This window comes from Ahaetulla prasina, chromosome 4, assembly GCF_028640845.1.
Source record: "Ahaetulla prasina isolate Xishuangbanna chromosome 4, ASM2864084v1, whole genome shotgun sequence".
In the NCBI taxonomy this organism is placed as follows: Eukaryota; Metazoa; Chordata; class Lepidosauria; order Squamata; family Colubridae; genus Ahaetulla; species Ahaetulla prasina.
The window spans coordinates 150484010-150624246 of record NC_080542.1 but is presented as its reverse complement, the minus strand read 5'-3'; the positions used below and the strand labels follow the sequence as shown (position 1 = coordinate 150624246).

Below are 140237 nucleotides of genomic sequence, written 5' to 3'. Positions count from 1 at the left end.
GAATCATTAAGACTCTTTTATATCATTCCAACATGATTTGCAAGAACAAAGATCCTCAAACCTGCACCATAAATGGTACTACTTATAGCATCTGCAAGGACGGAAACAAAACGCAATGCTATGATCCCACCGGTCCTACGCATAGATATAACATTAAAATCCTTGCTGGAGAAGGACAAAATAAAAAGATTATGGCTAATAAGGACTTTTACAATCCCAGCAACACTCAATCCGTAACATTTGATGCTTGTGAAGCAATGGACCAAGGTACGTCAGAATGTGGAAGCCTCAGCTGGCGCAGAACATATTCCCACAACGAAAAATACATCTGTGTGCGCATCTCGAACCAACATGATCCTTGTGGCAGAGGCACGTATTGCGGAGAATGGAAGTGTGTGGACTTTCAGTCACGAGGGACTACGGTGCGTACTGACACCATACCAAAAAATGACAAATTTAAAACACTATACATTACACGAGGGACACCTCCCTCCCTCTGTTATCAACATACCTGTAACCCCATAAACCTGACTTCCCGTACCAAACAATTGGCTACAATCCCAAACTTGGAAAGGTTACCACAATGACTATGGACTGGGTATTGATGGCGAAGGAAGTGACCCTTCTGTTAAAATCAAGATTCTTGTTACAAAAATCTCACTCAACCCCACCGCATACTCTCTTTTTCATTCATCCTACGAGGTGTTTCAAAAGCTTGAAGAGTTACCAGTTCCAGCAGCAACGAAAAACACGTTCCTCACTCTTGCAGAAATAATAGCAAAGACTTTGCAAATAAAAAATTGCTTTGTATGTGGGGGGGCAATGATAGGCGAGCAATGGCCATGGCAGGCACAAGAAGAAATCACAGTCATATCGCGAGTTCCTGGTCAAACTTCTCAAAACCTACTGACAGAAATGAGACATGGGCACTTACCACCAATCTCATCGGAAAGATCTGTCATCAAAGATCCAACACTTCTTCCCGAACTTTCAACGCCAGCTCATTGCTTTGCCTAGGCACCTGGGAAAAGAATACCTGGTGGTCTGGGTCCAACATCTCTGCTCCCCCTCGTCCCCTCCAAAACTATTTGACCTTTTTGAATGACACTGAAAATGATACAATCAGCGGGATGGCCCCCTCTGGACTTTACTGGATCTGTGGCCGTTTTGCCTACAGCATCCTGCCAGCAGCCTGGTATGGTTCTTGTGTATTAGGTACCATTAGACCTGGCTTCTTCTTGCTCCTGCTACAACAATGCCAATATTCGGGACACCCAGTCTGTGAAGAAATAGGGCATATCCAATGCAAACGGCGAGAAATACCAAGCTTCCACACAAAAGATATCCATAAAGGAATTTGAAAGGACGATGAATGGCCCCCACAATGCATAATTTCATATTATGGTCCAGCCACGTGGACAGAAGACAACATGTGGGGATATCGAACTCCTATTTATATGCTCAATTGTATTATTATTGATACGGATAATTGTATTATCCGTTTGCAAGCAGTTGTTGAACATTGATTACTGATGAAACATTGGTGACTATGAAAAAATTAGCTACAGAAAATGTCAAATCACGAGCTTATATTATGCAGAATCGCCTTGCTTTAGATTATTTGTTAGCAAAGGAAGAAGGGGTATGTGGGAAATTTAATCTGACTAACTGTTGTATAGAAGTAGATCAAAGTGGCAAGGTAGTAGATGAGGCAGCGATAAATATGATTAAACTTGCACACATTCCAGTACAGACATGGAAGGGATTTAACTTTGAAGATGCCTTTTCAGGATGGTTGCCTAAATTACCTGGTTTACAAGCTATTATAGCTTTAATTGGTATGATTGCATTAGGATGTATAATTTTACCTTGTATTCTACCTATTTTTGTTAGAACAATTTCTAAAGGTTTATCTCTACTAGCAGAAAAGAAAGCAACTGCACAAGTCATGGCATTGTGGCATAAGCATGACCCTGTTCGTTACCAACTACTAGCTGTTGAGGAACTCAAAGATGATTACACCCTGCCTGCACCTAACACTTTCTGCCTGGCTGATGACTCAGAAATAGACAAGGATAGTATGGCTAATATCAGTGTCTACACCAATGAAGAGTATATAATGAAACCGACTGATTGTCTGGCTTTAAAAAATAAAAACAGAAGAGATGTTGCAATCTAGCCATATGGACTCCTTTGAGAGATTGCTTACGTGCAGATCAGCATGGGTAACCTCGGCTGATTGAATCACATACAAAAGAAGTAAGCAGAAACTTGTTTGGTGTAAATCACATCAAGGCTGCAGGAGGTTTACCTCTAACGATGGTGTGAAATGCATCAACAGTTTGGTGATTAACCACAGGACATCCCTCTTCCTTCCTCTGATAAGATTCCTCTCACAAAGTTCTTAGAAGTTTCTCCTACACACAATTATGTGAGATCAATTAGCATGTAGGGTCAGGATGTCACAGGATGTATTGCTATGTTTGCTACGTGATTGCTATACAAGTCTTTGTCTTTAATGTATGCAAGTCATTGTCTTTGATGTAAATGCCTTCTGATAAGAATCCCAATAAAAGAGGGGCTCAAACTCTGTTCTGGGCACTCTCATCCTGAGGAAAACCATGTGTTTGACTCTTGCTTCATGAGAGACCGCCACAATTTAACTTAACAGAGGAAAGGATTTTGAATATAGAAGGTTATGATTTACTATATGGATGGCATGCATATTTATTGTATGATAAAAAACTGGATAGAGCCTTTAAGAATAATGTGTTAAGAATTGCTCTTCTGTGTGTCTGGAAGAAATACTATTACAAGTTGAATTATAAAATTCCTAATTGGGCAAACCCCAGGCATGCAATAGAGAATATAAATATAGAACAGAAACAGGAAATGATTACTTATAAAGAACTTTTATATTTTGAGAGAGGTAATTTACAGTTAAAATCCTTGCAACAATTAAAAGAAGAAGGGAGAAATTATACTTGGTTCCAATATGGGCAATTACGAGCTAGGTGGAAAGAAGATCAGAAAATTGGTATCATGCAGAATGAAGAAAACTTGGTAAAACTAATTATAAATCAAACTGAGGCGCATATAAAGAGATTGTATAATGTGTTGATAGAAATAGACTCTGAAAGGGATTTAATAAAGGATTGTATGATAAAAAGGGCACAAAATATTCAAGAACCAATATTTTTGGAAACTTGGGAAAAAATTTGGGTTAGAAATGTTAAATTTATGCAAGCACAGAACTTGAGGGAAAATTTTTATAAAATGTTTTATAGGTGGCACTTACACCCTAAGAAATTATCATGTATGTATCCAGATATGCAAGCGAAATGTTGGAGATGTAATTGTGATGATGCTACATATTTTCATATTTGGTGGATTTGTAAGAAGATTAAGGCTTTTTGGATAAGGATCTGGTGGATTATACAAAATGTTTTGAAAAAGAAGATAAAGTTCTTACTGCAATTCTTCTTATTGGGAATTATTACGGACTGTACAGTAAGTTGAGACTAAGTTGATTTTAAATTTAATAATAGTGGCAAGACTACTGATAGGACAATACTGGAAGAAAAAAGAGTTACCTACAATAGAAGAATGGATATTGAAAGTTGCTAATTTGGCTGAGATGGCTAAAATCTCAGCCTTTTTGAAATGCACAAGAAAAATATCTAACTGAATAGAAAAAATGGATTGAATATATGCAAAATAGATATCAGATTAAGAGATATCAGATTGCTTTTGAATGATTAGGATGTATTTATCATTGATTTGTATGGGGGAAGTTAGGATTTGAGAAGAAGGGGAAGATTACAATTTGTGTTAGGGGAAATTTAGCGAATGATTGTTTTTTCTTTTGAACTATACCTTGTGTTTGTTCTGGGAAGTCGGGGGGGGAGGGAGGAGGATGGTTTTGGAGGGAGGGGGGAGGGGATGGAGTGGGGAGGAGGGGGGAAAAAGGGGGGTGAAAATTTTTGTAAAAACTTTTTCAATTAAAAAAAAAAATTCCAGGGATGAAGCTCCCACAACCTCCAAAGGCAACTTCTGTTCCATGGGTTGACTGTTCTCATTGTCAGAAAATTTCTTATTTCCAGGTTGAATCTCTCCTTGATCAGTTTCCATCCATTATTCCTTGTCTGGCCTTCAGGTGCTTTGGAAAATAGCTTGACCCCTTCCTCTCTGTGGCAGGGCTTCAAATTTTGGAAGACCGCTATCCTCTCTCCCCTGGTCCTTCTCTTCCCAGATTGATGGAGAGCAGACCTGAAAGACAGACACATGTTGACCACGGAATTTTGTCTTTCAAAGGATCCCATCTAGGTCAGTCGCCTGGGACAGAGTTTTGTCTTTCAATTCTTGAATCCAGTCCTGTATCGCAGTAGCCCCAGTGGCCATGTGATTTTGGATTATGTGTTCTGCCAAGCTTTGTACCTGATAATCCTCAGAATGGAGCTGTAGAGAGCAGGGAAGTTGACTTGACGGAGTTGTGCAGGAACTGTAACGGAAGTAGTTTTTAAGTCTCAAACTAAGGGATGGTACTCAGAAACAGCTAAGGAGACAGTTCCCTAATTCACTGGAGCATAAAGAGAAAGAGGAGGAGGAGGAGGAGGAGGAGGAGGAAGGATGGACTGTGGGGTCCTTGGTGCTCTCTGAGCTGGATGGTTTTCTTGTGAACATTTTGTGACCCAGCTAGGTAACATCATCATCATCAGTGCTAGAAGGGAGTGGGATTTGCAGAGAGGAGGATGAGGACGAGGAGGACGAGGACATGGAAGAAGAAGAGAACAATGAAAGGTTCTGTTATTGGAGCCAATCTCAATCAAAGAACCGGTAATTTTTAGCTATCCTGTGCGTTTGACTTCTTGGTCCAGTCTACTTGTGAGGCTGACAGGAAATATGAAATTTTCTCCCTCTGCAATTCCTTTGAGCCGGACCGGACTGGCCTCTGCAAAGCTTTTTCTCAGACAAAGCCTCTTTTCTTCCGGCACAGCCGAAAGCTGTGGAGACACCCACGGACTCCTTCCTGGAAGTATCTTTTGACAATTCTGCATACCAACATTGTGGTCCAAAAATCCACCACAGAGGAAGCTGGTTGGACAGTATCCCCATTTGGGGTTCCAGGCTTTTCAAGACGGAGCCAATACCCACCAGGGTGGGCCATTCCTCCATGCCCCAGAAAGTTTTCCAACTCTGCTCCATATACTTTAGGACAGGGGTCTCCAACTTTAGCAACTTTAAGACTTGTAGACTTCAAGTCCACAAGTCTTAAAAGTGCCAAGGTTGGAGACCCCTGCTTTAGGAGATACATGGATCTCTCCAATATTAGATATTGCCTCACTGCCTTTATTCTTTATATATATATATATATATATATAAAAGTTTTATTTTTACATTCATAACCAACAACTCATCCAATGTACAGTCATATACAATTAGTCGGGCTTGCCCAGTCACCACCCCTCCTTTTAACTCTCTTCCCTCTTCTACCTTCTTCTATTTTCCAGACCTTCCTCCCCTTCTCTTATCTACATCCTCTCCTCCTTCCACCCTATATCTTCCTTCTCCCTCTTCTATCCCTCTTCCTTCCTCTTCTCCCTCTTCTCCTCCTCTTCTCCTCTTTCCTACCTCCTACTCTCTCCTTTTCTCCCTCCCCACCATTCTAAAATGGTAGCTGGGCAGACCCGACCCTCCATTAATTATATTTATACATCTTCAATAATCCCTGTACATTAACCATCACTCCATCCTCTACCCTCAACCCCCCCCAATTCCCCTCCCCCTTACCCCCCCCCCCCGACTTCCCAGAACAAAATGCAGGGTATCAAAACTAACAATTATAATCCAAAATAAATCCTAAATTATAATCTCTAATCACTCCACATATAATCACACTCTCAATTCCCCTCTCCTTCAAAAATATATCTAATACAAAATATTTTCTAAATTTACTCATATGCTATTCGATATTTTTTAATCTGATACTTATTTTGAATATAATCAATCCATATTTTCCATTCTAAAATATATTTTTCTTGTGTATAGTCTTTCAAATAAGCAGAGATTTTTGCCATTTCTGCCAGATTTGATACTTTGAGTGTCCATTCTTCAATTGTAGATAATTCTTCTTTCTTCCAATATTGAGGAATCAAAAGTCTGGCGGCTGTTATTAAGTTCAAAATCAATTTAGTCTCTATAGCTGTACAATCCATAATTATTCCTAGTAGAAAGAACTGTGGAGTAAATTTAATCTTCTTTTTCAGAATGTTCTTCATGATCCACCATACTTTAATCCAAAATGCTTTAACTTTTTTACAAGTCCACCATATATGGTAATAAGTGGCATCTTCACAATCACATCTCCAACATTTAGCCTGTACATTAGGATACATAGATGACAACTTTTTGGGGTCTAAATGCCATCTATAAAACATCTTATAAAAATTTTCTCTCATATTTTGCGCTTGTGTAAATTTAACATTCCTCACCCAAATTCTTTCCCAAGTTTCCAACATTATTGGTTGCTGAAAATTTTGTGCCCACTTAATCATACAATCCTTAACCAATTCAGTCTCTGAGTCTATTTCTACTAATACATTATACAACCTCTTAATATGCTGTTGACCTTGATCTCTCATTTGTTTTAACAAATTATCCTCAGTTTGCTTAATACCTATTTTTTGATCTAATTTCCATCTAGCTTGTAATTGTCCATATTGAAACCATGTATAATTTTTCCCTTCTTCCCCCATCTTTTCTCTGGATTTTAATTGTAATTCCCCCTTTTCCATACAAAGGAGTTCTTTATAGGTAACTACCTCCATCTTTTGATATATATTTATATTTTCTATCATGTGTCTCGGGATTGCCCATATTGGAATCTTTCCATCTAATTTATATTGATATTTCCTCCAGACCCTCAATAATGCATTTCTAATTATATTATTTTTAAATATTTTATCTACTTTCTTATCATATAATAAATAGGCATGCCACCCATATAACAAACCATAACCTTTTATATTCAAAACTCTTTCCTCAGTTAAATTAATCCAATCAATAATTAATGATAAGACAACTGCTTCATAATACAATTTTAAATTAGGGCCGGGATAGCTCAGGCAGTAGAGAAGCCTGTTATTAGAACACAGAGCCTGCAATTACTGCAGGTTCGAGCCCGGCCCAAGGTTGACTCAGCCTTCCACCCTTTATAAGGTAGGTAAAATGAGGACCCAGATTGTTGGGGGGGCAATAAGTTGACTTTGTAAAAAAATATATACAAATAGAATGAGACTATTGCCTTATACATTGTAAGCCGCCCTGAGTCTTCGGAGAAGGGCGGGGTATAAATGTAAACAAAAACAAAAAAATTAGGCATTTTAAGACCCCCCCCTTTCCCTTGTATCCTGCATTATTTTTAATTTTATTCTTGGTTTTTTGCCCATCCATACAAAATTATTAACCCCCTTTTGCCATTCCTGTAATTTAATATCATTCTTAAGTACCGGTATAATTTGGAACAAAAATAGAAACCTGGCCAAAACATTCATTTTTATAGCTGCTATTCTTCCCAGTGAGGATAGTTGTAACTTCTTCCAATTCTCCATTTCTTTCCATATCTTCTGCCACAATACCTCATAATTATTTTTGCATAATTTGACATTTGAAGCTGTAATATATATTCCTAAATATTTAACCTTTTTAACGATTTCAAAACCCTTAGTTCTTTCTAACTCTTCTTTTTGTTGTATATTCATATTTTTAGTTATCATCTTTGTCTTTTGCTGATTCACCTTAAATTCAGATACTTTACCATACTGACCAATTATTTCTTTTAAACCAGTAGCTGAGTATATTGATTGAGATACAGTAACAACCAAGTCATCTGCAAATGCTCTTAATCTATAATCTTGATGTTTAATTCTAATTCCCTTTATTCGATCGGAACCACGTATTCCAATATCTCAGGGGTTGCCACAAAGAAGAGGAAGTCGGGCTGTTCTCCAAAGCACCTGAGGGTTGAACAAGAAGCAATGGGTGGAAACTAATCAAGGAGAGAAGCAACTTAGAACAAAGGAGAAATTTCCTGACAGTTAGAACAATTAATAAGTGGAACGACTTGCCTGCAGAAGTTGTGAATGCTCCAACACTGGAAATTTTTAAGAAAATGTTGGATAACCATTTGTCTGAGATGGTGTAGGGTTTCCTGCCTGGGCAGGGGGTTGGACTAGAAGGCCAAGGTCCCTTCCAACTCTGTTGTTATATTATATTATATTATATTATATTTTATTCAAAAGAATTTCTAAAGTTAAAATAAAAAGTAATGGAGACAAGGGGATCCCTGTCTCGTCCCTTTCCCAATTTTAAAAGTTTCTGTTAACCCACCATTTACTATTATTTGTGCTGTTTGCTTCTGATATATTGCTTTAATTGCATGGATAAAATAATCCCCAAATTGCATTTTTTCTATTACTTTAAACAAAAACTGCCAATCCAATCTGTCAAAGGCTTTTTCAGCGTCCAAAAAAAAGAGTGCTGCTGAGACTTGGTTGTTTTGTTCCAAATATTCAAGTAAATTTACAATTTGCCTCACATTATATCTCATCTGCCTACCCTTAATAAATCCTGATTGATCATTATGAATTATTTGATTCATCACTGGCATTAATCTATTAGCAAGTATCTTGGCAAATATCTTGTAATCAGTATTTAAAAGTGATATAGGCCTATAATTCTCTGCTTTAATACCATCTCGATCTTCCTTCTTTTGTATTAACAAAATAAAAGCTGTCCTCCATGAAGGGGGAACATCCCCTCCCATTTGAATTTTATTAAATAACTCTTTAAGTGGTTCAACCATCTCATTTTGTAAATTTTTATAATAAACAGCTGTTAAACCATCTGTACCTGGTGCTTTACCGATTTTAAGCTGCTTAATTGCTAACAAAATTTCCTCTGAAGTAATTAATTGATTCAATTCTTCCCTTTGATTTTCTGTAAGCTCACAAATATCTTGTTGTTGTAAATATCTTTCTATCTCTGTATCATCAATCATATCCCTAGTATATAAATTAGTATAATACTCTAAAAACGCTTTTTGAATCAAATTCTTTTGATACACTTCCTTGCCCCTATATTCTATTTTATCAACCGTTCGTGATTTCTGTTTTTTCCTTATTAAATAAGCAAGCCATCTTGTTAGCATTATTGAACGTATTATGTTTTACATATTGTAAATTAATTGCTACTTGATCTGCCATCAACATGTTAAACTGACCTCTTAATATATTTATTGATTCTTTTATTTTACTATTTCCTGGGCTATTTATCAATAACTGTTCTTTCTTTTTAATTTCCTCTTCCAATTTCTTTTTCTTTTTCTGCATTTTATTTTTATATTTAATATTCATTTGTATAAGATTTCCTCTCATATAAGCCTTACTAGCATCCCAAATCATCTCTATAGATGTCTCTTTTTTCATATTCATAATAAAAATTCTTTCATTTGCTTTTTACATTTATTTACATTTTGTTCATATTTAAACAAATTCTCATTCAGCCTCCATGATCTCCTAGCCTCCTTTTCCCAATTAAATTCAATCCAAACCGGACTATGATCAGATAGAGTTCTTGAACAAATCTTCGTCTTCTTCACTCTGGAGTACAAATCATTAGAAATCAAAATAAAATCAATCCTCGAAAATGATTGATGCCTGTCAGAAAAGAAGGTAAAATCCCTCTCTTCTATATTATGTTCTCTCCAAATATCTCTTAATTCCAAGTCCTCCATCATTTCAAAAAAAGCCTTTGGTAGTTTCGCCCAGCTTGAAATCTTCCTTAAATTTTTTTTGTCTTTTTGAGTATCCAACACACCATTCCAATCACCCATTAATATATATGATTTATAATCCCAAAATACCATTCTTTTATGTAAAAACTTGAAAAAAATTTCTTGTTGTTGATTCGGAGCATTAATAATGTCTTCTTTCCCTCCAACAAAAGTTCAATAGCAATGTATCTTCCTTGTTTATCCACCTCAATTAATTTTGCTGATATATCCTTCTTTATATATATAACTAAACCGTTTTTTTTTTCCAAAGAGGAGGCAACAAAATGTACTCCCAATTTTGAGTTTATCAAATATTTCTGGTCTAAAGATCTAATATGTGTTTCTTGTAAACAGGTAATATCATTTTTAAATTGTTTCAAATAATGAAATACTTTCCTTCTCTTCTGTGGTGAATTCAAACCATTAACATTCCAAGATAATAGTTTAATTGCCATTATCGGCCAAAGGAAACTTTTGGAACACCAGCCGCAGATCACATTTTGCTTTAGGCCTTGCTCCTTCCACTGTTTCCATTGTAGTAGTTGCCAATTGTTGTTGTGCCTTTACCTCTTGTTCCTTGCGTTTAGCAGCAGCTCTTGCCAGCCTTTGTTCCTTTGGATCTGAACCCGTCATAGGTATTTCCAACACTTGTAATAAATCTTCTTCCATCACAATCTGTTCTTGTACCTGCTTCACTTCTCTTTCCTTCACTTCAGCCTCCCTTCTTCTAGCTTCCAATGAGGGAAGACTTCCAGCTTTTAATGCCTCAACCTAAAATTCTCTTGCTTTTCCAACTGCATTGAGACAATGTACTTTCCCTGCATAATATACTATTATACCAGTTGGGATATCCCATCTATATTCAATCTGGCGTTTTTTAATTTAATTCACCAGGAAGGCAAATTCCTTCCTAGCCCTTAACATTTTTGGTGGAATTTCCTTTAATATTAAGATATCTTGACCAGCAACCTGAATCTTCTCTCCTTATATGAAGCTTGCAGAATCTGATTTCTCGCTGTTCTATTTGTAAAACAAATAACAACATCCCTTGGCAACTTTTTTTGCCTTGCTATCCAAGAATTCACACGATATATTTTGTCAATTTGATAAGCCACATCTGCTGGATGGGCTACTAATATCTCAGCAAATACTTCAGAAAAAATTTCCCTTAAGTTCTCTTCTCTATTCTCCTTTAAACCGCGGATTCTTAAAGCAAATTCCATATTTCTGTATTGTATCAAAACTATTTCATCATCTGTTTTTTCCATTTTACTTTGAAATTCAGCCATTTTATTTTCTAATTTTGAGTTAAATTGCTTGGTTTCCTCAACTTCCTCTTCTAATAAAATCACATTTGTTGCCAAACTTTGTACTGCAATTACAAATCCTTCTTTAACTTCTTTATTTCCCACTTGAATTTCTAATATCTGCTCTTTCATTTCAGACATCTCATCAGTTATTACTTTAAATTTTTCTTGTATAAAGTCCTTCAAGTTCTCCTGTAACGCCTCCAAATTCAATGTTCTAGTATCTGCTGTATGAGCTGGAGAGGCACCAGCTGATGAAATTCCAGAGCCCTTTGTTACAGTAGACTTTAATTGTTTGGCTGCCATCTTCTATAAAATTGTTTTTTTATTTATTTATTTCCAACTTAATATTCACTTCTTAACCTCTAAAAAACACAGTCTTTTAAAGCAATATTTAAACATCTCCCCTAGATTCTATCAGCAGGCAGCAAGGAGTTAAAGTAGCAAACAACATGCAATTTACCAGCGGCAGGCGGCAAGCAGTAAAAGTTCTATCACTTTCGCTTTCCACTTGTTAGCTTGTTAACAATTCGCCTCCATTTTCTTGCTATTTTCAAGCTTGTTACAAAGTAACGGGGAATTGGCTTGGCTACTTGCATAAAGTTCTCCCACTTTCGTTCTGTCCTGTATAATCCTTTATTGTCCAAAATAAATCTCGGCGTTTGGTCGTGGTGATTGATTCTGCCAAAGCAGAAAAATCCTCGGATCTGGAGCACTTTGGGAACTTTGAAGGGAACTTAACCCTTCAAACCCCTTTTTTCTCAGGGGTTTTAGGGAAGTTCTACCTCTACCCTGCAGTTCACCTCCTCTTCTTCTCCTGAAGAGGGTTTTTTTCAAACCGCTGGATGGCAGATTTAAGCTGTCCTAGCAATTCCACATAATCCAGAAGTTGGTGATCGTAAAGATCACCGCCATTACCTATGGTGCCAAACCGGAAGCCTCACTGCCTTTATTCTTGATCCTCGGTTGCATAAACGGAGGCATAGATGTTGTGGTTCACCAGCAGCCTGCTGAGCCGGCAGCAGAGTCGGATAGTGAGGAGGCTGGGGAGGACAGTGGGTCAGTCTGGGAGTCAGGGGAAAGCCCTGATCAGGGCTCTGTGTCGGAGGCAGAGATAGGGCCAGGGCCATATGAGAGCAATGCACAGACTCCAGAGTCTCCAGAGGCGGACGGCAGAGAGGCAGAACAGGAGGAACCTGTTCCTAGTGCACACATGCGAAGAGCTGCCAGCAGGCAAGAGCAGCTAAAGCAAAAAGGACGACTCAGGAGTAAGGCCAGGAGATGATTGGCCCCTCCCATAAGGCTTAAAAGAGCAGCAAAAGCTCTTGGGCTCTTTGTAGGAAAGGAACGTTGCTACATTTGTTTCTAGTCGGCATCTCTTGTTTCTGAACTTCATGGGGCTTTGCCAAGAAAAGTCGAAGTACTGTCCCGGTGCCTGGAAGCCATACGGGTCTGAATGGGGAGAAACAGGCTCAAGCTCAATTCCTCCAAGATGGAGTGGCTGTGGATGCCGGCACCCCGGTACAGTCAGCTGCAGCCACGGCTGACTGTCAGGGGTGAGTCATTGGCCCCGATGGAGAGGGTGCGCAACTTGGGCGTTCTCCTGGATGGGCGGTTGTCTTTTGAAGATCACTTGACGACCGTTTCCAGGAGACCTTTTTATCAGGTCCGCCTGATTCGCCAGTTGCGCCCCTTCCTTGACCGGGATGCCCTATGCACGGTCATTCATGCTCTTGTTACCTCTCGCTTGGATTACTGCAATGCTCTCTACATGGGGCTCCCCTTGAAGAGCACCCGGAGGCTCCTGTTGGTCCAGAATGCAGCTGCGCGGGTGATAGAGGGAGCCGTTCGTGGCTCCCATATAACACCACTCCTGCACAGGCTGCACTGGCTACCTGTGGTCTTTCGGGTGCACTTCAAGGTGTTGGTTACTATCTTTAAAGTGCTCCATGGCTTAGGGCCGGGTTACTTACGGGACCGCCTACTGCTACCGATTGCCTCTCACTGACTCGTGTGCTCTCACAGAGAGGGACTCCTCAGGGTGCCGTCCGCCAAGCAATGTCAGCTGGTGGCCCCCAGGGGAAGGGCATTCTCTGTGGGGGCTCCCACCCTCTGGAATGAACTTCCCCCAGGACTCTGTCAATTGCCTGACCTTCGGACCTTCCGCCGCGAGTTGAAGACATACCTATTTATTCGCGCAGGACTGGCTTAGAAATTTTTAGTTTTTAATATTTGGATGTAAATTTTATGGGGTTTTATGGTTTTAAATGGATTTTAATTGGGCCTTATATTTAATAAGTTTTTTAATTATTGTTTTATTGTGCACATTTTATTGTTTTATTTTGGCTGTGAACCGCCCTGAGTCCTTCGGGAGAAGGGCGGTATAAAAATCTAATAAAATCTAAATCTAAATCTAAATCTTTGGCAGGGTTCCAAAGAAGACAAATGTTTGTGATAAGGCCGAAGGACTTTTTCTGAAGAACTTGTTTTGGAATTAATTTGGACTAAGCTGGGAATGAAGTAATTCCCAGCTGTTATAATAAAATAGGGTTTTTTTAAAAGACTAATTGTGTCTTTTATGCATAAGTGAGCCTAGGTCACAACAATAGAATCATATCAAAAAAGTTTTTTTATTTCCATTTTCCAACATCATATTTATGTACAATCTGTTATCCATCATTAATCATTAATTTTTTATTTATTGCTGATTCAGTCCTGCCCGACTGCCACTTCCTTTCTTCACAACCTCCCTCTACCTTCTCCCCTTCCTTCATCTCCTTCACTTTACTACTTCCTCTCCTCCTTCTCCACTCCTCCCTTCTTCCACCCTTTCTAACCGTCTTATTCCCCTCCTCCTTCTCACCTTTTTCCTACCTTTCTTCCCTCATTCTACTCCTCTCTCCCTTTCCTTCTGAAATGGCAGTCGAACAGTCCCAATTTCATTTCAAATTTTAATTTCATATCTTCAATCATTACTGTATATTGATAACCAATCCATGTATAATTTTCCACCCCTCTCCCCCTCCCTCCCCCCTTCCCCCTCCGGACTTCCCAGAGCAAATACTGGGTATTATAATCAACAATCTCAAGCTAAGATATACTAAATATACATAAACTCCCACCCCTCTCTAAAACTTTAAATCCCCTTACAATAAAAATAAAGATAAGAAAGAATTTAAAAAAAGGAACAATACAAATACAATCTTCCCTTCATAGATTACTTCTTACAGTCCATTTTTAAAATTAGACCATCTTCTCAAGTTCAAATTTTCTCCACTTGTATATTTCTTCAAATTTCGTAAGTCCATTTCTTAAATTACAGTCCATCTTCTCGGGCTCAAATTTTCATCACTTATATATTTCTTCAATTGTCATAACGTTTACTGTCCAGTCTTCCAATATTACTCCATCAATCAAATATCATTACGAATAAAGTCTCTCAGATACGATGTTTCTAACTTAACTTCATAACTTTATAGATAGCAAAACTTATATCCAAGGCATATCAATTAAAACAAATAATCATTTAAGTTACATCCAAAATATAACAATAAACAATTAACATCATTACATCCACATTATCTAAATTCATAAATTTTACTTTCCATCCTTCAAAATTAAACAGTATCATCTCATAGATTTATACCTTACAAATAACAAATAACAAAAATCCTATAATTTATATCCTAAACAAATCAATTCTAAAGATTAACTATAATCATCATATTCACATCTTAAACATTCCTCCCCTCTCCTATTCTATTTTCCATCATCTCCAAACCAGTTAACTTAGCATCTAACAACAAAGGATTCCCACTCTTTAAAACATTAGTGTAAAAATCTCTTGCTTTCATAACTATACTAAGAAAATACTTTCTACCTTTAAAATTCACTGACAAACCCATTGGAACTTCCCATCTAAAATATATTTGATGTTTCTTAAACTCATCCACTAAAAAAGCAAATTCTCTTCTCTTTCTTAACATTTTAGGAGGAATTTCCTTCATCATTTTTATATCTTGTCCCAATATTTGAAATTTGTTTTTATAAAAGGCTTGCAAGATTTCATACCTAACCTTTTTAGTTGTAAAATAAATAACCACATCCCTTGGTAATCTATTTTGTCTTGCCCACCAAGAATTAACACGATAAATTCTTTCAATATTAATCTCAAAGTCTTCTGGCTCCACACCCTTTATCTGAGCAAAAGCTTGCATAAAAATCTCTTTTAAATTTTCCTTCCTACCTTCCTTCAACCCCCTCACCCTTATAGCATATTCCATTAATCTATATTGTAATATTACTCTTTCTTCATCTGCCCTATCTACCTTAGCCTGTATATCTTCTATCTTATTATCTAAGTTCCAGTTATTTTGATTCTTTTGAATTTCCTCTATTTGCAACTCTAAATTAACTTTATTGAGTTCTTCCAAACTATCCTCCATCTGAATACAAGACCTTAATATTTGCGAAATTGCATCCTTTACCATTTTCATTTCCCTCTTCTGCTCTTCCACCACTTCCTTAAAATCCGACATCTCTTTCTCTATTTCATCAAATTTTTGATCTATTTCTGAAAGATGAGCCTCCAGAAACTCCTGTAAAAAATTCCTTAATTCCTCTTTAATACCTTCTTTTAATTTTCGTATCTGAACTGAAGAAGTTTCAAAGTTTTTAGTGGCTTTTGGACAAAAAAGGGGTTTAAAAGAAAAGATTCAAAAGGCTTTTCTTCTAAATCACTATAATTCCAAAGAAGAAGAAAAAATATAAATCATAAAATTCTCATTTCTTCCATCTAGTCAGTATCTTCTTGTAAACCTCCTGGTTCCACACTGGCTGTTAATAAGCATTTCCTTAACTTTCGTTTCCAATACATAAATCGCCATTTGCTTGCATTCCATAAAATGCCATTTGCTTTCTTCTCTCCTATCTTTGCAACAAATGTATCCTCTATTAGGGGCTTACAGTCTTCTTGCAAACAAATGCTAGAACTCCAGTTTCTGCTCTATCCGCGTTACAATCCATCACAAATCCATTTCTGCCGCGGAGATTGGACGCTACGTTTTTTTCTGCCAAAAGGCAGATGCCCTCCGGGTACGGAGCTTCTTTCAGGCATTAAAAGGAGTGTTCCCCTCAAGCCTCTAGAAACTTTTCTGGGGCTCCTCCGGGGGGCTCAACTTCAGCCTGAATGCTAATCTCTCCCTCTTCACCCGAGGGAGAGATTTTCAAGTCACCGGACAGCTGATTTACGCTGTCCTGGCGGCTCTACAGACTCACGGGGTTAGCGGTCTAAAAAAGATCGCCATCAATGAAGCGGAGCCAACCGGAAGTCGGTCACAACAATAGAATCAAAATCCTGTGAAGTATTAGTATCACTTTATAAAACTTTAGTAAGGCCACCCCTGGAATGCCGCATCTAGTTTTGGTCACCACATCGCAAAAAAGAGCTCAAGGCTTTGGGAAAAGTGCAGAGAAGAGCAACTAAAACGATTCAAGGCCTGGAAACAAAAACATACAAGAATGGTGGCAGGATTTGGGTTAGGCCAGTCTGGAGAAAAGGAGGACTAGGGGAGACCTGATAGCAGAATTCCAGGATTGGATGGGCTACCCCTAAGACCACCACTTATTTTCCAAAGCATCAGAAGGAAAGACAAGAAACAATGGATGGAAACTAATCATGGAGAGAAGCAACCTGGAATTAAGGAGAAACTTCCTAAGAACAATTAACCAGTGGAACAGCTTGCTACCAGAAGTTGTGGGAGCTCCATCACTGGAGGTTTTTAAGAAAACACTAGACAAGCACTTGTTTGGCATGGTATGGGGTCTCCTGCTTGAGCAAGGGGGTTGGACTAGATGACCTCTAAGGCCCCTTCCAACTCTGTTATTCTATAATTCTGTAAAAATCGCCTGCCAGAGCAGGGGGTTGGACCAAAACAGCTCAGAGGTCCCTTCCCACTCTATTCCGATCGATTGATAGCTAGCCAGGAGGATCCAGACCATCCCTGGCACAGCTGAGGCCTCCATGGACAGGCACTTTTCTGAAATGCTAGAGGGTTACCTGCCTGAGCAGCAGGTTGTACTAGAAGACCTCCAAGGTCCCTTTCAACTCTGTGGCTCTGTAAGACTTTCCTACTTGAGCAGGGGGTTGGACTGGATGACCTCCAGGTCCCTTTCCGGCTCGATTCTGATCGATTCACAGACTGGTGAGGAGCATGGCATGGTAGCTTCCCTGGTACCTGGATGAAGCTGTCTATCTAGACCCGTTCCAGTCCGGCTTCTGGCCCGGACATAGTACGGAGACAGCTTTGGTCGCATTGGTGGATGACCTCTGGAGGGCCAGGGATAGGGGTTGTTCCTCTGCCCTGGTCCTATTAAATCTCTCGACCATGGTATCTTGCTGCACCGGTTGGAGAGCTTGGGAGTGGGAGGCACCGTTTATCGGTGGTTCTCCTCCTATCTCTCTGACCGGTCACAGACGGTGTTGACAGGGGGGCAGAGATCGACCGAGAGGCGCCTTACTTGTGGGGTGCCTCAAGGGTCGATTCTCTTGCCTCTCCTGTTCAACATCTATATGAAGCCGCTGGGCGAGGTCATCAGTGGCTTTGGGGTGAGTTACCATCTGTACGCTGACGACACGCAGCTGTACTTTTCCACCCCGGGCCACCCCAATGAAGCTGTCGAAGGGCTGTCCCAGTGCTTGGAAGCCGTACGGGTCTGGATGGGGAGAAACAGGCTCAAGCTCAATCCCTCCAAGACGGAGTAGCTGTGGATGCCGGCACCCCGGTACAGTCAGCTGCAACTTCAGCTAACTGTTGGGGGCGAGCTATTGGCCCCAATGGAAAGGGTGTGCAACTTGGGTGTTCTCCTGGATGGACGGCTGTCGTTTGAAGATCACCTGGCGGCCGTCTCCAGGAGAGCCTTTTACCAAGTGCGCTTGGTCCGCCAGTTGTGCCCCTTCCTTGACCGGGATGCCTTATGCACAGTCACTCACGCTCGTCACCTCTCATTTGGATTATTGCAATGCTCTCTACATGGGGCTACCCTTGAAGTGCACCCGGAGGCTTCAGTTAGTTCAGAATACAGCTGCGCGGGTAATAGAGGGAGCCACACGTTGCTCCCATGTAACACCACTCCTGCGCAGACTGCACTGGCTACCTGTGGTCTTTCGGGTGCGCTTTAAGGTTTTGGTTACCACCTTTAAAGCGCTCCATGGCTTAGGGCCCAGGTACTTACGGGACCGCCTGCTGTTACCTTATGCCTCCCACCGACCCGTACGCTCACACAGAGAGGGTCTTCTCAGGGTGCCGTCCGCCAAGCAATGTGGGCTGGCGGCCCCCAGGGGAAGGGCCTTCTCTGTCGGAGCTCCTACTCTTTGGAACGAACTTCCCCCTGGCTTGCGTCAATTGCCTGACCTTCGGACCTTTCGCCGTGAGCTGAAAACGCATTTATTTATTCAAGCGGGACTGGCTTAAAAGTTTACTAAATAATTTTAATTGGGGTTATTTATGAATTTTAAGGGTTTTAAATTGATTGTTTTAAATTTTGGCCGTTTATGAAATATGCTTGTTTTAAGTTTTTGTTTTAATTTGTATATTGTATTGTTTTATAATTTGGCTGTACACTGCCCTGAGTCCTTCGGGAGAAGGGCAGTATAAAAATCTAATTAAATAAATAAATAAATAAATAAAATTAAGGAGCTGATTTAAGCCATGGGAAGGGTGTTCATGTAAGCTGTTCAAAGGTACGGTACCTGAGACCACCTATACAAAACCTTTCTCCCTCTATAATGGGCAGTTGCCCACCAAAGCCTCCTCATCTGGGGAGAAACTCCAGTGACCCAGGCAGGACCAGGGTGGAGGCCACCCAGCATCACACCAGCAAAGCGGTCGTGTGCAGGAGCCTTTGGGCTTTGCCCCAAGGATACAAATCCCCTCCCTCTTAACCTGGACCATGTCCCACAGTGGGTTGCCTCGGCCTTTTCTACTCCCTTCTCATATTTTTTTTGAATAATTTAGTATCTCCCACAGATGCAAGCAGCTGTTTACCTGAGTCAAGATGGTTTACGAAAACACCAGCTCTGCTCTCGGCTCCGTCCTCAGGGAATTGACTCGGAGCCTCCGAGAGGTAATTTTGTGTGTGTGGGGGTTGTGTGTGTGTGGGGGGGGGGGAGGAATCCAAGGGGACAATGCTGACGGCGGGGTCTCTGGCCACCCTTGACCTGACCCTCTCAGCAATCCTCAGGAGCCGATGAGGAAAAGTCACCCTTGCACAATTGACGTTGATTTTTCTTCATTGGGGCTGTCCCTCCACACGTTTAATTACCCTTTTTACAAACAATTGTAAATCAAAATGGTTGTGTTTGTGAGAGTGTAGAGGTGCACGGTTCTTCCAATGTTTTTTTTTTAATTTGCATTTATATCCCGCCCGTCTCCGAAGACTCAGGGAGGCTTACACTATGTCAAGCACTTTTTTTTCTCATTTTACATTTTAAATTGCCATGAGCTGCCCACTCAGTGTGTTTGAGCTATAAATACTGTAATAAGAAATCTATCCAAAATTTCCTGTGCAAAAGGTGGCTGCTCAGCTTCAGCGTGCACCAGCTGATTTTCGGACCTTCTGGGCCTACCAGAAGTAGGGAAATGGCTGTTACCTGCTTCCGGAGAGCCTTGGGGTGTGTGTGAGGAAGGCCAGTTTTTTGCTGTCCCCAAACTCCAGGGCCTCTCTAGGAGTCTGGGGAGGACAAAACGGCCTTCCTCACTCCCCCCTCCCCGAGGTCCTCTGGAGGTCGAAAGCAGCCCGTTTGTCAACTTCTGGCCGTTTTCGCCCTCCTCAGACTCCTAGAAAGGCTCTGGAGCCAGGTAAAAGAAAAAAATGGGCCTACCAGGCCATCGTGTGCCTGGAGCAGGGGAGGTCGCGCATGCATGCGTGGGGGTGGGGGTGGGGTGCATAGAACAATGGATGTGGGCACACACGTATGCAACCGCCCCACCCCCTCCTGGCACATGATGGCAAAAAGGTTAGCCATCACTGGTATAGGGTCTCCTGCTTGAGCAGAAGATTGGACTAGAAGACTTCCAAGGTCCCCTCCAGCACTATGCTGATTGATTGATGGATGGATCGACTTTTCCTTTCATTACCTGTTAGGGCATATTTGGTGTCCCAAAAGGACAGGACCTTTCTCTGGCCAAACAATCAGGGCCAGCAAATGAAATCATGGCTGGTTCTGCTTCCTAAGGTCTCCGTGCTTCAAGGCACGGCCTCCAGCATGGCTGTGTCAAGCGATCCACTCTACTCTGGCTCTGACAGAGCTCCCGCTGCCCTTCTTGAACCAGGAACAGGCATCCCTGAAGGACAGAGAAGTTGCAGCTGCTACGCCCTGTAAGAAGAGGTCCCCAATTTCTACGAAGGAAAAAAAAAACATCAAAGGCATTCACCAGAGACCAGTCAGCTGCACAACGCGACACCTGCCAGGTGCGTGGATCAGGAGGTGGCTTCTAAGCTTATCTGATCCAGTGACATCCTTCATCACTGGAGGTTTTAAGAAGAGACTAGACATTCACCTGTTTGAAATGGTATAGGACCATGATGGCGAACCTATGGCACATGTGCCACAAGTGGCATGTGGAGCCATATCTGTGGGCACACGAGCGTTGCCCTAGCTCAGCTCTAGCGCATATGCGCACATTGGCCAGCTGATTTTCGGGCCTTCTGGGGCCACTGGAAGTTGGGAAACAGGCCATTTCCAGCCTCCAGAGGGCCTCCGGGAGGGGGCAGCGGGCAAAGGCTGTTTGTGCCCTCCCCAGACTCCTAGAAAGCCTCTGGAGCCTGGGGAGGGCGAAAAATGGACCTACCGAGCCTACCGGGCCATCGTGTGCCAAAAGCGTAGGCAGCGGGTGTGTGTGTGTCACATGCGCACGTGCAGGGGCGGGGCACGGGGGTATTGAATTATGGGTGTGAGCACATGCACATGTAACCCCACCGCGCTCCCCCTGCTTTTGGCACGCGACAGCAAAAAGGTTAGCCATCACTGATATAGGATCTCCTGCTCGAGCAGGAGGCTGGACTAAAAGATCCCCAAGATCCCTTCCAAACTCTTGTTATTTTCTTATTCTGTAAGGGTCTCCTGCTTGAGCAGGGGTGTTGGACTAGAAGATCTCTGAGGTCCCTTCCAACTCTTGTCATTCTATGATTCTGTAAGGGTTTCCTGCTTGAATAGCAGGTTGGACTAGATGACCTCCAAGGTCCTTCCAACTCTGTCCCCCTGTGATTCTGAAGGGTCTCCTGCTTGAGCAGGGGAACTGGACTAGAAGACCTCCAAGGTCCCTCCCAGCTCTATTTGGATTCTGATACTTGCCTGCCAAAATCTGCCAAGAACAGGGTCCTTAGCGCTCTCTGAGTGAGCTTGGTGGTTTTCTTATAGACGTTGTCTTACCCAAACTAGGTAACATCATCAGAACTCTGCAAGAAAACCCCCCCAGCTCAGAGAGCACCAAGGACCCCTCACTTCAACCCTTAGCTACAAAGATCCACTTTCCAGATCAAAGGATCATGGAAAGACGTGCAAGGTATCCGAGGCTCGTTGCCCTTCTCATCTATTCGTCCGACTTTGTAAGAGGAAAAGCAAAAGATATGTTCCTGTGTGCTTCTGATTTCTCTGACTTTCAGTCAAAGTAGACAGAGCTCCTGGCGAATGAATCGGATAATATTGCCAATAGTATCTAACTCGTAAAAAGTGGCGCAGTGGCCTAGAGGTGGAGCTCTCACCTCACAATCAGGAGGCCGTGAGTTCGATTCTAAGGAGAGGGAGCTATTTCTCTCTCTCTCTGGGCACAATGAGAATATATCTGCTGAACAAAACTCTGCATCGGTAACAGGAAAGGCATCTGGCCATTCAAACACTCTGGTAGTTCCTGCCGCAAAGGATTATGGGATCATTAAGAGGAGGAGGAGGAGGAAGAGGATGATAGTCTCTAATTCGTAAGTGGAACTGCAGCCCAGCAAGGCTAATGGCGATATTAGAGTGCAGATGAATCAGAAGAACAGAGTTGGAAGGGACCTGGGAGGTCTTCTAGTCAAACCCCTTAGGCAGGAAACCCTCTACCATTTCAGACAAGTGACTGCCCAATCTCTTCTTGTTCACAACTTCTGGAGGCAAGTTTTTCTACTGAACAATTGTAAGGAAATTTCTCCTTAGTTCTAGGTGGGTTGTCTATGGAGATTCTCCATCTTTCAGGCCACGGTTGTCCCAAAGGTGCTTTTTCAAGAGGCAACTGGACTTTCTTGGTTTTTCTTTGAAGACATTTCACTTCTCACCTAAGAAGCTTCTTCAGCTCTGACTGGATTGGGGGGTGGGAATAGAAGGATTTGTAGGTTTCTCGGGTGGTTCTCGCTTTGTCAATCAATCAATCAATCAATCAGAGCAGATTAGTGTGTAGCAATATGGTGATTACCACTAATGAATTTCTCCAAATGCCTTTCCAGAGTAACTTTAGTTCATGTTTTGGATGACTAATTCTCTTAATAGACTGCAGGAAGGCTTTAGCTGTAATGTATTTTAATTTCAGCCAAACATTTATCTGTTTATATATTAAATTCAGAACCACAAATCACACTCAAGAGAGTGACTTGGGGCAGTGTACAGTTAAACTAGGAGGGCGTCACAATGAAGTAGGGGTAGGGGCCTTATAGTGCCAACCCATCCCAGGTGTGTGCCCCAAGTGTTCAGGTGTTCAGACACTTCAAAACCAGGTGTGTGTGTGTGTGTGTGTGAGGGGTGAAATGGTTTGGACCGGTTTGTGCGAACCGGTAGTACTAAAAGCTACTGGTTCGGGCAAACCAATACTAAAAAAAAATAAACTATGCGGCACAGCTGATCGTCGGAAATACCAATTCCTCCAAACTGGTATTTCTGATGCTCAGCTGTGCCGCGCAATTTATATTAGCTAGAAAGCAGGAAATCCTGTTTATACAGGATTTTAGTTATATAGATTTACAATATAAATTGTGCGGCACAGCTGTTCCCACCCTCTTCATTGTTCTACTTACCTTAGAAAAGGCTTTTTAAGCCTTCTTTTTCAGCGCTGCTTGGTAGCGCCTGTGGTGCGGATGCACGCAAAGCGCGCATTTGTCGTACACTGCACACGCACACGCAAAGCAAATTGGTGGCAGACGTTGGAGGATTTCACCACTGGTCTGTGTCTGTGTGCCGACTTCACATCTGAGGTGGGAGTGGGGTGGAGAATGTTCCAAAGGGTTGGATGATGGCCAGAAAACTCTCTTTCTGACCCCTGCCAGTTCTTTCACTGACCAGGTCCATAGGATGCTGCCCACCCTGTAGATGTAGTGGACAAAGATGCTTCCGCAGGTCACCTGGCCCCATGCAACGTATTTTAGAGTTAGGGTTAAGGTTAGGGTTAAATTTAACCCATGCATTGCATGGCTATGAAGTCCATATTCAAAGCTTTGATTTATTCAAGAGGGCAGAATACAGGAAGTCCTCGACTTGCAACGGTTCACTTAGCAACCATTCTGAGTTATGATGGCACCAGGAGAAAAAAAAAGACCGCTTTTCACACGTACAACTGTTGCAGCCTCCCTGTGCTGACACGGTCAAAATTCCGACGCTTGGGGATGCTTAGGAACTGACTCAGTGTCCCTGGGTCACGTGATACCTTCTTGTGACCTACCTCCCTTTTCTGTCTACCACTCCTTCCTTCCTTCTCTTTTTCTCATTCCTTTTTCCATTCTTTCTTTCTTCTCATTCTCTCTCCTTCCTTCCCTCCCTTTCTTTTTCTCTCTGCTCATTCTTTTTCTTTTTTATTCTCGACATTGTCTCTCCTTCCCTTCTTCCTTCTCTCTTTCTTTTTCTCTTCTCATTCTTTTTTCCTCTTTTTGTCTTTCTTTATTCTCTCTTCTCATTCTCTCTCCTTCCTTCCCTTTTTTTCTCTTCTCATTTTTGTTTTCCATTCTTTTTGTCTTTTTTATTCTGGTCTCATTGTCCCTCCTTCCCTCCTTCTTTTTCTGTTCTCGTTCTTTTTTCTTCATTCGTTCATTCCCTCCTTCTTTCCTTCCCTCCCTTTTTCTCTTCTCATTCTTTTTTCCATTCTCTTTCTCTTTCTTCCTTCTCTATTCTCATTGTCTCTCCCTTGCTTCCCTTTTTGTTTTCATTCTTTTTTCTTCATTCTTTCTTTATTCCCTCTTTCCTTCCTTACCTCTTTTTCTCTTCCCATTCTTTTTCCATTTTCTATTTCTGTCTTTCTTCTCATTCTCTCTCCTTCTTTCCTCCTTTCCTTTCCTTCATCCATCCTTTCTTCCTTCCCCCTCCCTTCTCTATCTTTTCATTCTCTCTCTCTCTCTCTCTCTCCTGCTCCCCCCCACCAATTCCCAGCGGGGGCGGGGCGACCGGGGAGCATCCACTTCCGCCTAGCCCCCCACCGGAAGCGCGTCAAGGCCTCCCACTACAGCGCCCAGCGGGCCCCGCGGCCGTCGCGCGCGGGTGACGCAGGGGCCGGGGCAACCCGGAAGCGCGTCCCGGGGGCTCCCCCTGGCGGCGGCGGGCGGCGGGGCGATGGCGCTAGTGGAGGGCGTCGGGGACGAGGTGACGGCGCTGGCGGCGCTGGTGGCGGCTCTGGGGCTGCTGGGGCTGGCCTGGTTCTCTACGCGGACAGGCGAGCGGGGGGACGGCGCCCTCCCCGCCGCCCCCGCCCGCCGGGACCAGCCCCGCCCCGCCGCCCCCCGCCCAGACCAGCCGCGCCCGCGCCCCAGGGACGGCGGAGGGGCCCGGGAGGGGGAGGAAGGGGAGGAGGAGGAGGAGGAGGGGGGCTCGGGGTCCCCCTTCGTGCTGCGGCTCAAGTTCCTGAACGAGACGGAGCGGCTGGCCAGGGTCCGCCCCAGGGACACGGTGGGCGCCCTCAAGAGGTCAGCCACGGGGCAGCCCCCCACCCGCAAAGGACCCCGCTTTCTCCGGGGGTGGGGGGGCATCAAAAGGAAGAGGGGGTCGCGGAGGCTGCCCTTCCTCGCCCACCCGCCTAACCCCTCCTTTGGGGTTGGAAGAGTAGTGCGGGCTGCGGTGGTGCAGGGGGGCTGGATCAAAGTGGGGCAGGAGTTGGGCAGGAGCAAGGGGGAATGGGTTCAGGGGAAACAGGGAGGAGGGAGTGGGAGCAAAAGGGGAGGATAGAATAGAAGAGAACAGAATAGAATTTTATTGGCCAAGTGTGATTGGACACACAAGGAATTTGTCTTGGTGCAGATGCTCTCAGTGTACATAAAAGAAAAGATACCTTCATCAAGGATGGGGGGGGGCAAGGGGGAAGGAGGGGGCTGGATCAAAGTGGGGCAGGAGGAGTTAGGGGGCAGGAACCTCCTCCTTTGGTGTCCTGGTCCCACTCCGAATAGTGCCTCCTCCGCCTCCCTCCTGCCTGCCTACCGCCTCTCTCCTTCCTCGCCCTCTAGGCTCTACTTCCCAGGCCAGGAGCAGCTGGTCCGCCTCATCTACCAGGGCCAGCTCCTCAGGGACGACGCCCAGACTTTGGCCGCCCTGCACCTCACCAACAACAGCGTGCTCCACTGCCACGTTGCCCAGCACCGGCCTCCGCCAGTCGCTGCCAATGCCGGCCCCCGGAACGACGCCGAAGCAGCCCACGCCGCCCTGAACGTGGGCAGCCTGATGATGCCCCTCCTGGTGCTGATGCTGGCTGCCCTATGGTACTTCCAGCTGCAGCACCGCCACGTCTTCACTGCCACAGCCACAACCTGCCTGGCCGGCCTCACCCTGGTCTTCAGCTTCGTGGCCTTTGCCGTCTACCGCAGATGACGCCGGTGGACGCCCACTCTGTGCCCAGACTCGGGGACGTCCGTTGGGGGACTGGGTGCCGTTGCGGGACTCGGGGACACCAGATCTCGTTGGGGGGATGCGCCTGGGCTCTGAGCCCTAGTGGGGGTTGGTGAGGACATGTCTGGGCATCTCCTTGCCAACCTAAGCAGTGGGTTGGACTGGATGACCTCCAAGGTCCCTTCCAACTCTGTTATTCTATTCTATTCTATTCTAACTGCCGGTTATTGTTTTTCCATTAAAGCTGTGAAGGAAAAAGGGAACACACCGTCTCCATGGTGGGTGCCGGGTGGGGGGGGAAGAGAGGGAGGGCTTCTGGTTGGGCCCTACCACCTCCCCAAACAAGGGGGCAAGGGTTCACCCCAACGACTGCTGCTTGGGGGACAGGAGGAATCGGGGCGCTCCTTTGGTGGCCTCTGGAGCCTCTTTAGGGGGAGCGGGCTGCAGTCCCTCCCTGGACCCCCCCTCTCATCCTCCCTTCTCCTCCCCAGAAGTTTGGAGCCCCTGGACTTGTTTTGGGGTGCAATTCAGTGGGAGGAGAATACAGGCAGTCCCCAACTTACAACAGTGCATTTAGCAACTGTTCCAAACTCCGATGGCTCTGTGAAAAAAGTGGGACTTGGGACCGTTTCTCAGCCTTAGGACCTTTGCAACCTCCCCATGCTTGGTGGCTAATTCGGATTGATGACCGTCACGGTCCCCAGGATGTTGCAAAACGGGGCTAAGCTCCCTTAACAAATCTTTCATTTAGCAAAATAAATGTTGGGGTCAATTGTGGCCGTAACTCAAGGACAATCTGTATTAAACTCAGCCTTCCTGGCTTTTTTCCTCCTCTTCCTTCCTTCCTTTTTCTCTTGCTTCCTTATTCCATCCCTCAATTCTTTCTTTTGTTCTTTCTCTCGTTCTTTTTCTTCCTTTTTCTCTTTCTTTCTCCTTCCTTCTTTTTTTCTCTCTCTCTTGCTTCCTTCTTCCATCCCTCAGTTCTTTCATTTTCTTTCTCTTTCTTGTTCTCTTTCTCTTGCTTTCTCTCTTTCCATCCTTCCTTCCTTCCTTTTTCTCCTATCCTCCTCTCTCTCTCTCTCTCTCTCTCTCTCTCTCTCCTCCCCATAGCTCTGTTACCCTTCATCTGGTAAATATTCTTACACTGGGGATTTCTAGGGGCTAATTCCCTTCCTTCAGCCCAGGAAATCTTTAAAGAGGCCTGACAACCACAATAGGGACCAGGGGATTTGTCATTAAGTGAGACATCATGCAAACAGGACTTGAGACACCCCCCACCCCTCTTGTTGGCTTCCCTGGTTCCTTGGCTGGTCAGAACTTGGCTTGGAAGGTTGCCAACGCTGCGGACTCACGGATGCTGTGGCCATCCTCACTGTGCAACCGCTAAATCGCAATCCTGTGTCCGCTGCGTCGGCCATAAGTGCAAGGATCGGTCACAAGTCACTTTTTGGCCCATAATGGTCACTAAATGGATGCTTGCCTGTCAATTGAAGTCAAATTGCTCAGGGCACGTAAGGGCGGAAACCCGGTGTGGGTCTCCCCCAACCCGCCCCTTCTCTCCCAATCTTGGTGTTTTGATTGCTCCTCCCCCCCAAATGCTAACTTGCAAAAAAAATAAAAAATCTTGGAAATAGGTTTTTTTGCGAAATAAAGGAAGCCAGTAGACATCTGAATGTAGATTGGTTTTCCATAAAATTGGACGCTTTGGCAGTTTGGCTGGTAGAAATCGCAGTGTGTTGCATTCTTTTTATTATTATTATTATTATTATTACTATTACTACTATTATTATTTTTCAATCCGTCCGTGATCTTCCGATTCTTCAAGAAGAAAAGCAGCCTGGAATTAAGGAGAAACTTCCTAACACTGAAGACAATTAACCAATGGAACAGCTTGCCACCAGAACTTGTGGATGCTTCATCACTGGAGGTTTTTAAGAAGACTGTAGGGATATTGGGTTTCCTTCCTGAGCAGAGGGTTGGACTAATGGCCACCAAGGTCTCTTCTAGCCCTCTTAGTCTTATGATTCTGTGAGGGTCTTCTGCTTGAGTAGTGGGTTGGACTAGATGACCTCCAAGGTCCCTTCCAACTCTGATTCTGTAATCAAGGAGAGAAACAATCTTGACTTAAGGTGAAATGTCCTTACAGCCAGAACCATTAACCAGCGGAACTGCTTGCCACCAGAACTAGTAGGTGCTCCATCACCGGAGGCTTTGAAGAAAAGACTGGACAGCCATCGGTCGGGAATGCTATAGGGTCTCCTGCCTGAGCAGGGAGGTGGTCTAGATGACCTCCATGGTCCTCTCCAGCTCGATTCTGGTTCTGATTCAAATGCTGCCTCTTCTTCCTGAGACTGAACAGGCAGTTGCTTTGGCCGACCCGGTGGCTTGTTCCGACAGGATTTCACCTGCATGGATCCATCTGGAAAGATTGGAAAGGGGCCCGAAAGATTGGGTGGGTTGTGGGTCCCTCCATCCATTTACTCTACAGCACACCCCCCCCCCCAACTTTTGAGGCACCGGGAATCGGTTCCGTGGGGAGAGGTTTTTCCATGGACCAGAGGCCGCCTGCATCCCATGGATGGGATGCTTTGCTTGCTTGTGCCGCCCGGAGGTTGCCAGCTCCTGCTTTACAGGTAGATTCATTTAGTACCTGTTCGACGTTACAACAGGCCTCCTCTGTTTCCCCCATGACCGTGAGTATCCCCACGGCCATTGTGATCTGTCATGGACTCCTATTTATGATGGCTCCGGGGTCGGCCCCGCGATCCCCTTTTGTGACCTTCCCATGAGCCAAGTCCGGGGGTGAGTGGGGAAGCTTCACCCCCTGCGTCATTAACTCAACACTGACAGTGATTCACTGAACAACTTGGTGGGAAAAGTCGTACAATGGAACTCAGCAACGGAAATTTGGGGCTTGGGGTTGTAAGACAAGGACTACCAGGATTAAAGGGAAGCACCGGGTGGTTTACCTGACGTAGACCGCAATTGAGCCCAACATTTCTGTTGTTAAGCGAGACCTTACGTTAAGGGTCTTTGGTTCAGTGTTATGACCTTTCTTGCACACTGTCATTAAATGAATCACTGCTCTTGTTCATTACCAACCCAGTCAGAAAGTGAACCTGGCTTTGCTAGTCTGGAGATGGCACAAGGGAGAATCCCAGGACCATGGATACTGCGCCTGTCGTAAGTACTGACGGTGGCCAAAAGCATCCGAATTTCGTTCAGGGAATCACTGCGCTTGTTAAATCAGTCACCTGGTCGTTAAGCAAATCCTTCCCCCTTGTTGGAAGGTTGCGGTAAAAGAGGGATCCCGTGACCCCCAGGACACTGTGACCGTCGTAAATACAGGATGGGACCTTCGAAGGACCTCCCTCTGTCGGGCCATCCTGAATGTCAGGCTGAGTAGCAGGCAGGGCTCACCTGTCCTCAGGTGGCTTCAGGTGTTCGGCCCCTGAGAAAGGGTACCGATTGGTCCTCACAGAGTGGCATCCCCCCTCCCACTCCCTCTTCCTCTTCCTGCCTCCCACTGAGGAGCCCGTCTGAGTCCCACCTGGTGTGGACAGTGCACAAGTGGACTTTGGTGAATTGGGGGGTGGGTGGGTAGCCAACCATTTGCTTCCTCTCCTGCTGATTCAAGACCCCCCTCCCTCCCCAGCGCATGTGGAGCAGCACCCAGATTCTTCTGTTGATCCTGCACACTGCCGCTCTGGTCATTGCTCTCTTCTGCTTTGGATACGGTCTGCACTACCTGTGCTGCTCCTGCTGGGTAGATCAGGGGAAGGGCGCAGAGCCCCAGCCACAATGGACACAGTTGGATTGGGCACTCTGGAGGGCTCCATGGGGACTGGGGGTCTGCACCTGCTTGGTGTGCCGGGCTGTTGTCACTCCAGGTCAGGGTTGTCACACACAAGACCTGCAGGGTGTTTAGATCTGGCCCTCCCTGGAAATAGGGAAGGACCGGCCTGCGATGCCCCTGCCAGTGAAAATGGAGCTCAGAAGGCAGCGTGCAGCCGCCTGGGCTCTGTGTTTGGGTCATGACGGCCTCCTGCAGCCCTCTGCCAGCAAAAACTGAGTTTGGCTGCACACAGCTGCCTGGGCTCCATTTTCACTGGCAGAGGGCAGCAGGAGGCCGTCGTGGCCAAAACACAGAGCCTCTGTGACGACATGGCCATGCCCGCTGGCCATGCTCCCCCCTGCCCCCAAGGTCAAACACAAACCTGTTGCAGCCCACAACAAAATTGCGTTTGACACCCCTGCTCCAGGTACTCCACAAAGGTTCACACAGCATTCACGAAGAGCAGCCTGTGTCCTGTTCCGCCTCTGGGCCCACGTCCCCTCTGGAGTAAATGGCTAGGGGTGGGGATGGGGTGTCGCATAAGCCACATTTCTTTTTCTTCCAGGGGGGCTGGAAAGACTACATGGCCGTGGAAGAAGCAGACACCCCTCCTGCGCCCGAAGAGCTGGGCAAAGAGCAGAACCCCACCTGAGGGCATGGAGAGAAGCCCCCTCCCCAACCCGGCCTTTGGTTCTTCTTGGGGAAGACCAGCGCTTCCCTGCAGACACTCCCAAACTCAACCGCTCCCTTCACTGCTTCTCACGCCAGCCAACTCTCCTTGCACACCCAATCAATAAAAGTGGAATTTCTAGAATTTTAGCTCTTGTCTATCTAGAGGCTCGGCCCAACTAGGGGGCCCCATGGGACATGCGGGGTGGAGGGACTCGTCTGCCAGGGAAAGGCTACCCTGATGCCCAGTCCTGGCTCTGTGTCCAGAGGCAGACGGGCCTGGATGAGGCAGCCCTGCATCTCTGGGTCCTCCCCTGGGCAGCTGTTTTCCTGGGGTGGTAGAGAATTGGGGAGGCTTTTAATGGAGCAAATGGCGCCAGAGCAGTGTCCCCCCTTGTCTGGCCTTCTCCTGAACCCCACACGAGGCTGCTTCCCCTAAGCAAGAGACACACACACCCCTCCAATAAAACTGGCGAGACATCTATGCAGGAGCCCTCCATTTTATTATCTGTCAAAGTTTCCCGTCTCTGCTTCCTTCCTCCCTGGACCCCGATTTCAACACGGCCTGGCCGGTGGATTAAAAGGGGGGGGGCAGGTACCTGCTCCAAGAAAGGTCCCTCCTGTGGCTTAGGGCCTACTCCCTGCTGCTGGCTCTCCTTGTCCTGAATGGGGGGGGGGGGGAAGGCTGGGGAGGCTCAAAGGCGCCAGGGCCCAGTCCTGCCTCAACCGATTTCTCTCCGGCCCCCCACCTCTGATAAAGCTGTGGATTGAGATCCTAAATGCAGTCGTGGTCCTTCCTGGAGGGGTCGCGCCCCCCTCAGGCTGGTGCATAGAATTGAAGGATGCGCGTAAGCTCTCCAGCGGCTGATGGGGCGCCGGGCAGGGGATGCTGCTCCGCAGACAGACCACGCAAGGGATCAGGAGGGGCTCAAGACCGGCCCTTCCTCCCATATTGACACGCAAAGGCACTGGGGTGAGAGGAGGGGGTGGTCAGCTCTCGGCATCTGAGGTTTCAGCGTTCTCTCGTCACACCGGCATGGGCATCTCGTTGTACTCGTCCACCCCTTCCCTCTCGTCCAGGATGGGCTCTGCCTCGGCCGCGTCCAGCTGCAGGGGACAGAGAGAGAGACCCGCATGGATGATGGGCTTGGTCCCCTCCAGGACCAGCCCTCCCCACACACCTCTGCACCCCAAACTTACACACTTCATCTCCCGCTCCGTGAAGATGCGGCTGAGCAGGCACAACCGGAGAGGCACGGTGAGGATGAGGATGAAGGGGAAGGCCAGCGAGGCCACAGTGGACATGACGGCCCAGAGCACGGCCAGGCAGGCCAGCTGCAGGAGCGTGAACAGGTGCATTCGCATCGTGCGTACCTGGGGAGGAGGGAAAGGAGGCTGTGTTGGGCAGGCGGCCTGGTTCCCCCCGTTGCGCAGAGGCTCTTCCCACTTCCACCCCTTGACCCCCCACTCCAGACATCATCCCTGCCAAGCAGCGAGTTGGGATGAGAGCCGGAGGTAGAAAGGTGTAGCAGTGGTGGGATTCAAATAATTTTAACAACCGGTTCTATGCCCTAATGACTGACTGGGTGAACGTGACCATAGTGGGTGTGGCCAGGTATGTGACAGGCAGCACTCGGCCCTCCTGCACCCCTCGGAGAGCAAAAACGCTGGGGGACACACACACTGCCTCCCCTGGGCCCCATTTTGGGCCTAGTAGGCCTCCCTGCAGCCTCCTGGAAGCCAAATGGGGCACGTGGGGACTCCTGGGAGGGGCGGGACGGGGCAGGGTGGAGCCAGCCAGCAATTTAACTCCTGATTTTCCCGAACCGGCTGAATCCCACCGCGGAGGTGTAGGCAGCCAGACCTGCGACATCACGCACACACGTAGACACATGACACAAAACAGCAAGCCAAACATGGCTCCTTTGGAGGGTGCATGAAAAGCACAAACCCCTGTGAAAGACGCTTTCCTCCTATGTAACCACCGCGTAGTCAATGGATGGTCAAGGGAAGGGGAGGGAGAGCGTCCCACCAGGAAGATTCTCTACTTAAAGTGAGTGTGTATGTGGGTGTTTCCCCTGGTGACCGGAGGGCCATCATGCCCAGGACTCATCCTGGGATTCATGGGACGGGGGACAAAGCGCCCCTTGCCGGGGCTCTGGTGTGTGTGTATAAATCCAAGCAGGGCCAGCCAGCTGGGCCCCCATTCGGGGTGAGAGCCTCGGCAGGCACCATTTGGGGTCTGTCTCTGCCAGATCTCAAACCACGGACATCTTTTCCGCCAGTGGCCTCCCAAGGACACCAGCCCGAGAATACCACATCAGTTGTGTTCCCTGGACACAGCGTGAATGGCATCGGTCGTGAAGTGACCTTGCTGCAGGAGCTATAACAACTCGCTGCGGGACAACTGTTACACTAATATCTCAAAAATAACAGAACAGAATCCTTAAAGAAAGTGTGCCGAAGAAGGAGGACAAAGTGGAATGTGAATAACAACATTTTTAAAAATTATTTGAAATGATTTAAAATGACTAAAACAGGGATGCGGTGGCTCAGTAGATCGGACGCTGAGCTTGTTGATTGAAAGGTCGGCAGTTCAGCGGTTCACATCCCTAGTGCCGCGTAACGGGGTGAGCTTCTGTTACTTGTCCCAGCTTCTACCAACCTAGCAGTTCAAAAGCACGTAAAAAAATGCAAGTAGAAAAATAGGGACCACCTTTGGTGGGAAGATCACAGCGTTCCGTGCGCCTTTGGCGTTGAGTCATGCTGGCCACATGACCATGGAGACGTCTTCAGACAGCGCTGGCTCTTTGGCTTTGAAACAGAGATGAGCACCGCCCCCTAGAGTCAGGAACGACTAGCACGTATGTGTGAGGGGAACCTTTACCTTTTACCTAAATTGATTAATCAAGGGGTCCCCAATCTTTCTGGGTTGGTGGCCTGGAGTAGGGGGAGGGGGGAAAGAAAGGATGATTTTGTGGGAGGGGCAAGCGTAAGTTCATGTGTACGCACGTGCAAACGTCACGTTCATAGTGACCCTGGTGCAAATGGGGCCACGGGCAATGAGGCTCAAATGAGTGGGGCTGTCGCAGAGGTCACAAAACGGTCCCAAGTCACATTTTTTCAGTGCCGTCATCATTTTGAATGGTTGTAAATTACATGTAGTCGGGGTACAGGAGGAGGAAAGAGTCGAGTAGCAAGCAGTGAATTACTAGCCTTACAGTGCTAGTCTGTGTGTATCCCAGAGACCTGTGTGGTTGTGTCGGCTCTGGGGGGTTTTTGGAGCCTATCGACTCACGTGTATGTCAAAGAGAGCATGAAAGGAATCGCTGTAGCCGTGGTATGTGCCCCCAAATAGATGGCTCAGTCATGAGACAAAGCCGGCAGATCTATAAAAACAGGTGGCAACCAGGTGTGGTGGAAAAGCTTGCATTCAAGGTAAACACTTTGTAAAAAGAAATGCAGTTTTGGCTGGAAAAAGGGTTGCAAAGGGAAGGGAGGGGAGCCCAGACATGTCAGGAATGTGCCAGCTGCCTCCAGGCGGCAGAGCAGGCAGATCCGGAAAAGGCCAAAGGGGCAGAGCTCCCTTGGAAAGGGCTTAGCAAAGTCAGACCACCCCTAGCTGGTAGTTCAGCCAAAGGAGACGAGCCGGGTACAGACGCCTGTGCCAATATGCCAATATTACCACCGAAAGGGTTGAACCCAGAGGAGAGACTGACACTCGCGAGAAAGAGGGAGGAGAGAGGCTTTGCAGGGAGAAAGGAAGGAACGAGAAAGGAGGGATGGAAAAGAATTGAGGGGGCGGATAGATGACTTGAATCGCATCACAAAAGCAGAGCATCCCTACAGCAGGACCCACAGGCCTCTACCCTCCTCCCAGAGGCAGGGACAGCCCTGCGTCTGGGGAGCCTGACCTTCTTGACGTAGGGCACATCCGGGTGGTGCTTGGGGGGCATCAGCAGCAGGTGGAGGCGCTCGTAGAACTGGATCCCATTCAGCGAGGTGACGCCCATGTAGAGGAAGATGCCGAAGAGCACTGCCAGCGGGATTCTGCGCAGCAGGTCCCCGATCACAATGGACAAGCCTGGTGGGAGGGGCAGGAAGGATGCACTCAGTCCCCCCACCAGCCCTCCTTCCAAATCCAGCAGCCGGAGTGAGCAGTGAGGCCATGCGCACAGGGGGGTGAACAGTAGGCCAAGCCAGTCAACCACCCTGCAATAAACGGGGGAGTAGAGAGACTCACCCACGAGGACAGCCACCAGCAGCCCAGTGACCCGCTGTTCCTTCACCTCCTGGATTTTGGGCTTGTCCCCCGGGGCCACGGCCTTGCTCATGACAGTGAGCGCGTTGGCGTGTGTGACGGAACGCACCGTGGCAGCTGCCAGCCATGGCAGGCCAAAGAGGGCGCAGAAGCCGCCCATGGCCACAATCAGCAGCAGGTCCAGATGGAAGCCAGAGCCCTTCTGCAGCTTCCGCTCCTTCTTGCTGATGATCAGCCTGGGGGCAGAGGGGGAAGTGGTGTGTGTGTGGGGGGGCTCCTCTCCATGTATGCCCCAAAGGCCAGTGGGGGAGGGTAGGAAGAGGACCCCGGGCCAGCAACACTCACGTAGTGATCTGTGTCTCCATGAAGATGAGGATGAAGACCAGAACGGCAGGCAGCACACTGGCCACCATCATCCACACCGGGAAAGCCTCGCTGCTGCCCAGAGGGTTGATCACCCAGCCTCGCTTGTCGGGGGATGTGACTGAGAAGCCACTGGGCACCGACAGTTTCTGTATGTGGGGAGAACAGGAGAAAAGAATTGTGGGGAGCAAGCAGGGGCTGCTTAGGATCTGGCCAGGACGTCTTGTGAGCCAGCCAGGACGCATGCCTGAGCAGGGGGTTGCATGGTAGCAGCTCCCTTGCGAGGAAGCCCAAAGGGGACTCCAGGAACCCCCCTCTTACCTGAGTGTAAGTGTCCTGGATGCTAGAATCCACCAGCACCATGAGGAGGATGGCGATGGGCACCCCAAAGTCTCCGATCACCCGCCGGACCTGCCCGGAGAGACCTGCTCAGCCATAGGGGCCTCTGAGCGCACGTGGAGTGTCGTGCCTCCTCCCCTTCTGCATCGCTTCCATTTTTTGACAAGAGCCTCCCCCAGACCCTCCCCACCTCCGGGATCCCTGGTACAGGCCACGCACCCGGCCGGGGAAGAAGCGGCTGTTCTTGAATTTCCGCAAGAAGAAGGCGATGAAGAAGGTGCCAGCCATCAGCACCAGTGAGAGGAGGGCCGTGTTGGGCTGGCCGGTCATTTCCAAAGCATCGCGGCTGATTGTTCCGTTCTCTAGTCCCAGAAGGTCGCTGGTGCCATTCCCGCAGCCGTGCAGCGGGTGCGCCTGGAAGATCTGAGCGGAAGGAGGGAAGAGAAGGGGTTCAGGCGTCACCTGGAGGAGAAACCTCTGGGCCATCTTGCCACCAAGGGGCCCCTTCCCAACCAGCCTGCTTGAGTTTCCGTCCGTGTCCCCCCTTCCATGTCTTGGCCATGGGACCCTCTCCCCACTCTGGTCACCTTGATGAGCTTGAAGAAGGTCTCGTAGATGAAGATGAGGGAGATGAGGAAGGCGAAGATCTCCTGGGTGAAGCGGGAGACGAAGCGCACCAGGAAGCTGCCCTCGAAGGCCACAATGGCCAACACGATCAGGATAAGCCAGAAGCCAATCCAGACGCGGCCCACCAGGTACTCCATGCCATGCGAGGTGCAGAACTGCCCACGGGCAAAAAGAGGACAAAGACCCAGCTGTCCATGGGCTGCCTCTGTGGGATCAGGAGGGGCGAGCTGCGGGGGAGTGACGTCGAGGGGCCCCCTGCTCCCAAGGTGCCGAGAGTTGTCCCAGAGCCTCTCGCCTCCGATCTAGGGAATGCGGCAGAGGGGCTGCATCTGAATGGACACCCCTCAAAAATCTGGGCAGCCCCCAAACTCACCGTGAAGAAGGCTTCCTCAAAAACCAGGAGAGGCCCTGAGAAGCCGATGACCAGGAGTGGCTGAGCTCCCAGGAGACAGAAGAGAACGCCCTGAATGGCCGTGGAAATGATCAGCTCCGAGACCCCAATTAGCCCCTCGGTCTTCTCGCCTGGAAGAGATGGAGGGGGGAGCTTAAGTTTAGGGGGGTCCCCAGCCCCAGCTCCCTTGCCTCCCATGGCCCCTTGAGCCAGCCCCAGGCGTGCAGAAGACAGGGACTCCGCTTTACCTGGAAGAGACAACAGTGGAGCACAGGGTCTCAGGGTTCCCAGGGTTCCCAGGGTCCTGAGCCCCAGCTCCAAGGGCCCTGAGCCCCAGCTCCCTTGCCTCCCCTGTGGCCCCGAATCCAGCGCCGCCACCCCCTGCTCACCTAGCAGCCCCCCAAAGGTGATGGCTGGTGAGAGGGCCGCAAAGTAGATGAAAATGACAGCCGCCAGGCACTGAGGGTCCAGGGCATCCCGGAAATCGCTGAGATACTTGGGATAACGCCGACGGACATCCCGGACAAGCCCCCCAAAAGGTCGGCCAGTGCGTTGAAGAGGATCGGCCTCCAATTCTTCTTCCTCCTCCTCCACCTTCAGCTTCAGCAAGGCTGGGGGATGCGGACAGGGAATCAGGGAGAGTGAGGCCTGCCAGAGCCCCACTTCCCACCCCTCTCTGATCACAAGAGCTCGCTTTGCGAGAAGCTCTTGGGCCAATGAGCACTTGACATTTCCCAGAACAGACCTCGGTCTGCCTTATGTGTGGACAGAAGAAACAGAGGAACCAGAGCAGAACACACACACACACACATACACACACACACACACACATACACAAATGGCTGAAGCCAAAGCAAGGATCTGCAGCCTCCACCCCATCCTCTCCCTAGCCTACCTTTCTCCTCCGGTGATTTGGGCTCCAGGGCTGCCCCGGCCATCAGCCGCCGTTCCTGTTCCTCCCTCCGGCGTAGCATTTCCCGCTGGAAGTGCGCTACACTCCGTAACAGCTCCTCACCCTGCACCTCCGAGGGCGGCAGCACCACGCTGCAGTCCAGGAACTCATTGATGGCCTGCAGCAGGTCGTGCCGGTCGTCGGCCAAGTAAGCTGCTTCATGGAATTGCTGGGGACCAAATGCAGAAGGGGACGGTTGTAGTCAGGACAAGTTGCCGTGGCCAACTCGCCACGGCCAACTCGTTCCAGTCAACTCACCACGGCCAACTTGCTATCGCCAACTCTCCGCAGCCAACTCTCCATGGCCAACTTGCTACGGCCAACTTGCCACAGCCAGCTCTCTGCCACCAACTTGCTATAGCCAACTTGTTACAGTCAACTCACCATGGTCAACTCACCGCAACCAACTTGTTGTGGCCAAATCTCTGCAGCCAACTCGTATCCGTTCTTTAATCATTCTAATCCAACATTTTTTTCATATTACTGTAATTCTTGTCACACAGCAAGTTGTCCTGGGGTGAGATAGCTGTGGCGAGTTGCCAATGGGGAGTTGGCCATAGAAATTTGGCCAGAGACAGTTGGCCATGAAGAGTTGGCCACAGTGTGTTAGCCACGGCAAGTTGGCCATGGCAAATTGTCCTAGACCCTGCCAGAAGGCCCCGAGCGCCGGGTCCTAGGATGGCACTTACCTTGTCAGACATCAGGGTGGAGATGGAGCGCCCGATTTCGTGGTAGTCCATGTTGGCACTGCTAGGGCCCAAGAGCACAAACAGGAAGCGTACCGGCACTGGCACCTCCAGGACGGCGTCCAGCTGGGCAGCCTCCTGCAGCCGCACAAAGGCCATGGTGGGCTGGTCCAGGAAATGCACACAACCTGCAGGGAGAAGACGGGTGTGGAGTGTTTGTCGAGGCCTGCCCCCCCAAGTCCTCCAGGGGCTAGAGTCTCCTGTCACCCCTCAATTTCCTTACCCACAAGCACTACGGTGGCTTCAGCATTGTCTGGAATCTTCTCTAGCAGCTTCAGCTCATGTTTCGACTTGGAGCGAGTGATGGTGCCGGACAGAACAGGGGAGACCACTTCCTTCTGCAGGGTCTACAGGAGGGGAGGATGGGACCCGGAATCCATTGGTTGCTGGATGCCCCATCAGTGCTCCCCCAGATACCACTCAACTCTTCCCCAGCCCCCAAACCTGATTCCTGTAAGAAGCTCATGAATAACAGAATGACAAGAGTTGGAAAGGACCTTGGAGGTCATCTAATGCAACCCCCTGCTCAAGCAAGAGACCTTTACAGAATCAGAGTTGGAAGGGACCCTGGAGGTCATTGGTCCAACAGCCTTCTCAGGCATAAATGGCCAAAACCGGGAAAAAGCATCACGAACTGCAGTCATGGGACCGTTGAATGCCGTGGCCCATCCTGGGGTCATGGAACCTTGGGGTTGGGGTGTCCCAGATTGTTTACGGTGGTCAGGGCTGCTTGTCTGGCAATGAGCACCTATTCTGTGGGTCTCAGAATTTTGAGCAGTCATAAAAATGCCTGTTGTTAAGCGAGGACTAGCTGTAATTTTACTGCAAGGCTTCTCCTGGGACTCAAAACATTTCCTGTTCCACTTTCTCATCCTGTGCTGGGTTTTCAGGTCAACAATGCAGCTCAACTAAATTTATAGCTCCTCCCGCCCAGAGGTTTCTCTGCTGGAGCGACCCATGGGGGGAGGGGAAGGGGGCGAGCGGGGCTTGAACCCACCTCCCTGAACAAGAGCCCCCTGATCTCAACATCCGTCACAATTTATTTAGTGCTCTCTGAGCTGGTTGCTTTCCTTGCAGGCATTTTACTGCCAAGCTAGGTAATATCATCAAGCGCTAAAAAGGTTTGGTCTCGAAACGCCTTTCTTGCACTGGGAACATTACTTAGTCGGGTCACGAAACGTCTGCAAGAAAACCACTTAGCTCAGAGACCACCAGCGACCCCCCAGTCCTCCTCCTCCTCCTCTTTCCCTCCTCAATCCCCCTCCCTTCTAGCACTAATGATGTTTGTTTATTTATTTATTTATTTATTTATTTTATTTATTAATTAAACTTTTATACCGCCCTTCTCCCGAAGGACTCAGGGCGGTGTACAGCCAAGATAAAAAGCAATAAGTATACAAAGTTAAAAATCAATTTAAAATACCTATTCAATAGTGGCCGAATTAAAACCGTCAAATTGACCAACCTAAAATACCCCATATAAAATTACAGAAGATTTAAAAATTTAAAATTTAGAAATTTAAAAAATCTAAAAAATCAGTCCAGTCCCGCTTGAATGAATAAATGAGTTTTTAATTCCCGACGAAAGGTCCGAAGGTCAGATATTTGGCGCAAACCGGGGGGGGAAGGTCGTTCCAGAGGGTAGGTGCTCCAACAGAGAAGGCCCTTCCCCTGGGGGCCGCCAGCCAGCATTGCTTGGCGGACGGCACCCTGAGAAGACCCTCTCTGTGAGAGCGTATGGGTCAGTGGGAGGCATAAGGTAACAGCAGGCGGTCCCGTAAGTGTTACCTAGCTGGGTCCCAAAAAGTCTGCAAGAGAACCACCAAGCTCAGAGACCACCAGGGACGTCCCCTCCCTTTGTAGGAACTACAAAGATCCTATCACCACAATTCATTTGTTTGGACAGCTGTGGGCTACGATTGGTGGTGGTCTTGAACCCGGGTCTGCTCTATTCTAATGTCAGATCTTCTTTGGCCGTTCCCACCTAGAAGGCCAGCTGCCATGTCTGCCCCACCCCCACCCCAGCCGATTCTCTCTTTCTCCCTCCTTGTCTCACGGGCAGGGAGCGTGTCTCTTCCTCACCCAGAGGGTCCGGGCAAGTCGGCTGCCCCTTGGACCAGGCAGGGGATCTCCATGAAAGCTCACCTCCTTCTCAATGTCCACCCGCGTCTCATGCTCACCCACAGGGCCAATGAGTGGATCAGTGACGGTGGGCTCGGGGCCTTCTCCGACATGGTTGGCGCTGTGATGGTGACCCAGCAGAGAGCCGAGCGAGCCGGCCGAGATATTGCGAGGGAAGGAGAACTCTTTCTCATCGGAGGGATGACTGCAGGAGAGACCGGCTTATGCATCAAGCTGTGCCTTGGCCAGCGTCTCCGGCACCCCCTGCTTGGCAGCACCCCAGGAAGAAAGAGGGGCTCTGGGGAAACTAGTGCCCAGACGAGCGACCCTCATGGTCCGGACGAGAATTCCAGGTCCTTCAGCTGGGTCCAAGGCAGAGTTAGCTGTGTGACGCTGCCTCCGTCTCTCCTCAACCTTCGGCCGGACAGGGGTAAGCCCAAGACACTCACCTATGCTTAAGCAGTAGTGCCCGCAACACGTTGGCGCGGTCCTCAGCACGGATCTGGTCGGAGATAATCATCTGCTCCACCACTTGATGGGCCACCCCCGGCAGCGTCCTCTGATCCAGGTCGAGAAGGACTGCACCTGCAGGGGAGAGGAGGGGGGAAAGCGGGCGGGCACTCTTGAGCAGCCGCACCTGCTGCCAGGGGTCCTACGGTTGGCTCCCTGGGTGAGAAGGACTCATGCTGTGGGGGGGACCATTGGCCGCCCGTGTCAGCTGCTCCCGGTCCCTTCGTCCTTCCGTCCTGGACATATAACTGATTCAAAGGCAGTCTGATCAACCTCCAGCCTAAGTTTCCCTCCTGCATTAATCCTTGTACCAGCCTGGTGGAAAGGCTCACTTTCAGCTCTGCACCCACCCCAATTCCAGAATCTCCCAACTGGCAGAAGGAACCGGTTTTCTCAGCAAAGCCTCCACCCCACTCCTCTTGCCCGCCTCCCCTCCCCTCCCCTTCCCTTTTTTCATCCAGGTGCTTGGAGCAAAATACCAAAACGGCCCCTCCCCCTGGCCCCTCCCACAATCTGGACCATACAAGGAGCCAGAAGCAGCGTCGCAAAGCAGGCACAAGAGGCTCTGGACCCTACAATGATAGCTTGGGCAAAAAAAAATTGGATATTCAACTGAGTTAGAAAAATGGCAGCAGCTATGAGAAAGAAATTACAAATTAACAATGTCCACAGCATATAAGGAGAAACGATATAAAATGTTTTACAGGTGGCACATGCCACCTGAAAAATTGGCAAAAATGTTTAAAGATAAATCAGCTAAATGCTGGAAATGCCATCATACACCAGGATCGTATTATCATATGTGGTGGATGTGTCCAGACGCGAGAAATTATTGGATTAAAATTAAAACATGGTTAGAAGAAATGATACAACAACTAAAACCTGAACTGTTCCTATTGGGTATCCTACCAGAGAAAATTAATAAAGAAAACATATATTTGATGATACATGTAATAACTGCAGCGAGGACAGTATTTGCGCAAAGATGGAAAGCAGAGAAAATCCCCACAGAGGGAGAAGCAATTAAGAAAATATTGGATTGTGCAGAAATGAATAGATTGACTTTGACAATTAATGAAAGAGAGGAATCGGAATATTTTAAGATATGGGGACAATTTTACTGTTGGTTAGAGAAGAGATGTATATAGGGTAATGTTGTAATAAAACAAGGAAAGAAGAAAAAAAATAAAGGGGAGAAATTAGAAATGTACAATATGTAAATAATAAATATATAAGAATCTAGAAAAGTAAAGCTATTAGTATTAGATAATGTAAATAAAGAAAATGGGGTAAGAAAAAATAATAATAAATGAGATATGGGGGAAGGTATAAAAGCGAAAGACCACTAAGAAACATTGTTTAAAAATAGTAGATATTTATATGTTGTATGTTGTGTGTGTGTCAGATTGTGTATCACAATAAAACAATAAAAAAGTTTTAAAAAAAGAAAAGAGAAGAAGAAAGAGGGGAGAGAAGATAGATAAATGTATTAATAGTAAAGCAAGAAATGTGGGAGAAATGTTACAATAAATGAAATGATATATTATGAAATGATTAGTATTGGAGGAACAAGACGACACAAAAGATGTACATTGAGTGATTGATTATGTATCCCCCACAAAAGAGACTCTGGACCCAGAGAGCACAGCCAAAGTCCGCCCCTGCCCCTCTGAACTGGCAGCAGCATTCCGGGTCTGTTCCATTCTGGAGAAAAACCCCAGTGGGGAGCAGCCCTCACCGCCCACTCGGACCCAAGAACGCCCCCCCTGCCCCGTTGCCTACCGTGGGCGAGGGTCCTGCGTAACTCCAGCAGGCTTCGGAAGGAGAGGGAGGCCACATGGGGCTTCCCCCACCGGTCGGTCTCTTCCTCCACATCTTCCTCAAATTTGATCCAACGGGCCGTCTCCTTCCATTGCAGCTCCTGGTTCTTGTCCAGGATCAGTTCGTTCAGCTCCACAAAGACCTGTGTCGGAGGGGGAGGGGGGCAAGAGCAATGCTCAGATGGGGGGAACTGGCAAGACACCCCCCTCCAGTCTGGCGGGTGGACCAGAATGCCCCGACAGCAGTTTCAAGGCCTCGGTTTCCGAGGTTAGCCACAGGCAGAAAGCTGAGCGCCCTCCCTCCCAAGCCCAGATTTTTCCTCCTCCCCCCCGCCCCCTCACCTCGTGGGGCTTCCGGTCCTGCTTCCGCAGGCGGGCGCTGGCCTCCTGCCGGTCCTTGCCCAGGTGCACCACCTGCCCTTTGGTGCTCTTCCGAACCAGGTGCCGGCGCACGCCTGGCACGTCCTCAAACCTGTGGCCTGCGGTAGAGGATTGGTGGGAGGATGGACACTAACAGCCAGATACCCACCCCCCACAAGGCCTTCCTAGGAAATCCCCCGGCGATCCTCGCTCACGGCCCAAACCGCAACAAGGAATGAGGTCTGGGCACTCAGTTTCCAGGCAAGAGATGACACTTTCCACGCGGACAGAGGGCGTAGAACAGGGATATCAAACTCAAGGCCCAGGAGCCGGATCCAGTTCACAATGTGCTTAGATCTGGCCCGCAAGGCTACCCTGAAAGCAGTGAAGGAACGGCCCCTGGCGCCTCAGCCCCACAACTGATCTAAAACTTGGTGGCGGACATCTGGGCCCAAATGTAGTCAGCCTTAGATCTGTAGGGTCATCATGGAGTCAGAGAGGAGCCACCGCTGTCCCATGGAGACAAAGGATTCCTCTAGCCTCCCCCCGCAGACCACTACAGGCCCCCCTCGACACGAGCAACATTGAGCTGTTTACGACCACCCCAGCCATGTCCACTTGGCCCGCAGCCCAGAAACCAGCTCTCCCGCCCTCCCGGCCTGACTCACTCTTCATGTAATCCAGATCCGCCGAGGCCAAAGTCAGGGCCTCCGACTCATCAGTGGGCACCTTCTGGTACCGCGCCTGCTCCATGCCCGTCATGCTGCCGATGCGTCGGCGTTCGTTGAGGTTATAGCTGCGGTGGCCCAGCTGTGATTTGGAAAGCGGGCGTTCGGGAGGGGAGACGCCTTCGGCCAACACAGTGGCCCCAGAGTCCTCCAGGTCGGAGCTGCAAGACATAGGCCCATCTCAGCAACCCAGGCCCAGTAATCCTGTCCTGGATTGACCCCCATTTTCTTTGCCTCTAGATGCCCAACAGAGACCCTGGCATTCCCCTGGCTCCCCAGGTGGCACTGTGTTCATCGAATAGGGGAAGAAAGAGCCCACGACACCCACAGCTCTTCCAAAGCAGAGTTGCCACTCCTGCCCTCATACCACTTCTTTTCCCCACCCAGGAAAGCCCCCTTGGCCTATCCTGCACGTCCCGAACTCTGCAATCCGGAAGGACCCTCGCCCTGTCCTTCCCCAAAGCTGCCTCGGGTCTCCTTACCTGCTTGATTTAGTTCCCGCCACTGCCTGGGGACTCCCGGCATCAGCCCTTGGCCCTGAGGGCAGAGCGGCGGTCCCAGCTGGCTCTCCGGAGAGGGGACTCTGCCGTTCTGCGTCATCCTCCTGCAGGAAGAACTGGAGGTTCCAAAAGGAGGTCAGCTCCAGGGTAGGATGGTTCCCCCTTCCCTCCTTCCCCCCCAGACACCCACTCCCCATCCACCCCTACCTGCACGCCCTCAGGGGAGCTGTTTGGCAGCAGCTCCTCTGGGGTGGGCTCGGTCTCTGTGTCGCAGGTGTCATCCTCCCCTTCCTCTTCCTGGCCCCCTTCCGCCTCCTCTTCAATGGTAGGGGTCTCTCCGGCTACCGAGGCCCGGGCTCTGGGGGTCTTCTTCTTTTTCTTGCTTTGCGAGCCCTTTTTCCGCCGGCCCTCGGAGGGCAGGTGGGATGATAGCGGGTGATGGATATGACGGGAAGACTGGCGGTGGTCTGTGGAAGAGGCAGGGGCTGTGACTCCCACAGACGTCCTCTCCCTGGCCGCAAGACACAGGGCAACCCCTCCGCACTTGCATCACACTGCTGATCCTTCCCCATCTCTGCTTCACTGGGAAGAGCTTCTCCCTTCTTTCTTTCCCTGCCCCAGAGACCACCGCCCCCTCCCCATCACTGGGGGACTGGGAAAACTGCCCTCCTCTTTCCTTCCCTGCCCAAAGACCACCCCCATCCCCATCATGGGGGGGGCTTGGAAAAGTTGTCCCCCCTCTTTCCCTCCTTGTCCCAAAGACCACCTCTCCATCTACTTACATTCAAAATCCTCTTCACTGTAGCTCCGTCCGGCTTCGTCCACACCCCGCGGGTGCGCCTCCTGCAAGAGCTCCTCAAAGCGCTCCACGCGCAATGCCCGGCTCAGGTCCTTCTCCTCCTCCTCCTCCTCTTCCTCCTGTGGCCCCGCAAAGGGGGGAGATGCGGGGTGCTCCGGCTGCCAAGCAAGCGCACAAAACCCTTCAACACTGGCACTCCACGCAAGTTTTGGGTGGGGGGGAAAGGGATGCGCAGAGAGCGGGCAAGGGACCCACCCAAGACTCTTGCCTACCTGAGCCATGCAGCTCCAGCTAGCAAAGGCAGCTGTGGGCCGGTCGCGGGATTTATTTGGCAGTGGGCAGCAGGGGGAAGGTCAGGCCGTCCACGGGTGGCCGGCGGCTCCATCGTGTCCCGTGCCACTCCAAATATTGACTGATTAGTGCGCCCCTCGAGCCAGCCGACACCGGCACAGATTGGCCCGTCCTGACCGCCTCCCCTCCCTGCTCAAGGTGACTCACACAAGGTCTCCAGCCATGCAGGGAAAAGCCAGGGTCCCCCCCTTCTTCCATCCCCCCCCCTTCCTTCCATCCCCGTCCCAAATATTTGCGGGACTCGGAACCGACCCCAGGGCTTCGCTGCTGGGTCACAGTCCAGATCACCTGGGAAGAAGGGGTGGCCCCACCCCCAAGAAACACCCTTCCCTCCCCAGCTGCAAGAGCCAAAGGGCCACCTATTGGGGAGGGAACCCCCCTCCTGCTCCAGTCAGCCCCTCCCTCCGGGAGCTGCCTCTAAAAAGCCTCTGAGCACATGCAGAGTGCAATACACACAGACACACCCCAAATTAGAGGAAAGCACCTAAAGAGCGGGCTCTTTAGCTTCTGTTTATGGGGCGGGGGGTGGCTGTGAACCCAGCCGAGCGATCCTGGTGCGCTAAAAAGGCTCCCCGGGTCAAAAGGATTAAAGGCCTCCTGGCAATGTCAGAGGTGGGGCACATGGGCTTGGGAGTGCTCGTCTTTCTTCTCCCATCCCAGGCATGCCTTGCTCTGCACTGGGAGCTTCACTTCTGCACCCACCTTGTGCCCTGCTTGGCCTCCCTCTTTTCCTCCTTCCTTCCATTTTTCTTCTCTCCTTCCATCCTCCCTCCCTTCCTCCCATCTTCCTTCTCCCTCATCCTTCCTTCCTTCATCCCTCCCTTTTTCCTTCCTTCCCTCCTTCCCCTTTTCTTCTCTCCTTCCTTCCTCCAATCCTCCCCATTGTCCTTCCTTTCTTCATCCTTCCTTTTTCCTTCCTTCTTTTCCTTCCTTCTCTCCTTCCCCTTTTCTTCTCTCCTTCCTTCCTCCAATCCTCCCCATTGTCCTTCCTTTCTTCATCCTTCCCTTTTTCCTTCCTTCCTTTCCTTCCTTCTCTCCTTCCCCTTTTCTTCTCTCCTTCCTTCCTTCCTCTCATCCTCTTGTCCTTCCTTCCTTCCCCTTCCTCCCTCCCCCTGCTCCTTCCTTCTCTCTTTCCTTCCTCCCATCATCCTTCTTTCCTTCATCTCTCCCTTTTTCCTTCCTTCTTTCTTTTCCTTCTCTCCTTCCCCCTTTCTTCTCTCCTCCCTCCCTTGCTTCCTTCCTCTTGCTTTTATTCAAAGGAGGGATCCATGGGGCTGGGCGGGGGCTCCTGGGCACTTGGGGAATCTGTCCCACAGAGGGACACCCGGCATCCCAACGCAGGTGGCTCCAAAACCCTTCCAAAGTCACCCTTACATGTTCTTGGCTCTAAATCTTTTCTGCCAAGGTTGCTTGCTTTTAATGGGCTGTTCTGGTGTTTGTTTATTTGCTTTTTATCAGGACAGATCTGCAAGGTCTTAAAAACAAGCAAAGCAGCTAGGAGGAGTTTCCCAAGATCACGCCATTGACAAAGTGACTATGAATTAATGGATCGGCAAAATGCCATTGACAGAGTAGACCACAATCGACATCTTGGTACAGTAGAAAAAACGAGGGATGGACCACATCACCACCAGATGGATTTGTATCTGGCAGACAAACTGTACTCAAGTAGTAGTCCTTAAGGGTACTAGATCGACAGGGAGGGGAGTAAGCTGTTGGAGAGGAGGTTACTACAAGGTTACATTTTAGGCCCAGGACTCTTCAATAGCTTCATCAATGACTAAGATGAGGGACCAGGGGTGGAGGTGGGGAATTGGCAGGCCAAATTCGGGTCCCTATCTCTTTCTGGCTGCCAGGGCTATGGATCAAGACCTCCACACACAGCCAGCCACCACATTCCCCCCCCCTCATCCAAGGGTGCCTGATGGGGCAGCTCCCAGTTCAGCCCAGGAAAATCTGCGTCCCAAAGAAAGGCCCCCTTGTGCCTGCCCCCACCCCCGTTCTGCCTCGGGCCACTCTGTGTGTAAGCAGCAGCTCCCTGGGTGGCTTGACCTTCACAAGCCCCACAAACAGCCCAATGGGAGGAACCCCCCCCCCAAGAGTTCCATCTATTGGATGCTAGCTTGGTCTAGATGACCTCTGGGATCCAGGCTGGGCAATGGGGAAGGGAAGGAGGAAGGGATGTGTGGTCTGAAGGATGGTCTCCTAGGGCTGCTCCGGAGGGGTGAGAAGGGCAGCAGTCCAGACTCGGGACTCCCCCCCCCACATCCCAGTTACCCCCTCCTCACCCCACAGATCAGAGACTCAATGGGGGTCTCTTCTGGCTCTTCCCCAGGGCATTCCCCACATATTTGGGGAAATAGAACAGGGAGAGGGGAGGTGGGCAGCCCCTCTGCTCCTTGACCCACGGGTGTATGGGGGGGGGAAGGAAAGCCGGCTTGGGGCCCTGATTCTGACCTCCCCCTTCTTCTGCTCCTCGGCATTTGGGGCCAACCGCCCTGAGACCCCCCCAAACGTGCTAGAGATGCCAGACCCAGCGAATCCAAGCCCCCACTCCCGGGAAGTGGAGGGTGACTCACCCCTTCGGAGGCGCTGGAGACGACATGACGGTGCTCGGCCCGGCTGCGGCTCATGGCAACTTCCTCCTGGAGGGCGAGCCCGACCCTTATCCTTTCTCGTTCTCCTTAGGGCTCAGAGGAAGGAGTGGCGGCACCATAACCTGCACGGGAGAAGTACGGTCAGTAGGGAGGGGGGGCACCCAATTCCCCACCGCCTCCCAGGGGTCCAGAGAGCCAATTTGGAAAGAGAAGGGGCCACCGGACCCTCTTTCTGGCTTGGCAGACTGACCATCCCCATCCTAGGGACCCGGCAGAGACCGAGCTGTCTTAAAATTCTCCGGCCAAAGATGGGAGTTTGGCACATGCGTGGAGGTGGCCACGTCACAGGGGCTGCATGGATCTGATCCATGGGACGTGTTGGGCGATTGACTGAATCCCCCTCTCCAAAATGGTTGGCACCCAGGGAGAAGTGGCCTTAAAACCGGCTGCTGCCTTGAAGCTGCCCCATGCCAGCTGGTCTGTGCCAACAGGTCAGCGGATAGAGTAAGAGGAAGGGGCTGGGCTGCATCCCTTCCCTTCCCCTCACGCAATGGGGAAGCAGGCCCTGGGGGGCTAAGGTTCATGGGACCCATTCATGGGGGTCCCAAATAAATGAACCCCCCCAACAACCGTGTGAAGGCCTAGGCTGCCCGCAGTCATAGGCACTGGCCAGCAGGGAGGGTGTTGCCAGTCAGGATGGGGGAGGCCCTTTGCTGCCAATCATTAACCGGTGGACTTTGGCTCTCCAGTCTTCAGCGGGTCACGAGTGCGGGACAGGCTTCAGAAGGGATTAGGTGGCTTTCCTCCGCTGCCCCCCCTCCCAAACAGCCTGCCCAGCTCCCTTGGGCACCACGCTGCCAGGAGTCAAACTAGCCAGACGGACGGGCTGCAAAATGCCTGTTTGCCCCCCCCCCAAATGCCCCTGCAAAAGAGGTCTCCTTGCCCCAGTGCCAGCCCTTGGGGATGGCACACACCCCTCCAGGACGGGCAGTGTGTGGAGGACAGCTGGGGGGAAAACCTAGAAACCTAAAAATCTAGAAGCTGGCAGCAAGGCAATTCGGGGCACCAAAACCAGAAGCCCCCTCCTCAGGGGAACTAAGACCCCACCCATAAGCCCCGGTTGGTGGATTCCCCTCATCCTGTCCCGCTGCCTCTCCCCTCCACCCACCCGCTGGGTGAGGGCTGCGTCCACATTTGTCTTGGCCCTTCTACTCCCTCCCGGCAGGCGCCAAAATCAACCCTGCGCCTGGTGGGCGGGCGGGCGGTTTGATTCAGCCAGAACAGAGCAGCACAAAGGTCACTACCTTTTCGTCCGGAAAGCAACATCTGTGCATATGCAGAGTGCCTTTTGCTAACCAGTCTGGCTGACTTCTCGCCAGCGTTTGCAGGACCCCAGCCCATAACCCATCGGCTGGCCTCACCCCCATCTCCCCCCACCAAAAAAACCCACAAAAAAACCAGGGAGCTCAACTGCCTCCCGGTCACTCACCTCTGCCTCACAACTGCCCCAGAGACTTTATGTCCTGGGATGGAAGGGCATATGGGAAAGCGGAAGGGGCAGCCAGCGGGTGACTCGCCCTCACAAGACCTTAGCTCATTCGCTTGGGAACTGAGAGGGGGAAGATGCCATAAACCCACCCACCCCAACCATGGCACAGAATTTCCACGAACACAACCACCGACGGAAAAGATCAGGCTGGCTCCGGTGCCCTTCCAGATACCAGGGATGCCCCCCCAGCCCCCACAGGCACCCACATCTGCTGCACCCTCTTGCATTCCCTTCCCTTTGGGGAGGCAAAACTGCCTCCCCAAATACAGGGAAGGGGATTGGGCCCTTGGCTCTAGCTCAGATGCCACTGGGCAGGGACAGGGAGGGGGGCCTGGCAGCCCAGACTGGTATCACCTGTTGAAGGCCACAAGGCTGGCATCACAGGTCACCCCAGAAGCAGGACTTGGGTGGGGGACATCCCCTCCCTCCCAACTTAGGGTAACCTCTTGTGCCCACCCTCCTCGCTGGCCTAGCAAAGTCTGGGTTGCCCCTCTCTCAACCTGGCACCAACTCCAGGGGCCAGGAGAGGGAAGGCAGGGATGCTTCCTTGTCACGAGACCTTCTGCCCCCTCTGGTGCCATCTTGGAGCTGGGGAAGGGGGGAGAACTGTGGGGAGGGGGGGGAAGGAAGAAGGATTTGGCAACCCTGCAGCTGCATTCCAGGGACGAGTCCCAGCTGGCCCAGCTAAGGCGATTATGGGCACCGAGTTGCCACCCAGGAGGCTCCGCTCCAACCGCTCCAGATTCCTGAGGATGCCCTCCCCCTTGTGGGGGAGGGGCAGAGGGAGCAGACAGGGTGAGGGTCTCACCGTCTTCCCGCCCCGCTCCCAAAGGAGCCTCCTTCCTTCTTGGCAAAGAGAGAATGCCCGGCTCCAGCAGCGACAGAGTGCTCTCCAAATTTGGGTGGGTGGGAGTGGAGAACAGTGATGGCGTCAGGTTCGCCAACTCAAGAGCCCAGCCCCGAGCACAGTGAAGCCTCCCTACCCTGCCCTAGAGGGAAGAGAATGGGGAAGGGGCTGTGGGGGCATCCGGTGGCCTCCTGCCACTCAGTGGGCCTGTTGGCTCGATCCCTCCTGATGCCCGCTGCCTCAGAAAGACCCCAACTGACGGCTCTCTTTCCCAGCTGGCACAGGTTTCCATGCCAGACCCTTCCTGGCTTTTGCCTGGGGCTCCCCACCTGGTGCTTTTCCTGGCACCCCAGTTTGCCCATGGCAGCCAGGGTGCGCTGGGGTGGGGGGGTGGGAAAGCTGCTGCCAGGATGGTGCCTGCTCTGCCAACAGACCTTCCTAGAAACAATGCCAAGATGCCAAGGGGAACCACCATGGCTGCTTGGCGCCACCAAAGCAGTAACAGAGCATAGAAAGTAACCGTGGACTGGCTGGCTCAGTTCCTTGGCATGGCTGGCGAGAGGTGCCCGCGGGCCAAGAGGCTTCCTGCCCCGGCTGCTGGGGAGGGAGTAATGGTATCCCCAGCAGGTGGGGGACATCCCAGCCTCTCTAGATGGGGAGCCTTGATGCCCCCTCCCTGCACAGCGAGGCAGTCTCTGCACACGTGGGCACCAACCTCTGGAAGTGGGCACTCTTTTTAGACAGGAGGACAGACGTCGCGTTGTGGGGAAGGCAGCCCACCCAGGCAGAGCTGGAGTCACCCAGGCCTGCTAAAAATAGCCCTCTCCACAATCCCCCCCCCTCCAGCACAACTGAGAGTAAATCACCAGAAACCACAACAGTCCAGAGGCAGGAAGCGCCTGGGCAGTGGGAAGGGCCCCGTCCTATGTGGGAGCCATTCTGGCAGCCCCCCCCCCGTCTCCCACCTGCAGGATCAGCTCTGCCAAGGCCGAAGGGAAAGGAAGACCCTTCTGGCACTCAGAGACCCCCCACCCCCCCATGCCCAAATCTGTCCATCCATGTGGTGGTACCCAAACCTCCTAGATGCCCGATGCTTGGCACTTCCTGTCCTGGCCAGGCTGGAAGAACCGGTGATGCTGAAATTTGGAGGGGGATGCCAGCTTCCCCTGAAGAGGAGGGAAGGAGGGGGGGGGGGCTCAGACTCAATCCCTGGCTTGGAAAAGGTAGGGGGTGGGGGAGGGTGGCACAGCCACCAGAGGAACATGCCAATCTGTTTGGGCACCTACCTGAGTGTGACCTGACTTAAAGCCAGGCCAGCTAAGCATGCCCACTGTTGCCGGAGAGGAAAAGCGAAGGACCCCAAGACCCTCAGGGAATTCTCCCCTCCACAAATTGACCTATTGGGTTCCCATGTTCTGTTTTCACCCTGGCAGCCCAGTGCCCGTCTGCCAACGGGGCATCACAGCAGTGGGAAGGACCAGGCGGGCCGGGACGCCTGCCATCCCAACTCACCCATCGCTCCCTGGGCTCCCGCCACTGCGAAGGGTGCCAGGTGCCACGTCCGACTCACCCAGAGCACCGGCTGGCCTCGGAGACTGGCAGCAGCACACCGGGCACCGTGCCCCCCCCCATCAGCCAGCCATCCAGCCGTGGTGCCTGTGCCAAGACAAAAGGTCGGCTCAAGAGTGAGGGTGAGGAGGAAGCTAACACACACACACACACCCCTCCACAAAACGAGACCCTCACCTGCCTCCAGCCTTCCCTGGCACAGCAGCAGCAAGCAGCGTCCCACCCGACAGGCTTGGATAGCCAGGTGGGCAAGAGGGGTGCTGCACGGCGTCTTTGTTCTTCTGTGGCGTCAGCAAAATGCCCTTTTTGGGGCCCCCCTCTAGCCTCCTAAGCCCCTCTCGCTTGCAGCGGCCGCCACACTGCCCGGCCCCTCCTCCCTCCCTCGCCGCCCGATGCCCCCTCCCAGGAAAGGGAAGGGGAGGACTCGGCTTGTGGGCAGAGGGGGAGTTGTTTTCCTCCATCCCAGGACGCCCTCTGCCCACCCGGAGGAACTTCTGCCTGTCCAGGTATGTGCCACTCTTCTCCCAGGGCACTCTCACTTTCCTTCACTTGCCCCCCCCCTGGTAACCCCCCCTCTCACTGCCCCAGGGAAGAGGAGATGCCCGGCCCCTCAATGCTGCCAACAGATGGTTACAGCCTCAGGCTCCCCCCCCCTTCGTAAGAATGCCCCCTGCCAGGCCTCAGAAGGGTGGCAGACTGGCAAAGTGGGGGTGGGCTGGGTAGTCTGCCCCCCCTCCCCATATTGGGCACCTATCAAGCCGACAGGGAAGGAGGGAGGGGGGCCCAAACGGCACCTTTATAGTCTGATGCCAGAGCCGTGGCCACCTGTCCCTGCTGCCTGCTAGGAAGGTCTTCTACCCCCCATTTCCGGCGGAGCACTCAGTCCAGTCCCCTCTCCTTTAACCAGGTGGGGGGGGGGCAAGATAAGGTGAGCACAGGACTGGGATGGAAGGTGCCCGCTCTGCCAGTCAGGGGTGACGGACAGAAGCCCCTGCCTCTCTACCAGCCTCTCCCATAAGTTGCTGCTCTGCCCCCCCCACCACCACAGCCTTGGTTCCAGCAGGTGCCAGACCAAGAGAGCCCCCTCAGCCCCACCTCTTCCCTTGCCCCCTCCCTGGAGCGACCCCTGAAGAGGGAGGGGGCTACCTGCCTCCCAGCCCCTCCCCGGGCCTCGTCTGACCCAAGTGGGTGGGCCAGGCCCTTCCTAAGGGGAGTCCTCGACTGAATGACCGCAATTTCCATCACTAAGTGAGACAGCGGTTCCTCCAGGACATTTTTTGTCCCAGTTTTGCCACCATGTGTGCCACCGTTATTGAAGGAATCACTTCAGTTAGTCACACGGTCATTAATGGAAGGGGACTTGACTTTTCTGGTCAGAAGGTCACCCTATATGCGACCGTCACATATATGAGTCGAGAAGCCAAGCTTCTGAGTTTTGATTATGTGAAATGGTATACAGTGAGGGGGCTGGATTAGATGCCTCCGAGGTCCCTTCCAACTGCGACTGATTGATTGGCTGAAAAAGGGGTTGTAAGTCCCACTTTGCAGTGCCGGTCGCTAAACGAAGTGTCATCGTAAGTCGAGGACCACCAATATTTTCAAAGTCACTCCACCAAACTTCCCTTTCGCATGTTCCTACCCACAAACACATCTAGATAAACACACAGGGGGATATGAAGAAAGCCCACCCCTTGAGACCCCCCCATTAAGAGTTCCCTCCAGGCAGGGGCTTAAAAAGAAATGGGGAGGGTCTCTGTGCCTCCTCCCCATAGTGCCTGGCTGGACCCCAGAGGGCGTTTGGGTCTTCTCTTGACCCTCTCCCCGCCCCACAGATCTAGTGGAGCCGGTGAGACCCCTCCCCAAATTAGAACAACATGCTTGGAAGGGACCTTGGAGGTCTTCCAGTCTGACCCTTTGATCCAGCCAGCTACCCCCGAGGGCCTGCCCACTGCCCCTCCGCTTGCGTACCTCCCAAATGAATGCCGAAAACTTTCCAGCTCCATCTCTAAAAAGGTGGGATGCATGGAAGACTCCCACCCCAAATCCATTCAGGCCTTGAGCTGATCCCCCCATCCTCTTGATAGGATGCCCGGTGCTAACTGGGTGCAGGGGGCTGGACTACATGACCTCCGAGGTCCCTTCCAAATCTGTGATTCTCTTACGCAACCCTCGCCCCAAAAGACACCCAGTGGGACAGACCCCGATGTGGAGAGAAGGAGGGAGAAAGGGAAAGTAACAGCCGCTTCCAAACACCCCACTTTGAAACCCTGCAGCTGCTAACATCCAGTGGCAAGTAGTTCCAGAGGCCAACAAAGGTCCAAAGTTAGACCCCAGGGAAGGGGTCTGCATCTACCTAGCTCCCCCCTTCCTCCCCCATGCCCAGAGACCCAGTAAGGACCCTCAAAGTGGTGTTCCTGCCCCATCTGGGATCTACCCACACAAATCCTGTCAAGGCCCCAGTTCAAAGGAGGGAAAAGTGGGATGTGTTGGGGGTGGGGGCTGAAAGAGAAGGCCAGACAGCACAGGGTTAATCCGATGGGGGGATTGGGGAGGGAGTCTTGGAGGGGAGGAATGGATGCGCCAGGAGGTGGATCAGGTTCTGCCTCCCCCATCCCAGCACATTAGCCGTGTCAGTGGATGCCATCACACTGGTGCTTGGAGGTTTGGGGCATCCTCGTCTTACGACCGCAGCTGAACCTTAACAATACCTGTTGTTAAGGGAGACACAGGTTCAGGGACTTTGGTCCCATTCAACACTCTTTCTGATCCCAGTCATTAAGCGAATCCCCTTGCGGTTGTCTACTGAGTCACCAGGTTCGTGAGTGGAATCTGGCTTCCCAGATTTGGAACCACACGAGTCCCCTCCTTTGGGGATGCTGCAACTGTTGTAAATACGAACTGCTCCAGGGCTGTCGCAATGCGGAATGGACACTTTCAGAACCGTCGTAAGTCGAGGACTTCCTGTATCGAGGGGAAGGGCTTAGCCTCCCCCTCCGCCCTTATTCCCCCTCCCTCCTGGGGCCCGAACTATGCAACCACAATTTGGACTTGGCTTCTGGGTGATCTGACTCACTGGTTAGCCAGAATTGGCCATTGGCGGGCGCACTGATGAGTCAGACCCTCCTCCCGTGACACCCCCCCCTCCTCTCAGTGGCTGCTGGACCGAGGTAGCCTCTAGCCCTGACCTTGGCGACCTCGCGCAAAAGAAAGCCGGGAAGCCAGCTGTTTTCTTGCTTTCCCCCCAAACAATAAATAAACCGGAATAGAGCTGGAAGGGAACTCGGAGGTCATCTAGTCCAACCTCCAGTTCAAGCAGGAGACCCTTAAAGAGTTACAGAATCACAGAGTTAGAAGGGACTCTGAAGGTCATCTAGCCCAACCCCTTGCTCAAGCAGGAGATCCTTACAAAATCATAGAATGGCAGAAATGGGACCTCGGAGGTCATTTACTCCAACCTCCATTTCAAGCATGAGACCCTGACAGATCATAGAAAATAGAGTTGGAAGGGACCTCGGAGGTCATCTAGTCTCTTGCTTGAGCAAGAGGCGCTTCCAGAATCACAGAATCACAAGAGTTGGAAGGGACCAATTTCCTATTTATCATTACAGGTAATCCTCACTTTATGACAGTTCACTTAGTGAATGTGACTTAGAACCTTATTTCACACTCACAACTCTTGCGGCACTCTCCACGGTCATGATTTACATTCAGATGCTTGACAATTGGCTCCTACTTACGACGGCCGCCATGTCTCCATTAGCGACCGTCTGACAAGTCAAGAGGGAAGCCCCACTCATTAAACAACCCTGTGACCCACTGAACCACTGCAGTCACTCAACAAAGACGGCAAGGCGGGGCAAAACTCCTTTAACTCCTAACATCTCGCTTAGGGACATAAATCTCGGGCTTAATTGCGGTTGTACGTTTGAGGACTACCTGTAGATGACAACAAGCAATTTTGAACTCAGAAAAGCAATCGCTCCGCGTTGTGAGAAGTGGAGGCACAGAGGATGGTCAGGGCACCAAGCTGAATCCTGCAGAGGGCCCTGCCCCCCCTCCTCGCTCAATCGGATACCCCCCTCAATTGCCAGAGGACGCCTCTGAATGGGCAGAGCAGCTCAGCCCCAAAGACCCCACATGCGGGCACCTCTTCTCGAAAGGGCCATTGTCCTGCTTGAGCAGGAGGTTGGACTAGAAGACCTCCAAGATCCCTTCTAGCTATTCTATTCTATATTCTATTATTCCATTCTATTTTCTATTTTCTATTTTCCATTCCATTCCATTCCATATTCCGTTCCATTCCACTCCACTCCATTGCTTTTACCTGGATTCCCCCTCTGAGCCGGGACTGGACTAGAGAACCTCAAGAGTGCCCCCCAATCCTTGCAAGAGCCTAGCCTGCGAGGAGGAGAGGGGGAGAACCCACCAACCAATGTTGGGTCTCCTGAGAACGTCTGGTGGCCTTGATGGGGGAGATCAGGGACTGTGAGACCCTCACAGCAGCCCGAGAGAGCCAACCACCAATTGGGGTTCAGATGGGGGGTAGGGGGGTGTTGGGGTACAGGGGAGAGGTTAAGAAGGGGCTCCCCCATCCCAGGAGGGGCTTCAGAAGAAGAGGAAGGGGCTGACACCCGTTCTGGGATACTAGAGGGCTTCGGCGTCAGCAACAGCAGTAGAGGAAACTGACGTGTGGCAGTAGGATGAAAAAGATGTTGCAAACTCTCTGAGAAATCAAAAGCATCTCTCTTGGGGGGTGGGGGTGGGAATGAGGGGGGGGGCTCACAGGGCGGTTGGCTAGCCGCAACCAGCCCGGCCCCAAATCTGGAGGTGGCAAAGCAGACAAAACATTTGCCCTGGGGGCAAATGCCATCCGCAGGACCTGCATTGAATGGGGTAGGGGGTGGGGGGTGGGGAAGATAGGACCAAGCCTCCCACCCCAAAGAACCCCCCTTCCCTCCAGACTGCAGCCTCCCCCTCCCCGCGGCAGAGACTCATAATGGAGTCTGTCCGTCCCCCCACCCCCCGCGTCTGCCAAGGGACCCCCAAACCTTGGGACGTGGGGGGGGGGGAGACAGTCCCAAATCCAGCCGCACCAGCGGAGCAAATCCGGCTCTGAAGGAGTGGGGGAGGGTGTCTATCAAGCACCCCTGGCTCCCTCCCCGCCCAACACTCCTGGAAGCCTGGGGGGTCTGCGGAACTACAATTCCCAGCATCCTTCACCAGTAGGGAGATCAGCTGGACACTCAGCTAGTTCGGTCCAGGCATCCCAGGGAAGTCCGGTAGGCGGCAGAGGGGGAGCGGGCTGCCGGCCAGGCATCCCCTCCGGGAGGGGAAAGTGGGGTGGGGGCTGCGGAGGGGGAGGGCTAGGCATCCCACCCTCCGGAGCCTAGAGGAGGTGGGGAGGGGACTCTGGTTTTCCAGCCAGAGGGAAGAGAGAATGGGCCGATTCGAGCTGCTTTCCATGAAGCCCCTCCGGGCAAAAGTGCGGTGGGGGCAGCCCGGGCGAGTCCCCTTTGGGGACGTGGGGGGGAGGGACCATAATTACGCAACGCCTCCCTGGACAGGTGCGCTGCCCGCGGCTTCCAAAGCCAGCCCCACCCGAACCCGCCCGGCTGCCTCCGCACCGTTCCCACGCCCTCCCTTCCCAATTCAGGGGAGGGGTTGGGGAGGGGGGGCTTTCTGCAAGCCGGTCACGCGCCCGATCGGCCGCCCGGGGTCGTAACTCCGGGCTCTTCCCGGCGGAGGAGCACCGACGTATCTCCGACGCATTTGGGTCGAGGGTCCGCAATGCACGCACACACACACACACACAAAGAGGAGGAGGCTCTCCTCTCCGGGGACCCAGACTTCCGTCGCTGAGGGTCCCGACCCCCGATCTCTTCATCTGGACGCCCGCTCCCCTCGGTCCTCGCACCCGCGACTGCCACTCACCCGATCCGACAGCTCGGGGAAGCAGGGATCGAACCCGCTGACTCCCGCCCCTCCAATTCCGACCTTCTAGCGCTTGCTGTAGCCGCGCATGCGCCGATGGAGCTCAGCCTTCGCCACGTGCACGGCGGGGCAAACCTCGCCCCGCCCTCTTGAAGGCAGATAGTCCTCGACGTACGACACACGCACCCCGCCCAAATCGTCTCTTGGTGAGCGCAATATTTCTTTGTGGTGGATCAGGGAGTAACGTCGTCATTATGCGAAGCGGGCTTAACCAGCGCCCCCATTGACTTTGGTGGTCAGAAGGTCGCAATGTCAGATCAGGCGACAACGGGGACAGAGCGACGGTCGTAAATAGGAATCAGTTGCCAAGTGTCTAAATTTGGATCAGGTGAAATGTTCTAGGGCAGGTCTTCGCCTTGAGCAGCGGGTTGAACTAGATGACCTCCAAGGTCCCTTCCAACTCTCTAATTCTGTAAGGGTCTCCTGCTTGAGCAAGAGGCGCCCAGAATCACAGAATCACAAGAGTTGGAAGGGACCAATTTCCTATTTATCATTACAGGTAATCCTCACTTTATGACAGTTCACTTAGTGAATGTGACTTAGAACCTTATTTCACACTCACAACTCTTGCGGCACTCTCCACGGTCATGATTTACATTCAGATGCTTGACAATTGGTTTTACTTACGACGGCCGCCATGTCTCCATTAGCGACCGTCTGACAAGTCAAGAGGGAAGCCCCACTCATTAAACAACCCTGTGACCCACTGAACCACTGCAGTCACTCAACAAAGACGGCAAGGCGGGGCAAAACTCCTTTAACTCCTAACATCTCGCTTAGGGACATAAATCTCGGGCTTAATTGCGGTTGTACGTTTGAGGACTACCTGTAGATGACAACAAGCAATTTTGAACTCAGAAAAGCAATCGCTCCGCGTTGTGAGAAGTGGAGGCACAGAGGATGGTCAGGGCACCAAGCTGAATCCTGCAGAGGGCCCTGCCCCCCCTCCTCGCTCAATCGGATACCCCCCTCAATTGCCAGAGGACGCCTCTGAATGGGCAGAGCAGCTCAGCCCCAAAGACCCCACATGCGGGCACCTCTTCTCGAAAGGGCCATTGTCCTGCTTGAGCAGGAGGTTGGACTAGAAGACCTCCAAGATCCCTTCTAGCTATTCTATTCTATATTCTATTATTCCATTCTATTTTCTATTTTCTATTTTCCATTCCATTCCATTCCATATTCCGTTCCATTCCACTCCACTCCATTGCTTTTACCTGGATTCCCCCTCTGAGCCGGGACTGGACTAGAGAACCTCAAGAGTGCCCCCCAATCCTTGCAAGAGCCTAGCCTGCGAGGAGGAGAGGGGGAGAACCCACCAACCAATGTTGGGTCTCCTGAGAACGTCTGGTGGCCTTGATGGGGGAGATCAGGGACTGTGAGACCCTCACAGCAGCCCGAGAGAGCCAACCACCAATTGGGGTTCAGATGGGGGGTAGGGGGGTGTTGGGGTACAGGGGAGAGGTTAAGAAGGGGCTCCCCCATCCCAGGAGGGGCTTCAGAAGAAGAGGAAGGGGCTGACACCCGTTCTGGGATACTAGAGGGCTTCGGCGTCAGCAACAGCAGTAGAGGAAACTGACGTGTGGCAGTAGGATGAAAAAGATGTTGCAAACTCTCTGAGAAATCAAAAGCATCTCTCTTGGGGGTGGGGGTGGAAATGAGGGGACTCACAGGCGGTTGGCTAGCCGCAACCAGCCCGGCCCCAAATCTGGAGGTGGCAAAGCAGACAAAACATTTGCCCTGGGGGCAAATGCCATCCGCAGGACCTGCATTGAATGGGGTAGGGGTGGGGGTGGGAAGATAGGACCAAGCCTCCCACCCCAAAGAACCCCCTTCCTCCAGACTGCAGCCTCCCTCCCCTCCAATTCCGACCTTCTAGCGCTTGCTGTAGCCGCGCATGCGCCGATGGAGCTCAGCCTTCGCCACGTGCACGGCGGGGCAAACCTCGCCCCGCCCTCTTGAAGGCAGATAGTCCTCGACGTACGACACACGCACCCCGCCCAAATCGTCTCTTGGTGAGCGCAATATTTCTTTGTGGTGGATCAGGGAGTAACGTCGTCATTATGCGAAGCGGGCTTAACCAGCGCCCCCATTGACTTTGGTGGTCAGAAGGTCGCAATGTCAGATCAGGCGACAACGGGGACAGAGCGACGGTCGTAAATAGGAATCAGTTGCCAAGTGTCTAAATTTGGATCAGGTGAAATGTTCTAGGGCAGGTCTTCGCCTTGAGCAGCGGGTTGAACTAGATGACCTCCAAGGTCCCTTCCAACTCTCTAATTCTGTAAGGGTCTCCTGCTTGAGCAAGGGGTTGGCCTAGATGATCTCCGGGGTCCCTTCCGACTCTTATTCTATGGTTCTGTCACGGGATGGCATCCTTGAGTAGACCTCCGAGATCCTTTCCAGCCCTGAGATTCTATGGTTTTGCGCGGTGACCCGAAATACCGGCGGCTCCAAGCCTAGCTTGGGCGCGATGCCTGCCGGGAGCCGTAATCTTTTTGCAAGGAGGCGGCGTCGGCGGCCCCGCCCTCCGAGCGAAGCATGCCGGGAGTTGCAGTCCCGATCTTTAGGAACTGCGCCGGGAAAGGAGGGAGGGTCGGCCGGCTTGGGCTGGGGTCGCGCGACATCCCTCGCGTGGGAACGAGCGATGCAGAAATACGAGAAACTGGAGAAGATCGGAGAGGGTGGGCGTCCACCCGCGGGGGGGGGTGTCATGGGGTGGGGGGGGTGGGATTCCCAGCCCTAAGGGTCTAAGAGACCCCCTCCTCATAGAGCTCCGTGTACAGCGAGGATGGAGGGGAGGGGGCTTCGGGGGTCTCTGAGCGATGCTTCCTGCCGCCCTTCGTAGGCACCTACGGGACAGTCTTCAAAGCCAAGAACCGGGAGACCCACGAAATCGTGGCATTGAAGCGGGTGCGGCTGGATGACGACGACGAGGCAAGCCTGGGGGTGGGGGAGGTGGGTTGGGGGCTGCTTCTCCTGCCCTGTGTGGGGAGGGGATTTCCTCCACTCCCGCCGCGCCCCCCCCCTCCCGCGCCTGGTGCATTGACAGCTCCGCAGGATGCCCGCCCCTCCCCCCACGCGGAATCGGGGGGCCCACCTGTCTCCTTGGATCTTCGAGGGTCTGGGGGGGGTGTCTTGCCTTAAAAGGGGGGGGATTTGCACTCTGATCCCGGCCCTGCTGTATTTTAGGGCGTCCCCAGCTCCGCGCTGCGGGAGATATGCCTTCTGAAGGAACTCAAACATAAGAACATTGTGCGGTGAGTGTGGGAGGGGCTTCAAGGGGTTCCCTCTAGGAGAGGTGGGCGTCCACCCGCGGGGGTGTCATGGGGTGGGGGTGGGATTCCCAGCCCTAAGGGTCTAAGAGACCCCTCCTCATAGAGCTCCGTGTACAGCGAGGATGGAGGGAGGGGCTTGGGGTCTCTGAGCGATGCTTCCTGCCGCCCTTCGTAGGCACCTACGGGACAGTCTTCAAAGCCAAGAACCGGGAGACCCACGAAATCGTGGCATTGAAGCGGGTGCGGCTGGATGACGACGACGAGGCAAGCCTGGGGTGGGGAGGTGGGTTGGGGCTGCTTCTCCTGCCCTGTGTGGGAGGATTTCTCCACTCGCCGCGCCCCTCCCGCGCCTGGTGCATTGACAGCTCCGCAGGATGCCCGCCCCTCCCCCACGCGGAATCGGGGGCCCACCTGTCTCCTTGGATCTTCGAGGGTCTGGGGGTGTCTTGCCTTAAAGGGGGGATTTGCACTCTGATCCCGGCCCTGCTGTATTTTAGGGCGTCCCCAGCCTGCGCTGCGGAGATATGCCTTCTGAAGGAACTCAAACATAAGAACATTGTGCGGTGAGTGTGGGAGGGGCTTCAAGGGGTTCCCCTCTAGGAGAGGTGGGCGTCCACCCGCGGGGGTGTCATGGGGTGGGGGTGGGATTCCCAGCCCTAAGGGTCTAAGAGACCCCTCCTCATAGAGCTCCGTGTACAGCGAGGATGGAGGGAGGGGCTTGGGGTCTCTGAGCGATGCTTCCTGCCGCCCTTCGTAGGCACCTACGGGACAGTCTTCAAAGCCAAGAACCGGGAGACCCACGAAATCGTGGCATTGAAGCGGGTGCGGCTGGATGACGACGACGAGGCAAGCCTGGGGGTGGGGGAGGTGGGTTGGGGGCTGCGTCTCCTGCCCTGTGTGGGGAGGGGATTTCCTCCACTCCCGCCGCGCCCCCCCCCTCCCGCGCCTGGTGCATTGACAGCTCCGCAGGATGCCCGCCCCTCCCCCCACGCGGAATCGGGGGGCCCACCTGTCTCCTTGGATCTTCGAGGGTCTGGGGGGGGTGTCTTGCCTTAAAAGGGGGGGGATTTGCACTCTGATCCCGGCCCTGCTGTATTTTAGGGCGTCCCCAGCTCCGCGCTGCGGGAGATATGCCTTCTGAAGGAACTCAAACATAAGAACATTGTGCGGTGAGTGTGGGGAGGGGGCTTCAAGGGGGTTCCCCTCTAGGAGAGGCGGGGGCAAGGGTTCATCCTACCAGGATCAGGTCAGGGCGACCAAGGGAGTGGAGCTGCTCTCTTAGCCCCTTCCAGATGAGTTGGTGGATGGGTGGAAGTGTTCCTTTGAGGGGAGGGGGCTTCAAAGAACTGGTTGGAAGCCAGGCAGAGGTATTTATTTATTTATTTATTCAATTTTTATACTGCCCTTTTCCTGAAGGACTCAGGGCGGTGTACAGCCAAGATAAAAACAAACAGTACAAAATATACAATTTAAAATACTAATTAAAAAAGTTATTATAAAAATGGCCATATATAACTAAAAAACCCGTTAAAATTAATAATAAATTTAAAACCAATAAAAATAAAATTTAGATAAAATTTAGGCCAGCCCCGCGCGAATAAATAGATGAGTTTTCAATTCGCGGCGGAAGGTCCGAAGGTCAGGTATTTGGCGTAAACCCGGGGGAAGTTCGTTCCAGAGGGTGGGAACCCCCACAGAGAAAGATCTTCCCCTGGGGGCCGCCAGCCGACATTGCTTGGCGGACGGCACCCTGAGAAGTCCCTCTCTGTGAGAGCGTACGGGTCGGTGGGAGGCATAAGGTAACACCCAGGCAGGCCTCCCTGCCTCTGGGAGTGTCCGGGACCCACTGCTTTATTGGGGTTCTGCATTCTGGGACCCACAGCTTTGACTGGGTCCTGCGTTCTGGGACCCACTATTTTTCTCAGTCCCATGTTCAGTAGAGCAGTGGGAGGGGATGCTGGTGAAGACCCCCACCCAAACTGCCCCCCCCTCTCCCCTTGCAGCTTGCACGATGTCCTGCATAGTGACAAGAAGCTGACGTTGGTTTTCGAATTCTGTGACCAAGTAAGGCGATGGGCGTAAAAGGAGATCCCCGCATCCCAAATCTCCCTTTTGCCCCAGAAGCGAATCTCCTGATTGGTTGTGGTGGTCTTGGCCCCCCAACTCTGCAGCTGGTGCCCCACATTCACCCACGCCCCCTCCCTCTTCCTACTCTCCTGCACCCACCCCGGCCATCCCAGGCTCACCCCCCTCGCAAGGGTGACCCATCCCAAAGGGGTTGGAAGGAAAGCGGGAGGATACCTTCTCGTGGGGGCTGGTGGTATTGGTGGCCATTAAACAGAACACGCAGTTGGCGACATGACCGTGAAATTTCTGTCGCTAAGTGAGACATGTGTGAAGTACGTTTCACCCCCCTTTGCACCCTTTCTTGCCGCTGTTGTTAAGCGAATCCCCACAGTGGATCAACCTCAGGGACCATTTTTTTAAGCGAATCGGGCTTCCTGCTTTTCTGACGGTCGCCAAAGAGGAATTGCGTGACCTCGCTTCCTGGTGACCATCGTTAAATAATATGAACCGGGTGGCCATGAATTTTAATCACGGGGACGGTCCTAATGGCAAAAGTCGCCTTGTTCCAACACCCGTGCAATGCTGAACGGTCACTAAGGGAACCGTCGTAATTCAAGGACTTACGTTTCGCTGCGAACGGAAGCAACCCCAACCGGCCCAGTTCCCTTTTCCTGTCACTTAGGGAGGGGGCTTCATCCTTGGGACCACTCCTAAATTCTGCCCCCCTTTAAATGGAAGGAGGGGGAAGTGGCCATACCGCGCACACACACCCTGTTAGAAGATACCCCCCCCCTTCGCTGACCCTGGCGCCCCCCGCAGGATCTGAAGAAGTATTTCGACAGCTGCAATGGCGATTTGGACCCAGAGATTGTGAAGGTAAGACGAACGAACACCATTGGAGACCGGGTGCTCGGCGGGACCTCCGGCTGCCCCAGAAACATCAGGCCGGTGGCAAGCTGGCTGATGGGCACACCGCCTCCCCTCTCCCCCCCCCCCCCAGTCCTTCATGTACCAGCTGCTGAAGGGCCTCGGCTTCTGCCACAGCAGGAACGTCCTCCACCGGGACCTCAAGCCGCAGAACCTCCTCATCAACCGGGTGAGTTTAACGGGGAGGGATCGTCCTTTGCCAGGGGGAGCGATGGGCACCGCCATTTCCACCCCACTCCCCTGAAGTTGCGTTGAGGGAATCCATGCGGGCACCGGACACACACAGTTGGCCGTTGGTGGTGCCAGGAAAGCTCCTGGTCTGTCTGTCTGTGTGTGTGTGGCAGAATTGGTACCAAAATCTGGAGATCCCGTTCCCCCCGCCCCACCTCCTCCTGGGGTTCCCTCCCTCCCTCTACCCGATTTGAGGATGGAGACCCTTTTCTGGGCAGGGACCCCCCCCAAAGGTTGGACCAAATCCATTCTTGTGCCAAGGCTTCTCCCGCTCAGCCGAATTGATGGGTATTTGGAGAGGGAGGGTCGTTCCCCCAACCACCCAGTGTCAAGCCGGAAGGGGGTTCTGGCGTGCCCCCCGCCCTAACTGTTTTTTCTTGGGGGCAGAATGGGGAACTAAAGCTGGCAGACTTCGGGCTGGCGCGGGCCTTTGGCATCCCGGTGCGCTGTTATTCAGCAGAGGTGAGCAGAGGCCATGGCAGAGAAGAAGGGGGGGGCATCCCCTGATGGTACCCTTGCACTCCCAAGAAGGAAGGCCCCTGCCCCCGGAGGGTGCTCCTGCCTGGAGCTCCAGGGTGGAATGGTTTGTTCCAGGATTGGGGTGGTGGGGGTGGGGGTGACATTATAACAGAATCAGTGTTGGAAGGGACCTTGGAGGTCATCCAGTCCAACCCCTTGCATAATCTCTGCATAATCGTTCTGGAGGCTCTGTTCTCTGTCCCTGTTTGGGAGGAAAGGGGGCGGGGTCTTCTGCTCCCTGACCTTGAGCTCCGATCGATTGGGCGGGTGTGTGTGTGTGTCCCCACAGGTGGTGACCCTCTGGTATCGCCCCCCCGATGTCCTCTTTGGGGCCAAACTCTACTCCACGTCCATCGACATGTGGTCGGCTGGCTGCATTTTCGCTGGTGAGGCTAAGGTGGTGGGTGGAGCAGGGGTCCCGTTTTGAGAGCAAGGAGAGGGGAGAGAGTCCGTTTGGGGACTCTGACTCTTTCCTCTCCCTCGGCAGAGCTGGCGAACGCGGGGCGCCCCCTCTTCCCGGGTAACGATGTCGACGACCAACTGAAGCGCATCTTCCGATATCCTTGGCGCTGGGTGGGGGCGGGGAGAAACTTAAGAGTCAGACGAGGGGGAGGGAATGGCGTGTTGGGAAACAGGTCTCCAGGGGGGCAGGACAGGTGAACGTTTCCCCCAATCCTTGACTCTTCCACGCTGCTGGGGACCCCCACAGAGGAGCAGTGGCCTGGCATGACCAAACTCCCTGATTACAAGGTCAGGAGGCAGCCCTCCCCATGAAAGGGGAGGTTTGGGATCTGGGGTGGGGGTGGGCTTCCAGCTGACCTCTGGGCCTGAAAACCCGCCTCTCATCTTGCCCGGTCCTTTTCAGCCCTACCCCATGTATCCTGCCACGACGTCGCTGGTCAACGTGGTGCCAAAACTGAGTACGACAGGACGGGACCTGCTACAGGTGAGTTCCCAGCAACCCCGCCCTTCCTCCCTTCTGGCCATGGCGGGGTGGGGGGTTTCCTGGTTCCTCCTGGATGCTTTCAAGGGTCCCTGCTCTCCTTTTCTCTTTGGCTTGGCAGAACCTGTTGAAATGCAACCCGGTGCACCGGATTTCAGCCGAAGATGCCCTACAACATCCATATTTCACTGACTTCTGCCCCCCTTGACGGTCTGTGGCAGTGGAGGGCTGTGAAGGGGGGGGGGCATGTGGTGCCTTCCCTCCCTCCTGCCTTCCCTCCTTCCCAACCCTTCCAGAGCAGCCGCGGGGGGCCAAATCCTTCCGGGTGGTGGGAATGACCAGCCGGGATCAGGACTCCCCCACCCTTGATGTGAATAGCTGTGAATGCTATAAAATGCTGCTTTGTTCTATAAAATGTGCTTTTTTCCTCGCCTGCTCCCTTGGGCCCCCTCCCCACTCTAGCCGAAATTGCTGTTGCCCACCAAGGGCAAAGATTCCCCCACCGGTCGCTTCCCACGGTCCTCTGTTTCTAGAGGAAATCCCCTCCTCTATTTCTCCCACCCTCCCACAAGTCGGAGAACCATGCTGTTCCCAAGGAGGTCCTTTAATGACAGATAGACACATATTTTGGGGAAGGGGCCGCCGGAGGAGCCCCGCAGCTCCGTCTTCTCTCCGTGGCATTGACAGACGAGCGCTGGGCGGGTTCCACTCAGAGCGCAATGGTCCCCGGTGGGGCATCATGCCCCCTATAGGCGTCTGTCCTGGAGCTGGTCAGGGGTCCGTCCATCCGTCCTTGTGGGAGGGGCGGGGGGTCTCTTCAGCAGGCGAACTCCTCGAAGCTGCCTAGAGTGGCGTGACGAGGTAGTCCACTTGTGGGGTATCCCATGATACTGTCCGAGTGGCCGCGCAGCGGATGGCGGGCGCTCTGCGGAGCGGGGAGAAAGTGGGGAGTTGGGTGGGTGGGTGTTGTAGTGCTCTCCCCGGCTTCGGCCCATTCTTCCCCGCCTCCCGCTTTCCCTCTGGGTTGTGCGGCCCGAAGCTGAGGAGGGGGGAGGGAGGGATCCCACCCGAGACGCATGAATGGGTGGGTGGGAGCCGACCGCTACCTGGGCGGAGGGGGCAGCTGGCCGCGGGGGAGATCCACGTACTCCTGGCACAGATGAGATGCCAAATGGAAGTGGGGTTGGAGGGGCAGCGATGGGGTGAAAGCAGGGGTGGGGGAGAGAGAAAGGGGGCAGGGACGGAGAAACAGCAATGAGGCGAGACCCCTGGCAGCTGGGCGCCAGTGTTGAAAAGCAGGAGGGGGAGCCGTTGAGGGTGTCACAGGAAGAACCCCACAGACACGACAGCTCCTCCTCCAAACTCCCTGTCGCTGCCGGGACCCCAAAGGACCCTCCCCAATTGTGTCCAAAGATGGTTTTTAGAAGCACCCATTTGGAGGGAGTGAGGTTTCTGCTTCCCGGATGGGGAGTTGGGGACGGGGTTCGCTGTGGCCAGAGCAGGGGGTCCCTACCAAGTTGTCACTGTTGCTGTGGTGGGCTTCCTTCCTGCCCTGGTAGTAGCTGAAGAGTTTGTCCCGGAGCACCTGCCCATAAGAGGAGAAGGGCTGGCATAGCAGTCGAGGAAAGGGGGGGAGAGAGAGAGAGAGACAGTGCCAAGCTCAGGGTGGCAGTGGTTTTTCCAGCCGGGTGGGCAGAAAGAAGGGGGCAGAACAAGAGGGCGCTTGGCACCTCCATCTGGCATCCACAGCCTGGTCCTGCCCTGCCACCGTCCGCTTTGGTGGGGGTGTTGGGAAGTGACCTGCCCCTGCCCGAAGAAGTCACGCCAAGCAACTCCTCCCACCACCACCAATGCCACTCACCTCATACAGGTAATCGAAAATCTCCAGGATGGTAAGCAGGCTGGCACCGATGAACAAACCCATTTGGCCCCCAATGTCTCCTGGAAAGGCAAAGCGGGCACCGTCAGAACTTCCTGGGCCGCTCCTGGAATTGCTGGCCTGCTGACGGGCCACCATTTCATAGCACTCTAAGCTCTTAAGGCCTATGTACCGCTTCACAATGCTTTGAGGCCCTCTCAGCGTCTTACCCCCCAACTGTCTGGGTCCTCATCTTGCCAACCTCAGCAGGACAGAGGGCCGAGTCAATCTTTGATGCGGCGAGGATTGAACTCTTGGGAGTAGGCAGCGTTTGCCTGCCATTCTGCTTTCTAACTGCTGTGCCGCCATAGCTCCTGATTCATGCGCCGGTCTCAGACTCAGGATGTAATGGTCGCAGAGCTATTTATGGAGGTGGAGAAAGGGAGGAGGAGGAAGAGGAGGAGGAGGACTGGGGAGGTCCTTGGGGGTCTCTGAGTCTTGGTTTCCTTGGAGATGTTTCATGATCCAATGAGGTAATATCATCAGTGCTAAAAGGAAGTGGAGTTTGTAGAGGTGGAGGAAGAGGAGGAGGAGGAGGAGAACCGTGTGGTCCTTCGTGGTCTGAGCACGACTTTTTCCTTGCAGACGTCTCATGACCCTTCTAGCAAAAGTCTGTGCTGACCAATTGGCCCCCATCTTCACCCATATTTTCAATAAATCACTAGAGATGTGTTATGTTCCTTCTTGCTTCAAACGCTCTACCATCATCCCAGTGCTGAAGAAGCCCACCATCAAGGAACTGAATGACTATAGACCAGTTGCTCTAACATCTGTAGTCATGAAAACCTTTGAAAGACTAGTGCTTTCCTACTTGAAAACCATCACGGATCCACTGTTAGACCCCTTGCAATTTGCATACCGAGCAAACAGATCAACAGATGGTGCTGTTAATATGGTTCTGCACTACATCCTACAACATCTTGAGTCTCCAAAGACCTATGCAAGGGTCCTTTTTGTAGACTTTAGTTCAGCATTCAATACCATCATTCCAGACGTTCTTCTAACTAAGCTAAACCAGCTACAGGTACCGGAACAGGCTTGTAAGTGGATCACAAGCTTCCTAACAAACAGGAAGCAGCAGGTAAAACTAAGCAAGATCACATCAAATACCTGTACAATTAGCACAGGGCACCCCCAAGGCTGTGTGCTCTCCCCACTTCTCTCTGTATACCAATGACTGCATCTCCAATGATCCATCTGTTAAGCTACTGAAGTTCGCAGATGACACAACAGTGATTGGTCTCATTCGAGACAATGACGAATCCGCATATAGACGAGAGGTCGAACGACTAGCCTTGTGGTGCAACCAAAACAATCTGGAACTGAACACACTCAAAACCATAGAAATGGTGGTAGACTTTAGGAGAAACCCTTCCATACTTCCACCTCTCACAATACTTGACAACACAGTATCAACAGTAGAAACCTTCAAATTTCTAGGTTCTATCATATCGCAAGATCTAAAATGGACAGCTAACATCAAAAACATCATTAAAAAAGGACAACAAAGAATGTTCTTTCTGCGCCAACTCAGTAAGCTCAAACTGCCCAAGGAGCTGCTGATTCAGTTCTACAGAGGAATTATTGAGTCTGTCATTTGCTGTCTGGTTCGGTTCTGCAACCCAACAAGAAAAACACAGACTTCAGAGGATGATTAGAACTGCAGAAAAAATAATTGCTACCAACCTGCCTTCCATTGAGGACCTGTATCCGAATCAAGAAGAGGGCCGTGAAAATATTTACAGACCCCTCGCATAAACTGTTTCAACTCCTACCCTCAAAACGACGCTATAGAGCACTGCACATCAGAACAAATAGACACAACAACAGTTTTTTCCCGAAGGCCATCACTCTGCTAAACAAATAATTCCATCAACACTGTCAAACTATTTACTGAATCTGCACTACTATTAATCTTCCCATAGTTCCCATCACCAATCTCTTTCCATTTATGACTGTATGACTATAACTTGTTGCTGGCAATCCTTATGATTTATATTGATATATTGACCATCAATTGTGTTGTAAATGTTGTACCTTGATGAACGTATCTTTTCTTTTATGTACACTGAGAGCATATGCACCAAGACAAATTCCTTGTGTGTCCAATCACACTTGGCCAATAAAAATTCTATTCTATTCTATTCTAGGGAACACCATCAGTGCTCCTGTCCTACTGCATCTGCTTTGCTGCTCTGATTTGAAGGAGCTGCGCTCTTTGAGTGGGGAGGGTGCCCCCTTGATTTAGCTGCCCCGAGAAATTTAAGGCAAAGGTCATTCCTGTATTCTGCTTAAAGCGGGTCAGCGGGCTCGTCCCCTGGCGTGCAAGCCTAGCAGACAGCTGTGGAGGACAGGGGAAGTGGCCAGGGGCAGGAGGAACCCCTAGCAAGCCTGGATCCAAAACCTGTTGGGGAGGGGGAGAGCCATAGGGTTTCCTGCAACCATCAACCCTCCCTCAATACATCTGCTTTTCTGTGGGAATTAACCAAAGGGCTCCTTTGAAAAGCTACCAATTGTGAAAAGCTACCGATTCCGTCATATCCTTGTGGCAGGACTGCTCTGGATGGCTTCCTTAGTCTGCCCTGAAGGTCCTCCCTTCATCCATCCATCTGTCCGTCCATCTCCCATCCATCCATTTCTCTCTCTCTCTCTCTCTCTCTCTCTCTCTCTCTCACTCTCTCTTTCTTCATCCATCCATCTATGTCTGTCTGTCTGTCCATCAATCCAGCCATCAATATCTCTATCTCTCATCTATCTATCTGTCTATCTACATCCATCCATCTATCCATGCTGAGAATCCCACTGTGCAGCCCAGAGAGGTCTGTTGCCCTTCCCAAGCAGTCACAGGTCAAAGATCCCCCTGTCCCAAAAGTCGGAGGGTGGTGGCCCTCCTTCTCCCCCCCCCCTCCAATCTGCCGCTCCTCAGCCACTCACCCAGCAGGCCGGCCACCTCGTAGGCCTTCTTCTGCTCGATGGTCTCATAATTCAGGGCTTCAAAGAAGATATCCAGCACCAGCAGGTTCTCCCTGGTGACCAGAGGCAGAAGGTTACCCGCAGCTTTGGCCAAGGGAGTGGGCAGTGGGCATACTTGGGATCCCTTTGAGGTTGCCCTTCTGAACTGGAGTCCTTTGTCGACTGGCATGGGAGGGGGAGAAGGGACGAGTTCCCACAAATGAGCGGCAGGCATGTGTGTGCAGCTGCGTGAACGGTATGTAAGTTTGTGCAGCTGCATCTGTTTGAGCTGCAGGCCCGCATAGACACTCGCCCGCTGCTCCTGTAACTGAGGATGCATAGGTGTGCGTACTCGCCCGCTACTTCTGCAGCCCGGTTCTGAACGGTTCATGTCTCAGTACTGGGCTGAAGCCCGGGGGTTGTCGACCTCTGCTGTAGGCTTCTCCTTGGTCAGTGCCCCCACCCGCCCATGGCCGGCCAGTAGCTTGAGTGACAGGCGTGTGGAGCCCATGCAGGGCTGGGTCTCCCCCACGCATGTGTGGGGCCCATGGCATACAGGGCAGGGGACGCTCACGTAATGTACTGCTCGCTGCGGTTGTACTTCTTGGCCAGGTATTTGGCAGAGGCCTTGCTGGGGATCTTGACCACGGAGAGCTCTTTGCTGTAGCGCACCATCTCACAGGGAGTCTGGCAGGAGCAGAAGCTGTTGTCCTTCTCCACCAGGAAGTCTGGACAAAAGGAGGGGAGAGGGGGAATTGCTCACAAGCGCTCTCCCCACAAACCCCCCCATCCCAGGAGGGTCCCGGCTCACCCAGGGCAGGATCCGCGCATTCCTTGTACTGCTCCGGGCTGCAGACGTTGGCATTGCCTGTCCGGGTAGAGAGCAAAGATCAGTGGACGTCGGAGTCTGAATTGTCGATCCTGTAAACCTGAGCCAGCCGTGCATGGCAGCGGCTGAATGAGCTAACACGATCCTTGGTTGCATAAACAGGGGCATAAAATAAAAATCATAGCATCTTCCAATATTTGGGGGGCTGCCCCAAAGAAGAGGGGGGCCACTTATTTTCCAAAGCACCAGATGGCAGGACAAAAAGCAACGGATGGAAACTAATCGAGGAGAGAAGCAACTTGGAATCAAGGAGAAACTTCCTAACAATGAGGACAATTCACCAGTGGAACTGCTTGCCACCAGAAGTTGTGGGTGCTTCATCACTGGAGGTTTTTAAGAAGAGACTGGACAGCCCTTTGTCTGGAATGGTCTAGCAAGGGGTCAGACTAGAAGGCCTACAAGATCCCTTCCCTTATTCTACAATTCTGTCAGGAACTCCTGCTCTAACAGGGCTGGACTAGATGACTTCCAAGGTCCCATCCATCATTCTACGATTCTGTCAGGATCTCCTGCTCGAGCAGGGGGTTGGACTAGATGACCTCCAAGGTCCCATCCATCATTGTACGATTCTGTCAGGATCTCCTGCTCGAGCAGGGGGTTGGACTAGAAGACTTCTGAGGTCTCTTCCAGCTCAATTCTGATTTGGCCTGGAGAAGGGGCCCATCTCAGCCCTCCACCCCACCTCACCCCACTCCTCCTACCCCGCCCTGACCTGGCATATGCACCATACGACAGTTGCAATTCTCTGCCAGGTACCGTGTCTCACAGTCGATCCGGCAGGCGGCGGCACTATAGCTGGGGAAGAACGTCGACTCGGCGGGGTTGGCCTGGCAGTCCCCCCAGGGGGCCGGCAGGTAGAAGAGCTGTGGGAAAAGGCAGGGCAAGAGGTCAGCCCGGGGTCCCCAGTTCTGGTCCCCAGATTCTGGGGACAGAGAGGAGAGGAAGGGGATGCACTCCCACCACCCTTGTGTCCCTCCATGGCCTACCCTCTGCTCCTGGCAGGCCACAAAAGTCTGGAAGCCGGGGGCTACTCCGAAGCCCAGCTGGTCGATGGCAGGCGGCTCACTCTGGCTGTGGATTTGCACCTTTACACCAGCTTCGTAGGAGGTCTCATCTGCAAGGCACCGAGAGAGAACAGCATCTCACTTTTAACTTTGACCAAATAAGCCAACTTTATATTCCTTCCTTTTGACTCTGCACAATTTTGATCTTTCCTGTCTTCAAAGAACACCCTAAAACCTGATTTCGGTTCCTTTTTCTTCCTCGTCCCTTCTCGCAACCTGTTCCAATGCTTTCGCAAGCATCCTTCCTAAAACCAATATAGCAGGGGTGTCAAACTCATTTCCACTGAGGCCGCATCAGGGCTATGGTTGACCTTGGTGGCCCGGGCCGATTGGGAGGGCACCAGCTTGATGTCCCACCCCAAACTGCTGGCACATTTCCTCTTTGCTGTCTGCTGATTTCTTTTGTGCGTCCAACCAGTGTAGCATCTTTAAACATCTATTTTCATAGTGGATTGCAATTTTAGTGAATCAAACTTGTTCTGCCTGTGGGATTTGCACCTTCACGCCGGCTTCGTAGGGGGCATCATCTGCCACAAGGCATGGAGAGGGGATGGGTCTCTCCTTGGTCAAGAGGGAAACCCCTCCCCATTGCCAGAGGAGCTCCTGGACCCTGCTTGGAGAAGGCTCCTGTCCTGGGTACCATTTGGCCCCGGCTGCGAATGCTCTTCTTCCCTCGTGGGCCAGGGAGGGGGCTGCTGACCTACCGTCTCCCCCTGGAGATCCCCGCCACTGCCTGCCTGCTGTGTATTGTGTGATGAAGACCCCCCCACACGGAGAGGAGCCCTGCCCCCCCCGACGAAACTTTCCCCCTTCTCAATGGGCAAACAGGAGCCTCCAGGCTGCTGTTCTTGGAGGGGGGCCCTGGGCCCTGTAGGGGCACGAGGGTCTCAGGAGGGAGGGAGCACTGACCGGTGTCCCCCCAGATGGGCAGATACTCGTCCTGTTGGATGTTCAGCATCAGTTCCAAGCCATTGCCCGTCCCGCCTTTCACTGTGGTGAGCAGCTGGTAGCCGGTGGCACCAGAGTTGAAGGTATAGCATTTTCCCAGACGGGTGAAGCTCTGCGGAGGGGGGGACAAGGGGCAGAGAGAGAGAAAGACAGACCCATGAAGGGGGAAGCAGGGCACTGGACCCAGAGCCCCTGGCACTGCATGTGCATGTGTGTGTGTGTGTGAGAGAGAGAGAGATGGAGAGAGAGAGAAAGATGGAGGGAGAGAAAGATGGAGAGAGAGAGATGGGGAGAGATACATGGAGAGAGAGAAAGAGAGAAAGATGGAGAGAGAGAGAGAGAGAGAGAGAAAGAGATGGGGAGAGAGATGGAGAGAGATATGGAGAGAGAGAGAGAGGAAGAGAGATGAAGAAGGAGGGAGAGAAATGGAAAGAGAGAGAGTGTTGGAGAGAGCAAGAGAGTAACAAAGTAGGAGGGAGAGAGATGGATACAGAGAGAAAGATGGCGAAAGGAAGAGAGAAAGATGGAAAGAGAAAGGGATTAACAAAATAAGAGAGAGGGAGGAGAGATGGAGAGAAAGAGAGAGATGGAGAGAGAGAGAAATGGAGAGAGAGGGCTTCCAGTGACGTGTTGTGTCTTGCCCGCCCTCAGAGCAGCCGGGGCCTTCTTATCTGCTCCCGAACACGGAGGAATGTATGCCTCCCGGCCCCAGTCCTGGCTCCATGCCCAGACAAACTGCAGAAGCAGGAGCACCTCCCGGCCCCAGCCCTGACTCCATGCCCAGGCAAACGGAGCAGGTAGACCCTTCCCCCTCCTCCACAGCATGTGAGCCTGAGGAGGGTTTATTACCAACAGCTGATTGGAGTGACCCTCGCATCAGAAGATTGGATAGGCGGAGGCAACAGAAGGAAGGGAGGGGCAGGCCTTAATGAGTGCTGAGTCATGGAGCCACACCCCATGGCCTATATAAAGGATCTGCTTTCTGGCAGTCTCTGAGTCAGGCAAAGTCGAACTTATCTTGCTGAAGTCACTTACTGGTCTCCTGCCTGCTCTGAGGACTTTGCTAGGACTTTGGGCAGAGCTGCAGAGGCAAGCCTGATTCGGATTTCCCTGACCCGGCCGTCAGCGGAGGAGTGGGACACGACATGACGTCACCGCTCCTGCAGGGTGCTCTAACAGGGCGCTCCCCGTTAGAAGATCGTAAAAGTCAGTGAAACAGTATAAATCACTGTTCACTGACCTTAGCATACCCCTTGGGCAAAAGGGGGTGTGTAGAGCTGTGGGGGAGTGGTAGATCTCTCCAGGGGGTTTGCTCTTAAGAGCGAATTTTTCTGGATTTGAGATCCCACCGAACCTCATTGTACTCCGACTTGAAACGCGCTCCTGTTTTTTCAGGAAAAGGGAGTAGGAGTCACTTCTGCTCAAAAGGACTTGTCAAATTGATTGATTTTCTAAGCAGACGGGGATTTCACAAGCATTTGATCTTTAAAGTAGAAACAACACGCAAGTATACTGACTTCCTTTGACTCTGCACAATTTTGATCTTTCCTGTCTTCAAAGAACACCCTAAAACCTGATTTCGGTTCCTTTTTCTTCCTCGTCCCTTCTCGCAACCTGTTCCAATGCTTTCGCAAGCATCCTTCCTAAAACCAATATAGCAGGGGTGTCAAACTCATTTCCACTGAGGCCGCATCAGGGCTATGGTTGACCTTGGTGGCCCGGGCCGATTGGGAGGGCACCAGCTTGATGTCCCACCCCAAACTGCTGGCACATTTCCTCTTTGCTGTCTGCTGATTTCTTTTGTGCGTCCAACCAGTGTAGCATCTTTAAACATCTATTTTCATAGTGGATTGCAATTTTAGTGAATCAAACTTGTTCTGCCTGTGGGATTTGCACCTTCACGCCGGCTTCGTAGGGGGCATCATCTGCCACAAGGCATGGAGAGGGGATGGGTCTCTCCTTGGTCAAGAGGGAAACCCCTCCCCATTGCCAGAGGAGCTCCTGGACCCTGCTTGGAGAAGGCTCCTGTCCTGGGTACCATTTGGCCCCGGCTGCGAATGCTCTTCTTCCCTCGTGGGCCAGGGAGGGGGCTGCTGACCTACCGTCTCCCCCTGGAGATCCCCGCCACTGCCTGCCTGCTGTGTATTGTGTGATGAAGACCCCCCCACAGGGAGAGCAGCCCTGCCCCCCCCGATGAAACTTTCCCCCTTCTCAATGGGCAAACAGGAGCCTCCAGGCTGCTGTTCTTGGAGGGGGGCCCTGGGCCCTGTAGGGGCACGAGGGTCTCAGGAGGGAGGGAGCACTGACCGGTGTCCCCCCAGATGGGCAGATACTCGTCCTGTTGGATGTTCAGCATCAGTTCCAAGCCATTGCCCGTCCCGCCTTTCACTGTGGTGAGCAGCTGGTAGCCGGTGGCACCAGAGTTGAAGGTATAGCATTTTCCCAGACGGGTGAAGCTCTGCGGAGGGGGGGACAAGGGGCAGAGAGAGAGAAAGACAGACCCATGAAGGGGGAAGCAGGGCACTGGACCCAGAGCCCCTGGCACTGCATGTGCATGTGTGTGTGTGTGTGAGAGAGATGGAGAGAGAGAGAAAGATGGAGGGAGAGAAAGATGGAGAGAGAGAGATGGGGAGAGATACATGGAGAGAGAGAAAGAGAGAAAGATGGAGAGAGAGAGAGAGAGAGAGAAAGAGATGGGGAGAGAGATGGAGAGATATGGAGAGAGAGAGAGAGAAGAGAGATGAAGAAGGAGGAGAGAAAGAGAGAGAGAGAGAGATGGAGAGAGAAAGAGAGAAAGAGAGAGAGAGGAGAGAGATGGATACAGAGAAAGATGGCGAAAGGAAGAGAGAAAGATGGAAGAGAAAGGATTAACAAAATAAGAGAGAGGAGAGATGGAGAAAGAGAGATGGAGAGAGAGAGAAATGGAGAGAGGCTTCCAGTGACGTGTTGTGTCTTGCCGCCCTCAGAGCAGCCGGGCCTTCTTATCTGCTCCGAACACGGAGGAATGTATGCCTCCGGCCCCAGTCCTGGCTCCATGCCCAGACAAACTGCAGAAGCAGGAGCACCTCCTGCCCCAGCCCTGACTCCATGCCCAGGCAAACGGAGCAGGTAGACCCTTCCCCTCCTCCACAGCATGTGAGCCTGAGGAGGGTTTATTACCAACAGCTGATTGGAGTGACCTCGATCAGAAGATTGGATAGGCGGAGGCAACAGAAGGAAGGAGGGCAGGCCTTAATGAGTGCTGAGTCATGGAGCCACACCCCATGGCCTATATAAAGGATCTGCTTTCTGGCAGTCTCTGAGTCAGGCAAAGTCGAACTTATCTTGCTGAAGTCACTTACTGGTCTCCTGCCTGCTCTGAGGACTTTGCTAGGACTTTGGGCAGAGCTGCAGAGGCAAGCCTGATTCGGATTTCCCTGACCCGGCCGTCAGCGGAGGAGTGGGACACGACATGACGTCACCGCTCCTGCAGGGTGCTCTAACAGGGCGCTCCCCGTTAGAAGATCGTAAAAGTCAGTGAAACAGTATAAATCACTGTTCACTGACCTTAGCATACCCCTTGGGCAAAAGGGGGTGTGTAGAGCTGTGGGGGAGTGGTAGATCTCTCCAGGGGGTTTGCTCTTAAGAGCGAATTTTTCTGGATTTGAGATCCCACCGAACCTCATTGTACTCCGACTTGAAACGCGCTCCTGTTTTTTCAGGAAAAGGGAGTAGGAGTCACTTCTGCTCAAAAGGACTTGTCAAATTGATTGATTTTCTAAGCAGACGGGGATTTCACAAGCATTTGATCTTTAAAGTAGAAACAACACGCAAGTATACTGACTTCCCCTTTTGAAATTTGAAACTTTTCTTTGTCTCTGCTTAATTGACTTTTAAAATGGCATCTGAAAGTGAAAGTGAATCCTTTAGTACAACAAAGTAGCGTTATTTGTGGATTGTTATAAACGGAGCTCTCCTATACTGAAAGGAGTAAAGGAAAGTTTTTAAGTTTAAATTCTTGATTCTTTTGAAGACAGAATGACGGCTAAACCTTTAAAGCCCTCTGGAAGAAGGGGATCTGAAGCAAATCTTGAGGATATACTTAAAGAACAATTAAAACTTTCTGAAGAGAGGCAAAAAGAGATGACGGAAAAATTTAATGCAAAAATAAGAGAAGATATTATGCTGGCTTTTTAAGGTTTGAGTAAAAAAGTTGAGGGATTGGAAGAAGAGATGCAACAGATCTCGCAGTCAAATAAGCACTTAGAAGACAAAATGCAAGGTGTTCAGAAAAAAGTGGATGAAAATGAAGATCAGGTTGTGATATTGCAGTGCAAACTTATGGAAGGAGCTCTTAGAATCCGCGGTCTGCAGGAACAGAGAGGAGAGGACCTAAGAAAAATCATATCAGAAGCATTGGCTGAATTTATTGAAGTGGAACCCCAAGAGGTAACTTGTCAAATTGATAAAATATATAGAGTTAATTCTTGGATCGCAAGACAGAGAAGGCTTCCTCGGGACATTGTGGTTTATTTTGTGAAAAGAACTATGAGAAATCAGATTTTGCAAGCTGCATATCAGACAACTTTGAAAATTGGAGAACAGGAGCTGAAGGTCCTGAAAGAGATTCCTTCCAAGATGTTAAGAGATAGGAAGGAATTTGTTTTTTTTTACACAAGAACTTAAAAAACACCAGATTCAATTTAGATGAGAGGTGCCAGTTGGTCTGACAGTATTTTATCAAGGAAGGAGATATAGAATTGACACTGTGCGAAAGGCAAAGGACTTTCTCTCTACAGTTTTGAAAGTTGAAATAGAAGTGATAGAAAAACTTCAAGAGATCCAAGAAGGCGTGGTGATCCAAGAGGCCTCATTGCTGCCAGCATCAGAGGAGCCAAAAGAGCAAAGGGTGACAAGAGGAGCTCTTAAGTGTAAAGAAGAGCAACAGCTTCAAAGTAAAAGTCAGAACCCCAGTATGGAAGCTGTGGGAGGAGCTAGATAGAAGATACCAGAGGAGAAGCTTCTGTTGTCTGCTTCAAAGCTTCAGGAGGCCAGTAATGGCAAATAGAATTTTGTCATGGAATGTTAATGGGTTGAATTCAGCTCAGAAAAGAAGGAAAATATTTCACTACTTGAAACAATTTAAAAATGATGTGATTTGCCTGCAAGAGACACATATCAAATTATCAGACCAAAAATACTTAATAAAATTAGGTAAACATTTTGTTACATCAGCTTTGGATAAGAAGCAAAATGGAATCGTTGTATATATCAGGAAGGATATACCAGCTAAGTTAATTGAGGCAGATATTCAAGGAAGATTTATTGCTATTGAACTGGTGATAGATGCAAAAAAGACTTTACTGATAGGTATTTATGCACCTAATCAGCAACAAGAAAAGTTTTATAAAATGTTACACGAGAGGTTGACCCTCTGGGATTACAGTTCATTTATTTTGTTAGGAGACTGGAATGGAGTAATTGATACAAGAAATGATAAGAGAACCTCTTCTAAGAAGATACCTATACATGCAAAACTACCAAAATCCTTCTTTGAAATGATGGAAGATTTTGAGTTTGGAGATATATGGAGGTTACGGAGTCCAGATGAGACAGATTTTACTTTTTTTGCCGATAGGCATCAATCTTTTTCACGTATTGACTTTATTTTAATTTCTAATGACTTGCTTTCTAGGGTGAAGAAAATGAAGATATTTCCGAGGTGTTTAACTGACCATAACCAGTATGGATGGAATTATTACAAGGGAAAAAAGGTGGTAGAACATGGAGGCTAAATGAAAATTTGTTTAGATATGAGGATAATGTAAATCAATGTAAGAAACAGATGGAGGAATTTTTTGATTTTAATATGCATAAGGGGACACCGATAGGAACTGTGTGGGACGCGAGTAAGGCTTTTATTAGAGGTATATTGATATATCTGGATAATAGACAGAGAAATAATAAACAAAGGCAGCATAGGTACTTGGAAGAAGAAATTCAAAAGAAACAACAATTATTAATTCAAAATCCACAAGACCAGAAACTTAAAGAGGCTATAAGGATATTACAGAGTCAATTTAATATGTCAATGGCAGACCAGGTGGCAACGAATATACAATATGCTAAACATAATACCTTTTGTAATGCAAATAAACCTGGGAGGTGGGTGGCATATAACTTAAGGAAAAAACAGAAAGCATGTGTCATAGAAAAAATAGAATATAAAGGTAAAGGGATATATCAACAGGATAAAATTAAAAAGGCCTTCTCAGAATTTTACACTACTTTATATGCGAAAGATAAAATAGGGATATTTATGATTATTTGAAAGATTATAAGGTTAATACTTTAACATTCGAACAAAGGATGGAGTTGAATCAGCCGATAGCTACTGGAGAAATAGTGGAGGCAATTAAACAATTAAAAATGGGGAAAAACCGAGACTTCCTGTTTTGCACCGTAGGTGATGGCGGTGATCTTTACGATCACCAACCTCTGGATTATGTGGAATCGCTAGGACAGCTTAAATCTGCTGCCCAGCGGTTCGAAAAACCCTCTCTTCGGGAGAAGAAGAGATGGTGAGCTGAGGGCAGAGGTTGAATTTCCCTAAAGCCCCTGAGAAAAAAGGGGTTTGAAGGGTTAAGTTCCCTCCAGTAACCCGAAGTGCTCCAGATCCGAGGGTTTTTCTGCTTTGGCGGAACCAATCACCACGACCAAACACCGAGATTTATTTTGGACAATAAAGGATTATACCGGACAGAACGAAAGTGGGAGAACTTTATGCAAGTAGCCAAGCCAATTCCCCGTTATTTTGTAACAAGCTTGAAAACAGCAAGAAAATGGAGGCGAATTGTTAACAAGTTAACGAGTGGAAAGCGAAAGTGATACTTTTAGCGTTGCCGTCTGCTGCTGGTAAATTGCATGTTATTTGCTACTTCAACTCTTTAACTCTTTGCTGATAGAATCTAGGGAGATTTTCTTTTAAATATTGCTTTAAAAGACTGTGTTTCTCAGAGGTTAAGAAGATTTAAAGTGAATATTAAGTTGGAAATAAATAAATAATTTTATAGAAGATGGCAGCCAAACAATTAAAGTCTACTGTAACAAAGGGCTCTGGAATTTCATCAGCTGGTGCCTCTCCAGCTCATACAGCAGAGACTAGAACATTGAACTTAGAGGCGGTACAAGAGAATTTAAAAGACTTTATGCAAGAAAAATTTAAAGTAATAACTGATGAGATGTCTGAAATGAAAGAGCAGATATTAGAAATTCAAGTGGGAAATAAAGAAGTTAAGGAAGGATTTGTAACTGCAGTACAAAGTTTGGCAACAAATGTGATTTTATTAGAAGAGGAAGTTGAAGAAATTAAGCAACATAATTCAAAATTAGAAAATAAAATGGCTGAATTTCAAAGTAAAATGGAAAAAACAGATGATGAAATAGTTTTGATACAATATAGAAATATGGAATTTGCTCTAAGAATCCGTGGTTTGAAAGAGAATAAAGAAGAGAATTTAAGGGAAATTTTTTCTGAAGTATTTGCTGAGATATTAGCAGCTCGTCCAGCAGATGTGGCTTATCAAATTGATAAAATATATCGTGTGAATTCTTGGATAGCAAGGCAAAAAAAGTTGCCAAGGGATGTTGTTATTTATTTTACAAATAGAACAGTGAGAAATCAGATTTTGCAAGCCTCATATAAGGGGGAGAAGATTCAGATTGCTGGTCAAGATATTTTAATATTAAAGGAAATTCCACCAAAAATGTTAAGGGCTAGGAAGGAATTTGCCTTCCTGGTGAATGAACTTAAAAAACGTCAGATTGAATATAGATGGGATATTCCAACTGGTATAATAGTATATTATGCAGGGAAAGTACATCGTCTCAATACAGTTGGAAAAGCAAGAGAATTTTATGCTGAGGTATTAAAAGTTGGAAGTCTTCCTCCATTGGAAGCTAGAAGAAGGGAGACGGAAGTGAAGGAAAGAGAAGTGAAGCAGGTACAAGAACAGATTGTGATGGAAGAAGATTTATTACAAGTGTTGGAAATACCTACGACGGGTTCAGACTCAAAAGAACAAAGGCTGACAAGAGCTGCTGCTAAACGCAAGGAACAAGAGATGAAGGCACAACAACAACTGGCAACTACTACAACGGAAACAGTGGGAGGAGCAAGGCCTAAAGCAAAATGTGATCTCCGGCTAGTGTTCCAAAAGTTTCCTTTGGCCGATAATGGCAATTAAACTATTATCTTGGAATGTTAATGGTTTGAATTCACCGCAGAAGAGAAGGAAAGTATTTCACTATTTGAAACAATTTAAAAATGACATTACCTGTTTACAAGAAACACATATTAGATCTTTAGACCAGAAATATTTGATAAATTCAAAACTGGGAGTACATTTTGTTGCCTCCTCTTTGGGAAAAAAAATGTTTTAGTTATATATATAAAGAAGGATATATCGGCAAAATTAATTGAGGTGGATAAGCAAGGAAGATACATTGCTATCGAACTTTTGTTGGAGGGAAAGAAGACATTATTAATAGGAGTTTATGCTCCGAATCAACAGCAAGAAATTTTTTTTCAGTTTTTACATAAAAGAATAGTATTTTGGGATTATAAATCATATATATTAATGGGTGACTGGAATGGTGTGTTGGATACTCAGAAAGACAAAAAAAGTTTAAGGAAGATATCAAGCCGGGCGAAATTACCAAAGGCTTTTTTTGAAATGATGGAGGACTTGGAATTAAGAGATATTTGGAGAGAACGTAATACAGAAGAGAGGGATTTTACCTTCTTTTCTGACAGGCACCAATCATTTTCGAGGATTGATTTTATTTTGATTACTAATGATTTGTATTCTAGAGTGAAGAAGACTAAGATTTGTTCAAGAACTCTATCTGATCATAGTCCGGTTTGGATTGAATTTGATCGGGAAAAGGAGGCTAGGAGATCATGGAGGTTGAATGAGAATTTGTTTAAATATGAACAAAATGTAAATGAATGTAAAAAGCAAATGAAAGAATTTTTTATTATGAATATGAAAAAAGAAACATCTATAGAGATGATTTGGGATGCTAGCAAGGCCTATATGAGAGGAAATCTTATACAAATGAATATTAAATACAAAAATAAATTGCAGAAAAAGAAAAAGGAATTGGAAGAGGAAATTAAAAAGAAAGAACAATTATTGATAAATAGCCCAGGAAATAGTAAAATAAAAGAATCAATAAATATATTAAGAGGTCAGTTTAATATGCTGATGGCAGATCAAGTAGCAATTAATTTACAATATGTAAAACATAATACATTTAATAATGCCAATAAGCCAGGAAGATGGCTTGCCTATTTAATAAGGAAAAAACAGAAATCACGAATGATTGATAAAATAGAATATAGGTAATTACCTACAATTGAAGAATGGACACTTAAAGTATCAAATCTGGCAGAAATGGCAAAAATCTCTGCTTATTTGAAAGACTATACACAAGAAAAATATATTTTAGAATGGAAAATGTGGATTGATTATATTCAGAATAAGTATCAGATAAAAAAATATCGAATAGCATATGAGTAAATTTAGGAAATATTTTGTATTAGATATATTTCTGAAGGAGAGGGGAATTGAGAGTGTGATTAAGTGTGGAGAGACTAGAGATTATAATTTAGGAATTATTTTAGATTATGATTGTTAGTTTTGATACCCTGCATTTTATTCTGGGAAGTCGGGTGGGGCGGGGTATGGGGAAGGGAATTGGGGGTTGAGGCTAGAGATGGAGTGATGGTGAATGTACAGGGATTATTGAAGATGTATAAATAATATTAATGTAGGGTCGGGTCTGCCCAGTTACCATTTTACGACTGAGACGACACAGTAGTAGGTAGCAAAGGGGAGAAGAGGAAGGTAGAGGGGTAGAAGAGGGAGAAGGAAGGTGTAGGGTGGAGGGAGGAGAGGATGTAGATAAGAGAAGGAGAGGAAGGTTTGGATAGTAAAAGAAGGTAGAAGAGGGGAGTGTTAAAAAGGGGGGTGGTGACTGGGCAGGCCCGACGAAATGTATTTAACTGTACATTGAATGAATTGTTTGATATGATTGTAAAAATAAAACTTTTTTACTAAAAAAAAAATTTAAAAAAATGGGGAAAAACCCCGGTACAGATGGTCTTACAGCAAGTTATTATAAAAAACTACAGGATGAAATACTAGGCCCACTTAAAGAATTATTTAATCAGATTCAATTAGAAGGGGGAATACCCCGTTGTGGAAAACATCTTTTATTTCACTGATACCAAAAGAGGAGCAAGATTGCTCTAAACCCGGGAATTATAGGCCGATCTAACTTTTAAATAATGACTATAAGATTTTTGTTAAAATAATAGCGAATAGATTAATGTTAGTTTTACAACTAAGAATTCATACTGATCAATCTGGTTTTATAAAAGGGAGACAGATAAGGAATAATGTTAGACAGATTATTAATATATTGGAATATTTGGAAAAAAAGAATAGTTCAGCAGCACTTATTTTTTTGGATGTGGAGAAGGCCTTTGATCGATTGCATTGGGATTTTTTATTTAAATTAATAGAGAAAATGCAATTTGGGGATTGCTTTGTTAGAATAATTAAAGCGATTTATGGAGAGCAAACAGCTCAGATTATAATAAATGGTAGTTTGACAGAAGTTATTAAGATTGTGAAAGGAACGAGACAGGGATGTCCTTTATCGCCACTATTGTTTGTTTTAACTCTGGAACCATTATTGGATAAAATACGAGAGTTAAAGAAGAGGGAATTAAAATTAGACCATATAAGTATAAAGTTAGAGCTTTTGCAGATGATGTAGTGGTTACTTTAACAAATCCTTAATTTCAAGTATATCTTTGTTAGAAAGAATTGATGAATACGGAAAGGTATCAGGATTTAAAATAAATCAGAATAAAACAAAAATGATAATCAAAAATATGTCTAAACAACAGAAACAAAAATTAGAGGAAATAACAGGATTTGAGGTGGTAAAAAAGGTTAAATACTTAGGGGTTTATATTAGCTCATCGAACAGAAACTGTATAAGAATAATTATGAGTTGTTATGGCAAAAAGTTCACAAAGACATGAATGCTTGGAAAAAAACTGCAACTATCGTTATTGGGGAGGATAGCGGTTATCAAAATGAATGTGTTACCTAGATTTTTGTTTCTGTTCCAGATGATACCAATAATCAAGAAAGATCAAAATTTGGAGGAATGGCAGATTGGGATTAATAAATTTATATGGCAAGGTAAAAAGGCGAGGGTTAAAATGAAAATAATTCAGGACTCACGGGAAAGAGGCGGCCTAAAAATGCCTAATTTTAAATTATATTATGAAGCAGTAGCCCTTTCAGTAATAAGTGATTGGTTTAATTTAACGGAGGAAAGACTTTTCAATATAGAAGGTTATGACTTATTATATGGATGGCATGCGTATTTATTTTACGAAAAAAAGTGGATAGGGCTTTTAAGAGTCATGTGTTGAGAAGTGCTCTTTTGCGTGTCTGGAAAAAATATTCTTATAAACTAGACTATAAGATTCCTATATGGGTGAGCCCCAGACATGCAATAGAGAATATAAATATAAAACAGAAACAGGAAATGATTACTTATAAAGAACTTTTGTATGCTGAAGGAGGTAGCTTACAATTAAAATCATTACAGGTATTAAATGAAGAAGGGAGGAATTATACTTGGTTTCAATATGGGCAACTAAGCACTAGATGGAAAGAAGATCAAAAAATTGGTATAATGCAAAGGGAGGAAATTTAATAAAGCAAATTAGAATAGAATAGAATTTTATTGGCCAAGTGTGATTGGACACACAAGGAATTTGTCTTGGTGCATATGCTCTCAGTGTACATAAAAGAAAAGATACGTTCATCAAGGTACAACATTTACAACACAATTGATGATCAATATATCAATATAAATCATAAGGATTGCCAGCAACAAGTTATAGTCATACAGTCATAAGTGGAAAGAGATTGGTGATGGGAACTATGAAACGATTAATAGTAGTGCAGATTCAGTAAATAGTCTGACAGTGTTGAGGGAATTATTTGTTTAGCAGAGTGATGGCCTTCGGGAAAAAACTGTTCTTGTGTCTAGTTGTTCTGGTGTGCAGTGCTCTATAGCGTCGTTTTGAGGGTAGGAGTTGAAACAGTTTATGTCCAGGATGCGAGGGATCTGCAAATATTTTCACGTCTCTCTTCTTGATTCGTGCAGTATACAGGTCCTCAATGGAAGGCAAGTTGGTAGCAATTATTTTTTCTGCAGTTCTAATTATCCTCTGAAGTCTGTGTTTTTCTTGTTGGGTTGCAGAACCGAACCAGACAGTTATAGAGGTGCAAATGACAGACTCAATAATTCCTCTGTAGAACTGGATCAGCAGCTCCTTGGGCAGTTTGAGCTTACTGAGTTGGCGCAGAAAGAACATTCTTTGTTGTCCTTTTTAATGATGTTTTGATGTTAGCTGTCCATTTGAGATCTTCGATATGATAGAACCCAGAAATTTGAAGGTTTCTACTGTTGATACTGTGTTGTCAAGTATTGTGAGAGGTGGAAGTATGGAAGGGTTTTCCTAAAATCTACCACCATTTCTACGGTTTTGAGTGTGTTCAGTTCCAGATTGTTTTGGTTGCACCACAAGGCTAGTCGTTCGACCTCTCGTCTATATGCGGATTCGTCATTGTCTCGAATGAGACCAATCACTGTTGTGTCATCTGCGAACTTCAGTAGCTTAACAAATGGATCATTGGAGATGCAGTCATTGGTATACAGAGAGAAGAGAAGTGGGGAGAGCACACAGCCTTGGGGGGCCCCTGTGCTAATTGTACAGGTATTTGATGTGATCTTGCTTAGCTTCACCTGCTGCTTCCTGTTTTTTAGGAAGCTTGTGATCCACTTACAAGTCTGTTCCGGTACCTGTAGCTGGTTTAGCTTAGTTAGAAGAATGTCTGGAATGATGGTATTGAATGCTGAACTAAAGTCTACAAAAAGGACCCTTGCATAGGTCTTTGGAGACTCAAGATGTTGTAGGATGTAGTGCAGAGCCATATTAACAGCATCATCTGTTGATCTAAAAGAAGATGATGATGAAAGATTGTGATGGTTAAATTTGTGAAATCTTATTTCAGATCCATTTGTGGACTCTTTGTCCAAATGTTGCAATTTTCCCCAATCAAAACTCTTATTGGCTGTTTCTTCCAAAAGAATGTTGAAACTTTCATTTTTATGAAGACTCAAAGGAAACTCACTGCCTTGATCCAAAGATTCCTGATTATTGAAGAAGGTGTTAAATTAAAAAAATTAAATTAAATTAAAAAATTATTATTTAGAAAAGGGAAGCAGCATCTGTAAACAAACGAACGGTGATGAACTGGGGCATGGCACAGAGGCAACACAGGCAGCTGGCAGTTCAAACTGTCCCTTTATTGCTCCAAATTTCCCCAAACACTCCCACATTTTTGGCAAGTCCCAGAGCAAAGTGATCTCTCTCACACACACATACCTCCAGCAGCCTCTGGCTGCAAGTAATCTGTCCCAAGGCTGGAGCACAAAGGCTGCAAAGCAAGAAATCCAGCAGGGCCAGTCGAGGAGTCCAGGAAACAAAGGAGCAAGGCAGTTAATCCAGGAAGCCAGGAAGAAAGTAGGAAATCCAGGAAACTTCAAACGTCGGCAACAACACTCAACAATCCAGGAATTTAGTGTTCCCCCCTCCCAATATCTCCTTAAGTCTCAGTCCCAGGTGTGCCTTGTGGAGATGAGTGGGGTGCTCTCTTCCCAAATAGTGGGGTCAGCCTGCGCTGTTCTCACCTTCTCTCCACTCTCTGTGGTCGAGGATCAGGAGGGGGTGGTCCTTGCTCATTGCCTGAGTTCTGCCTCTCATGTTCACTGCTTAGCCTCTCTTGGTCATCCTGCCCCACTTCCTCCCTGCCTACAAGCCATCCCAATCCTGAAAGGCCCTGGCCTGACTCGCCTGACTCCCCATTTTCCTCCAAAGCCAATGAAGCCACCCCTCGATCTCTATCATCTCCAGTTCTGGCTCGTCTTCCTCTGCAGATTCAGGTCCCGACGGGGAGAGGGGGGGGGCATGACAGAAGCTTTGAGTAGAAAAATCTCCCATCTCTCAGAACTTTAAACCCCCCACAGATCACTGAATTCTAATCTCCTTGTGAGGAGCCACTGTCTGGAGCACTTGTGGGCGATCCCAATACTCTCCTTGTCCAGAGAGGAACCCCGTCTGCTTGCCGAGTCTTCATTCCACTGCAGTTGTTCACTTTGCTTCCACTCGCCATTCCTTCTCCAGATGTCCTGGCGGTTGCACAATTGTTCGCTGAGATAACACGGGGTCAGACTCTCTGGCCTCCTCATTTCTGTGGACACAGCTGGAGGTCGCCAGCAGAGTTGCTACAAAGCCTGAATTAGGGCACAGATGGATTCCCTTCTTTGCCCCCACTTAGTGTGGGGAGGGAGGGAAAGAAGGGTAGTGCACCTGGCTAGTTGTTGTTGTTAGTTGTGAAGTCGTATCTGTAATGTATCTTTAAAAGTTTTGGCGGGAAAAAAGCACGTTGCTGATTAGTTGAAGCCTCCGGCTAAACTGTATATAAAGAGAGGTTTTTCCCAGCACTGGCTGCTGGGTTCACCATATAGTAAAGAGCTGTTGTCACTATCCTGGTCTCCTGCCTCGTTATTGCCCGAATCTAACACTGGCGACGAAGGTGGGATCTCGAGGCTAAGAGCGCCAGGAAAAGAGCTGAACTCACCAGGAAGGCGAACCCAGCAAACAAGGGCGGAAAGCAGCGATGTCCGCTACACACCGCCAGCGCCATTCGACCCAGCTAAGGAAAAATGGGGTCATACATGGCTCATTTGAGTGTTTCCTCGAGTGACGAACTTCAAGGAGTTTCAGACAACAGGAAACGGCGATTTCCTGAGCCACTGCGGTCCAGAAGTTTCGACACCGCAGAATTCCTGGCGGAATACGCCGTACAGTCGGTACCGTGGCAAACTCTGCAGACTTTATTGAAAGCCCATTATGCACCAACGCCGTCCAAATATGTGCAACGGTTCGAATTCGGGGAGCGCAGACAGTAAGAGGGTGAGTCCATCAGCGCATACATGGCCGCCCTGAGGAAAGCCTCAAAACATTGCGAGTACCGAGACTTGGATGAGGCATTGCTGGAGCAACTCATCCGCGGGGTCAGGGACATCCGTTTGCGGAGGCGGCTGCTGTCTAAAAGCAACCTAACGCTGGCAAACGCCTTGTACGAAGCCAGGGCTCACGAGATGTCTACCCAAGCGGCGGAAACCCTACAAAAGCCGCTCGCACCAACGGCTGGTGCGAAATCAACCCCGGTCCACAACGAGGAGATCCAGGCTGAGTCGGACGGTGAGGAAGAGGAAGGAGTCTTCCACACCGGGAGGCCGGAGAAAGAAGACCGGGGTGACTGCGCGAGTTGCGGAGGGCAACACCAATGACAACAATGCAAATGGAAGGATGCGACTTGTCGGCGGTGCGAAAGGAAGGGGCACATCGCACAGGTCTGTCGAGCACCCCAACCTTCCCGCCAAAAATTCAAACTGACCAACCAGAGCGCGGGAACGGCGAAGCGGCCCGTGATTGGTCAATTCAAAAAAGGCGCGAAGTTGAATCAGACTGTCGTGAGAGTGGGTCACGCAGCAACCCGCCTAGAAAAAAAAATCTTTACGAAAACAAAGATTGAGGGGGTGCCGTGCCGATTGGAGGTGGACACCGGCTCAGCAATCACGATCATGTCCTGGGACACTCTCGTGAAAGCCTTACCCGCCATCGCAAAGCGCAAGCTGAAACCACAGAACTTAAAGGTACAAGACTACCAAGGGAATCGCATCCCTGTTCGAGGGGTAACGTACGTCCACGTCGAGTATGGACAATACAAGAAAACTCTGCCCATCACCATAGTCAATGGGAACCTGCCAAGCTTGTTGGGACTGGACTGGTTCCGAGCATTGGGCATGGGAGTGACGGGAATCTTCAGAAACGAAGTCAACCTCAAAGACGCACTCATGAAGGAATTTGGGGACGTTTTCAAAGACTGCCTGGGCAAGTACACGGGGACCCCTATTTCTTTTAACTTAGACCCCCAAGTTGCCCCTATCCGTCTAAAGGCTAGGAGGGTCCCGTTGCCTAAAGCCCAGGATTGACAGGAACTGGACAAACTAGTAAACCAAGGAATTCTAGTGCCAGTTGACCATGCTAAGTGGGAGACCCTATAGTCACCCCAGTCAAACCGGACGGGTCGGTCCGGTTGCGCTGACTATAAGGCAACACTTAACAAAGCGCTGCAAAGAGTGCTTACCCGTCGGTGGTACAGCACTTACTGCACTCAATGGGGCAAGGGCAGGTTTTGCCAACTAGATTTGACCCAAGCCTATCAACAACTGCCAGTAGATAGCAGCACAGCGAGCGCAGACAATTGTGACTCACAGAGGCGTTTAAGTGTACCCGGTTACAGTTTGGGGTTAGTGTGGCTCCAGGGGTATTTCAGAACCTAATGGAGCGGCTACTGCAGGGACTACCAGGGGTGGTACCATACTTTGACGATGTACTGGTATCCGCTGAGAATCTAGAGGAATTAGGGGTAAGGCTGCGAAAAGTTTTGGGCATTTTCCGGTCTGCCGGTCTCAAAGTTAAACTGAACAAATGCCAGATCGGGGTTGAATCTGTGGAATTCCTGGGCTACCGGATAGACAGGAGGATTCACCCACTGAAAGCAAGGTACGGGCCATCAGGAAGGCCCCGGTTCCTAAGAACAAAACGGAGTTGCAGGCATTCTTAGGTCTGGTCAATTTCTACGCGGTATTTTTGAAAAATAAGGCAACAGTAGCCAAGCCGCTTCATAAATTACTAGCAAAGACGGCTGCATGGTCTTGGGGAAAGGCGGAAGCTAGGGCATTCCAAGGGGTAAAGAATCTCCTATCGAGTGATAGCCTCCTTATCCAATACAATGGCACGCTGCCATTAGTGTTAAGCTGCGATGCATCTCCCTATGGGGTGGGGGCTGTGCTCAGCCACAGGTTGCCAAATGGCACAGAAGCCCCTATTGCATATTACTCCCGAACCATGTCATCAGCTGAAAGGAATTATAGCCAGCTTGATAAGGAAGCCTTGGCTATAGTCTCCGGGGTAAAGAAATTCCACGAATATGTATTTGGTCGTGATTTCGAGATCATCACCGACCATAGACCTTTGCTAGGCCTGTTGGCAGGCGACCGCCCAACACCCGTGGCACTTTCACCCAGACTGACCAGATGGACTATCTTCCTAGCGGCGTATTCCTACAAACTACTACACCGGCCAGGGAAGGACTTAGGGCATGTGGACGCCCTGAGCAGATGCCCGTTACCAGAGACTATCGAAGACCCCACTCCGGGGACACCAGTTCTGCTAATTGACTCTTTGGACTCTGGCCCAGTCACATCAAAAGAGGTGGCTCGGGCTTCGTACAAGGACATTACAATAAGGACTGTAATTGGTTGGGTACAAAGAGGTTGGCCCGCTGCGAGCGTTTTAAAGAATTTGTAAAAAAACGTGGGGAACTCTCAGCTCAAGGGGGGTGCCTGCTATGGGGGGATCGAGTGGTGATCCCAGAGAAATTGAGGGAAAAGGTATTGGAGCTCCTTCACGAAGGCCACCCAGGGATCGTGAGAATGAAGGGTCTAGCGAGAAGCTATGTGTGGTGGCCCTTAATGGACACGGAAATTGCTGAAAGGGTAGGGAAATGCCAGGCCTGCCAGGAGTCCAGACCGCTACCCCCAACGGCCCCGATTCGGGAATGGGAAAGACCCCAGGGTCCTTGGTCTAGGATCCATATCGATTTTGCCGGCCCCTTCCACGGCCAAACTTTTCTGGTAGTAGTCGACGCCTACTCCAAATGGCTGGAAATCATTCTCATGAGATCCATGACAGCCGAGGCCGTGATTTCAGTCCTACGGCACCTATTTGTAACCCACGGGTTGCCAGACACGTTAGTCTCCGATAACGGCCCGCAATTCACGGCAACCCAGTTTGAGGGGTACTTGGCAGAGGAGGGCATCCGGCATGTCCTCTCGGCGCCTTTCCACCCTGCGACGAACGGCCTTGCAGAACGTTCCGTCCGAAGCGCAAAGGAAGCATTGTCCAGAATCAAGCCAGGCGATTGGCAAACAAAAATCGATACATTCCTAGCAGTCCAACACAGAACCCCCTGTGTAACAACTGGCCGCAGCCCGGCAGAGCTATTGATGGGTCGGAAACTCAGGTGCCCACTAGACCGTTTAAACCCAAACTATACACCAGACGGTTACAAAGGGGCACACGGTAAAACAAGAGGGATGGCAATAGGCGACCTAGTGTGGGCACACAACTACAGCGAGGGCCCGACCTGGTTAGCAGGAAAAATCCTAGAGATAACAGGTCCAAAATCATATCTAGTAGAAATAGACGATGGCCGGGTATGGAAGCGCCACATAGACCAAATAAGGAAACGCATAACCGGTAAATCAGGGTCAGACGAAACAAGCCCTGACGAGCCGATGTTTGAATCCACAGCTGACTCAAACCCAGGGCAAACGCGGGACTTATCTGAGTTCCAGGAGGTCCAGCGACGCCAACCGGTTCCTTCTGAAAACAGCAGGGACGACTCTGCAAATAATCCAGGGCCGGATGGCCTGGAGGAGGAGCTGAGAGGAACAAACAGTCCCTCCGGTCAGCTCGACTCACTCCCAGAGAATGAATTGCGCAGGTCCGAAAGAGTCAGGAGACGCCCAGTCTACTTGCGTGATTACGTTGAAAAATAAGATATTAATTTTATGCAGATAATGGTAAAGTGTTTTCTGGGAGGGAAGGAGTGTAATGTATCTTTAAAAGTTTTGGCGGGAAAAAAGCACGTTGCTGATTGGTTGAAGCCTCCGGCTAAACTGTATATAAAGAGAGGTTTTTCCCAGCACTGGCTGCTGGGTTCACCATATAGTAAAGAGCTGTTGTCACTATCCTGGTCTCCTGCCTCGTTATTGCCCGAATCTAACAGTATCCGACCCATCGTGACCCCATGGACAACATTCCTCCAGGCCTTCCTGTCCTCTACCATCCTCTGGAGTCCATTTAAGCTCACGCCGACTGCTTCGGTGACTCATCCATCCACCTTGTTCTCTGCAGTCCCCTTCTTCTTTTGCCCTCAATCTTTCCCAGCATTAGGCTCTTCTCCAGGGACTCCTTCCTTCTCATTAGGTGGCCATAGCCGGCTAGTAGATTCAGGGAAAGCACCAGGTGTTTCTCATTGGTGGCCATTTTGCTGCACCTGCGTGCCATGAAGCTCAAAAATCAAGGGTCAGTAGATTGAGGAGACGCGGAAGGGCCACCCCTTCCCCCATCCTGTTCATGGGCCTGACCCCTAAATTGAGGCAGTGATGGGATATTGAACTAAGTGCCAACCCCCTCCTCCCCATCAGCCTCTCTGCTGGCCGGCTCAGATTGTGCTAACTTGGCATAAGATGAATATGGCTGATGTGGCTGACGTACTGCACGGCTGTAACCCGAGCATCCTTTGGGTGTAAAGAGAAGAAAGAGGCTGTGGTGGCTGCCCCCACCAGCCAGCCCTGATGATGCCCCTTGGCACCCCCAGAGACCCCCTTGTGCCCCTCTTCACCTGGCATCCAAAGAAAAAGGAGGCTGGATAGAGGATGGTGGATGGGAAAGAGTTTGGGGTACTGAGCTTCACTGGGGCAGCTGCCCCCTTGTTCAGGAGAGAACGCAGAGAAGGAGGAAGGGGGAATAAAAAACTTGGCTTTGCTCAGAGACTCCCATGGCCCCCTGCATGCTTGGCATTGCCCTCCTCCCCAATAAAGGAATTGGCACCTGGGAAGCACCCAAAGTTTCCTCACTACTGTGCCATTCCATCATGGGGTGGCTGGCTCTACAGTTCCCTCCCCCTTTCCACACACACACCTGAGGGTCAAGTTTGGAGCCCAGGGCCAAGGGAGTTAGCCAGCCAACCCCTCCCATCTCTGCTGCCAAGGGGAGAAGACTTTCCACATTAGGAATTCTCCCTTTTTCTGCCATGGGGACCGAGAGGGACCCCAGGCTCTCTCAGACTTTTTTCATGGACTTTTGGTCCTGGCAGCATGCCAGGGGCTGACTCCCCATGGGTGAAGAGGGGCACAGCATCTCCAGTTGCCTGGCACTGAGACTAAAACAAGAGGGGTGTGTGTGTGCGGCACTGCAGCCAAGGGGTGGTCCCAGAGCAGAAGCAAGGGGCACTCACTGTGCTGAAGTTCCTGGTGCCACAGGGCCGGTTCCCAAAGCGGCATTCCAGCAGCATGTCCTCCAAACCATGGCTGGTCCGGTCCACAAATTCACGCAGGTTGAAACTCCTGCTGGGGAAGGCTCGGGCAGCCTCTGAGTCAGGCCAGCCCAAGGCTCGGCCGTATGCTGGGTAGTCAGACAGCTCCATGCCCAGCAGCCCCCGACCCACCCAGTGCAAATTGTTGGGGGTCAACTGGGACCGCCAGATACAGTTGACATTGCAGAAGGAGACGGCTGGGAATGTCAGCTGCCGGCCCTCTCCTTCATCCAGCACATGTGGATAATGTGGTTGTATCCCGCGTAATACTGAATCCGGTCAGCCACCTGGTATAGGACGATTCCCAGGGCAGCCAGGACTACCGCTCCCCAGGCTGCGTGGTGTGGCATGAGCGGCCCTGCCAAGAAGACATGGCCAATGCCATGCAAGGTACACCTGCTGGCAAAAGCCATGATGTTGGGGGCTGCCTCACCCTCCTGAGCCTCCATCGCCTTCGACTCAGTTTGCTTTGTGCTGCTGGGATGCCGTCACTCCTCTCTGCTCTGTCCAGAGGATCGTGTGTCAAACCTGGAGTCAGGCAACACCAGTCCTGGTGGAGGGAGGGGCCTGACTCATGACCACCTCCTTGTCAGGTGGGAGCAACTAGGGAGGGAAGCGGCAATGTGCACCAAAGGATGCCAGTAGAGTCCCTGGCTGGGAAGCTGGTCCGCCCTCAAAGCCTGTATCTGTCTGGAGTAGTTGCGAGCACTGTACAGTTGAACTCAAGGGAGTGGGGTACGATGAAGTCCATGAGAGATCTCTGCTCCCCTTTTCTGACTGAGCAGGCATCCCTTTGCCTCATGAAGGCTGGCAAGAGGGGTTCTGCTAGCACAGGAGCACCCCTTGCTCCCCGGTTCTCCCTGCATCCATCTCATTTGGGCTGCTCATCGGAGCAAGCAGACGGGGCCATGCATGGACCCTGACAAGGAAGACATTATAGGATGGTTGGGGGAGAGTTACAGAGACCTTCATCATGGGCACTGCCCACTGCAGCCAGGCACCCAAGATTATATCGAGCGTGGTGTACTGGCTGTACTGGTGCGTAACACCGAACCAGTGTTATCCACCTGGGGCAGAAAGATCCCTGGCGTAGCCAGTACTGATGTGTCCTTCTCCCATGCCCAAATGCCCCCTGAAGCACCCAGGGCATCGAGCAGAACCCCTTCCCACCAGCGCCCAAAAGAAGCTAACCAGAGTCCACGTAACCTCCATGCAAAGCCAGGAGCGCAATAGAATAGAATTTTATTGGCCAAGTGTGATTGGACACACAAGGAATTTGTCTTGGTGCATATGCTCTCAGTGTACATAAAAGAAAAGATACGTTCATCAAGGTACAACATTTACAACACAATTGATGGTCAATATATCAATATAAATCATAAGGATTGCCAGCAACAAGTTATAGTCATACAGTCATAAGTGGAAAGAGATTGGTGGTGGGAACTATTTTTCTGCAGTTCTAATTATCATCTGAAGTCTGTGTTTTTCTTGCTGGGTTGCAGAACCGAACCAGACAGTTATAGAGGTGCAAATGACAGACTCAATAATTCCTCTGTAGAATTGGATCAGCAGCTCCTTGGGCAGTTTGAGCTTACTGAGTTGGCGCAGAAAGAACATTCTTTGTTGTCCTTTTTTAATGATGTTTTTGATGTTAGCTGTCCATTTTAGATCTTGCGATATGATAGAACCTAGAAATTTGAAGGTTTCTACTGTTGATACTGTGTTGTCAAGTATTGTGAGAGGTGGAAGTATGGAAGGGTTTCTCCTAAAGTCTACCACCATTTCTACGGTTTTGAGTGTGTTCAGTTCCAGATTGTTTTGGTTGCACCACAAGGCTAGTCGTTCAACCTCTCGTCTATATGCGGATTCGTCATTGTCTTGAATGAGACCAATCACTGTTGTGTCATCTGCGAACTTCAGTAGCTTAACAGATGGATCATTGGAGATGCAGTCATTGGTATACAGAGAGAAGAGAAGTGGGGAGAGCACACAGCCTTGGGGGGCCCCTGTGCTAATTGTACAGGTATTTGATGTGATCTTGCTTAGCTTAACCTGCTGCTTCCTGTTTGTTAGGAAGCTTGTGATCCACTTACAAGTCTGTTCCGGTACCTGTAGCTGGTTTAGCTTAGTTAGAAGAATGTCTGGAATGATGGTATTGAATGCTGAACTAAAGTCTACAAAAAGGACCCTTGCATAGGTCTTTGGAGACTCAAGATGTTGTAGGATGTAGTGCAGAGCCATATTAACAGCATCATCTGTTGATCTATTTGCTCGGTATGCAAATTGCAAGGGGTCTAACAGCGGATCTGTGATGGTTTTCAGGTAGGAAAGCATTAGCCTTTCAAAGGTTTTCATGACTACAGATGTTAAAGCAACTGGTCTGTAGTCATTCAGTTCCTTGATGGTGGGCTTCTTCGGCACTGGGATGATGGTAGAGCGTTTGAAGCAAGAAGGAACATAACACATCTCTAGTGATTTATTGAAAATATGGGTGAAGATGGGGGCCAATTGGTCAGCACAGACTTTTAAGCAAGAAGGAGTTATCTTGTCTGGGCCTGCAGCTTTTCCTGGCTTTTGTCTGTGAAATAGGTCCTGCACTTCCTTTTCTCTGATCACTAGGGGTTGTGAACCCAATGAAATGGGGTCAGTTGTAGGAGGCTTGGCTGTTGTTGGTATGTCTGAGATGGGGGTTGTGAAGATAGGTGATTGTAGTTTCCTTTCAAACCTGCAGTAAAACTCATTCAGGTCATCTGTCAGTTGTTGATTACCTTCAGCCTGGGAAGGAGGTTTGCCATAGCCGGTGATATTTTTAAGAGTTTTCCACATGTTTGCTGGTTCATTTGCTGAAAACTGATTCTTTAGCTTTTCAGAGTAGCTTCTTTTTGCTGCTCTGATCTCCCTTGTTAGTGCATTTCTGGCCTGATTGTACAGCATTTTATCACCTTTTCTGTAGGCTTCCTCTTTGGAATGTCGTAGCTGCTTAAGTTTAGGTGTAAACCAAGGTTTGTTGTTATTGTGTATTCGCAAGTTCCTTGTAGGTACACATAGGTCTTCACAGAAGCTGACTGTTGTGACCCAGGTTCCTGGACCCGGACTCCTGGACTCGGATGATTCAGAAAGTGAGGGAGAAGACCTGGCAAACCCTGCTTCTCTTGAGCCCTCTCCCTCCCTGGCACCCACTCAAAGGGAGGAGGAGGGGCCGGCAAGGCCTGATTCTCTGGAGCCTTCTTCTGATTTGGCAACGCCCCAAGAACAGTTTTGGAGTGATGCAAGACTGCGCAGACGTGACTGGCGCGCGCAGCAGAAGCAGCGTTGGGATAAGGCCAAGTAATAATTGTCATGCAGTGACATCTGCAGAGACTATAAATAGGAGGCGGGACTTCCTGGTTTTTTGTCTTGGACAAAGCAAGGAATTTGCGCGGGCAAACTGTATCAATGGAGGGAAGAATATATTCGTGAGTAATTCTGGCCTTATCTATAATTTCCTCGTTATCTCCAGAAACTTGGCAGGCCCGTGGGTAGACGTGGCCAGGACATCTATCTATGTAAATAAAAGGAGAAAAGGAGGCCTCTGACTGACTCTTTGCTGGGAGTATTGGGGGGAGGGAAACAGAACATTTTGTCCAAGACCCCGACTAAAACATCTTCCACCATAGATGGACCAGCAGCAGGTACAGCAGCAGTTACAGCAGCTACAAGCGGCTAATCAACAGCTCCAGCAGCAAGTGGCTCACTTGGCAGGCCAACTTGCTGCTGGGAATGTGCCTGCAGCCCCCCCCCCCCGTCCTCCCACTCCTCCTCCTCGTCGCAAGTGCCCAATAACTGTGCCGGATAAGTTTTCTGGGCAGCCTGAGATGTTCCCGACCTTCTTGGGACAGTGCCAGCTCTACATGGCTATGCGGCCAGAGGATTTCCCAGACGACCGGGCTAAGGTGGCCTTCGTGATTAACCTTCTTTCCAGCTCGGCTGCTCGATGGGCCACGCCCCTCTTGCTCCAGGACAGCCCCCTGCTGGCGGACCAACAGCGTTTTTGGCAGCATCTGCGCACCATGTACGAGGACCCCGTTTGAATGCTGACGGCAACCAGGCGCCTTAAGGAACTCCGTCAAGGGAAACGCCCCCTGCAGGAGTACATCGCCGAATTTCGTCTTTTGTGCCAGGACTCTGACTGGAATGATGCAGCGCTGGTGGACGCGTTCCAGGAGGGACTCTCAGAGGAATTGCAAGACGAGCTGGCCCGGGTGGAGGCGCCGCGGACCCTCAACAACTTGGTGCCCCTTTGTCTCCGCCTTGATGCCCGTCTGCAACGGCGACCGTCCCGTCGCACCCCCCAGGACCCGCCGTCGACATCTGCACCCCCACTTCCTGCACCACCAGCACCCCGGGTCGCCCCACGTTTTGTAACTGCTGCGGAAGAGCCCATGGAGTTGGGAGCGGCCAGACCTCGCCTGACAGCCCAGGAGCGGAACCGGAGGCGCCAAGGGGGATTGTGCCTGTACTGTGGGGAGCCTGGCCACTTCGCCGCTTCTTGCCCCAGAAAGCGAAGTGGGGCACGCACGCCGGTCCCCGAATCACAGCGTGACCAATCGGGAAACGGAGCAGGCCCGACCTCGGGGAAACCCTAGGTCGGGCATGTACTAAGCCCCCACTGGACGTTGCGGAAGTAGACTCTGGGCCCCCTCGGCATCTGATTCTGGACACACGGATATGGTTGGGGAACCAGTCGGACGGGCTCCAGGTGCATGCGCTGGTGGACTCAGGGGCCATAACAAACTTTATGGACCAGGCCTTTGTGACCCAGTTTGCGGTCCCCATGGTTCCGGTGAACCCTCCGATGCGGGTAGAGACAATTGATGGACGAGAACTAGTGTCCGGCCCCATTAAATTTGCCACCCAGCCTTTGCGCCTGGCTATTGGGGACCATGAGGAGGCAATCCAGTTTTATGTCACGGCGGACCTTCATTTTCCCTTGGTCCTTGGGTTGGCCTGGCTTCAGACCCACGATCCTCAGGTGGCCTGGTCGCGGAACGCCATCTCTTTCCCGAGTCTGCAGTGCGTTGACCACATCTGCCACACCTGTGCCGGCCAGAACGTCCCCACCGCTGCCATCACCTTGCCTCCTGAGCTGACGGACTTCGCCGACGTGTTCAGCGAGAAGGAGGCGGACCGACTACCCCCGCATCGGCCCTACGATTGCCCCGTGGACCTTCTGCCCAACGCACCACTGCCTGTGGGACGCCTGTATTCCATGTTGGAGCCCGAGTTGGCCGCCCTCAGGGACTTCCTGGACAAAAATCTGGCTCGAGGGTTCATTCGGCCTCTCTCGGCCCCGGTCCTCTTCGTGAAGAAGAAGACAGGGGACTTGCGCCTGTGCTGTGATTACCGCTGGCTAAACGCCATTACGGTGCGGAATCGCTACCCCCTGCCGCTCATCCCGGAGCTGCTGGAGAGGTTGCAGGAGGCCACGATCTTCACCAAGCTCTATCTCCGGGGGGCCTACAACCTGGTGCGGATGCGAGAAGGAGACGAATGGAAGACGGCATTCGGCACCCGATACGGACACTACGAATACTCTGTCATGCCATTTGGGTTGACCAACGCTCCCGCCGTTTTCCAGCACTTCATGAACGACGTGTTCCGAGACATGTTGGATCGGTTCGTGGTTATCTACCTGAACGACATCCTGATTTACTCCCGGTCCAGGGAAAGCCACCTTCGACACGTCGGTCTGGTTCTGCAACGCTTGCGGGAGCAACAACTCAATGCGAAGCTGGAGAAATGCGTCTTCTTCTGGACTTCCATAGAATTCCTCGGGCATATCATCTCGCCCGAGGGCATAGCCATGGACCCATGCAAAGTAGAAGCTTTGTGTATCTGGGAAGCCCCTCGTCAGGTGAAGGATGTTCAGCGCCTGCTGGGCTTTGCCAACTACTACCGGACCTTCATCCCGGGCTTTGCCACACTGACGGCTCCACTTACCCAGCTCCTTAGGAAGAAGGTTGCATTCCGGTGGGGTCCCCCGCAGCAAGAAGCATTCACAGCCCTCAAGAAAGCCTTCATCACAGAACCCGTCCTGAGGCATCCCGACCTGCTCCAGCCTTTTGTGGTGGAAACGGATGCGTCCAATGTGGCTCTGGGAGCGGTGCTGCTACAGGCTCCGATGAATGGCGGCACACTTTTTCCCTGCGCTTACTACTCCCGGAAACTCAATCCTTCCGAGCGCAACTACACCATCTGGGAAAAAGAGTTGCTGGCTATCAAGGCTGCATTCGAGGCTTGGCGACACCATCTGGAGGGGGCCCGACATCAGGTGGAGGTCCGAATGGACCATCGGAATCTCGAGCACCTCACCACAGCTCGGAAGTTGAACCAGCGGCAGATCCGGTGGTCGTTGTTTTTTGCCCGGTTCAACTTCCGCGTGACCTACATTCCCAGCGGTCACAACCGGAGGGCGGATGCCCTGTCCCGCAAGCCAGAGTACCTCTGCGCCAAGGACCCCCTTCCTCCACGGACAGTGCTGCCGGCAGAAGCCTTGGCCGCAGCACGGGAACCAGTGGACTTGCGGGCCCAGGTGTGAGAGGCGCAGCGCCAGGACGCCTGGTCGCAGCAAAGGAGAGCGGAGGTGGGCCCCGCGTCTCCTTGGACCTTGGAGGAGGACTTACTCAAGTTTCGGGGGCGATTATATGTGCCCACAGGACCACTCCGAGCCCTCGTCATGACCCAGTGCCACGACAACCCTGCAGCAGGATATTTTGGATTCTTCAAGACCCTCCACCTGGTGACACGGACCTTTTGGTGGCCCTGAGTGCAGCATGATGTACATGCCTACGTGACATCCTGCGTACCATGCTGGCAAGCCAAGGCCGCTACGGGGGCCCCTCCCGGGCTCCTCCAGCCCTTTCCAACACCCGACAGACCCTGGGGGGCGATCTCCATGGACTTCCTGACGGACCTGCCGCCGTCCTCTGGGTTCACCACGGTGCTGGTGGTGGTGGACATGCTCACCAAGATGGCACACTTCATCCCATGCCGCGGACTGCCCACAGCCGCAAAAACGGCCCGTCTCTTTCTGCAGCACATCTTCTGCCTCCATGGTCTACCGGACAGGGTGGTTTCGGACCGTGGAGTTCAGTTCACAGCTCGCTTCTGGAAGAGCCTGATGGCCGCGTTGGAGGTGCAGGTGTGTCTGTCGTCATCGCACCATCCGGAGACCGACGGGGGTACAGGGAAGGTCATCGGTATCCTGGAACAGTATCTCCGTTGCTTCATCAACCAGCAACAGGACAACTGGGCCGATTACCTGTCCCTGGCGGAGTTTGCTTTTAACAACTCTCAACACATCTCTACTCAGATGACCCCGTTCTTTGCCAATGTGGGGTACCATCCGCGGCTCTTCCCTCTGGCACCACCGGATTCTCCTGTTCCCGAAACGCAGACCTTCCTGACGGAATTGCATGCGGTCCAACAGTTGGTACGTCAGCAGCTGGATCGGGCAAAGGAGGACTACAAACGATCCGCCGACTGCTCCCGACGGGCAATGCCCCCGCTGGCAGTTGGAGACCGGGTGTGGCTCTCCACCAAACACCTCCCGTCTGACCGCCTGGTAAAGAAGTTGGACCACCGATTCATCGGCCCGTTCCCTGTCGAGGCAGTCATCAACCCGGTAGCCTACCGACTGACCCTGCCACGATCCATGCGGATCCACCCAGTCTTTCACCAGTCCCTTCTGGTTCCTGAGGCCACACCGAGTCCCCTTCGGTGCCCAACAGCACCCGTCACTGTCGCCGAGGACGGGTCGGAGGAATACGAAGTCCACAGCGTACGGGACTCCCGCTGGCTGAAGGGTCGTTTCCAATATTTGATCGCGTGGAAGGGATACGGGACTGATTTCTCCTGGGTAGATGCCTCCGACGTTCATGCCCCTGACCTGGTGCAGGCCTTCCATGAGCAGAACCCAGCCCGACCGCATCCCGATCGTCAGCCCCGGGGGAAGGGCCCTGCGGTGAGGGATAGTGTTGTGACCCAGGTTCCTGGACCCGGACTCCTGGACTCGGATGATTAAGAAAGTGAGGGAGAAGACCTGGCAAGCCCTGCTTCTCTTGAGCCCTCTCCCTCCCTGGCACCCACTCAAAGGGAGGAGGAGGGGCTGGCAAGGCCTGATTCTCTGGAGCCTTCTTCTGATTTGGCAACGCCCCAAGAACAGTTTTGGAGTGATGCAAGACTGCGCAGACATGACCGGCGCGCGCAGCAGAAGCAGAGTTGGGATAAGGCCAAGTAATAATTGTCATGCAGTGACATCTGCAGAGACTATAAATAGGAGGCGGGACTTCCTGGTTTTTTGTCTTGGACAAAGCAAGGAATTTGCGCGGGCAAACTGTATCAATGGAGGGAAGAATATATTCGTGAGTAATTCTGGCCTTATCTATAATTTCCTCGTTATCTCCAGAAACTTGGCAGGCCCGTGGGTAGATGTGGCCAGGACATCTATCTATGTAAATAAAAGGAGAAAAGGAGAAAAGGGAGTATTGGGGGGAGGGAAACAGAACACTGACATATGATGTTACAGTATCTGTGAGTTCATCCAGGTCTGCAGAGGTATCTTTAAAAATATTCCAATCAGTGCAGTCAAAACATGCCTGTAGCTTTAATTTTGATTCCTCCATCCAGGTTTTCACTGATTTAATTATTGGTTTTGTGGCTTTAAGTCTTTGCCTGTAAGCAGGTACAAGGTGAATCATGCAATGATCAGAGTGTCCTACAGCTGCACGTGGTAAAGACCGATAGGCATCTTTTAGTGTTGTGTAGCAATGGTCTAGAGTATTCTTGCCTCTGGTGGGACAATATGCCAACTGATGGCAGGAAGGCAGCACTCCATGGGTGGAAAAGCAGAAATGGCCAGGTCAGCCGCAGTGGGAGCTCCCCGCTTTTCTTTGCCTCAAATGCAGATCAGAGGGTGGGCCATCACTTGCCTGTCATGGGTCAGTGGTCCACCAAGGCCAGGGCAAAAGGACGGTGTAGACGACCTGGGTCACACCGCAGCCAGGAGGGAAATATTTGGCAGTTCTCAGCCTAGGCACGGCGGGAGGGCACATCACGTCCATGCCAGACACTGCTGGGCACGAGGGAGCTTTATGAAAGAGAGCCGGTCTTGTTTGCCAATGGAAGGTTCTGGCACAGCTGCAGTTCTTCCTGAACAGGGGAGAACTTTTTCTGAGTTCAACTGACGAAATGCTTAAAATTTAGCTTATTAAGACTTCCTTGGTGATACAGAGAGACTATTTTAACAGCTAGGGTGGGTATCAGCAACCTGAGCCTTGGGAGCCACATGTGGCTCTTTGGGCCCTCTGCTGTGGGTGATCCCACCACTGGCTGGCCTTACCTCCCCTCAGTCGCTCTTTGCCTGACCTGAGAAGGTAAGGGCGACAGCGGGGGATGGAGAAGCGGCTGCGGCAGAGACAGAGAGATACAGAGAGAAGGGGAGAGAGAGAGAGAGACAGAAGGAGGGAGAGAGAAAGAGAGATGTCAAAAGGGTTTTGTGGTTCCTGCTGTTTTTTAACAACTGGTTCTCTGCCCTAATGACTGACTGGGTAGGCATGGCTGGGGGGTGGGGGGGATTCATGTGACTGGTGGAAGTGAATGACATCAAGTTGGCCATGGCCACCCAGGTTTTGTGGCTCCTGGTGTTTTCTTTTCTGTGGGAAATTGGTCCAAATGGCTCTGAGTCTCCCACCCCTGGAGTTCTGCATGGTGCAGCAGGAAGGACTTCTCGGCTATGTATCGGAGCACCCTGCTGGCTCCCACCTTGCGTCGGCCAAGAACTCCTTGTGGGTGTGAACTGGATTTGCCAGACTGATGAGGAAGCAGCCAGACCGACACCCGAGTCCCAAGGGTATGTGCGAAGTGACAAAATGGTATCAAGTTTGTTTTGGAGGTCGTGGCGTTGGCAGTGCCTCCGCCATAAACAATCACTCAAGCAGAGTTTGTCCAACCTTTTGCTCAGCGTGCTATGCTGGAGAATATATCAAAGAGAGGGATTACGTTATGCTTCGTATTTGAATGTACAGGATACACTAGATCAGAGGTCCACAACCCCTGGGCTGTGGCCCAGTACCCAGTCCACAGCTCCCGCCGCCCTGCCCCTTCTCTCCCCGCCAGCCTGCGAAGCCAGAAAGGTTGTGCCAGAGCAGCATTTTTGAACCACGGCACCTTTTAAGAGAGGCGGGCTTCTAGCACAGCCAGCTGGGGAATTCTGGGAGATAAAATCCACTGCCTTCAAATACTGCCAAGGCTGAGGAAGACACTGCTCTACAGTGGGGTCTCTTGGAAGATGGAGCACACCCAGACGCAAATCAAGGACCTTCTCAGGACAGCCTGCCCAGCCAAGAGGAATCGGGGTGGTTGGGCATGTGGCACTGGGAGCCTCAGATGCCACCGACCACAGTTCATCTGCGAGGGCTGTTCTACAGCCACAAGGACGCCTCCAAAGGTTTCCTGCCTAGAGTGTTGGGGCCCTTCGGTTCTGTTCTAGAGTAGCGGGCTCAAAGTGCCAGAGGGTAGCTGGAGAAGCCCAGGAGACCTCGCTTGGGGTTCCTCTGAGTCCCCGAAGACCCTCCAGCTTTCGAGGGGAGGAATATGGAGGGTGGACCACGTCGCTACAGAGGGAGGCCTTTGCGAAAGGAGTGGATCATCAGGGCAAGGAAGTGCAGGAGGGACGTTCCTGAGGGGAACCAATGACTGTGAAGGCTGGCTAGAATGAAAGGACCGGCAGCCTTCAACCTCCATAGCTGTGGCCAAGAAAGAGGGAGGAGGAGGAGAAGGAGGACTGTGGGGACCTTGGTGCTCTCTGAGCTTGGTGGTTTTCTTGCAGATGTTTCATAATCCCTCTAGGTAACATTATCAATACTAGAAGGGAGGGAGGATGTGGAGAGGAGGAAGAAGAGAAGGAAGAGGGAGGGGCAACCCAGAAGGAGCAGCCCAGTGGAAGAGACCAATCTAACCCTGCAGGCATTCAGGGAAAGGAAGCTGCAGCTGTGGAGGGGAGGCAGTCCCATCCTTGGTGGGCCAGAATCAGAATAGAGCCTGGAAAGGACTTTGGAGGTCATCTAGTCCAGCCCCCTGCTTGAGTGGGAGATCATATATACCATTTCAGACACGTGTCTGTCCATCCAGTCTCTTCTTAAAAACCTCCCGGGATTAAAAACCACTTTGCCCATGGAAGACGCCTTGGGTAGGTGGGCGGGGAGGAGGGGGGAGGCAGGAAGGCCCTATCCCTGCTCAAGAGGTTACCTTAGTAACCGGCTCAGCTGTATCGGAAGATGGAAGATAATCATGGCAACAGACAACCCCAAGAAGAGTGCCTGGAGTGGGTGCCAAAGAGGGTGGGGGCAGGGCGGGGGCAATTCCCAGGAAGGGAGTAGGCTGGGAAGAGTTTTGCGGCCCAGCTGGGATGGGAACTTAAGAGGTGCTCCAAATGATCCCCACCCCCAGTTTCACGCCTGCAGGAATGCCAGCTGTCCGGTATCCACACTCATAAGGGATGATAGGTACAGTGTCCGGCCTTCTCTGGAGGGCCTTCAGGACACGTCCTGGTTGAAGCAGGCAGGTCGCTGGTGGCGCAAGAAGCATCCCCTGCTAAAGAGGGGTAGACTGTCCCTGAGCCTGGAAGCTCTATGGAGAAGCAGCATGGTGGGCTTGGTGGGGGGGGGTGACGCCCCAACTCTTCCAAAGAGGAGGGGTCCCAAGAGCCCAGAAGCCAAGAACCACCCCACTCTAGCTCTTCCAAGCTCTGAATTGACGGTTTGGGCTCAGCCTGCCCTACAAGTGCCCCCCCACTCCCCAGCTTCCAAAGGGCAACATCACACACACCCCTCAGCTCACATCTGGGCTATCTGGCCACTTTCCCATTTGAGCCAAGACCCACGCAAGGGGGAGAGGCAAAACCCAAAAAAATCCTTTTGTGGCACACACCCAGGTGCCGGGGTCCCGTGATCAGACTTGGCACCCATCCCCCACCTCAAATTTATGGGACAGCACTGAGGAACCGGGTGCAGTGCCCTGTGGTTAAAACAGGCTTGGCAAAGTGACTGAGCCGGTGGGCTCCAGACAGCTGGGGGGTGGCCCACACCACCCCCAGGAGGCTTTGGGGTGGGGGTAGGGGTGCAGAGTTCTGGGCCGGGGAGGGGGGAGGGCTGAAGGAGAGGTCGAAAATCCTGCCTGGCAGGTCTGGTGCTCTTTGGCCACTCGAAGGCTGGACTCTGGGGAGAAATCAATTTTGGGGGTGCAGGAAGTGAAGAATCCCCCTTTGGGGCTCGGTCGTGAAGGGTCTTCTACCCACTGACGGGGCCCGAGGGCACCGGGGGCTGCTGTGGCCCTCTCCTCCCCACTCCTGATAGGTCCAGCATCTCTCCTTGGCTGGGAAAAGCAAGGGTCTTAAGCAAACACCCCCCTTATAAATCTGATGCACCTCCTCAGGGAGAATGGGCTCCTGCCTTTGGGGAGGGGGCTTCCGGCCCACCCCTCTCCTTCCTGCTGACCTCACAGAGGCTTCTGGGCTCACCACCACCACCACGGAGATGCCTGCACATGGCCTGGCAGGACTGCAGGAGGGAGAGGGCTCTTATGCCACAATTCTGCACCTCCACCGGAGACAAACCCTCCCCTGGGCAGCCCAGAGACAAATAGAAATAGTTCCCAACTTCCAACCGATTGCTTAGTGACCAAAGTCAAGACAGACCCAAACAAAGGATCCTTTTCCCACTCTAATGACCTTTGCCACATCCCTGAAATCCAAATTCAGACGCTCGGCCACTGGTTCCTATTTATGATGGTTGCAGCGGCGTCCCGGTTTGTGTGTGTGTGTGTATGTGTGTGTATGTGTGTGTGTGACGTGATTCACCTTCCAAGGAGGGGGGGGGAAGCTCGCTTCACTTAACAACGCAACTGATTGAACGGATTCCCCTTTAGCCAATGGGACAAGGCAATGCCTCCATACTTTCCAATGTCTCAGAGTCGTAAGTCGAGGACTATAAGAACTGTCCAACACCTGGTTGTCCTATGGGGTGGCAGCTGGGGGACGGCGCGGGATTGGCGGTCCTCAGATGGAAGAAGGCGGTGGAAGCTCTCTCCAAGGTGGCTCTTCTCAATGGACCACCCTCTTTCCATTCCAGCCCCGGGTACCACCGCCTGTCACCCCCTCCCCACCCCATATCCCCCTCCAGGCCGGCTGCCACTCACCAGGGTAAAGTTGCGGGCGCTGCAGGCGACTCCCCGAAAGGTACAGTGCCAGATCATCTCCCGAAGGTCGTGGCCCGTCCGGTTGTAGAATTCGGCCATGTCGAAGGGGCGCGCCTTGAACCCCTTAAAGTCGGCCTTGTCCCGCAGGGCGGCCAGGGTCTCCGGGTCGGCCAGGTGGGCTCCGCGGACCTCGGCGCGGGCGTCCAGCAGGGCCAGCAGCTGTCCCGCGTGGTAGAGGTCGTTGCGCGTGATCTTGGAGAAGCGGAAGGCATTGAGGTTGCAGAAAGTGACGGCCGGGAAAGTCAGGTTGGGCGCGGCCACCTCGTCCACTTTTGTCACCCGCGGGAAGGTGAAGAAGTAGCCCACGCGCTCCGCGCACACAAGCCCCAGTAGGGCCAGCGAGCCCACGAAGAACAGCGCCCACACCGCCCGGCGCAGGGAAAGCGAGCCAGAGCCGAAGATATGGCTCACGCCGTGCAGGGAGGAAGCCCCGGCAAAGATCTGGAGGCTGGACGGCCGCTCTCCATTCATGGGGCAGGGCCGCTCCCCATACATGATGCGCCTTTTTCGGGGGGCGCACGATCCCCTCTCCTCTCAGCCGCGACCCCCTCCTCCTCCTCCGGCCGCCCCCCGACTCAACTTGGCATGCTCCTTCCGCCCCACGCCCATGATTCCCGGCCCGCCGGCTCCTCTCTTCCCATCCTCCGACCCCTGCTTTGGAGGAGGGGGGCGGGCTAACCCCACTCCACCCCCGGCTGGGCCAAGCAACCTCCGAACCCGCTTTGGAGGAGGGGTGCTATTCCCCCCTACCCCCCCCCGGGCCAAGCGACCCCCGAGTCCGCTTTGGAGGAGGGGTGCTATGTTCACCCTACATTTCCTGGGCCAAGCGACCCCCGAGTCCTCTTTGGAGGAGGGGGCCGCGGAGTCAGCCGCCCCCCACCCCGCTGGCTGCGGAAAAACGCCCGAGCCCTGCGGGAAAGCGTGGAGGGGAACAGGCAGCAGCTTGTCCGGGCAAGCCCACGACCCACGTTCGCCTGCTCCAGCCGCTCGCTGCCTTCCTTGTCTTTCCTTGTGGGGAGGGGGCCGCCCCTGATTTCCTGTCCCCCGTCGCCCCCCTCCCGTCCCCGCAACCGTGCAGCACCCCACTCCTCTGAGCAAGTCCCGACTGCCTTCTGGGTCCTAAGCACCGGCGGCCACGGCCATCAGAGAAGAGGCGTGAAACGAAGGGAATGCAGGGTTGGCCACTTGGGGGGTGGGGGAGGTGGGGGGAGCGGAAGGCAGAGCTTCAATCAATCAGTCAATCAATCAATCAGTCAGAATAGAGTTGGAAGTTACCGTGGATCTCTTCTAATCCAACCCCCTGCTCAGGCAGGAAACCTTATTCTATTTCAGACCATTCATTCATTCGTTTCTCCCGTTTAGTCTTTCTATAAGACAGTGAAGATACCCTACGGACGTTCCGCCTTCTCTTTCCCCCACAACAACCCTGTGGGGCCGCCTGGGCTGAGAGAGAACGACTAGCCCAAAGTCACCCAGCCAGCTGATCTTCCATAGTTGGCCACTAAACACCCAAGTCCAGAGAGCACCAAGGACTCCACAGTCCTTCCTCCTCCTCCTCCTCCCTCTTCCACCCTTCTAGCATTGATAATGTTCCCGTTAAGTCATGAAACATCTGCAAGAAAATCACCAAGCTCAGAGAACACCAAGGCCCCTCTTTTCTTCTTTCTCCTTCTCGCCCTCCTCCAGCAGGAGACCAAGGTAGAACAAGAAGCAATGGGTGGAAACTAATCAAAGAAAGAAGCAACTTAGAAGTAAGGAGAAATTTCCTGACAGAACAATTGATCAGTGGAATGACTTGCCTGCAGAAGTTGTAAGTGCTCCAACACTGGAAATTTTTAAGAAAATGTTGGATAACCATTTTTTTTTTAGTGGTGTAAGGTTTCCTGCCCGTGCAGGGGGTTGGACTAGAAGACCTCCAAGGTCCCTTCCAACTGTTATTATTATTATTATTACCCTTACAGAATCATAAAATAGTTGGAAGAGGCCTTGGAGGTCATCCAGCTCAACCCACTCCTCAAGCAGACCCTTACAGAATTAAAGAATTAGAATTAAAAAGGACCTTGGAGGTCATCCAGTCCAACCTCCTCCCTCAAGCAGGAAACAACTGGCTGTCCAGTCTCCTCCTCCCCCTCTCCCTCACATCCCCTCCCTTCTATCACTGACGATGTTCCTTAGTGGGATCATGAAATGTCTGCCAGAAAACCCCCCAGCCCAGAGATCCCTAAGGTCCCCTCCATCCTCACTGTCAACCAGGGACCTTCTCCCAAGTGTTGTGCTTCTGGGATTATCCACACCCCGGGAGAAATGTTTTGCTCTCTGGGAGATCTTCCAAGTTTGCCAAGTGCCATCTCTCCCTCCTAACTGCTCCATCTTTAATCTGACTTGCCAGGCGGTGATACCCAACGGTGGTCAACCCGGAGTGCCCGATGGCGGCTCTAAACGGCATGATGGAAAGGTGTCACAATTTTCTGCGTAACGGCAGCGAGATTGTCAAAATTGTCAGTCCCTGGGCAAGCCAGGATGCTATTTACCTCCCTCACTCTGTTTGTGGTTTTGGCGTCAAGGTTTCCATTCATATTTAGGATGGTAGAACCATATTGCTGTCTCTACGACGGGCAGGACTCGGCGGACTCTGCTTAAGTTGGGGTCTAGAGTGCAATTTGGGGGTTTGTCAGGTGCATTTCTCCCAGCCCCTCCTTAACCCTTCCCTCTGACCCCCCCTTGCAGTTCAGTATCTGAAATTGCCTTTTCCAAGAAACAGCTAAAGAAAAAGCTTTGGGCAATGGAGAACATCCAGTATGGCATTTATTCTGCTGCGACTTTAGAAGAGGAGTCTCCAAAAGTGGCTCCTTTAGGATTTGTGAACTTCAATTCCCAGAATTCTCTCTGCTGGCTGAGGAATTCTGGGAGTTGAAGTCCACAAGTCTTAAAGTTGCCAACTTTGGTTCTGAAGAAAGAGAACTGTCAGTGCTATAGTTGTAATCCACCTCTGAAAAACACAGCGGACTAGCAACTTGAAATGCATTTAAAGTGTCCAAATTAGAAAGTGCAAGCAAGCAGAAAAAACTGCTTTGTCTTGGAGCGCTTAACCTCTTGACTTCTGGCTGAATTATTCAGCTACTGTAGGCCTTTTATTTTTCAGAATAAGTTTTATCCAAATCTCAAATGACAAGAGATAAAATATTAATACCGTACGCATAAAAAGAACTATAAAAGGGGGAAAGAACATTTAAAGAACATATATAAAATTATATAAAGATATATACAGAAGATATAGTTATATAAAGATATTTAAAGATATGTAGAGTTATGTAAAGAAGATATATAGTTATATCTTATATATAAAGATAATATAAAAAAGATATTCAAAGAAGATATAGAGTAATATAAAAAGAAGATAGTTACATAAAGAAAATATATATAGAATATAAAGACACATAGACATTTAAAGAAGATATATAGAATTATATAAAGTTATATAAAGATAAAGAACATAAAGATATATAAAGACTTAAAGAAGATATATAGAATTATATAAAGTTACATAAAGAAAATATATAAAACAAAAAGATTTAAAGAGGATATATAGGATTATATAATCCTATATAACTTTATATATGTAAAGTCCCAAAAGTCTTTTTTCAAAACATCCCTGGACTTTTTTCCCCCTGCCCTGGAAGACATTTCGCTTCTCATCCAAGAAGCTTCCTCAGCTTCTTGAAAGAGGGGTCAAACAAGGGCCACCCACCTTATGAATTGAACAAGCTTCCCTCAACGAGAGTGGGGCTGGGGAAGAGATACAACCCCACCCACCCTCCAGTCCTTCCAGCAGTTCCAAGAAGCCTCCACACCCATTTGCATCCGGGAGACCCCGAGGTCATGGATAAACCTCCAAGCAGCCTTGACAACTCTCAGAGATAGTACCAATGATCAGATGACTGCAAAGAATAGACATCCTCCCATCCCCTGCCATTCCGTCCGAATGAATGGAAGAAGCCTCTTGAATGAGAAGCGAAAGCTCTTCAAGGGGTTCGAGGGAGGAGGAGGAGCAGGAGGAAGAGGAGGTGAGGCCTGACAGAAGATGGGCCAAATGCAAAAGTCCATTATGAGATACAATTTGGAGGAGGTCCATTCAGTTTCTTGGTCATTATCCAAATAGAATGGTCAGGAAGCCGAGTCACGGCAGCTGGACATTTTTCCGAAATGTTTTGCTGCTTATCCTAGGACCTTCCTCAATTGGGGGTGGGAGGGTGGCGGGTTGTGTCCACCCAAAAAAGAATCCACTTATGCCAAATTAAAACCGTACAGATGGAGGCCTCAGATACAACTACCCCGCCCCCAATTTTTTATGCTGCTCTGGCATCAATTCAATTTCAATTCAGAATTAAGCTGGAAGGGACCTTGGAAGTCCTCTAGTCCCACTCCCTGCTCAAGCAGGAGCCCTTCGGCCATTTTGGACAAATGGCTGTCCAGTCTCTTCTTAAAAGTCTCCAGTGATGAAAACCCACAACTTCTAGTGGCAAGTTGTTCCACTGGTTAATTGTCCTTGCTGTTAGGAAGTTTCTCCTTAATTCCAGGCTGCTTCTCTCCTTGATAAGTTTCCATCCATAGTTGCTTTTCTCTGTACTTTTTCCAAAGTCTCAACATCTGTTTTGTAATCTGGTGACCAAAACTGAATGCAGGATTTTTTTTGGGGGGGGGGCGGCTTCCTAAGGCTTTGTAATACTAATATTCACGTGATTTTGATTCTGTGCTTCTGTTTACGCATCAGTCCCCAGAAGGAACTGATATATTATGTTCACTGCATGCCCACCACCTACTAATAAAGTTTCCCTATAAAAATGTGGTATATTATGTTCGCTGCATACCCACCATCTACTAATAAAGAAATAAAGTGCTGTTTTGTGTGTGTGTGGGTGGGTCTTTGCTATCTCTCTCTCAGAAGAGGAAGACAATCCAGGAGGAGCCGTTTTGAGTTTCTTCAGAGTAATACGGAGCCTCCTGGTTCTTTTCTACCAGATCCTGGACCATCTGGATCAACTCCTCCACCTGAGCTTCTCCTTCCACCCCTTCGGCCCGGTTGCTGAAAGCTAGGCACCGGTTCCCACACTCCGCGATGTATTTCTTCAGCTCTTTGTCCTGGGCAGAGATGAAGCTCTCGAGGGATTCCCCTTCTAGGTCCTCTTTCCCGGTGAACAAAATGATGACGTAGCGGAGGGCTCTCGCCTGGAAAGTGTTTTTCAGGACCCGGACGGTCTTCTTCTCCTCCACGGTGAAAGTCCCAATCTTAAGGACGTGGATAATGGCATGGGGGCCCGGCGGACACAGCCGCAGGCAGTTCTTAAGCTCAGCAGAGGTTTCCCCCTCGGAGCGCTGGGTGTCGCAAACTCCGGGTGTGTCGACCACCACAATCTTCCGGTCCTTCAGCCGCCTCTCCCCCCTTTGGCAACTTCGGGTTACGGTCTGGAGACTCATCTCGGAGACGAAATGTTTGCTCTTCAAGATGGTGTTCCCCTCACGCTTTTCCCAGCGCCAGTTTTCCCCACAAGGACGACTCTGAGCTCTGAATAGAGAAGGAGAAGGGGAGAAAGAAGGGGGGAGAGGAGAAGAAAGGGGGGAGAAAGGAACAAAAGAGAATGAAAGAGGAAAGACAAGAGGGGAGGGGAGGGGAGAGAGAAGGACGAAAGAGAAAAGAGGGGAAGAGAGAGACAGAAGAAGAGAGGAGGGAGGAGAGAGAAAAGAAGGAAAGAGAAGAACAAAAGAGAAAAGACGAGGGAAGGAGAGGGGAAAGGAAGAGAGGAGAGGGGAGGAGAGAGAGGAGAGAAGAAGGAAAGAGAAAAGAAGGAAAGAGAAGAAAAGAAGAGGAGAGGAGAGGAGGAAAAGGAGAAAGAGAAAAAGAGAGGAGAGAGGGAGAAAGAAAGGGAAAGAGAAAGTTACTTCCAGTGGCATAAGGCTGTGGTTCATCTACCGGAAGTCCTCGACTTATGACCACAATTGAACCTCAAATTTATGTGGCTATATTTGTTAAGTGACTTTTGCCCCATTTTACGATTTTTCTTGCCACGGTCAGAAAGCGAACCATGACATGTGTTAAGTGAGTCACACGGTTGTTAAGTGAATCTGCCTTCTCCCTTGACTTGGCTTCTCAGAAGGTCGCAAAAGGGACACTTCCGCCGTCATCAATACGAATCACTTGCCAAGGGCCTGAACTTTGATCACGTGACCCGTGGGGAGGCTGCAACGGCCTTCAGGGTGAAAAGCGGTCCCAAGTCCCCTGTTTTTTAATGCCATTGTCACTTCGCTTGCTAAGCAAACAGTTGTAAGTTGAGGACACATTGTACCGAGATTGGGACCCCATTAAGATTGGGTTAGTTCATGAGTTTCGTTTTGACAACTGGAAAAAGGGCCCTTTAAAAGCTGAGGATCCCCGGAAGCTGGGAAGGGAGGCCAATTCCCCCCCTTTTCCACTCTTGCTCTCAAGGGTCTAAACCAGGGGTGTCCAAATCAATTTCATTGAGGGCCGCATCAGGGTTGTGGTTGACCTTGGGGGGGTGTGGCCACCTGGGTGGGCGTGGCCAGCTTGATGCCACTCCCCAAACTGCTGCCATGTTTCCTTTTTGCATTGGGTGAACCGGAATCGCCCCGCAGGCCGGATCTGACCACGTCGCAGGCCAATGAGTTGAACACCCCTGGTCTACACGCCATTCCCACCTCGGCCTCTGAACCTCCTGCAGGCCTTGAGACACTCTCCATGAGCACGTGGGAATGGGACATCCAGGCCCTGAAGAGTTGGCAGGGAGGTGTTTCTAAGCCCTTGAAATACGGACATTTGTTACCTTCTCCTCCATGGCCCCGTGGTCCGAATTCAGCCTGTCTCCCTCCTGGAAGAGGTGCCTCCTGGAGAAGAAAGAAAAGATCAGGATGGCCTTCCGGTTAAGCGATGGCCCTGGTCTGGATCTCCCTCTGGCAGGGAAGGCTGGTGGGGTCTCAGGCCGCTTGTGGACCCAGGACGTCCTCGGCAGGAGATGTGTCAAGGGAAGCTGCAGGATGGCCATCTGGGGAGACCACCTTCCCCAAGAGGAAGATGAACTCTGAAGCTCAGAGAAGGGGGCTTTCACCTCTTCACCTTTTCCCTCCTCCCCACTTTTCCTCCTCTCCCTTCTTTTCCTCGTTTCCCCTCCCCTTCCCCTCCTCTTCCTTCCACCTCTTCTTCCTTCTTCCCCTCTCCCTGCTTCTCTTCCTCTTCCCGCTCCCCCTTCTTCCTCTTCCTGCTTCCCTCCCACCCTCTTCTTTCTCCTCCCTTCCTCCTCAGGGGCAGGTTTCAAAACCCGTCGCTATCAGTTCACTTGTACCCTTCTGCACATGTGCAGAAGCGTCCGGGCGGGTGGGCAGAGCCTCCCACTGCCACGATAGGTTTGCCTGAACTGGGGTGAACCGGTAGCAACCCACCACTGCTCCTCCTCCTTCCATCTCCTCTCTCTTCCTCCTCTCCCTCCCCCGCTTTCTCTTTGCTCCTCCTCCTTTCTCTTTCTCCTCCTTTTTCCTCCTCCCCTCTTTGCTTCCTTTTTCCTTCCCGTTCTCTTCCTCTCTCTGCTCCCCCTTCTTTTTCCTCCTCTCCACCCCTGCCTTCCTCGTTTCCCCTCTCCTTCCTCCTCTTGTTTAGCCAGACTAACTAAAGAAGGCCTCAGTTCACCTTTTCGGGCTTCTCCGTGGGACAGAGGGAAACGATCTCACTCCATTGTCCGATCCCTACTTGAGTCACAACAGCGCATCGGAACTGGTATTGGATGTTTCGATGGACATCTAGGCTGATTCCATCCTCTGGACATTTCATATGGACGCTGGTCCATGTCTCCCCTGCAATCCGATATTCCACTTCGTACCTGGAGATGGAACACGCCCCAAAGCTCACCGGATTGACTTTGATCCAGACACGGTCCGGCTGGTACAACTCGACCTCCGGAGGAGCAGGTCTGAAGGGCAGCTCCAAGTGTCTGTTGATCAACTTGCCATTTTCATAGAGGTAAACTGAGGCTCCCGGATGGCTCTCATCCCAGACCGAGGAAACCAGGAAGCGAACATTCTCCTTTTCCCGGTGGATCTCGGCAAAGGTTGAAAGGGAAGAAACCGCACAGCGGATCCATTGCTTCCTCTCTTCATCCTCAAACCACAGCTGGGATGGTTGCTTCTCTGAGGAGGGCCCCACCATCGCTGGTTCTCCACTTCCCTCTAAAGGGAGCCAACCTCGCAAGCCATCTAAAGAGGGTTCCTCCCTGTGTAAGGAAGTCAACACAAACGCGACCACAACCTTGTGTCGGCAGTCAAACAATATTTCCTCAAGCTTGTCCGGAGTAGAGACGACTTCCAGCCCTTCAAGGTGGGACAGGCAAAGTTTCACAAAGTCCATCTTCTGTTTCTTTCTCGCGAGAAGCTTCTTCAGGGCCTGCTGATGGAAAGGGGAGCAGAGCAAGCGTGTTAACACGCCCCCCAAAACTGCGGCCTCTTCCTGTCCCATGCGAACGGCAAGCAATGCCTTCCCAACCTCTTGCCGGAAAATTTGACCATGTCGCCGACAGAGACACCTGAGCTGTTTGACTTGGACCTTCATCTCTGGGAAGAGATCTGCGATGGGGGATTTGATCAGATCCTGGCACCGGAGATCGACTTTGATCAGGGATTGCAGGTGAGCTTCTGCCTCCCGGAGCCAGCCCATGGGTGGCTCCCGGATGATCCGAGCCGCTTTGGGATCCAACTTGATGAGCGGATACAACCAGACTTTCACCGGGACCGTGTTCTCCCTTTCTCCGAACGCTTGGGAGGAAAAGGCATAGATTTGAAAGACCTCTCAGAAAGTAGTTGGGTTTTTCAGGGGGATGTCGCTGTAGACTGTAGAGTGGATCTTTCCTTCCATTTCTCTCTCTGCTTCGCTCCATCTGGGGGTGTCTCTTCCTCCTGCAGAAACTTTCGGTACCTTCTCAATCATCTGCAGAAGATGCCGCTGGACGTCCCGGACATCTTCAGATTCGGAGACTCCACAATCAAAAACAAAGAAGGCCTGGGCCCCGTACAGCAGCGCTGTGACCACGTGGGTGGCTGACCCCTCCACGAATGCTTCCTGATAAGAAACATTCCCCCCATGGAGCAGATCCGTGGCCAAGAACTTCATTTCAGTAGTAACGGAGAGGTGAAGGGTCCCACGGGCTTGGCTCCTGGAGGGTGGATTCTCTTCCAGGTAGGTGGCTGCTCCCCCCACTTTAAAAAGCCCCCCGAAGAAACTGGCCTTCAGAGAGCCCTTTAGGTGGAGGGCAGAGGCTTTGCTTTCAAGAGACTCCAAGGGGAGGACCTGAAAGTCCATCTTGCGGGGTTGGTCCTCTGTCAGTACCCGCTTTTGTAAAAGGTCAGCGTCCCACAAAGTCATATCTGCAAGGAAATTTCATTAAAGTTGTCACTCATAACATTCTATTCTGTATTCTATTCTATTCTGTATTTTGTTCCGTTCTCTCTTCTCTTCTCTCCTCATTCTATTCCGTTCTGTATTCCATTTCATTCGATTTTCTATTCTATTCCATGCCATGCCATGCCATCCATTCTTCTGTTCTGTTCTGTCTCATCCCATCCCACTATTCTATGCCATCTCATATCGTCCCATTCTATCCATTCCTTCTATTCTGTTCTTCTTCCGTCCAGGGGTAAAATCTTTTTTTTTTTTTGCTACCGGTTTTGTGGGCGTGGCTTGGTGGTCATGTGACTGGGTGGGTGTGGCCAACTTGTAAAATGTGGTGAAACTCACTAAACAATGCTCTTGTTAGCAACCAAAATTTGGAGCACAATTGTGGTCATAAGCTTTCTTTCTTTCTTTCTTTCTTTCTTTCTTTCTTTCTTTCTTTCTTTCTTTCTCTCTCTCTCTCTCTCTCTCTCTCTTGTTACTCTCTCTCCCTTCCTCTTTCTCTCACACACACACCTGGTCTGGGCACATAGACAGAGCCCTTCCCGGGGAGTTTTCCTGCCCGGACGCTCCAGCAACAGTGGCAGTGGCGGCAGCACCAGAGCTTGCCTGGGCTCTCCTGCCATCCCAGAACTGTGCTTGCCTGGGCTGTCCTGTCCATCCCGGAACCAGCGGCAGCAACAGCAAAACATACCCTGCCCTTCAGGGACCTGAAGGTGGGTGGCCCGGCCCAGAAGTGGCACGTTCCTGATCATGGGCTGGATGTGGGGGAAAAGCAAGCGGGCGGCAGTCAGCCAAAGGCCCCGTGGAAGCCAAATGGAAAAGCCGAGCACGCCATGGCCAAAAGGCGAGCAAACCTTGCCAGGTCCCCCCTCCAGGCGAGCACAGTGGGTCTCCCTCCCCGCCCCACTTCCAGCATTGGCTTACCCTTTAGATCCTCTTCCTGCAGCCCTGCCATGCTTTCCTCAGTTTCCTGCCTCCACACATGGCTGCAGGCCTCAGACTGGTTCGGGGGCATCGCCAGCCAAAGATTACTACCGGTTCTCCAAACCAGCCCCAATCTCCACTGCCTATTCGCCCGATCTGGTCCAATCCAGTAGCATTTCACCCCTGGTTCCGTCCCACTCTACTCCACTCTACCCTACCCTACCCTACTCTATTCTACTCCCTATCCCATCCCTATTCTATCCATTCCTTCTAGTCTATTCCCTCCCATCCCATTCCATCCTGTCCTATTCTATTTCTATTTGTATTACTTCTTTTTCTACTTCCATTCCAACAATGCTGAGGGCCGACAGCGACTGGCGGACGTACACTTTCCTTTTCAGAGAGGATAGTAAGTCGCCCTCGACTTCTCCTATCTGGAGGGGCTCAGAAGAAGGACCTATCCTTCCCCCAAGGAGTCCGGCTGTCTGGGAGCACCAGTCTGGCTTAAGGGGAGCATCACTGGGAGCCCAAGGCCTCCTTCTGCATCTCGGGAGGCTCAGAGCAACAGGAGAAGCTGGGGGAGACTTACCTGGGATCAGGGAATCTCTGCGGCATCCCCAGCTGGAAGGGGCGGCCCAGGGCTGGCATCACCAGGGCCCCTTCCATTCTACACGTCTGGCCTCAAGCCACCCAGGGAGCCCCGGAAGGGAGAACCAGCAGCCGGTCTGGAGGTAGGAGATGAAGAGGCAGAGCTGGAGGGCGGGGGTAAACATCTCATTAGTTTGGAGTCATTTTGTGGCCACAAGAGACCCAAATCTAGCTCTGCGCAATCTCGACTTTTTTAAACCATAGTTTGTAGATCCGGGAATGGGCAGGGGGGGGGGCACAGAAGCAGCTGGACTGTCGGCAAACAGGGACGGTCTTCTAAGACTCCAAAAGCTGCCCCCAAAGAAGGGCAGGGCCCCTTTGCCACCCGCATCCCAGCGCAATTCCACCCAAGAGAAGCATGGACGGACTCAAAAGTTTCTCACGAGCCTCCAAGACACGGGTTTCCACTCCCATCCCGCGTGAGACTGTCCTCGCGGAGCTCCTTTTGGGCTGGGATAGGGCCATGGGGGGGGGCATAGCCCCTAGGAAAGAATTCTAGGGCAGGATGGGACATCGGAGGTCATCTAGTCCACCCCACTGGTCAAGCCAGGCAGCCTGTCCATCCATCTGCCCACAGACCCAAGGGGAGGAAAATCTGGCTGAAGAGGGGGGGCTCCTGTCCTCTCTCCCTTTCCCCCCCCACTCCTCTGTCTGTGCGGACTTACCTGCCAGCAGCTCTTTCCTGGCAGGGGGGAGGAAGGACTGCAGCCTGACCCCCTCCCCCCATTCGCCCACTGAATAGCAGAGTTGGAAGGGACCGTGAAGGTCATCTGGATTAGACTGGACTAGAATTTCAAATTTTAAATTTGGTTTTAACGGGGTTTTATTATCTTATTGTAATTTTTAATATTTGGCCTTATTTAATAATTTTTTAATTGGTGTTTTATTTTGTATTTATATGTATGTTTTTATTAGGCTGTAAACCGCCCTGAGTCCCTTGGGAGATAGGGCGGTATAAAAATGCGATTAAATAAATAAATAAATAAATAAATCTAGTCCAACCCCCTGAAGACAGGCAGCCCGTCCCTTATCCCACGGACCCGAGGGGAGCCCTCTTCTCTCTAGCGTTTCGGCGCCGCTTTCGCTTCCTTCTGAGCGGGGAGGGAGGGGGCTCTTGACCTAACTCCCTTCCTCCCCCCCCCCCACGCCTCCTCCCCCATCACGGATTTACCTTTTAGCGGCTCTTTCCTGGGAAGCAAGGTGGGAGGGCGGTAAGGACTGTAGATGGGCCCCCGCTCGCCCACTGAATAGCAGAATGGCGGAGGAGGAAGGGACCATGGAGATCTTCTAGTCCAACCCCTGCTCAGGCAGGAAACCTTATAACTGACCTCCCCGCAGGCGGACACCAAATGCGCCTCCTGCCACGAAGCCCCTCCACAAACAGAGCCAAAGGGTGACCCGCCCGCCCCTACTCCCCCGGCCCTCTTGGCCAAAGGAGGGCGGGCCAGAGGGAAGGCGCCTGGAATGGGGCGAGGAGAGAAGGAAGCAACCCCTCCCCCCAACGGCCCTTAAAAGACCCGGGAACAAACACAGCCTCTTTGTGGGCAGCGCCTCCGCCCTGTTCCTGCAGGTGAGCTGGGTGTCTTTTCTCGGGCTCTTTTCTTCAATCACGTGGTTTCCAGGCAGCCCCGCCGGCCGGAGATTTTCACTTTCGCTTTCCTGCCTTCCCTGCTGTTTGAAAGAAGCGGCTTGCTCAATGCCTGGAATGGAAGTGGATCTCCTGTTTCAGCAAGGGGATTGGGCTAGATGATCTCTGAGGTCCTTTCCAAATCTGTAATTCTATGATTCTGAAAGGGTCTCTGGCTCGAGCAGGGGGTTGTTAGATGACCTCCAAGCTCTCAACTATGATTCTAGGATTCGGTAAGGATCTCCTGCTTGAGAAGGGGGGGGGGTTGGACTAGAAGACCTCTAAGGTCCCTTCCAACTCTGTGATTATATGATTCTATAAGAATCTCCGACTGAAGCGGGGGTTTGACTAGATGACCTCGGAGGTCCCCTCCACCTCTCTTCTGATTGACCTGACCCGGCCTTCCTGACTCTCCGGCGACCTGGCCAAAGAAGAAGATGGGGGGATGAGACCCGCCGTTCTTTCCTTTTTTAAAAAAAACTTCTGTTCTTTTTCAGATCCGCCCAGAACCGAAAGCGAAAGTTTCTTCGGGTTGCTCGGTCGAGCCAGGAATGCGAGAGTCAACAGAGGGTTTGCCCGGCTTCCTCTTCACTCAGGTGGGCTGCTTCTCCCCGCCAGGGTCGCTAGCGCAGGAGTTCGAGGGGGGGAAGGTGTCTGTCCTCCCCCTCTCACCCAGGGGCTCGTCGGGTCGTCCTGAAAATTGGAAGGTGGGGGTGGGCGCAGAGGAGAGTGGGAACCGCTTTCAATCGCCTTGTCCTGGGTCCGGGCGGGACATCAGGCAGGCGGCCGGGGCTTTGGCCGGTCCTTCCTTTACTTTTGGGTGGGTGGGGTAGGATGTTCTTGTGGGAGGGAGAGAGCCCGCTTTGGACAGAGTTAGAGGGGAGGGGTCTCTGCTTTGTGTCCTCAAGGAGTCCGGGTTCCTTTTCAAAGTTTTGTGTTAGCGTTTTGTGGAGCCCGCTCCCTGGACAGGTATTAAAACCATACAAAGAATATTTATATTAATATTCCTGGACCCCGATGCTTAGACTATCCCAAAGCAGAACGCTAATTGTATTTTTTGTTTAGCATAGAGGAAAAGTTCTGACTGATTTCACAATGATTTTCCAGCCCAAAATATCCTAATTTCATTTCCTGCATTTCCTAAACTTCACCACCTGGATAGACAAAAGCAGAAACACCACAGAGACGTAGCTATGGTTTCTTTTGAGGGAGTGCGTGTGGCGCCACACCTGGATAGCCAAAGGACCTCCATTTTAACCCTGGCAACTGCAGCCCTTTCTTTCCTAAAGTCCTCGACGTAGGACAGCAAGAGAGCCCCAAATTTCTGTTGCTAAGCCGTTAAGTGAGCTCTTGCTCCGTTGTACTGCCTTTCTCGCCACCAATGTCAAGTGAATCTCTGCAGTCGTTAAGTGGGGAGCACGGTTGCAAAGCGCCTCTGGCTTCCTTTGCAGAAGGTCGCAAAGAAGGATTGTGTGACCCCCGCGGGAACATCATAAATACGAGTCCGCTGCCAAGCGTCAGAATTCTGATAATGCGGGGAATGGTGCAAGGGTCATTGGTGCGAAAAGACTCCATAAGGCCCATTTTGCATTTCTGACGTAATATCGGACAGCCACTAAATGAACCATCCTAATTGGAGAAGTACCAGTAGACACAACATCAGAATTGTTCTTCTAATTCAGAGCAAAATATGACAGGGAATTTGAAGAATAGGTTTTTTCGTGGTCAGTTATTTCTCTTCTCTATCCCCTTGCAATTGGATAATATTTGTATCCTTGATTCTTCTCTGCAGTTCCCAACTTCTGGTACCAAGCCGCTCAAGTCCTCTCCTCCCGCCGGGCAGCTGGGCAGACCCTCCACGACAAGCCTCCAGCCGTTTCAGGCTATGTTGGCCTGGCCCTTTGGGGTGTACATGGAGGGGCGGTTTCCCTTATTTATTTATTTATTTATTTATTTATTTATTATTCATATTTGTATACCGCCCTATCTCCCGAAGGACTCAGGGCGGTTCACAGGCATATAAAACACTTATATACAAATTAAAATAAACATTAAAAAACTTATTCTAATGCCCAATTATTAAAAATAGAAATATAAATATTAAAACCAATTTAAAACCCCTATAAATTTAAAATCTAAGCCAGTCCTGCACAGATGAATAAATGTGTCTTGAGCTCGCGACGGAAGGTCCGGAGGTCCGGAAGTTGACGGAGTCCTGGGGGGAGTTCGTTCCAGAGGGTGGGAGCCCCCACAGAGAAGGCCCTTCCCCTGGGCGTCGCCAGACGACACTGCCTAACTGACGGCACCCTGAGGAGTCCCTCTCTGTGAGAGCGCACGGGTCGGTGAGAGGTATCCGGTAGCAGTAGGCGGTCCCGTAAATAACCCGGCCCTATGCCATGGAGCGCTTTGAAGGTGGTTACCAAAACCTTGAAGCGCACCCGGAAGGCCACAGGTAGCCAGTGCAGCCTGCGCAGGATTGGTGTCATACGGGAGCCACAAGGGGCTCCCTCTATAACCCGCGCAGCCGCATTCTGAACTAACTGCAGCCTCCGGATGCCCTTCAAGGGGAGCCCCATGTAGAGAGCATTGCAGTAATTCAGGCGAGACGTCACAAGGGCGTGAGTGACCGTGCATAGGGCATCCTGGTCTAGAAAGGGGCGCAACTGGCGCACCAGGCGAACCTGGTAAAAAGCTCTCCTGGAGACGGCCGTCAAATGATCTTCAAAAGACAGCCGTTCATCCAGGAGGACGCCCAAGTTGCGCACCCCTTCCATCGGGGCCAATGACTGCCCAACAGTCAGCCGAGGACTCAGCTGACTGTACCGAGATGCCGCATCCACAGCCACTCTGTCTTGGAGGATTGAGCTTGAGCCTGTTTCTCCCCATCCAGACCCAGACGGCCTCCAAGCACCGGGACAACACTTGATAGCCGTTGGGGTGGCCCGTGTGGAAAAGTACAGCTGGGTGTCATCTGCGTACAGCTGGTACCTCACACGAAGCCACTGATGATCTCACCCAGCGGCTTCATATAGATGTTGAACAGAAGGCGAGAGGATCGACCCCTGCGGCACCCCACAAGTGAGGCGCCTCGGAGCCGACCTCTGCCCCCCTGTCAACACCGTCTGCGACCGATCGGAGAGATAGGAGGAGAACCACCGATAAACGGTGCCTCCCACTCCCAATCCCCCCAACCGGCGCAGCAGGATACCATGGTCGATGGTATCGAAAGCCGCTGAGAGGTCTAACAGGACCAGGGCAGAGGAACATCCTCTATCCCTGGCCCTCCAGAGATCATCCACCAACGCGACCAAAGCCGTCTCAGTGCTGTAACCGGGCTGGAAGCCGGACTGGAACAGGTCTAGATAGACAGTTTCATCGAGGTGTAAGGGAAACTGATATGCCACCATACTCTCTACAACCTTCGCCGCGAAGCGAAGGTTGGAGACCGGACGATAATTACCTAAAACAGCCGGGTCCAGGGAAGGCTTCTTGAGGAGGGGTCTCACCACCGCCTCTTTCAAGGCGGTCGGGAAGACTCCCTCCACCAAGGAAGCGCTCGTAATTGCCTGGAGCCAGCCTCGTGTCACCTCCTGAGTGGCCAGCACCAACCAGGAGGGGCACGGGTCCAGTAAACATGTGGTGGCATTCAACCTCCCCAACAACCTGTCCATGTCCTCGGGAGCGACAGGGTCAAACTCATCCCATAGAATGTCACCAAGACCACCCTCAGCCGTCTCACCCGCGTCACCGCAATCTTGGTCCAGACCATCCCGAAGCTGAACGATTTTATCGTATAGATAACCGTTAAACTCCTCAGCACGTCCCTGCAACGGGTCATCCCGCTCCCCCTGGTGTAGGAGGGAGCGAGTCACCCGAAACAGGGCGGCTGGGCGGTTATCTGCCGATGCAATGAGGGAGGAGGCGTAGCTACGCCTCGCTTCCCTCAATGCCACTAGGTATGTCCTAGTATAGGACTTCACTAGTGTCCGATCAGCTTCCGAACGACTAGACCTCCAGGAACTCTCTAGGCGTCTTCTCCGGCGCTTCATCCCTCTCAGCTCCTCGGAGAACCAAGGAGCCGGTTGGGACCCTTGGCCCCCTTACATAGGGTAAGGGCAGTGGTGAAATCTGAACCAGTTTACTACTCATGCGCACTGCATGCCAAATGCACACTGCGCATGCACATGCACAGTGCCCACCACGCACCAAATGCGAGGTGCGCATGTGTGCGTGCACGGTGCACGCCAAAAGAAGGCATGGGGTAAGAAGAACAGCACGCACGCGGGGGGTGTGTGTTTATCAGCTGTGGCACGCAATCTTTGGAGCCTTTTTTTTAACTTTTAAAAGCATTTTTTAACAGCCTATTTGCCGGAATAGGCTGTAAAAAAATGCTAAAAAAATAATTAAAAAAGTTCCGATGATCGCACGTCACTCACCTGATTGTCGGAACTTTTTATTTTACATTTTTTACTACCAGTTCAGGTGAACTGGACTGAACCAGGAGCATTTCACCCCTGGTAGGGGGCAGAAGGAAGGCGTTCCCTGTGGCAGAAGCCACCAGAATGCAGGATTTTCTCTGCCGGATTCAGTAAACTCATATATAGTTTTTGCAATTTTGGGGAGTAAAGCATCAATGGGTTCAGATTAACTTTTAAAGCAGGGGTATGGAAGTCAAGTTCTGCAGGCCGCAACCGGCCCACGGGGTGCTTAAATCTGGCCTGCAAATTTCAAAGGACTGGCCTGCAGTGCCTCTGCTGGCCAAAACGGGTCATGGAGGGGGCTACGTGCAGCCCCACTGGCCCATTTTCGGCCTCCCTGGCTTCCCTTCCAGGGTGCTGCTGGAAGCCAGGAAGAACTGTGGAAAGAAAGAAGAGAAAGGACAAAACTATCTCACGCCCACCCCCGACGCCCCGGCCCTCCAAGGTCAAACCCTCAATGACACACCTTTTTATTCGCGCGGGGCTGGCTTAAATTTTATGGATTTTATAGTTTTTATTATTAATTTTAAATGGGGTTTTAGTTTCTATATTTTTAAAATTTTAGGCAAATTATAATAAGTTTTTTAATCTTGCATTTTATATAATATTGTCTTGTCTGTTTTTATTTGCCTGTACACCACCCTGAGTCCTTCGGGAGAAGGGCGGTATAAAAATCAAATACCGTATATACTCGAATATAAGCCGATCCGAGTATAAGCCGAGGTCCCCAATTTTACCCCAAAAACTGGGGTAAACTGGGGACTCGAGTATAAGCCGAGGGTGGGAAATGAGGCACCTACCGGTTGGGGAAACCCTCCCTCCCTCAGCTGAGAAGGCTGGCGGCTCCCCGCCCGCCTCTCACTGCACCGCAGGGCTTCCGTCCGTAAAATGTGAAAAAGAAAAAACTCGAGTATAAGCCGTATATACTCGAGTATAAGCCGAGGGGCTTTAAAAAAAAAAAAAACTCGAGTATAAGCCGTATAGACCCGAGTATAAGCCGAGGGGACGTTTTTCAGCACAAAAAATGTGCTGAAAAACTCGGCTTATACTCGAGTATATACGGTAAATGAAATGAAATGAAATGAAAATGACATCGAGTTTGACAACCCTGCTTTAAAGCAAATTAAAATCGGAGTTATATTTATTACAGGGACGACCTATTGGACGAATGATTTAGCTTAAAAAAAAATACATAATGAACGTTTTCCATCTTAAAAACACACTGAAGCCGGGGAAATGCATGAAATTATAAAAACACATGCCATTCCCATCATTAAGACAGTCCTACTTATGACCGTTCATTTAGTGACAGTTCAAAAATTACAACGGCCCTGAAAAATGTGTTTTTTCATGGTTACAACCATTGTAGCCTCCCCATGATCACGGGATCAAAATTCAGATGCTTGCCATCCCGGGATCATGCGGTCCCCTTTTGCAACCTTCCCACAAATGAAGTCCGCAGGGCGGAACCCGATCTGCTTAACAACCAGGGGAATCTAACATATCCACTGCGGGGTTCACGTAACAGCAGTGGCCAGAAAGGCTGTAAAATGGGGTTAAAACGCAGTTAGTGAATGTCTTGCTTAACTACAGAGTCATTGAATGGTCGTAATGAAGTATCTGTTTTTATGTTTGTAAAATGGAGGTCCTGGAAGTCACAACAGGAAGACTCCGGCAAACAGCCTCACCTCACCTCTTCTCCCCTTTCTTTTTTTGTTTGTTTTTGCTCCTGAGACTGACTTCCTGCCAGAAGAAGCTTCTCGAACCACTCTCAGCTTGGTTTGCTCTTCCTGTTAGAAACCCTGAAGATTGGCAGAGGAGCACCTGAACATCGGCAACATGGGTGCAGCTGAGTCAGGTAAATCTCGATTAGGAGAGTGGTGGGAGGTGCCATCTTCCTAAGCCTCTCTTCCAGAGTGTTGGCTACTCCTGTCACCTTAGTGTCCTCTGCACACTTGACAAGTTCCCCTTCTTTTCCTTCATCCAAGACATTTCTGAAGAGTACTCAGCCTAAGATGGAACATTGTGGTACCCCACTGCTTACTTCTCTCTACCGTATGTAGACATAGTACCATTTAAGGGCTACTCTTTTGAGTACGGTTTGTCAGCCAGTTACAAATGCATCTGGGGATGATACCATCTATCCCACATTTTTTCCAGCTTACCAAGACACAGGTTGTAGTCTATTCTGTCGAATGCCTTACTGAAATCCCTGTACATTATATCTTCAATTATATAAATGATAAATTATAGTTTTCTGGATCCACTTCCCATCCCCTTTTGAAGATGGGGACAACATCAGCTCTTTTCCAAGCTTCAGGTAGTTTCCCTGGTGCTCCAGGATCTTTGAAAAATACAGGACAATGGTTCCGAGATCACATCGGCCAGCTCCTTCTGAACTCTGAGGTGTAATCCATCAGATCTCTGTGATTTATATTCGTTAAGATTTATATGAGTTAAGCAGGGGTGTCAAACTCAAGGCCCAGGAACCGGAGCTGGCCCATGGAGTGCTTAGATCTGGCCCGCGGGGCTGCCCTGGAAATATCGAAGGACCGGCCCGCAATGCCTCAGCCAGCGAAAACGGAGTTCTGTTTTTTTGCAGGACTGTTTTTGACAGGTGGGGCAATTTCTTCCCTTTATGGAAAGACGGATGGAAAGAATGAATTAAGCCATTTTGCTTTCTCCTGACTGCTCATCGCATTCTTGCTCTTTTCTCCCATTCCTTCTCTTCCCTATGAGTGACGGGAGGCCTCTGACCCTTTGTCCCTTCTCTTCCTTTCAGTTGAAGACCTGAGGATCGTCATGGTCGGCAAAACAGGCAACGGGAAAAGTGCCACCGGGAACAGCATTTTGGGGAAGGAAGCCTTTATATCCAAGATGGAGGCCAAATCCGTCACTTCCAAATGTAAAAAGGCAACGGGTATCCTACCGGATAAGAGGACGCTGGCTGTGATCGACACGCCAGGCTTTTTCGATACCAAATACTCGAAGGGGGTGACGCTTGCGGAAGTTAGAAAATGCACGAACTACTGCTCCCCAGGTCCTCACGTCATTATACAGGTTATCCGTCTGGGCCACTTCAGCAAGGAGGAGATGGAGGTCGCCCAGCTCATCAAGAGCATCTTCAGCCTTAAAGCCAAGGCGTACATGATCGTCTTGTTCACCCGGAAAGAAGACCTGGAGGGGCGCCCTCTTTCTGACGTACTTCAAGATGAGAGCGTGGCGGCTCTGAGGGAGCAAATTGAGAGTTGTGGGAATCGGTGCCTGGCTTTCAACAACAAGGCGAAAGGGAAGGAACGGCAGGATCAGGTCAGTGAGCTGATTCAGATGGTGGATGACCTCACACGAAAGAACAAAACCAACCCCTATTACACTAAAGACATGCTGGAAGAGGACAAACAGAACGCACCCGGAAAGCTATGTACCCTCCTGTGATCCACAGCGCCTTCATCACTGACGGAGACCCATGGGAGATGCCGTTCAAACCCTTCTGGGTCGGAGTAGATGGCCGTGGCTTTCCTTGGCTGCTTCATCCCCAAAGATGCTTCCCCCCCACACACACACACAAAAAAGCCACTGGGCTTCATTTTTTCCTTGAAGAGGTTTCGCTTCTCATCCCAGAAGCTTCCTCAGTTTCTGAAGAAGCTTTGGGGATGAGAAGCGAAACCTTGGCAGGGAAAAAGCCAAGAAAGGCCCAGTGGTCTTTTGTGAAAAAGCATCTTTGGTATAGCCATGACCTGGAGGTTTGGGAATCAACCTAGATTGAATCAGAATAGAGCTGGAAGGGACCTTGGAAATCTTCTAGTCCATCTCCCTGCTCAAGCAGGAAACCTAATACCATTTGAGACAAGGGCCTGTCCAATCTCTTCTTTAAAAAAAAACTTCCAGTGACGGAACACCCAAAACTTCTGGTGGCAAGCAGTTCCACCACTTAATTGTCCTCACTGTCAGAAAGTTCCTCCTTAGTTCTAGCTTGCTTCTCCCCTGGATGAGTTCCCATCAGTTGCTTCTTGTCCTGCCCTCTGGTGCTTTGGAGAATAGGTTGACCCCACCCCCATCTTCTTTGGGGCAGCCTCTCAAGGACTGGATCGTCGCTATCGTGTCACCACCCCACCTTGTATTTGCAGCTAATACGAGGATGACTGGTTTCATTCATTCGAGACGATGACAAATCTGCATACAGACGGGAAGTTGAACAACTGACCCTGGAGTGTGGCTGGAACAATCTGGATTCCTGGCTCCAGTTTTGGTCACCACACTATAAAAAAAAAGATGTTGAGACTCTAGAAACAGTGCAGAGAAGAGCAACCAAGAGGATTAGGGTCCTGAAGGCTCAAACATAGTGACAGCAACATAACATATATAACAGACATGATAGCAGTGTCTCAATATTTGAGGGGCTGCCACAGAGAGGTGGGGGTCAAGCTATTTTCCAAAGCATCTGAAGGCCAGACGAGGAATAACAGATGGAAACTGATCAAGGAGAGATTCAACCTAGAAATAAGGAGACATTTACTGACAGTGAGCGCAATCAATCCATGGAATGGAAGTTGCCTTCAGAAGTTACGGGAGCTCCATCACTAGAGACTTTCAAGAAGAGACTGGACTTTTCACCATTCAAAACGCACCAATGGCATCACCTCAAATGGTGACGACACATCTGCAACCAAATTGCCAAGCTCGGAGCTCAACCCAACAGCCCAACTCCTGTGCCGAGCTACTTAAATTCAAGTATATTTCAGAGACGGGCTCCAGTGACGTCACCGCACCTGCCGGGTGCTCTAACAGGGCACTCCACGTTAGAAAATTGTAAAAGTCAGTGAAACAGTATAAATCACTGTTCACTGACCTTAGCATACCCTTTGGGCATAAGAGGGTTAGGCAGAGTTGTGGGGGACTGGTTGATCTAGACAGGGGGTTTGCTCTTAAGAGCGAATTTTCCTGGATTTATGGTCCCACCGAACTTCGCTATCTCCAACTTCAAACGCGCTCCTGTTTTTTTTCAGGAAAAAGGAGTAGGGGTCATTTCTGCTCAAAAGGACTTATTAAATTGATTGATTTCTAAGCAGACGGGAATTTCACAAGCGTTCGATCTTTGAAGTAGAATCAACACGGCAAGTATACCGACTCCCTTTTTGAAACTTGAAACCTCTCTGTCTCTGATTAATTGACTTTTAAAATGGCGTCTGAAAGTGAAAGTAAAAATTTTTAGTACAACAAAGTAGCGTTATTTGTGGATTCTTACAAACGGAGTTCTCTTATACTGAAAGGAGTAAAGGAAAGTTGTTAAGTTTTAATTCCTGATTCTTTTGAAGACAGAATGACAGCTAAACCTTTAAAGCCTTCTGGAAGAAGGGGATCTGAACCAAGTCTTGAGGATATATTGAAAGTACAATTAAAACTTTCTGAAGATAGGCAAAAAGAGATGATGGAGAATTTTAATGCAAAAATAAGAGAAGATATTTTCATGGCTGTTCAAGGATTGAGTAAAAAAATTGAGGGATTGGAAGAAGAAATGCAACAGATCTCTCAGTCAAATAAGCATTTAGAAGACAAAATGCAAGGTGTTCAGAAAAAAGTGGAACAAAATGAAGATCAGGTTGTGATATTACAATATAAACTTATGGAAGGAGCTCTTAGAATCCGTGATATGCAAGAAGCGAGGAGAAGACTTAAGAAAAATTATATCAGAAGCATTGGCTGAATTTATTGAAGTCAAACCCCAAGAGGTAGCTTACCAAATTGTTAAAATATATAGAGTTAACTCCTGGATCGCAAGACAGAGAAAGCTTCCTCGGGACATTGTGGTTTATTTTGTGAAAAGGATTATGAGAAATCAGATTCTGCAAGTTTCATATCAGACAACTTTAAAAATTGGAGAACAGGAGCTGAAGGTGCTGAAAGAGATTCCTTCCAAGATATTAAGAGATAGGAAGGAATTTGTTTTTTTTACACAAGAACTTAAAAAACATCAGATTCAATTCAGATGGGAGGTGCCAGTTGGACTGATAGTATTTTATCAAGGAAGGAGATATAGAATTGACACTGTTTTAAAGGCAAAGGATTTTCTTTCTACAGTTTTGAAAGTCGAAATAGAAGTGATAGAAAAACTTCAAGAGATTCAAGAAGGCGTGGTGATCCAAGAGCCTTCATTGCTGCCAGCATCAGAGGAAACACAAGAGCAAAGGGTGACAAGAGGAGCTCTTAAGCGTAAAGAAGAGCAACAGTCTCAAAGTAAAAGTCAGGACCCCAGTATGGAAGCTGTGGGAGGAGCTAGACAGAAGATACCGGAGGAGGATCTTCCGTTGTTTGCTTCAAAGCTTCAGGAGGCCAGTAATGGCAAATAGAATTTTGTCATGGAATGTTAATGGCTTGAATTCAGCTCAGAAAAGAAGGAAAATATTTCACTATTTGAAACAATTTAAAAATGATGTGATTTGCCTGCAAGAGACACATATAAAATTATCAGACCAAAAATACTTAATTAACTCAAAATTAGGTAAACATTTTGTTGCATCAGCTTTGGAAAAGAAGCATGGAATTGTTGTATATATCAGGAAGGATATACCAGCTAAGCTAATTGAGGCAGATATTCAAGGAAGATTTATTGCTATTGAACTGGTGATAGATGCAAAAAAGACTTTGCTGATAGGTATTTATGCACCTAATCAGCAACAAGAAAAGTTTTATAAAATGTTACATGACAGGTTGACCCTCTGGGCTTATAGTTCGTTTATTTTATTAGGAGACTGGAATGGAGTAATTGATACAAGAAGGGATAAGAGAACCTCCTCCAAGAAGATACCTATACATGCAAAATTACCAAAATCCTTTTTTGAAATGATGGAAGACTTTGAGTTTAGAGATATATGGAGGTTACGGAATCCAGATGAGAGAGATTTTACTTTTTTTCCCGATAGGCATCAATCTTTCTCACGTATTGATTTTATTTTAATTTCTAATGACTTGCTTTCTAGGGTGAAGAAAATGAAGATATTTCCGAGGTGTTTAACTGACCATAGCCCAGTATGGATGGAATTATTACAAGGGAAAAAAGGTGGTAGAACATGGAGGTTGAATGAAAATCTGTTTAGATATGAGGATAATGTAAATCATTGTAAGAAACAGTTGAAAGAATTTTTTGATTTTAATATGTACAAAGGGACACCTATAGGAACTGTGTGGGCGGCGAGTAAAGCTTTTATTAGAGGATATTGATTTACTTGGACAATAGGCAGAGGAATAATAAACAAAGGCAGCGTAGGTACTTGGAAGAAGAAATTCAAAGGAAGCAACAGTTATTAATTCAAAACCCACAAGATCACAAACTTAAAGAGGCTATAAAAATATTACAGAGTCAATTTAATATGTTAATGGCAGACCAGGTGGCAACGAATATACAATATGCTAAACATAATACCTTTTGTAATGCAAATAAACCTGGCAGATGGTTGGTATATAATTTAAGGAAAAACAGAAAGCACGTGTCATACAAAAATAGAATATAAAGGTAAAGAGATATATCAACAGGATAAAATTAAAGAGGCATTCTCAGAATTTTATACTGCACTATATGCAAAAGACAAAATATTGAATAGGGACATTTATGATTATTTGAAAGATTATAAGGTTAATATTCTAACATTAGAACAGAGGGAGGAGCTGAATCGGCCGATAGCTACTGGAGAAATAGTGGAGGCAATTAAACAATTAAAAATGGGGAAAACCCCTGGTACAGATGGTCTTACAGCAACTTATTATAAAAAAACACAGGATGAAATATTAGGCCCACTTAAAGAATTATTTAATCAGATACAATTAGGGTGGGAATACCCCGTCATGGAAAACATCTTTTATTTCACTGATACCAAAGAGGAGCAAGATTGCTCTAAACCTGGTAACTACAGGCCGATTTCACTTTTAAATAATGATTATAAGATTTTGTAAAATAATAGCAAATAGATTAATGTTAGTTTTACAACAAAGAATTCATACTGATCAATCTGGTTTTATAAAAGGGAGGCAGATGAGGAATAATGTTAGACAGATTATTAATATATTGGAATATTTGGAAAAGAAGAATACTTCAGCAGCACTTATTTTTTTGGATGCAGAGAAAGCCTTTGATCGATTGCATTGGGATTTTTTATTTAAATTAATAGAGAAAATGCAATTTGGAGATTGTTTTGTTAGAATAATTAAAGCGATTTATGGAGAGCAAACAGCACAGATTATAATAAATGGTAGTTTGACAGAAGTTATTAAGATTGCGAAAGGAACGAGACAGGGATGTCCCTTATCACCATTATTGTTTGTTTTGACTCTGGAACCATTATTAGATAAAATACGAGAATTAACGAAAATAGAGGGAATTAAGATTAGACAATATGAGTACAAAGTTAGAGCTTTTGCAGATGATGTAGTGGTTATTTTAACAAATCCTATAAATTCAAGTAGATTTTTGTTGGAAGTAATTGATAAATATGGAAAGGTATCAGGATTTAAAATAAATCAGAATAAAACAAAAGTGATAATCAAAAATATGTCTATACAACAGAAACAAAAGCTAGAGGAAATGACAGGATTTGAGGTGGTAAAAAAGGTTAAATACTTAGGGGTTTATATTAGCTCATCGAACAAGAAACTTTATAAGAATAATTATGACTTGCTATGGCAAAAAGTTCAGAATGATATGAGTGTCTGGAAAAAATTGCAGTTGTCGCTATTGGGAAGGATTGCGGCTATTAAAATGAATGTGTTACCTAGATTTTTGTTTCTGTTCCAGATGGTACCAATAATTAAAAAAGATAAAAATTTGGAGGATTGGCAGATTGGGATTAATAAATTTATATGGCAGGGTAAAAAGGCGAGGGTTAAAATGAAAATAATACAGGACTCACGGGAAAGAGGTGGCTTAAAAATGCCTAATTTTAAACTATATTATGAAGCAGTAGCCCTTTCAGTAATAAGTGACTGGTTTAATTTAACGGAGGAAAGAATTTTGAATATAGAAGGTTATGACTTGTTATATGGATGGCATGCGTATTTATTTTATGAAAAAAAAAGTGGATAGGGCTTTTAAGAATCATGTGTTGAGAAGTGCTCTTTTGCGGGTCTGGAAAAAATATTCTTATAAATTAGATTACAAGATTCCTATATGGGCGAGCCCCAGACATGCAATAGAGAATATAAATATAGAACAGAAACAGGAGATGATTACTTATAAAGAACTTTTGTATGCTGAAGGAGGTAGATTGCAATTAAAACCATTACAGGTATTAAATGAAGAAGGGAGGAATTATACTTGGTTTCAATATGGGCAAATAAGTGCTAGATGGAAGGAAGATCAAAAAATTGGTATAATGCAAAGGGAGGAAAATTTAATAAAGCAAATTAGAAATCAGACCCAGGAGCATATAAAGAGATTGTATAATGTGTTGCTTGAAATAGATTCGGAAAAGGATTTGGTAAAGGACTGTATGATAAAATGGGCACAGAATATTCAGGAACCAATAATGTTGGAAACATGGGAGAAAATCTGGGTTAGAAATGTTAAGTTTACACAAGCACAGAACTTAAGGGAAAATTTTTATAAGATGTTTTATAGATGGCACTTAGATCCCAAAAAATTATCATGTATGTATCCTAATATCCAAGCGAAATGTTGGAGGTGTGATTGTGATGACGCTACATATTTTCATATTTGGTGGACTTGCAAGAAAATTAAGGCCTTTTGGATAAGAATTTGGTGGATTATTCAAAATGTACTGAAGAAGAAGATATTGTTCCTGCCGCAATTTTTCCTTTTGGGAATTATAACGGATTGTACAGGGATTGAGACTAAACTGATTCTGAATTTAATAACAGCAGCAAGACTGTTGATTGGACAATACTGGAAGAAAGAAGAGGTACCTACAATAGAAGAATGGATACTGAAAGTCATTAATTTGGCTGAGATGGCTAAAATCTCAGCTTTTTTAAAAGACAATATGCAGGAAAGATATTTAATTGAATGAAAAAAATGGATTGATTATCTACAAAACAGATATCAGATTAAGAAATATCAGATTGTCTTTGAATAATTAGGAAGTTATTTTATGTAATGGGGAGGGGGTTGGGAGATGAAAAGCTTTGGATGAGGTCAATTGGATTGGAAGGGAAAATTTTATTCTATGTTTGGTTTATGTATAACAATACTTTGTGATTGACCCGGGAAGCGGGGGGGGGGGAGGGAAGGGAGGGGGAAGGGGGTTTTCTGGGAGGGAGGGGGGAAAAAAGGGGGGAAATGTTTTTGTTTTTTTAAAACTTTTTCAATAAAAAAATAATAATATATATATATATTTCAGAGACTGGACTGCCATCTATCAGAAATGGTATAGTAGGGTCTCCTGCTTGAGTAGAGGGTTGGACTAGATGACCTCCAAGCTCCCTTCCAACTCTGTTATTCGATGTACACTCAAAACTAGAAATGATGGCAGATTTTAGATTCTACCGTCTCTTAACAATACCGGACAATGCAACGTCAACAAGAAGGACCTTCATGTTTCTGGGTTTTGTGTTATCTCGGGACTTAAAATGGACGCCTCACATCAAACATGCCATCCCAACAGCACAACAGACAATGTTCTTCCTGCGCCAACTCAGGAAGCTGAGGCTGCCCAGGAGTTCTACAAAGTCTGCCATTCACACCTCTGAAACGGCTTGGCTACCAAACAAGACGGACCCGGATTTCAATGGAGAGTTAGAATTGTTTAGAAAAAAAAACATCACAAGCACCCTACCTCCCCTTGAGGGCCTTTAGGCTGCAGGGGCCAGAAAAAGGGCTGAGAAAATATCTATACAGGCCCCTTCCTATCCTGGGCAGAAACTGCCTTCGACGTGTCAAGACGACATTGCAGTGCATTGCAGATCGAAACAACCAGAAACGAAGTTTTTCCCCTCGTGCCATCACTCTGCTAAACAACTAATTCTCACAACGTCTTATGCTCTGGGATGTCAAACTACCTATGATAATCAGGCTGTCTCCCCTTATTATCCTTTTTTATCTGTCCTATGACCTATTTCCTTGGCTTCTTATGACTATAATTTTGCTGTTTGCATCTCATGATGTATCCTGATTGCTTTTATTTAGCATCCTATTGCTTATTTAGGATCCTATGACTACCGCTACTTGTTGTATCGTCTGATTTATGATGATTGTATTTTATGATTATGATCGTGATTTATCCCTGGTTGCTTGTATGTACACTGAGAGCTTATGCACCGGAGACAAAGTGCAATCACACTCGGCCAATAAAGAATTCTATTCTATTCTATATTATCTTTTCTTTTTATCCTTTGTTATTATGATTCTTTTGCTATTCTGAGAGCTTATCACCAGAGACAAATTTTTTGTGTGTCCAATCACATTGGCCAAAAAGGATCTATTTTATATTCTCTTCTATATTCCCTTCCCTTCCCTTCTATGTGGCTCAGTGGCTAAGATGCTGAGCTTATCGATCAGAAAGGTCGGTGGTTCGAATCCCTAGTATAGGTCTCCTGTGTGAGCAGGGGGTTGGACCAGATGACCTCCAAGGTCCCTTCCAACTCTTGTTACTCTGTATCTCTTTGCTTCGCTTCTATTCTTTTTAACCCTTTATTATGATGATTACTACTACTTGTAGTTCTGAATGTACACGGAGAGCTTATGCACCAGAGACAAATTATTTTCTTTTAAAAACAAGTTTTTATTGATTTTTTAGTCCCCCCCCCCTACACACATACATGGTTTATGAACAGAGTATTGGCCATATCATGTCTCATACAATTCAATATATTCAAATATATTTTACTTAGTTACAATTTTTGACAGAATATTCTTTTTTCATAATTTTTATTCATTTCCTAATATTTCCTTGCTCATTTCATTAAGTCACTTCTTCTTTCGCCGTCAAGTTCTAATTTCTCCATTTTTAGTAGTATTCATTCTCTTTCATTCTTTTTTTTAACTATTTCAATTTTTATCCTAATATATATATATATATATATATATATATATATATATAGGTCTTTGGTTGTTCGGGTTTTCTCCCGTGTAAAATTGGAAGTGTCTTGGCGACGTTTCGACGAAGTCTCATTCGTCATCTTCAGGCTTCAGCTTCGTGCTTCTGGGAGCAATGTGTGATCGCAGCTATTTCTTCCTTTTAACTGCTAGTGGGGGTTTGAACTGATTGGGTGGGAGCTTGGCTGTGCTCTGATTGGCTGGGGTTTTTTCTGTGCTCTGATTGGCTGGGGGTGTGTCCTGTGTAAAAAACTCATTCCAGTTCATAGAGATCATAAAGAAACAAAACTTACAGCCCAGCGACCTACTCGTGAGCTTTGATGTCATATCCCTCTTCACCCAAGTGCCAATCAAAGAAGCCTTGACAGCTATCCAAAACAAATATAACCCCCCCAAGCACATCCTAGATCTGACCAACCACTGCCTATCCAACACATACTTCATCTATAGCGGACAAAAATACAAACAAATAGAAGGCGCACCCATGGGATCACCCCTCTCACCTGTCATTGCCAACCTCTACATGGAACACTTTGAAACCCAAGCACTAGAAAAATCTGATCACAAACCCAAACTCTGGCTCAGATACGTAGACGACACCTTCATAATCTGGCCACATGGGAAAGAAAAACTTGAAAACTTCCTCACACACCTCAATAGCCTACACCCCAAAATACAGTTCACCATGGAAACAGAAGTTAACAACCAACTTCCCTTCCTAGATGTCTTAGTCTACAAGAAACCCAATGGCTCCCTAGGACACACCATCTACCAGAAGAAAACACACACAAACCGCTATCTGCATGCACTCTCACACCACCACCCAGCACAGATCAACTCCGTAGCCAAGACACTCATCTCTAGAACAAAATGCTTAGCTGACGAACAACACCTAAATACCGAACTACACACTCTCACAAACGTACTAACATCCAATGGATTCCAGAGAAATAAAATTACCAAACTAATCCAAAAAGAACCCCCCACTAAAACCCAAGACAGAGAGCAAGAAAATGGCACAGCCCTCCTCCCATATATAAAAGGCACCACAGACAGAATCAGCAAGATCCTCCACAAACATAACATCAAGACAGCATTCTGCACAAACCAAAAAATATCCACCATCCTAAGAAACCCCAAAGACAAAATTGAGTTAGAAAATCAAGGAGTATATGAAATCCCATGCACCGCCTGCCCCACCACATACATTGGACAAACCAACAGAAGAATAAGTGCACGATTGAAGAACACAAGAACTCATTCAAAAGAGGAACCAACTTCTTCCCTGGTCCAACACTTTAAAGTCACAGGACACGATATTGACTTTAAAAGACCAGAACTATCGCCAAAACTGAACACTTTAACAACAGAATAATCAGAGAAGCCATCGAGATAGAAAACGCCCACACAGCATGAACAAACGAGATGATACCTCCCCTACCAGCCATTTGAAACCTGCCTTATTGACAAACGTGTCCCTAACACGAGGAATGACACCAGACCCACACTCACAAGGTCCACACAGGATGTCACCACCACATCCACCCAGAAAGCACACCCAAACCCACACTGATCAGGAAGCACGACCAAGGACCAGAAGCCAGACCGCAGCTGCAACATTAGCCACTTCAAACCCCTCCAATCCATACATGCAGCAGACTGACACCCACTACGAAGATGTAGCACGACCACGAACACGAAGCCAAACAGCAGCAGTGCAGCTCACCAGCTCAAATCCCCCTGCAGCACAGATTAGACTGAGCACAACCAAGCGCCCACCAACACAGGACACACCCCAGCCAATCAGAGCACAGAAAAACCCCATCCAATCAGAGCACAGCCAAGCTCCCACCCAATCAGTTCAAACCCCACTAGCAGTTAAAAGGAAGAAATAGCTGCGATCACATTGCTCCCAGAAGCATGAAGCTGAAGCCTGAAGATGACGAATGAGACTTGAAACGTCGCCAAGACACTTCCAATTTTACACGGGAGAAAACCCGAACAACCAAAGACCTATATACAAACACACGTGAAAAGCTCAGAAAACAAATATATATATATATATATATATATATATATATATATATATATGTATATGTATATGTATATGTATATGTATATGTATATGTATATGTATATATATATATATATATATATATATATATATATATATATATATATATATATATATATATATATATATATATATATATATATATATATTGTTTACATTTATATCCCGCCCTTCTCCGAAGACTCAGGGTGGCTTACAGTGTGTAAGGCAATAGTCTCATTCTATTTGTATATTTACAAAGTCAACTTATTGCCCCCAACAATCTGGGTCCTCATTTTACCTACCTTATAAAGGATGGAAGGCTGAGTCAATCTTGGACCTGGTGGGGCTTGAACCTGCAGTAATTGCAGGCAGCTGTGTTTAATAACAGGCTTCTTACAGCCTGAGCCACACCTCGGCCCTATATATATATTCAAATATATTTGGCATTGCCTTTTTTCCATTTCATCTTTTCCTTTTCACAGCAATCCTTTCTTCTCCTTCTTTCCCTCCCTCTTTTTATCCTACCTACTTTCTCCCCCTCCTCCCTACTTCTTCCCTATCTAACCTTCTCTCCTACTCTTATTTCCCCTATCTTTCCTCCTCTCCTCTTCCCTTTCTTCTTTCTCTCTCCCTCCTTCTCCCTTTCCATCTCGTTCCTTCTTATCTCTCTCCATTGCTGTATTTATTTTCATTTCAATATTTCTGGTGTCCAGGCAACCCGGATTTCCTCATTTATTATGCATATTTCTCAAACCTTCCCTCCTATATTTTAGTTATTAACATTGTTTTAATCTTATTCCATTTATATCTTACAATCAATTAATGCAGCCTCCACCTCTTATTTTCTTAAGAGTTTTTGTTCACAATTCAATATAAGTATATTGGAATCCCGAGAGGTGGCATGCAGCTAAGAAAGGGTTAAAGGTTTTTTTAAATGTGTTTTTATGGAAATTTTTAACTAAATTGACCAAAGGGTTTTTAAGGGGTGGGTTGGGGGGGGGACACCCACTGGGGGTTAGGCTGGTCCCTTCTAAGGTTCGCGGTTTGGAGGTCTCTGAAATGGAGGCAAAGGATGAGGCTAAGACTCAACCATGTATGGGCATTTCCATCGGCACGGTACGAGGGAGGGGCAGATATGGTGGAAGCGGGGGCTCATATCATGTTCGGGGAGTGCGCGCTCGCTGTTTGCGAGCGATCGTGCACTCCGGGTCCCCAGGCCTTAGTCGTTCCCCAAGTGGCTGGATTCCCCGGAACCTGGACCTTCGGCTGATGCTGTGCAATGCCAGGTCCGTTATGAATAAAGCCCCCCTCATAGCCGATCTTATTCAAGAGGAGGGTGCGGACCTGATGGGCATTTCGGAGACCTGGTTGGGCACAGAAGGGGGGGGTTCCCCTTACCAAGATGTGCCCACCAGGCTTCCATGCATTCCATCAGCCGAGGGCCCAGGGTAGGGGTGGGGGGGTAGCGGTTATTATAAACGAGGGTCTAGAACCGAGGGAGGTCACTGTCCCGCAGATAGCCGGTTGTGAATCCCTCCTTGTGAAGTGGGGCCATGGGGTGCAGGTGGGCATGCTGATTGCGTACCTGGCTCCTTGCTACGTAACAGCAGCCCTGCCCGAGCTGTTGGAGATGATAGCCAGTACAGCGGTTGAGACCCCCAGACTTATGGTTATGGGGGATTTCAACCTGCCGTCGGCGGGCAAATCATCGATGACAGCTCGGG

General features: G+C 49.6%; 5 protein-coding genes across 14 annotated transcripts; 2 read left to right on the top strand and 3 right to left on the bottom strand.

Moving 5' to 3' along the window:
• Positions 1-24645: 24645 nt before the first annotated feature.
• On the top strand, positions 24646-27743 carry TMUB1 (transmembrane and ubiquitin like domain containing 1). Its single transcript, XM_058179395.1, has 2 exons — positions 24646-25056; positions 25591-27743. The coding sequence occupies exons 1-2, from the start codon at positions 24707-24709 to the stop codon at positions 25949-25951; spliced, it is 711 nt and encodes a 236-aa protein (XP_058035378.1). The 5' UTR covers positions 24646-24706; the 3' UTR covers positions 25952-27743.
• Positions 27744-30957: 3214 nt separating this feature from the next.
• Positions 30958-58257, bottom strand: SLC4A2 (solute carrier family 4 member 2). 8 transcript variants are annotated; one of them, XM_058179296.1, is made up of 24 exons: positions 57835-58257; positions 51847-51990; positions 47921-48060; positions 44974-45148; positions 44399-44658; positions 44174-44295; positions 43632-43852; positions 42946-43082; positions 42566-42746; positions 40723-40858; positions 40298-40478; positions 38376-38499; positions 38096-38280; positions 37350-37575; positions 36844-37065; positions 36437-36585; positions 36024-36218; positions 35656-35859; positions 35419-35508; positions 35080-35246; positions 34717-34970; positions 34388-34557; positions 31674-31847; positions 30958-31580 (listed from the first exon to the last, which is right to left on the bottom strand). In XM_058179296.1, exons 3-24 carry the CDS (start codon positions 47972-47974, stop codon positions 31500-31502), a joined length of 3708 nt encoding a protein of 1235 aa, XP_058035279.1. In that variant the 5' UTR covers positions 47975-48060; positions 51847-51990; positions 57835-58257; the 3' UTR covers positions 30958-31499. The 8 variants fall into 8 exon arrangements, with proteins under 8 accessions (XP_058035279.1, XP_058035271.1, XP_058035275.1 ...); XM_058179288.1 differs by having other exon boundaries at positions 30959-31580; positions 44174-44307; positions 57835-58255; XM_058179292.1 differs by having other exon boundaries at positions 30959-31580; positions 44174-44307; positions 51905-51990; positions 57835-58255.
• A 2155-nt stretch (positions 58258-60412) lies between these two features.
• CDK5 (cyclin dependent kinase 5) lies at positions 60413-66268 on the top strand. 2 transcript variants are annotated; one of them, XM_058179416.1, is made up of 12 exons: positions 60413-60572; positions 60737-60825; positions 61081-61148; positions 63170-63230; positions 64053-64109; positions 64234-64329; positions 64779-64853; positions 65200-65296; positions 65398-65467; positions 65600-65660; positions 65776-65856; positions 65975-66268. In XM_058179416.1, exons 1-12 carry the CDS (start codon positions 60536-60538, stop codon positions 66059-66061), a joined length of 879 nt encoding a protein of 292 aa, XP_058035399.1. In that variant the 5' UTR covers positions 60413-60535; the 3' UTR covers positions 66062-66268. The 2 variants fall into 2 exon arrangements, with proteins under 2 accessions (XP_058035399.1, XP_058035398.1); XM_058179415.1 differs by lacking the exons at positions 60413-60572; positions 60737-60825; positions 61081-61148 and adding exons at positions 61893-62012; positions 62268-62335.
• Positions 66269-66421: 153 nt separating this feature from the next.
• ASIC3 (acid sensing ion channel subunit 3) lies at positions 66422-107958 on the bottom strand. Its single transcript, XM_058179417.1, has 11 exons — positions 107233-107958; positions 75932-76082; positions 72599-72726; positions 72325-72475; positions 71535-71591; positions 71298-71451; positions 70706-70797; positions 67715-67794; positions 67367-67438; positions 66960-67003; positions 66422-66778 (listed from the first exon to the last, which is right to left on the bottom strand). The coding sequence occupies exons 1-11, from the start codon at positions 107785-107787 to the stop codon at positions 66697-66699; spliced, it is 1566 nt and encodes a 521-aa protein (XP_058035400.1). The 5' UTR covers positions 107788-107958; the 3' UTR covers positions 66422-66696.
• Positions 107959-112657: 4699 nt separating this feature from the next.
• Positions 112658-119621, bottom strand: LOC131196526 (uncharacterized). Of its 2 annotated transcripts, XM_058179366.1 has the most exons (6): positions 119484-119583; positions 118978-119097; positions 118254-118389; positions 114986-116712; positions 114129-114189; positions 112658-112855 (listed from the first exon to the last, which is right to left on the bottom strand). In XM_058179366.1, exons 4-6 carry the CDS (start codon positions 116003-116005, stop codon positions 112791-112793), a joined length of 1146 nt encoding a protein of 381 aa, XP_058035349.1. In that variant the 5' UTR covers positions 116006-116712; positions 118254-118389; positions 118978-119097; positions 119484-119583; the 3' UTR covers positions 112658-112790. The 2 variants fall into 2 exon arrangements, with proteins under 2 accessions (XP_058035349.1, XP_058035348.1); XM_058179365.1 differs by lacking the exon at positions 118978-119097 and having other exon boundaries at positions 119484-119621.
• Positions 119622-140237: the final 20616 nt, after the last annotated feature.

What these genes read in the sequence shown, in the direction of transcription:
- TMUB1 (XM_058179395.1), top strand. Translation starts at nt 24,707, where the DNA reads ATGGCGCTAGTGGAGGGCGTCGGGGACGAGGTGACGGCGCTGGCGGCG. An exon ending in ACGGTGGGCGCCCTCAAGAG is followed by an intron (nt 25,057 to 25,590) that starts GTCAGCCACGGG and finishes CTCGCCCTCTAG; the next exon opens with GCTCTACTTCCCAGGCCAGG.
- SLC4A2 (XM_058179288.1), bottom strand. Translation starts at nt 47,974, where the DNA reads ATGAGCCGCAGCCGGGCCGAGCACCGTCATGTCGTCTCCAGCGCCTCC. An exon ending in TTGAGGAAGCCTTCTTCACG is followed by an intron (nt 36,219 to 36,436) that starts GTGAGTTTGGGG and finishes GCCCGTGGGCAG; the next exon opens with TTCTGCACCTCGCATGGCAT. An exon ending in ATGGAGACACAGATCACTAC is followed by an intron (nt 34,971 to 35,079) that starts GTGAGTGTTGCT and finishes CTCTGCCCCCAG; the next exon opens with GCTGATCATCAGCAAGAAGG.
- CDK5 (XM_058179416.1), top strand. Translation starts at nt 60,536, where the DNA reads ATGCAGAAATACGAGAAACTGGAGAAGATCGGAGAGG. An exon ending in AAACATAAGAACATTGTGCG is followed by an intron (nt 61,149 to 63,169) that starts GTGAGTGTGGGA and finishes CTCCCCTTGCAG; the next exon opens with CTTGCACGATGTCCTGCATA. An exon ending in TGCGCTGTTATTCAGCAGAG is followed by an intron (nt 64,854 to 65,199) that starts GTGAGCAGAGGC and finishes GTGTCCCCACAG; the next exon opens with GTGGTGACCCTCTGGTATCG.
- ASIC3 (XM_058179417.1), bottom strand. Translation starts at nt 107,787, where the DNA reads ATGTATGGGGAGCGGCCCTGCCCCATGAATGGAGAGCGGCCGTCCAGC. An exon ending in CGCAGCGAGCAGTACATTAC is followed by an intron (nt 70,798 to 71,297) that starts GTGAGCGTCCCC and finishes TCTGGTCACCAG; the next exon opens with GGAGAACCTGCTGGTGCTGG. An exon ending in ACAGCAACAGTGACAACTTG is followed by an intron (nt 67,004 to 67,366) that starts GTAGGGACCCCC and finishes CATCTGTGCCAG; the next exon opens with GAGTACGTGGATCTCCCCCG.
- LOC131196526 (XM_058179365.1), bottom strand. Translation starts at nt 116,005, where the DNA reads ATGGGCTGGCTCCGGGAGGCAGAAGCTCACCTGCAATCCCTGATCAAA. An exon ending in CCACGGAGAAGCCCGAAAAG is followed by an intron (nt 114,190 to 114,985) that starts GTGAACTGAGGC and finishes TTTCTTCTCCAG; the next exon opens with GAGGCACCTCTTCCAGGAGG. An exon ending in ACGGGGCCATGGAGGAGAAG is followed by an intron (nt 112,856 to 114,128) that starts GTAACAAATGTC and finishes TTCTCTATTCAG; the next exon opens with AGCTCAGAGTCGTCCTTGTG.